This window comes from Manis pentadactyla, chromosome 18 (genome assembly GCF_030020395.1).
Source record: "Manis pentadactyla isolate mManPen7 chromosome 18, mManPen7.hap1, whole genome shotgun sequence".
Taxonomy (NCBI): Eukaryota; Metazoa; Chordata; class Mammalia; order Pholidota; family Manidae; genus Manis; species Manis pentadactyla.
In genome coordinates, this window is record NC_080036.1 from 18,232,044 (window position 1) to 18,376,222 (window position 144,179).

Genomic DNA, 144,179 nt, shown 5'->3' on the forward strand with positions numbered 1-144,179 from the left:
AATCAATACTGACTAGAAAGAACATAATACTGTTGCTGTTGGGTTTCTTTTATTTCTTTATTCCCTTTCCACTCACTTCCACTCTAAAAAAAAATTATCTGACAAGACTTATTGACAGATGGTAATTCAAAGGGTTCAGAACTTCTGGGATGGTGAAAGCCAGTTTGGAAATCCTGTGTAGGCTTGATTCTCTTGTGCCAGTTTGGGTATGTGGAGATGGATAAAATGAGCTGCCAGACCAGTGAAATTTGTCATACAGACCAAGTCTGTGTTGTACAGTTTGGCGTGAAGGGCAGCCTGAGATCTGGCCAGAAGGGCAATTCTTTGGCATGCTGGACGGTGGGTCACATTGATAGGAGGAGCCTCCCTGACACTCTCCTCATATCCCTCTCCTCTTGCTTGTCTGTTTAGACACCTGGGGCTCTGTTCACCCCCTGTAACACACCTCAGGAACCTTGGGAAGATAGTGACTTGCACGTCCCTTTTCCGGCCAGGCCTTCTTCCTCTTTGCGGTAACATGATGACCAATGACCAGTGCAGGTGCAGCTGTGAATTTATCTGAGCTCTGTGGAAGACGGAGGGAGGGAAGTCTTCCCTAAGGCGTGAGGTGAGCCAGGAGGGACCAGCTTAGCAGAGAAGACCTGCCTCTCCCAACTGCCCAGAGGGAAGACAGCAGACAACCTGCCCTCTCAGAAGGCCCAGCCAGCGGAAGCCTGGGCCCTGCCCAGGGGTCCTCCTGAGCCTTCTGCTCTGAGGCTGCCCAGGGTGCTGACCGAGCTGGCGGGTCACTGCACAGATGCTGGGGAGCCATCTAGGGGCCTCAGGGTTGGGTGACAACCTGTTGGTTAAATTAGAACAAATATAAGTGCAGTGACATTCCTTTGGTGTTCCTCAGATGAAAAGTGAGCCATTTGGGGTCCTCCAGGAAACAGCTGCCAAGACACTTCTGGAGGTACAAATATTTTGGGGTAATGCTTATAAAAGGCAAATAGGAGAAGGAGCAGGACAAGGCAGGAAAAGCCTTCAGGCCTTGATAGGGGTCTGCTTTCTGTGCCAGAAGAGGGGATGGGAGAAGTGTTGAGGAGCAACTCTGAGAAAGTGAGCCATCCAGGGTGGAGCTTCCGTGCAAAGATCGCTGATAGTGTCTGAATGGGACAGAAATGGCCAGGCCTAGTGCCCTACTGGGCTGAGTCACTCCTGGGAGCTACCTGAGAAGACTATGATCTTGCACACTGCAGCAGATCCTAAAGGCACTGGGGATGAACGCTGTCAGCTAATTGCACACCTCGTTGGAAAGTCTTGCTGAAGAATCTTGAGTGAATGAACGGAGACCAGAGACACGGAGCACGAGAGACAGCGATGAAGTTGGATATATAGACGTATATCTATCTACGTCTCCTTTTTCTCATATATCTATGTCTATGTTTACACAGGTAACTGCAATGGCATGCAGTGGAGCACAAGAAGGATTTCTAGAATTTAAAACCAAAAATGTCAATTTCAAAAATTTTCTATATTTTTAGAATTTTGTAATATATATTTGTACATTATATATGAAATATGTACATATACACAAATATATAAGTATATGTATACACACATATACAGAGATATATACATATATATATATCAAAAATACTGTTTTATGTGTATATGTATTTACATTAGTACAGGCATGAAGAAATCTAGGCCAAGTGCATGCACGGAAGAGTGGGTATGTCAGAGGGTGAGAACAAAGGGAGGCTTTGTGGGCATGTCAATTCTTGATATTTTCTTTTACAACTTTGGGTTGTACGCTTGTTACAACAAATTATTTGTGCATTAAAATTTTACTTTTATGAAAGCAAAATATGCTCATTGTTAAAAATGTAATAGTACCAAAAAGATTTGTAATGAAAAAAGAATCCCTTCCCTGCTCTCTTCCACCAGCCCATCCGTCAATGCACAGGCAACCCCTTTTAATTATTTCAGCCATCTCTTTCAGTTGTTACTTCCATATTTCTAAATAACATGCTCATGTGGCTTTTTCTTGATTTTTTTTCCCATTTTAGACATTGTCTGTTCCTTTCTGGTGTAACGGAGGAGCATGTATCTCCCTGGTGCTTTCCCACCCCACCCGGCCCATCCTCACCTTTGTCTTTCCTCTCTGATTATATGGTATCACAACTGTTGGTTAAATGGACAAAAACTGTCTGTTTCATTGCAATTGTATGACTAAGGTTTCCCGGAGAGCCAAATATCTCACTATGATTGCATTTCTTCTATTATATATGATCTTCCCTGTGTTTCCAGTGAAAAAAGTTTTCTACCATTGATCCCTCTACCATTGGTACCATTGTAGATTTCCTCTACAGTGCAGCATGCTTATTTCTTATGCTTCCTTCTAGAAAAATGTTATGTACATGCAAGCAGAAATGTATCCCCCCACCCCAAGAAATGTAGCGTACCACAGTGTCACTTTGTTGGTTTTGAAAAAAAATCTTAGGTATCATTCTATATTAACATATATAAACATGCCCTTGTTCTTATTGCAACAGGCTGCATAGTATTCTATTGTATGACTACACCAAATTTATTTTGCTGGTGCTTTATGGATGGAAATTTAGGTTATCATCAGATCTGAAATGCATATTTTATACACATGTTATTACATATGCATGTTTATTATTTATCTAAAGGTTAAGCTCTTATAAGTGGAATTTCTGGGTAAAACAATATAAACATTTTAGGGTTGAATTATGGTACAGCCATCCTATAAGGAGGCTGTGCTAATTTACATTTCCATCAACATAATTTGTTTCTCCATCCTTCTGCCAGCACAGAATATTGTTAAATAATTTCCTTTTTGCGAAACTGACAAAGAACTACAATGAGTTCTAACTGTAGATTATAGTTTTATTTTGCATCTCTCTTACTATGAATGAGTTTCAGTATATTTTCATACATTTAAGAGCCATTTTAACTCCTTTTATGCAAACTACCTAAAAGTGTCTTTTGTCAGTTTCCCTATTGGATTATGTACATCCAATTAATTTGTTGATACTATTTATATGTTAAGGGAGTTGGCTTTTTGTTAGTTTATGTCTTACAGATCATTATCTTCAGTTTGGGCTTATCTTTTGACTTTGTTTATAGTGTTTCATGCATAAAAGTTTAATTTTTATCTTATCAAATTTTGCAATTGTGTATTGCCTTAGTCCATTTCTGAGATGATACGAGACAAACCCACATTGAGGAACATTCAGCAAAATCATTTAATACTTTTCTAAAGGGTCAAAGACATGAAAGACTTAGGAAGAGTTATAGACTACAGAAGATTAAGGAGAAATAACAACTAAAGGCAACCTAGTATCCTGAATAGGATCCTGGAACTGAAAAAAGACATTGGCAGAAAAATTGGTGAAATTTGAATAGCGTCTTTAAGTATTGTGTCAATATTAGTTTCTTGGTTCTGATAACTGCACTATGGTTATGTAAGAGGTTAAATAATAATGGAAGCTATATGTGTGTGGGGTATATAAAAACTCTCTGCTGTATTTTTGCAACTGAAAGTCTGAAATTGTTTTAAAATGTTTTAAAAATTTGTGATTTTGTCAGAGGCTGCCAGTTGTCTACCCAGTATTTATTTTACCCTCCTTCCTTATTAATAGAACCCTGGGCAATATTCCTGCTTCTCTGCAGATGAGAGTGGCCAATAAAAAAGCAGGATTTGTAAGGTGGGGCTTCTGTGAAAGCCAGTTACCTGGGAAGCAGAAAACATGTCTGGAGTTCCAGCAGCCATCTTTGGTTCATGAAGGGAGGGACAAAACAATTTCAGAGACCTTGCACCTGGCATCATTGCTACCCTGAACAGTCGGTAGCAGTGGTCTATCCTTTTGTGATTTATGTCTAGAAAGCAATTTCTAACAGATAGCAGCATGGCTCCTGGCCTTCCTACTTCAAAAACTTAAAAAAAAAAAGACTCCATTTTCTTTCTAGTATGATTTTGGTTTCATTTATATATTAAAAAATGTTCACCCATCTGGAATTCATTTCATTTGGTCTAAGGATTGAAACAGAGATCTAACTTAATTTTTTGCCTTAAATATCCACTTAGTTGCCTAATACCAACAATGTATTGAATTTTCCCCCACTGAAACTCAATATCATTTTAAGAATATACTTGATTTTAATAGATATTTTAATCTATTTCTAGGATTTCTACATAGTTGTCTTGATCTAATTATTTATGTGTCACTTCCCTGATATCTTAACTCTAATTTTATAATATATTTTAATATCTAGTAAGACAAATATCTCCTCAATCTTGTCAATTAATTTTTCTGGCTTTTTATGTACTTCCACTGGACTTTAGAATTAGATTGTGTTCTAAAATTTTTTGACTGGTATTTATGTTGAGATTGAATTAAATGTATGTATTAATTTAGGAAAAATTGATATCCTTTTAATATTGAGTCTTCCTAAATCAACAAATGGCATATGCCTTTTAATTTATTCAAGTATGTCCTTTAGCATTGTAACATTTTATCCAGATGGTTGCTACGCAGTTCTTGTTAATTTTATTCTACGTATTCAAACTTGTCCATTGTTATTTTAGGAGAATTGTTTTCTTCCATTATGTTTCCTAATCTTTATAAAGGGAATATAATAATTTTATGTATTAGTTTTATAATTAGACAACTTAACTAATTTTCATACTGTTGGTATAATGTTCTCATTTGATTTTGTAGGTTTTTCAGCAATATACTCATTTTTCCTGCCTATAATGATACTTTCACTGCATTCTTTATATACTCTTTCTTCTCAAGTCTAATTGCATCAGATAGTGGGGAGGAAGTCGGAGTTCTGACATAAACAGATGGCATGTGCACACTGGGTAATGCGAGAAAAGCTTAATAAAGGAACTGCTTCCAAAGTGTGAACAAGGTGTAAGGAAAGAACAAGGCATGTGGCAGTACTTTGGCCAGTGTCAGTGAGAAACTCTTAGCACCTCTAGGCCTGAGGGAACGAAGGGAGGGAGAAGCCGTGGAGCCAGGGGCCAATGAGAGCGTTGTGGAGAGGGTCAGCAGACCGGAGTGGCGGCTTTCCAGCCAAACTGCTGCAACAGGGAGAGAATGGGGGAATGGTGCCCAGCCACGCTCTCCTCCTATCTGCCTTTGTGCCAGGCTGGCTGAACCCAGTGAGTGGCCAGAGATAAGGCATCCTGTTCATGCACTCCCCAGAGGTGACCTTCCCTAGCAAGAACAGGTCCAGAAGGACAGAGTAGGTCTGCAGGGGCAAAGAAGAGAGAACCAGCACAGGGCACATCCTTGTCTTCTTCCTGACCTTAGTAGAAAAGTCTCTAGTATTTATCACTAAGCATATATGTTTGTGTGTATTTACATGTGTATCTACATAGCTACAAATAGGCATGAATGTATGTATCTACATCTATCTGTTGTCTATCTTTATATCCGTTTGTATGTGTGTATATATATATATATATATATGAACCAAGTTTAAAAAGTAACATCAATTAATTTTCTTAATTAAAAATTTCTTAGATTAATGTTGAGTATTGCATCAGAATCCTTGCAACACTTAAAGAGATCACCATATGACTTTATGATATGGTAATAATAAATATTTTAGTTCTTATCCAGTGATTCTATCATCTTTGTAGTACTGATATGAAAACTTAGTCATAGTGTACTTATTTTAATATGCTTCTGGATTCTGTTTACTAATATTTTATTTAGGATTTTTGTATTGATATTCATGGGGGAGATTTTTTTGCACAGTTTGGGTGCTTTATCTTTGTTAAATTTTATATCAATATGCTGACTTCTTGAAAAGAATTTGAAAGCTTTGCTTCTTTTTTCTGTTAACAGTTTAAATAGCACTGATGTTATCAGATTCTTAAAAGGTTGGTAGAATTTACCTGGGAAACTGCTTATATGTACATATATATGTCTCTTTTCAGCAACTTTGTCCATCTTTTAAATGAAAATTTGTCTCTTTGTTTTTTTCTCTGAAGTTGATGAGTTAAATAACCTACATTTTCCTAGAAAATCATCTATTGAAGATACAAATTTATCTACATGGAGTTGATCAAACTAGGTTCATAATTCTTTAAATTTCCTTTGTATCTATAGTTTTCTCATTCAAAAACATTTTTTTTGCATTTTTGTGTATATGTGTGCTTTTTCTGTTTTTGCTTGTAACAATTTTTAAAAACTATTTTTCTAAAAATGTAACTCTCGTATTTATTTCTACCACTTCCTATTTCCCAAATGATTTATTCAAGTTCTATTTTTAATTCCCTCCTCCGATGTACTTAATTTTTTTAGTTATGTTCCTAACTTCTTCAGTTGGATTATTGAATCATTTATTTTCATTCTTTATTATTTATTACTATTGATATTTAAGGCTATGATTTTTTCAGCCTTAGCTGTAAGCTGTGGGTTTGGTAATGTAGTTTTAATAATTTTTTTCCAATTCTGCAGTTTCAGTGTTATTAGACTTAGTTGCTTGAAGAAAGTTTAAAATTTCTCAGATGAAGTCTTTTATACTGCTTTTTTCTTCTTTTTTTAAGAAATAGACTTTGTTTTTCAGAGTAGTTTTAGGTTCATAGCAAAACTGAGTGGCAAGTACAGAGATTTCCCATATGTCCACTGTCTCTGACCTCCCCAACCTCCTCCACTATGGACACCCCCACCAGAGTGGTATATCTGAATGTAGTTACAATCAGTCAATGAACCTACACTGTCACATCATTATTACTCAAAGTGCATAGTTGACATTAGGGTTCAATCTTTACGTTATGCATTTCATGGGTTTGGACAAAATATATAATGACATTTGTATAGATTTTACCATTATCACTTCATACAGAATAGTTTTACTGCCCTAAAAGTCCTCTGTGGTCATCTGGTGCATCCCATCCTCCCCCCAACTTCTGGCAACCACTGATCTTTTTGTTGTCTTCATAGTTTTGCCTTCTACCGAACATCACAGTTGGACTCTTACAGTATGTAGCCTTTTCAGATTGGCTTGTTTCACTTAGTAATATGCATTTAAGGTTCCCGCATGGTCTTTTCATGTCTTGATAGCTCGTTTTTATTCAGTGCTGAATAATATTCCATCATCTGGATGTACCACAGTTGATATATCCATTCACCTACAGAAGGACACCTTGGTTGCTTCCAAGTTTTGGAAATTATTAATAAAGCTGCTCTAAACTTCTGTGTGCAGGTTTTTGTGTGGACTTGAGTTTTCAACTCCTTTGGGTGAATACCGAGTGGTGTGATTTCTGGTAAGAATATATTTAGTATTGGAAGAGATTGCCAAACTATTCTCCAAAGTCGCTGTGCCATTTTGCATTCCACCAGAAGTGAATGAGAGTTCCTGTAGCTCCTCAGCATTTGGTGGTGTCAGTATTTGGAACTTTTGCCATTCTGATTGGTGTATCATGGTATCTTGTTGTTCTAATTTGCATTTCTTTAATGATATATGATGTAGAGAATGTTTTCATATGTTTATTTGCCATCTGTGTATATTCCTTGGTGATGTATCTGTTCAGGTCTTTGCTCAGTTTTTAATAGGGTTATTTAGTTTTCTTATTGTTGAGCTTAAGATTTCTTTGTATAATTTGCTAACAGTCCTTTACCAGGTATGCCTTTTGCAAATATTTCTCCCACTGAATGGCTTATCTTGTAATTCACTCGACAGTGTCTTGTGGAGCAGAAGCTTTCAATTTCAATGAAGTCCAGTTTATCAACTATTTCCTTCATGGGTTGTGCCTTTGGTGTTATATCTAAAAAGTAATTGGTATACCCAAAGTCATTATATTTTTTCCTAGGTTATTTCCCTTCTTTTTTTTTTTTTTTACTTGCTTAGTTTACTAATGATTTTTTTCTTATTTTTTTCCCTGAATATTCCAGCACATGATTTACTCTACAGCATTCTCATTTTTTAAATTGACACCACCCCCATGCCAAGAGTTATCACTCCACCTGCTTTAATGTGGATGGTTGGTCTTTAATGTCACTGCTTAGACTGAATTATTTCCTTCCTTCCTTCCTCCCTAAATCCCTCCTCCTTATTTCTTCCTCTCCCTTTCTCCTTTCTACATATCAGGCACTATTGTGGGTGTGTGATACAGGAGTAAACAAAGTAAAACTCCTGCCTTCTGGTCTATCATTTGTTAGATTTTGGACCTTCTAGAATGATCTTTGAAATTTCTTATCCTTTCTCTTACATGTTTCAACTTTATGTGATTTTGTTCTCTCCACTTCTTGGGGAAGTTTCCTAATATCTATGAGTGTTTCTATTAAATTTTTGTCTTTGTGTGGGGAAAATGGGAGTACCTTTGGCCAGGATCCTTACCTGACCCTGAACAATTTGATATAATGGGCTTACTGCTGGGCTGATGCTTCCATACCTGTGGGCAATAAGCTATTATTGACTGAGTCACTATATAAAGAGCTCTGCCCAGTGCTCTGGTCAGAGGCAGAGACAGAGGTGGTTTATGGACCTGCAGACTGGTGGATACAGACATGATTCTAGTGCTTAACCTATCACCATGAGAATAAAGCAGGTATAAATCCTTTTACCCAAGAATGTTACATTGTCATTTCTCAGTTTCACTGACTCCACAGTGACCTTGCCTGGGGGTGAAACCCTTAGGCAAGACACTTTGCAATTATGTTTTTAATTTCTAAGAGCAGTATTTTTTTTAATAGCATTACATTATAGTCTGGTAAAAGCAAAATATGTTCTCATCTCTCAGAGGATACTAAAAACAGAGTTCTTTTAATTTTTTTCCCTTCTGTTCCCTCTGTTTTCTGATCTTTCTTTTTTTTTTTTTTTCCTATTTGTTTATTTTCTCTGTATTTTTCATTTCAGATGGCTTGCTCCAGTGTCTGATGGTACTTCCTTTGGGTGGTTTCAGTTGGGACTCAATATTTATCTGGGTGGTTACCAAAGGGCAGAATATGGTGGTCTTCCCTTTGGTTTGTTCAGTTTCTTCAGGTGAATGCTCTAATCCATCTCTTGGAAGAAGGTCTTCAGCTGTTGCATTTTGTTTATAGGGTGTGAAAGTGGAGTGAAGAGTCAAGATCACTCCATATTCGTTCTTTAATTACACCGACACAGCCCAAGTTCCAACCTAAGGTTTCTCTGAGTCCTGTACCATTCCCTTTCAATTTTCCAAAATGCATATTTCCATTTTCCTGCATGGGGCACAAATCTGCTGCTGGCTTTCTGTGTGGGAGTGGGTCTGGGGGGTGGTTAGGGGTAGGAATTTCTGTATGTGACTTTTAACTACCATATTCAAAGCCAGGCCTCTGACTCCAGCTTTTTGGCATTTTAAGGGACAGATGGCCTCTCTTCTTGTACATACTCCTCTGAGCTATTGATTCCTCCACTTCACTGAATCAGTTACCACTGTCTCATCATTTCCTAAAAATATGTAAGAAGTGCACTGACCACCATTGCCCTTGCTTTATGGGTACACATTTCTACCTGTTGCTGTAATTTCTGTGGGTTCCAGGTGGAATGGAGATAAACATTTACTCAATCTACTGCTTTTTGATAATTGTTAACCCAAAGAAAATTTAAAAGAGAGAAACATAATTCTACCAACAGGAGAGTCATTCACTTTGGAATTGTCTCAAGCTCACTCTGTCCCTCCCTTAGTGTCTCATCACTGGGAAAAGTCACTGCAATCCTCAAAGGACCTTCAGGCACAGAAAACTAGGGAGGGCATCTTGGGGAAGAGAGGGAGGGTGAGGTCCCGAAATAGCTCACGAAAGTGCCTGCCTCCTGATGAGAGGGAAGTCATGCTAGACCCCCATGAAAATCTTGATAAGAATCATCTCGCTGCCCAGCTTCTGGCTTCTCCATATACTGAACATTGGGAGTGTTCGGCAGAGGCTGGAAGCTGAGGGGCAAGGTAGGCAAAGGCCTCAGTGGCTGAGGACAGAGGCTTCCGGTGCACCTGACTTCGGTGAATCAGAGGGCCCAGCAAGCCTTCTGACTTTCAGACTGGGGACCCTTGAAGAAGGCGACACAGCAAAGGCTTTTCAGTGTTATGGCGTTTCTTTGGTTTTAACTTTGTGCAGAAGCTTCAGAAGTAACTTTTCGGAGTGTATTTCCTGTGTTGGGCACCGGGCTGGGCATGCAACAGGCCTAAGCTCAATTATCAGGAACAGCGTGAGAAATAAAGGTCACTCTCCCCATTTTATGGAGAAAGCAACGGAAGCTCAGGAAATTAAGAAATTAAGAACCAGACCTTGAATCCCAGCCTCCTTGGCTTTGACCAAGGCATGAAGTAGATTTAGACTAGAAACACCAGCAGCCTGGGGACCAAGGTTCACTGTGGACATACTGTGGTCATACCTCGTTTGGCCCATACACCACAGGCTCACACAGTGTTCTAGAAATATTTTGAATTAGTTGGCAATAATGGGCAACTCGGGGAGCTTACATAATCATCCAGAATTACAGCTCTTCTTGAAAAGTCAGCAGACTTGAACGCTGGGTTCACAATTCTGGGGTGGGAACAATATTTTGGCCAGGAACATCTACACCCCTAAATGGCAGGGATGTGTCTTGTATCCCCACATGTGGCCCCCAAACGGCCCATGTGAGCATCTAGCTCCTGGAGAGCATGAAATTATTCTGTGTAGAGGCAGCCAAACTCCATAGATACCTTAGGAACATGCTGGGGCATTTGCTTGCCAGTTACCCACTATCCCCACCACTCCCTGTTACCCTCCATCATGGGTCCTGGTGTCGGTGCCCGTTACTGAGCATGCGTAGCATCTAATGAACTGCTTTAGTGAATGAGCTGGAGTGAGAAGGGGAAACTCATGAAGTAGTTTCATGCAGCCATCACTCTTCCCCATTAAACTCCCTTCCAGAGGTCATTCTTTATTGTCTCTGGATAAATCTCGGTACATCTGGCAAAAGTTTACTTTAGTCTAATAATCATGTCACTTGAACTTTCTCCCCACCCTGCTCCCAGCCCTGTACCTTAGCCACCAGCCTGAAGTAGGGTGGTGAGACCGGGCAGCGGGCTCACCTCATCTCTCCTTGTTGCATTTGCCCCCAGTGGCTGCTGCCCCAGTTCCTGCAGGTGCAGGTGGAGTGGCTGGGAGCTAGCTCATGTCTGTGGCCTTAGTTAAGCTAAACCTTTTGCCGTTCCTAGCTGGGACTCTCTATCTGTAAGCCAGCTGCTCTCTTTATTTAGTTTTCACCAATTTCTATGAGTTTATTTTTTGCACAGAACTGGCCCACGGATACAACTTATATTTCTTTGGATAGATTATGTTGGCAGCATATCTTTGAAAATCATTTAAGCAGAACCCTTTACTTTTTCAGTGATGGGATTTAAAATATACATAAATTGATCTGTATATTATGGGCTTAAGATTTTCAAAGCACTAATGGAGCTGTGTGTTAATGTGTTAATGTATAGGTTATAATTGAAATGGTACATAATTGTACATTTTAAGCATTTTCACTGTAAAATTTATTGATTGAATACTCTTTTCCTTGGCTAATTCATCAGTGAAAATATTCCTCAAGGTAATGGTGTGTAGTACGAAGCAACGTTCATAAAGTGTAAAGGTTATTTATGATATTTTAATTTCACTTTAAAACTTTTGGTTTTCTTTTTATGCATATAGCTCATACTCAATATAACAGGAAGTGCAGACACACAGAAAGGAAGTACATATCAGCTGTCTGGTTTTACAAATGACCATTAAAATACCATGTCTTACTGCTTTGATTTCTCCTAACTCCATTCCAGTCCCTGGACTCCTCTGGGGTCTCAGTCCCCTTGAAATGTCAGTTTTGGGCAATATAGCTTTTTTGGATGACTCTATGTTGCTTCTGTGGGATCTACATCTGGGCTTGTGGCTTGGTCTTGTTGGCAACTGACTTGTTATTAATTGGTAATTGCTTGGTCACTAATACCTGAGAAAGGACTTGTCCTGATTTCTGTAGAAGGATGCACACTGACTCCTCTCTCATTACCCATCTCACCACCCAGGTGATGCCTTGGGTTACGTTCTCTATCACATCGAATACTACTTCCCTTCATTGCACTCATCACAAATGCAATTCTACTTTTATTTGTGTCATCTTTATATGATACATGTGTTTTTCCAACTATTCCAGCTTCACCATGCCTGGAGCACCACTGAGCACAGAATAGGTATTTAGTATCACTTGTATATATGAATGTGAGATATATATATAATACATACATATATATATATATATAATGTGTATATCTATTCTGAAATGACTGATTTAATAAGTGTTTAGCCATTGACTGGATTTGTATAAAACAAGATAACAATGATGTTGTATTAGGATTCTTCATAGAAACAGAACCAGTTTTATATATACATATAAATTACAGTACCTGCTTTTGGGGTCTGGCAAGTTCAAAAGTTGTAGGGCAGGTCAGCATACTGGAAATTTAGGCAAGAACTGATGTATTCTTTAGTCTGAGTTTCACAGGGAAGCAGGCTGAAAACTAATGCAGAGTGTCTCTGTTGCAGACTTGAGGCATAATTGATGCTTCTTTGCTCACAAGGCCTCCAAATGATTGGACAAGACTCATACATATTATAGAGGTCAATCTGCTTTAGTGAAAACCCACTGATTGTAGATATAAATCACCTTTAAAAAAGTACCTTCACAGTATTATCTATACTGGTGTTTGACCAAACAACTGGGCTCCATAGCTTAGTCAAGCTGACCCATAAAATTAACCATCAGAGACATAAGAATAAAATCTGCTTTTGGATACATGTTAGGTTCAGGCACTGTGTTAGGCACCATGGCAGACAGACCCTAGGGGGACTCCTAGTAACTCCTGCCTATGCTTTTGTGTGATCCTATGCCCTTGAGTGTGGGCAGGACCTGTGACTTGCTTCTAACCAATAGAATATGCAACGGTGATGGGGTGTCACTCTGTGACTTTGTTAAATTATAGAAAGCTGTGTTAGCAGACTAGAGCGAGAGACTCTCCTGTTGGCCTGGAAGAAGCAAGTTGCTCCGTTGTGATCTGGCTGTGGAGACACCCATGTCGCAGGGAACTGTCGGTGGCTTCTAGGAACTCAGTGTAAAGCCCTCAGTCCTACACCTGCAAGGAACTAACTTGTGCTCTTAGAAGAGGGCCCTGAACTTCTAGTGGGACTGCAGCCTCGGCCTCAGTCGCAGACCCAGAGCCAAGGACCCCCTAAGCTATGCCTGGACTCCAGACCCAGGGGAACTATGACATCACAGATCCACTAAGTTTGTGGTATTTAGTTATGCATCAAGAACAAGCTAATGCAGCACATTGTACACACCCTCCACTAACGCCAAAGGTAAATGTCACTTCTGGGTGAGATGTTGGGGCTCAGAGGAGTCAACCATCTTGCCCATATCAGAGGGATTTCAGGGCAGAGCTGGGACTCCAAGCCCCTGTGTGATCAAGCCCATGCCCGCATTTTCTCCTCAGTGAAATGTGGGGAACAGGATAGATCCTGAACTCTGGGAAAGGGTGGATAGAAAGAAGAATTTTTGTGCATTGTAAATGCAGAGTCAAGCAGGTCAGGTTTAAATATCTTTTTTCACCTGAGAAAGACTCCAGGAAGTTGGGTCACTTTCTCTCAGGGGCCGGCAGAGTCAGACCCGCCTCTGAGGGTAACCTGAAAATGCGTGAGGGGCTCCTCATTAGGAACTATGAGCAAAGGGTTTGAACACTGCCTGAACTGGTCTTCCTTTGTGCCTGTGTGGGTCTGATGGATGCTGACACCCACCGGGAAGGACAGAGGGGAGCAGGATGCTGCGGTGTGGGTGGAGGAGGGGCTTGCCATTCGTGGCCACTCTTGTCCAGGGCTGAGCTGACAAGGTTCCTGAAGCTTGCTTGACCATCGCCTTACATGCTCATCTCAGTAAATTAGCTTTCTGTGGAAAAGGTTGCCTCCTGGTGTCTATGGATGTCAGGGCCTTTTATTATTCCTGCCTTTGGAGTCCTTTTTCTCTTTATGTAGCACAGGAGAAAAGACTAGGACAACATCTGGGGGCCCTGGTCCTGTTTTCAGGCAGTGTTTTCAACTTGGGGGATGCGCAAGTTTAATTTGGTCATGAGATGGAAAGCCCTGGGGTCAGAGTGCTGTGGCCTGCCGTCGTGTCCTTGTCTTCCCCCCTTGGTGGGTTCTGGGAGATGGGTGGTGCTTCCATGAGTCTGTGTGGTCCCATGGGTGGGAAACCAGCTCTTCTGAGAAAGGCATCCTTGGTGACGTTCTTTCCTTCTCTCCAGAAGTGAGCTGTTGATTGCTCCTTCCGAGTCCCGTCTCACCTCCTAAGAAGCTCCCCCAGCTTAATCCTAACCTCGACATTCAAGTTGCTCATCCTTCTCAGTTCATGCTCAGTTTTGTGTTCTCTGTGCCATGGTGTGCAACATGCTCTGTGAGCTGACCCTGCCCATGTCTCTTCCTGCCACCTTCCCCACCGTACCTGAAGTTCCAAGCTCTTGGGGACCCCCAGCATTGCCAGGGGCATGCCTGACCTCCCCTTCTTCCTTCCGTCCTTTGTAGAGGCTGTTCCCTCTACCTGGAATCCCCTCCTTGCCTCCTGACCAGTGCTTACCTGCTCTCCACAACACAGCATGAGTGCACTTCCCCTGCACAGGCCTGCCAGATCCCCCAAACCCCTCACAGTGTGTCTCAGCTCCTGATGATCTGCTGTGACATTTTAGGCAAGTTGATCTGCTGCTCTGTGGCTCAGTTGTCTAGTCTATAAAGTAAACCTCATCACCTACTTTAGACTGTTGCTGTGACGTATAAATGAGAAAGTGCAGGGGAAGGGCTCAGCACTATGCCTGAGGCATACTGAGTGGTTAAAACCCAGTTGTAATATCAGGATTTATTTGTTTAGCTACTTCTGTCCTCTCCAACTCTGTTGGCCCAGAGGACAGACCTGGGTGTCTCAGCTGTTAGTATTGATCACGGGGCCACACCATGGTGGTTGTGTTCTCCCAAAATGCACGCAATGTGCTCTTCTTGCGATGAGACTTTGACACTTCCCAACAGGAGATGGAGCTTGTATTCCTCCCTTTAAATGTAGGTGGGCTCCTGACTCTGATGGGAGACATGCTATGTGACATCTGAGGCTAGGACAGAAACGACGATCCACCTTACAACCCAGCCTTATTGAGGTGCTCTTAGAATCCAGTTGCCAGGCTGTGAGGATGTCTGAACAGCCCAATACAGGACCACATGAAGAGGAAATGGGGCTCCTGGCCCCCAACCCTGGCTGGGCTCCCAGCTGATGCCTGCCAGATGAGCAAGCCATCCTGGACGTGCATCCTGTAAGCACAGGTCACGTTCACACTTGAGTTCTTAAATTGCAGATTTGTGAGCAACATATGTCATTGTGGTTTGAAGCTACTAAATTTTGGGTCATTTGTCACTTAGCAATAATAATCAGAACAGCCACACTGGCCCCTGACTGAGAAGGTTTCCAATCAGAGTGCATTAATGAATAAAAAGGGTGAGGGTCTAAGTCTGTTTGTCCCAGAAGTGAACTCTCTCCGGGCAGGAGAATGCTTTCTGCATCTTCAACTCCTCCCACTATGCTCCCCCCACCATCCCCCCACCCCAGAGCCTCTGTGTATGTTGGCTGAGTTGAACAAAACGAGTGAAGAGCCTCAACTGAACAAGTATTTGTAGATGCCATTGCATGCATAAAATTCTGCCAAGGAAAGCACAGGATAAGCTTCTGTCCCCAGGGAACCTAGCATCTGTTGGAAGGAGAGAACATACAAAGGAAACTATTGGAATGTAGCAGAAGAAACCACATGTTCAAAGTCAAAGTCAGTATCAGGAGTGGTGCAAAAAGAGCCAGTCACCAGGAGGGAGTTGGGATTGAGGTGGGCTGGAAGGGCAGGCGGACTGAGCAGGGGAGAGGACATCGGGCAAAGAGGGTAGTCGGAGAGCAGAAGATTGATGAGGCCAAGTGCAGGGGGAGCAGGGCACGCAGGTCCTTGTGTACTAGGATGTGGACTGTGAGTCTGATTCTTTTTAGGCACCAGAATCTGGAACGAGGGAGTGACTTGATGAGAAGTTGTGTTGGGATGACTTCTTAAGCAGCAGTACCCGGGGTGGATTGGGGTGGGGTGAGCCAGAAGGCTGTGGGGGGTGACTGGAGGTCCCATCAGTGAGCCAGGGGCCAGGGGATGGGTCACTGTCCAGGTTCATGGTCAGGGCCTCATGGCTGCTGCCCCAGCCCCTTTCTGTTGCCCCTTGTTCTGTCTGCTGGAGCCTGTGTGTCTACTACTGGTAAGGCCTTCCTGTGGGTGAGGTGGGGTGTAGACCTAAGCAATGGCTTTGAATCTTGACTCCATCTCTTATTAGCCTGTGTGTTCTTGGGCAAGTTAATGAACTTTTTTGCCTCAGTTTTCTCATTTGAGAAGTAGGAATGAAACAGTACAGGTCTTTGTGAAATTGTGAGTTGGCTTGTACAGGGAGGCAATACTCAGTAAATAGTCACGTTACTTTATGTCACCACTTCATCACATTTTCACAGCTGGTCTCTGTCAACAGGCAGGCATTGATTTTTATTTGGGACTCAGGGAACTTTCCAAACAGCCATCAATCACCCACTTAAAAGCTGACCCTTAGATACAGCTCCTTCAAGAGGCACTGGAACTCACCCAGCACATGCCAATATACCGAATTCCAGGGTATATCACACTATTTCCCTTCTGTGTGTTTCTTTACTTACAGATAGTTGGCAAAGTCCATGCATTCTGCATCTATAAAACTGAACAAAATCATTTTCCTCTAAGGAGGGTCAAGCCAGGCCAGACAATCACAAAACATCCTAAGTCACTTGGTCCTCAGGAAAAATAGCACCAGAAAAGATCACCCAGAATTGGGACTTATTTGGGTGTGATGTAAGTCCTACTGAAGGTGGCTGATATCTGGAGCCTGTGGTTAAGGAAAGAGTTTGGGCAAATTTTAACAGTAAGAAATTCTCTCTTATTCTCTGTTTTTATCATCCATCCATCCATCCATCCATCCATCCATCCATCCATCCATCCATCCACCCACCTTTCTTGCATGCTGTTGGGTACAAAGTATGTACAAAATGAGTTAGGGCTGATTTACTTGTTAATTTCATTGGTGACTCAGTGGACTACACCAAATCAATCTGTTGTTTTAGTTATATAGACCCAACTAAAATAGTAACATACTGTCCCAACTTAAAAAAAGTTGAGTAGGGTCTGTCTTTGTCTTTAATTCCATTTTTGATATGTGATTCACTATTAATATTTAGTATGATGAATAGGTTCTTGTTATTAATAAAGGTAGAGCTCCTGTGATTTTTGAAGCTCCACGGACCCTGGATAACTGCCCTACAGCCCTTGTTCCTGTAGACATTCATGATTGATTCTTTTTCCCAAGGCCCAGAGGGACAGGAAGCTTCCTTTGGTGTTGATTGGAAACATTAAATGAAGCGCAGGGGAAAAGCACATTGCTCTATTTACTATCTTTACTAAATTGGATATAGACTCTTCTTATTTCTTAAGGCCTTTGGCACAGATTTAAAAAAAAATCTGTTCTCTTTCATTTATAGAAAGTGCCTCAGGCATCTATTATATGATAGGTGCTTAAAAAATAATAATAACAGTTATTATTATGGAGCAGAAATCTGCTGATCCTCTCACATGAATGGAACCTTGAGACCTCTTTTCTATTATGTAGTTGGGTGTATTTGCTTTAATACCACATTATTGTCGTTTTTATTTCAATGCATCAGCAGTTTATTTATCCACATGATTCAGGATTTATGATTATTACTGTGCCTTTTTTTCTCTCCTCCATACTTCCGAGCTTCCAAATTCTTTTCTTTCTAAATTCAGAGAGCTCAGATAACAACATAAAATGCATACAAAATTTATGCTTCAGTAAATAACTACAGGTAGTGAATGAAGCTTGCATGTGACTAGACTCATTTTGTCTGCATTTTTCTCACTCGAAAAATTTTTGATTAGTTTATTCTTTATCACTTTGGGAAATAATGCAAAATCTGATTAGAGGCCTACATAATCTGGGTTACATGCCCAGAACTGTTTTTATTTAGTGTTGCTTTATTTGGGTGATGAAATGTTTATGCCACAACAGTAGACTTCAAGATACTCTATTCAGTAAAGATCTTGCATTTAAACTTCTTGTCCAAATTGGGGCATTAGGGTGAGGAGTTTTTTTGCTCTCAACATTATACTTCCAACTATATTGAATGGAATATGTTTTAATAAGGGTGACACATTTTTCATCATTTCCCAAAATGCCTATAATTTCACCTTCTCTTCCTTACTTAAAGTTGTCATGAACCTAAGCTGAGGAACGTTGCAATGTCTTCAGGAATTATTAGGATATTCTCATGCTAACTGTTCCCAGGCCTCTTTCTGGAATTTCCATTTCATTGGTTCTGTCTCCTCCAGCATTACAGAGCTGTACATTTTTTTCTCTTTGCTACTGATTCTGGCTCAGGTTCCCCTCTCTCCACTCCACAATCAAAATATGAACTTTGAGATGGAAAAATAGTACTTGTGCTACTGTATGTTAAATAAGAATCAGTAAGCCAGGAGGAAGGCTCTGGGCTCTGTGTGGGAACTCAAGCGTGTGGACTAAAACCGTCCACTGAGTGTAGCTGGTGGGACCTTGGGCAATAATCTCTCAGGACCTCAGTTCTCCTGATGTAAAATGAAAGAGTTAGGCTACAAGATCTCCAATCTTTTCACACCTGTGAGTCTACCAAAGGCTACCTGTAGTCTCTGTGCTTCAAAACAGGTGTAGTGACTCCCCGGATCCACTTTTGCTTAACCTCTGGGTTTTTGCTGTGTTCTCAGGGTGACCTGGGTGTTTCCCCCCACATGTCATTACTCAGCCCTGATCCCAGGTGGCGATCTGGGAATCACTCCCCCGTAAACTATCAGGATGCAAATCTCCATCTCAGAGGCTGTTTCCTACAGGAAAAACTGACCTGTGACAGAGCTGTTCAATAAAGATTTCTCTGCTGGACTGTAAAATCTGTACTGCCAAAAAAAAAAAAAAGAAAAAAAGAAAAAAAATGAACAAAATAATACATTAAAAAATGTTAAGAGCATATAGTGGGATGAATCATGGCTCCCAAAGACATCCACCTCCTAGTTCCTGGATCCTGTGAATATATTACCTTAAACGGTAAAAGAGATTTTGCAGGTGTGATTAAATGAAGGATATTGAGATGAGGAGATTATCTTGGATTATTTGATTGAGTCCAGAGTAGTCCCAAGGGTCTTTATAAGAGGGAAGCAGGAGATGGAGGACAGGGCCCTGAAGGTGGTCTCTGGAAGGTGGAATAATCAAGGAAATGTGTTTTCCTAGGACCTCTAACAAGGAACGTGAGCTGGTTGACACACTGATTTTAGCCCCGTAATATTCCTTTTGGGTGTCTGACTTCCACTGTAAGAGAATAAATGTGTGTGGTTTTATAGCACAAAGCTTGTGGCATTTTATCATGGAGCTGCAGAGAACTAAGAACTGCTGCTTTTTCAGTGTCTGTGACGTGTTCTTTGTTCTTAGTCTTCTCCTTACATGTGAGTTTGTTACTGGCAGGAATGCTGTTTTTTTCCAAGATTGTGTCTTGGAGACAACGAAGAATGAAGCTGGCAGACATGAGTGTGGAGCAACCAGCAAAGCTTTTAATGAGTGAATGAGAAAGCAAGAACTACTGCTAGGTTGGTGAGGTTCCAAGAGAGGAAGATGCCAGGGTCTTGGTGTCTGGGGTTTATATTGCCTCCTGAGAGGAGAAAGTCCCACCCCCTAATGACATCACAACTCACTCCTGATTGGCTGAAAGTACAATGCTTCATTTGCCTAGGGCACAACCAGTCAGAGCAGCTGAGGTCTCTCTAACTAAGTGGCTAAGTTGGACTGGGGTTTTTGAGACCTAGGAGGACCCTGTCTCACTGTCACCTGCCTCAAGCTGACTGAGGGGCTCCAGAAAGCACATGCTGGAGCCATTTTCCCAGACATAGTACAGTGAGAATACCTGGGCCCAGTTCTCTGGCTCCTTAGTCCTGCCTGGCATGGAGTGTGGACTCCGTTTGCACACGCTGTTCCCTGCACAGTGGGAGAGACCCTGACCGGGTGGATAGGGACCTTCTCCAGAGTCTGTCCCTGGGTTGACAGCAAGAGCCAGTGCTGTGTCTAATGTCTTCTTGTAGGACTACATGCCTTCCCTGTGGTAATTTTTGGAGGCTGGCCTGCTTGGATCCCCAGCTTTATTCTTCCTGGTTCCTCTGCTGGGTCCTGAGCCACCAGGGCCACCCCTGCAGGTATTTGGGGCCTTGCCGGGCCCTGTACTTTTGGGTCCCATTTGGTTCCCTGTGTGTCCTGGGCATTCACTGCCCTTGTCCCATGCCTCTGTGACTTCCCCTGCTCCAATCTGAGGGTCACCCCAGACTGAGTTTCAGTTACTCTCTAGCCTGAGCACTTTCAGTCTCAGCCTGCAAGATTTGCATCACTCAGGAAGGGTAAAGAGGGAAAGTGACAACTGTTACGTAGTCTCAAAACAAGAGAAACCACAGGGTGGCCGTTTTCCTTGGATTGTATCAGTGTATCTTCCTTCCATTTTCCCCTAAGATATACCTTATGCTGCAAATGCTCCAACACATGTCTTTTTACATCCAAAAAGAAGTGTTTGGGCTGACTGAGGGCCTCGTTGTGATCCATAAGGAACGATGCTTGCCATATGGGGAGCCATTTCCATTTCAGACAGCTAAAAATGCCAATTCATTTTCCGCGTTCATTCTGGTGAAGTTTCTGGGGTCCCTTGGATTAACTTTATGCATCGCGGGAGCTCCGTATTCTCCATTTGTACAATTTGTTCTGTCTGAACGCAGGTGTTGATTACGGGCCTCTGTAAATTGTGCTCTGTGCCCTGCCAGTGAGGAAACTCTGACACAGAAATAACCAGATGAGCTCTACTCCCTCCAACGTGTTAACTGGGGATGTCTGTATCACACTAATGGAAGTCAGCCCCACCTGGTGTCCCAAGCTGTGGAGAAAGTGAAGGTTCCTGTGGCCAGGATTCTCACCTGGCCCTGGTCAGCTAGCTCACTACACGTGTGGGCAATGCATTGTTTTTGACTCTATATAAAAAGCTCCACCCAGTGCTCTGGGCTACAAGCCTGCAGGAGAACAGAGGCTGGAGTGGTGGCAGCACCAAGGACAGGGACTGAGACGGCTGCGGGAGCAGAGAGGCCCAGAGGCAGAGAGCGGCTTGCTGCACACAGACTTGCTCTGAGTGGACGGGATTCTAGTGATTGACCTGCCACCATGTGAATAAAGTTGGGTATAAACCTTTTCACCTCACAAACATTCCACTGTCATCTTTTTGGTCTTATTGAATCCATAGCAAATCTGTCTGGGGCTGAAACCCATTGGCAAGACAAGCACATTGACAGAACTGCTGAGATGGATGTGCAAGGCACAGAATCAGCCCATTACCTGTTCTGATCTGAAAACTTTGCCCAGGAAGTATATTTGAATTGGTTCCCTACCAGATTTGTTGGAAATGCTCAGAAGTTCAGATATGACCGATCTCATTTCATTTATTACTTATTTGATTACTGTCACCTGGAATGGAAGAAGGCATGACGGGAAAGAAAATGTAACACCCTGGAGAGCATCAGGGCCAGACAGCCCTGGGTTTGAATCTTGGCTCTACCGACTTCTCAGAGGTAAGATTTGGAGTGAGCTCTCAGTTACCTTATCCATACAATGGGTGATAATAATGTTTACCTTTCAGAATTGCTGGTGAATTAAACAACATGATATAAAGTACCTCCTTTAGTACCTTGCTGGTATATGGCAAGGCCCAATAAGATGTTAATTTCCTCATCTCACATTACAGTTTGTAATCACGCTAGACTTCTAAAAAGTGAAGCTGCAAGCTCTACCTAAGCACACCATTGCTGCAAGTGGGAGAGTTTTCTTCCATTCTGTATTCTGTGATTTTGGGCTTTAAACCCACTGATCAATGGGTGTTCGGTATTATGGGGACACTTTCTAGAATGAGTCATTTCTTAGCTATGACCTTTAAATTAGATAGTGATTTGATGCCATTGCATCAAAGGATGTCTTGATATAGAACCAGGACACAGCTTGGAGGTGCCAAATCATGTAGCTTTTCTATAACATGAAGAAGGTGCTCCTTCACTTATGAAGGTGAAATCATGGGATTCACTGCCCTAGAAAGAAGGAGGATGTCACACCGATGTGGAAAGGTCCAAGCCTGACTCTTCTGGCTTAGTGGAGTGGGGGATAAAGAAGGAACAGAGTCATAGAATGCAGGCCTGCACCCTGGAATGGGTGAATAGTGCTTTAGAAACATCCACATAGCTATGGGGGAGGTCTCACAGGAGATGGGGCTGATGGCATGCTTGCCTGGCTTATTCTCTAAGGAGCTGCCTGTCCTCTGCCACTTCCTACATGGCACAGGTGGTTAGTGTAGCAGTATTGGCAGGAGTGGGGCTAGATCAGGAGTCTTGAGTTTGGCTTGAATACAGCAGAGCCTGGGATGCAAAGGTGCCTGGGATTCAAATGTCCCTGGGCCCTAGTGGTGGGAGGTATGGGTGTGATGGGGCCAGGGGCTGGGCCTTTGAGACTGGTGGTAACTGGCCCATGATTCTAGAGAGGAGGATCATTATGCTAAGGACAAAAAGAGACATGAGACCATTGATACTTCAGTGATCACCTGTCCAGTCCCTCGGTACACTTGGCAGCAGAGACCAAAGAGGACCTAGAAGACACTGTAGATCCTGGGATCCTTCCCTATGCCATGCCCAAAAAGACACAGTGAGCAGCCCTCACATCTTCAGGCTCACTTTAGGGAAGAGAATGAGTTCCTTTCTGAGGAGATGGAGTCAATGAAAAATGCTTGTGACCCAAGAGTTAAGCCTTGCACAGACTGGTTGTGTAAACCAAGAGGAGATTATTCAGATCTGAAGAGACAGGAGAATGGTTAATTGGCACATGTAAATTTTTCTGTTACCCAGAGATAAAATATATTAAGTGCATTTTCAATGCACATTTGAATGTTGTGTGAGTTAATTTTCAAGCCCACTAAGTATTAAAGCTTGGTGTGCAAAACATTACTTTAAGAACTATATTTATTTCATTTTGGTGGAAATTTGAATTTCTCTTCGGTTCTCATTGCTGCTCTTGTGATTTCTAAAAATGTATGTGTCCACATGTCAAAGACTGGCTATGAGTCTTTCAAGATTTTCTCTTTGGCGTTGGTTTTCTGAAGTTTGAATATGACATGCCATGAGAAACATGGAAGTTCTTATGTCCAGGATCCTCACCTGACCCTAAACTATTTGATGATGTAATTGGCCTACTGCTAGGCTACTGCTCCCACACTCATAGGCAATGAGCCATTACTGACTGAGTCACTATAGAAAGAGATCCACCCAGTGCTTTGGGTGGGGGCAGAGATGGACCTGCAGACTGTTGGTGGCAGACATGATTACAGTGCTCGACCTACTGCTGTGAGAATAAAGCCAGGTATTAGCCCTTTACCCCAAGAATATTCTGTTGTCATTTCTTGGTCTCACCAAATCCATAGTGAACTTACCCAGGCAAGGCATATGCTGAAGTGTAGTTGTTTTGGTATTTATCCAGCTTGCTGTTCTCTGAACTTCCTGGGTCCATGGCTTGGTGTTTGTCATCAATTTTGCAAAGTACTCAGTCATTATATTTTCAAGTATTTCTTCTTCTCATTTCTCTTTCATTTCCTTCTGGAGGTCTGATTGTTCATATGTTACACCTTTTTAGAAATTGTCCTACAGTTCTTTGATATTCTGTTCTTTTTTTCCCCTCTTCATTCTTTTTTCTCTTTGCATTTCAGTTTGAGAAGTTTCTATTGATGTTTCTTCAAGCTCACTAATTCTTTCTTTAGCTGTTTCTAGTCTACTGACTGGCTCATCAAAAGCATTCTTCATTTTTGCTACAGTGTTTTTGACTGTTAGCATTTCCCTTTGATTCTTAGGGTTTCTGCCTCTCCTCTTATATTCTTACATGCTGTTCACTGTTTCCACTAGCACCCTTAGCATGTTAATCATAGTTATCTTAAACTCTTGGTCCAAGTCCCAAAGCTCTGAAATATCTGAGCCTGATTCTGACTGTTTTGGTTTTTTTTTGGTGGGGTGGGGGGAGGTTTCTTGCAATCATTGAAAATTGTAGAGATGTTGTACTGGGAAACAGGAACTGAGTTGACAGGCCTTTGGTGTGAGGTTTTGTTAACATGGCTAGGAGTTGTGTCGTATTTAATGTTTGCTGTAACTGTAGGTATCAGAGGCTTTATTTTATTTTTAGGTTTATAGTATTATTTTTATTGTTTTGAGTTTCAGATAAGCAGAGGCTTTCCATTCCTCCAGTGTCCTTGGTTTTGTGTCCCTTCTTGACTGTGGCCTTTCCTCAAACTCCTCCTCAGAGAGAGTCTGCTGCTCCCTCAGCTAACCACTGTTACCGTCGGGGAGGGCGAGTGTAAAGGGTGGGCTAGGAGGAGCTCTCTAACTTTATAGTCAATCTCGGTCTTTCAGTGGGCCTGTGCCGGGGCTGCGGCCTTTACGGGTGTTTCTCCAGTGGGGGGGCTTTTGCCTGCCTTCCCCAGTGAGAAGAGAAGTCCAGGGGCTGGAGGGGGAGGAATGCCCTTCCCCCAGGGGCATGAGCTCTGGCAAAGCCTTCTCCCCTGGGTAAGCGTTCACTATAGACAACTCTCAGGGGCGGCTCACAGAGATTACCCTTCCTTTGTCACTGCTCGAGCCCTGAGGGGACCTTTCTCAGATCCATACTGTGAGAACCTGGCAATAGAACTCACAAAAGTATAAAGTTCCCAGAGGACTGTAACCCAGGAATTCCTAACTCTCATGCCACTACACTCACCCTCCACGATTTCTCAAAATTGCCTTTTAAGTGTTCCAACCAGTTTACAGCTCCAGGGCTTCTGCTTCTGGTTAGCAGATCACAGCAACCCCAGGTCCACCTGTCTCCCCAGAGCTCAGTACTCTGGTGGGCCGAAGAAAAGCCATTGATTTTGTTCGTTCAGCCTTCTCTTCTAAGAAGGGCAGCTGGCAGCTTCCAAGCCCTTCACACGTCAGAGCTGAAACCAGAAGTCTGTTGGCGTCCACCCCGTCTTCAGTTGGGAGCTACTGGAGTCCACAGATGGGGTCCAACATGGTGCTGTCTAGAGTAGCCTGTGGGCAACACACACGACTTGTCTCAACTCATTCAGTGGTTTCAATCTAGGTTCCTAAGCTTAATCACTTGTGGAGCTTTTAAACTTTGTAGCTGCCCAGCCTGACTACTGAAAATTCTGAATGAATGAATCTGATGTAAGACCGAGGCATCTGTGGATTTAAAAAACTCCCAAAGCAATTCTGATAGACCGTAAAGGACTCTGAATGTTACCTATAAATCCAACACATCCCATTGGAGAAACAGGAAGCTATTTTGATTTCTTTCTCCTTGCTCAGTGTTCACTCTACCCCATCTCCAAACAAGTTGTATGTTTTGTTACAATTCCCCCTTTTTTTTGGTACAATGTTCCCTAGGGCTGGGAAAAACATTAGAGAACCAAAGAGGTACCTTATAAAACTGCAAATAAAATGGAGATCGTGTGTAAGGCAGGATCCAGTCAAGAAAACGGAAAGAGAAAGCACAGTAGATATTCCAACAGGGAATAATTTAACATGGTGTTAAACAAATGTTAGAGGGCTGAAAGAACAAATGCAAACTCTGAAGTGACATAGAAATAGCAACTGCCAGAAGTCACTACCAGAACAGAGGGTTATCAGAACTAGGTGCTCAGAGGGGGGCCCTGCAAAAAAGCTGGGACTTGCATCATGGAAGAGGAGACACAGCTGACTGCTAATGCAAAGGAGGGATGTCATGTAGTTGGAACTCAGACCTCCAATGATGGGTTGTGTTCTGCTGTAATTGTTCCAGGTCTAAAAGCACAGAGCCTTGGTTTTGCAAGCCAACAGAAAGAGTTGTCTTTAAAGGGCAGACTCACCAGAGTCAAATTAACAGAGACTGATGGGTAAACCCAATGCCTATGGATTAATGACCTTGGCATGACAAATCTTTTTGTTGTGTTTGTAAGTTTAATTATGTTTAAGTCTATGAAGGAGTTATTGCATGTTTCTTTGGTTGTCCTGGGCGAACCTAATTTTTTAATGTATTTAATTCCAGGTTTTGGTTTCATTTATGCCTGTGTCTTAGGACAAGAGGAATAATTTCTAATATCTTCCGAGCTGCCCAGCTCCCCAGGGCTCCTTCCCAGTTAAATGAGGGGCTGTGAGGAGAGGGTAGCACTCTTAACTGTGGTATCTTCAAAACAGAAGTGCTCTTTAAGTGCACTGCTGATGGTAGGTGTACAGCAAACAGCAGCCTGAGCAAGAAGGATGCCTCCGAGTCAGAAATTTGATCTTGAACTTACTCCAAGGAGGAATGAGAGTCCCAGTGGCAACCAGCACACATTCTCGGATGGCCATATGCAGCCTAGAGCCCTAAGCACACTGCCTCAGTATGGGGAGGGGGAGGCTCTCTCCCATGCAGCCTCCACTTTTATTCAGCCGTGACTCAACACCCCTTACAAGGAGAAAATGATACTTCCAGTGGCAGCTCTGGGAGGAGAAAGACTCATCACTGGAAGACACACACAGGATTCATCTCATTGCCCACAGTTCACTGGACATTTGGTTTTCGTACAAACGTAATGTCATGGATAGAAACACACCAAGCCATGTATACTGAGAGGCGGTAAAGCAGGCGGTTAGAGTGAAGGCTCTGGAGCCAAACTTCTGAGGTTTGAATCCCCGTTCCGCTGCTCAGTGGCTCTGTGACTTTGGGGGACCGTAACTTAATCTCTCAGTGCCCAAATTTCCCGCATCTGTAAGTGGAACTCATAAGCATACCTACCTCTTAAAGTTAGAATAGAGTTGGCACACAGTAAGCTCTCACGAAGTGCTGGGTGTTATCGTGATTATTATTATTCTATTTAATGAGCCACTCAAGGGATTTTCAAGGGCAGCTTTGGTTGCAAATTTTCTATCACTTGCTAATTTTATAAATTTCATGAGGCTGACCTACAAAAAGCAGGACCTCCAGGACATCTTTGCTGGGAAGATCTCCAAAGTTAGGTCCTCTCAGGGGGCCCAGGAATTATGATCTTCTTCCAGTTTGGTGGGAAGGAAGGCTGGCCATACCCCTGCCCAGGCCTGTACCTCCCTGTTGCTGAACTATCCTCCATGGAAACTTCCAATAAAGCATTTCTGCAGAGAGATGCATAAGTCATGACCTACAGCTCTGTTAAACCTATAAGATTCAACTTCCAACAGTGAGAAACAGTTTTAGGTAATAAAGTAGTGATTGCATATTCTAATGATTAATCAAAGTATTTTGTAATCTTCAGGGAATCTATATCACAGCTCCTGGGGGCCCTCCCAGGTGGTCCCCTATTTGTTATTTCAAGCTTCAAGTAGAGCACTGAATATGTGAGCATGCATTATCCTTGGGGGATCTCAGTTGATGCAGTACCAGTGCAATCAGACTGTGTTAAGCTAGCCTGCTCTGGATGACGCTGTTTGTCTTCATCAAAAAGATGAAACATTGCATGAATCGGATCTCCTACCCCCATGCCAAGTTTCCTTTTTTTAAAAAAATTTTAATAGGATAACATTTTTCAGACTCCTAGTGTAGAGCTAGCATTTTCTGTTTTCCTTCTAGGCAGTTTTTTTCTGTTAAGAATTTTGGAGCTGTAGATCCTTTGCAAAGTCTTTTTTTAAAGAGCTGGAAGTGATGTGTAGTAGGTGGGCCCTGACAGAATATTCTTTATACAAGCAGTTTCCTGATCAAAGGCTGTTTAGCTCTTTTTCCCTGCTTATTTGTTGAGCCTGGCTAGGGTTTCCAAGGCAGGCATTCCTAGCTTTAGGTTGGGACCTCAACTGTGAGAGTTAACCATTTTTCCAAAGAGAGAAAATATGCCACTGCTAATCACGAAGAAAATGCCCTGGGTCTGGATTCTATCAGGACTTGGAAAAATTGGAGGGAAGGAAGACAATAGGAAATGGAAATGCTGGATTTAGTTGACCTTCTTTGGGGTCAGGTCAGTGTTGGGTTGGAAGGTGGCTTTGTTGTTATGTCAGAGAGGGAATCAGTAGCTACTGTTGAGAAGGGCACCAGAAAGGTGATTTTCACCTTTGAAAATTGGCACTGGAGAGCAAAGACTCTATTCAAAATGTAAACTAGAATGATTATTCCAGTAAAGGACATACAACATTAAGTTGGAAGGGATTGAAATAAACTAAAAAAATGCATACACACAGGACATATGTGTACATGTATGTTTGTGTATACTAGGTACATACAAGCATGCGTGTGTGTGTATGCCTCTGGGTCACACTTGATGCTGCGTGTGCTCAAAGGAGCACAGATTTAGAGCCTGGGCTATTATTTCCAGTGACTTGCTGCCTTGCAGGCAGCAGTGAAATGAAAATGAGCCGGGCAGCCTGCCCTCCCAGTGATGTTCGCTGCCTCTGAAAGGTCATGTCATGTTTCCTGGCAGTTGCCTCAGTGAGTTTGGGTTCCACAGTGTAAGGTCGGGCTGTTTCTACTCTGCTTGTGTTTCCCGGGGAACATGCCTTCCAGTTGCTGTCACATTGACCTCATTACCCAGCCCTGGTGACAGCTCGGCAAGGACTGGCTGAGTCCACCACCTGCTCAGGGCTGCCCTGACCCTGGGACCCTGCATATCTGCCCTGAGGGCATGGGGGATGGGGTGCCTCTCTTTCTTGGCTAAGAAAGGCTGATCCCTGCCCCAGCAAAGACCAGCGGATGTCAATGAAGAAGGACTACTGGAGTGGGGGGACATGGAGGAGGGTGTGGGGACTATTTCTCCTGCTCATTAGAGGGTGGAAACTGGAGGGAAGAGGTGGGGAAGGCCTGCACCCAGGCCCCTAGATGCAGCTTGTCAGCACATGAAGAGAGGGACCTGGTCAAAGCCAATAGAAAAGTTCCCAAACTTTCCAACTCTTTGTCCAGCAAGTACTGGAAACTCATTTTGAGCAAGAAAACAGTACTTTTCTTGGATTCGCTGCCTCCGTATACCTCCTGCCTATAAAAATTCCTCCCTTGTCACTTTAGAAGGAATTATAATACTTGAGAAAATAAAATTATTCCAGCCCCAGGAAGTGGACTCTGTCAAAGCTAAAATACTTAATTCAAAGTCTTATTCTCCAAACTATTGGGGAACACGTGCTGTGTGAGCTGAAGCGCTTCTAGCATTTGAATATCTGGCAGCCCAGTGGACTGGGAGGGGCTGGGAGGGGCTGGGAGGGGCTCACTGCACCAAGTCTCAGCCACTGGGTTTCACCCCTCCCGTCATGGGGCCTCACTGGTGGAGTTCTTTGAAATCTCAGAGCCTGTCAAGTGGAGATCTTGTTCCATACCCTTGTTATGATGATTAAATGAGATTGCATCCCGGGAGAACTTCACAAGGCTAATTTAAGTTATTTAAGGCTATCTTTCCAGTTTTTACAATGGGGTTATTTCATTCAGCAAAGTCTGGCCCGTTATCTGCTGAAGTCAGATGAAGGAAAACTAAAGTCTGACACAGAGGAAAAGAACATTCAAAACCACGAAGGTCAATCAGGCAGTAGAATAATTTTGCTCGGAAAGCTGTCAAGACGCTAGAACTAGAGGTGTTCAAGGGAAAATTGGATGTACTGCTTAGGGAAATAGTATAGGAAGACTTTTTGCCCTTGTGTTCCATGTTGGAAGGAGTTGACCCAGCAGCCAATCTATAAATAAAACTTTTTGTTGTTGTTGTCTAAGGTTTGGGCACTTTGGGAATGATGGGATGTTCGGGCACTTTGAAAAGTGAATACAAAAAAATGCAGTGAAATGAAAGCCTGATGATTCTCCTCATCACAAAAACTGTATTTGAAATGTGAGGCCCATTCTAAAATGCAAATGTGATGATGTCACTCACTCTCTGCATTAGAGTAGATCAAGCTTGTCTGTACAAACATGTATAACGTTCAACTTGTAGAACTTTGTTTTTTGCTCCATATGCTGAGGCAACTGTTTCTGGCCGTTGGGAAGCTTTCTTCCACATGGTGATTCAGGAATCCAATTCCCTTTTGTCTCTGGATCTACCGTGCCCTACACCCTTGCCACCCTGTGCATGAGCTGGTGTGTAGGAGGGACAGCCATTTCTCAGAGTCTTGGCTGGAACAGATACCAGCTTCCTTTTGACATTCTATTGGCGGCGACCCAAGCACATGGCCACACCTGCCAGCAGGGGAGGCTGGGAAACAGGGCCAGCTCCATGTTCAGGAGAGAGGAGGAGATGGCTCCCACTCCCTTTCTTAGAATCCTTCAACAGATCCCCGCTGCTCTGAGACTGGAGCACTTTCACCAGACAGAGCAAAATCATAGTTTTCTTTGGAAAACAAGTAGAGCTATGGAACCTCTCTCCATCCTTATACCCATTGCCATTTCCTGCAGTTCAGGGAGTGTTTTCAGATGCCATTAACAGAATCCCTCATCTAGAGGCACAGAAATTGTTCTCTGACAGTGGTGCCTTCCAAGAAGTAGTTTTTTCATGAAAAACTAGTGTGCCTTCTGAAGGCCTGGAGTGGATAGGAGCAGGCAAGGGGATTATTCTATTTATCTGTTTATTTCCCATTTATGTTACATTTTCTTTATGTATTTATTGAATTGAAGTATAGTTGATATACAATCTTATATTAGTTTCTAGTATAGCACACAGCGGTTCACCAGTTACCCTCATTAGTAAATCCTCACCCCAACTAGTACAGTTACTCTCTGTCCACACAGAAAGATGTTACAGGACCACGGGCTATATTCTCCATGCTGTACTACCATCCCTGTGACCAACCTCGTATTATGATGGAGAATTTTTGTGCCACAAAGGGCTGATTTTAATGCTGATTCAAACCTAATATTGGTTGCCTGAGGACATATACGGATAGAAAATGCTAGTCCTGTACACCAGCTCATGGTGAGCTGATCCATTTTCTCCAAAGGCCCAGCTAACAAGGCCCTGTTTGAGCCCCATCTTCAGGTGAGGCCATTATGGCTCCCTGTCTGAGAGGTGAGGCTGATTTGTATATACAAGGTGGCCAGTCCCCAGGGCCCAGTTGCGTAGTAACTTGTACGGGTGTCAAAATTAGCCATTTCCTGGCAAACCCCCACAAATATGCAACGATCCTCAAGACACAACCCTCCAGAACCTTTCACAGAATTGTTTGCTGACCAAACAATGTTGATCTGTAACCCCTTTAATTACCCAAGCGTTATTTAACCGCTGTAATTACCCAAGCTATATTTAACTTGCTGGTACGAATTTTACAGTAAATCGGATGTGATGGGAGTTAGTAGCAGGCGGGGCTGCTACCCGTCATGTGGAGCTCAACAAAACCGAAACTGAGGCTGCTCTGTCCACAGACAAGTCAGATGGGTGCAGGGCTGCCGTTTCCTGTTCTATTCCTCCCCGTTAAGACCCATAAATATGTCATAAAGTGACCAGAAACGTGTGAGGTTGGGAGGTCAATGTGGAGCACAACGTTTCAGTGCTCTAAGGGGGTTCTCTTGTCCTCCAGGAGGGAGTGAGGGAATTAGATTGTGTAAGCAACAAAATTCCCTTAAATACCCCGCTTTCCACCTGCAGGTATTCCCTATACATCCCAGCTAATATATGAACCAAATGAGCATTTTCCCCTCTAGGAAAAAATCAGATTTCAGGCTGAAGTCTTCATGCTGTTGGTCTGGGCTATGCTTGTTCCTAACAGTGGAGAGGAGCCTCTCTCCCCACCACCAGCGAGGCACTGGGGAGCTATTGTGCATTTTCCACTGTAAAAGAGGTGCCTGCTGGGAATACACTCACATGGCGTTCCTCCAAAACTTTTAGAGGATGCAGTCACTGAATAAGCAATTGTTTACAGTGTCTGGAGATGTGTGCAAATATATTTTCATCATACAGTTCATTTATCACTGTGCTTTGAGGATCACTTCTCCCATGTAGTTTTGGACCCCTTAGCCTTCCCAGGCTGGGGGCTGCACAAGGACTGTTCTTGAAGAAGTGCAAACTTAACTGTATGGTTAGATGAGAAAATTTGATGAGAACATATTGCAAATCCTCACCCCAACTAGTGCAGTTACTCTCTGTCCACACAGGAAGATGTTACAGAAGCATTGGCTATATTCTCTATACAATTCATTCCTTTTTGGGGATATTGGGAGTGAACAAGGTATGATAGGAATGATGAAACAACAATTTCTTCTCCCATATTTGAAAAGTATAGTCATGTGTGTGAGAAAGATAGGGTGACATAGTCATTTGAACAAAGCTTTATTTGCTTTATTTATTTGAAATAAACTTGTATTGTTTCATTTTCTTATCATTATAAATAATGCTTCAGTGAACATCTTCCTTCAAATGACTTCTTTTCTTCTTCAAAATTATTTCCTCAAGAATAAATTTTACTTATGGGAGTTATTTGATTGAAGGGTATGAATGGTTTGGACATTTAAAATATATATATCATGAACTTGCTTTTCTAGAAGAATTACGTTGGTTTGTATTGTCACTGGACAATAATGGGTTTACCAGTTTTGCTGCAATTTTATCATTGTTGAATTTTGCCTCATTCTTTTGTTCATTCACTAGGTCTAAAATTGCACTCAGTATTTCAACTTGTCTGTCTTTCATTTATAGCAATGATGTTTTCCTGTGCACTTGCTTACTCTTTGTATTATTTTTTTGGCAATATCATGATTTTTCTCTTACCATTTTTGTTATATCATGCCCTTTTCCATTTAAATGAGCCCTTTATAAAACATGGGCATTATCCCATTAAATAAAGTAAAGTCTAGCAGTGATAATTATGTTCATATCTATAAATAGAAATAATAATCCCTGGGCTATTGCATCAAATTGTTGTGATAATGCATTTGAACATGCATTTGAACGTGCTTTGGAAACTCTAAGCATTATATACAGGCAAGGTGATCTTAGTGTAAAATTTTAATGTAAAAATTTATATTTAGTTAAATATATAAATATAAATGTACTTTGGAGATAAATTGATAGGAATTCATGTGCAAAAGATCTGGCTATTTAAGCTGATCAGAAACTTAGTAAGAGATAATGGTGGGACTCGAATAATAAGAGGTTAATATGAGACACAATTTATGCCTGGATGTATGTCTTTTCTACCAGAGTTATTCATCAGAAAAAAAAAAGCAACCTTATATTCAAATTCTAACAGTCTCTCATATTGTTAGAAAAAGTAGTATATTAGGAAAAAGTAGTATATTAGCCTAAAAATACCTCAGTCAAATGCTAGCTTTGTTGTTTACAGAGGATCTTTGATAGAGCCAGTTAAAAAAGGAGACAAAGAAATTTAACATCAATTTATTGATTGTTCCCAGGTATCTGACCTCACAATTTTAAATGAATGTTGATTTAACAAGTCCTCCACTGATCTTTTAGAGATCACTCAACAAAGCCCAACCAGTAAGGGGTTATATTATAGAAATCACACATATGAATCTATGAGATGAATTAAAAAAGCTTGCCTAATATTATGCAAGTGGACACTTGTGGTTTGGGAGAACATATTTAGTAAATGTACCACATACAGACTTAAACAGTGCTGCATTCCTTGAACTACAATACTAGAAAATGAAACAAAATGGATGAATATTGACCAAAAGGAGCTAAACACAAAAGAGCACTTAAAGTTCTGAAACAGGTGGTCATAATACAAATCAGGATAGTGGTAATCTTCTGAAATAGGGACAGAGGGAGGCTTTCACCTATTTTACCTTCACCTGTTTCATCCCCCAGCTCTCTCCCGTATGGTAACCAAGAGTCTGTTGTCAGTATCTATGAGTCTATTACTTTTTTGTTTGTTTTATTTAGATTCCCACATATAAGTGAAATCTTATGGTATTTGTCTTCTATCTGGTTTATTTCATCTTAAGCCCCCTCAATTATATATCCATCTTGGCCACGTGGTGTGCTGTAGGATTTGTCATTGGTAAACTGTAACATGGCCTTGCTTGGAAGGCTTTTTAGTTTTGAGGGGCAATTTGAACTCAGCTCCTGCATGGTTAGGTCTAACGTGCTTTGTTTGAAAAGAGAGACTTACATTAGAAACCAGCCCAGTTAAGAAGGTGACTAGAATATGGATAAATTCTGAGAGCAAGTATATGAGGAGCCTGAGAATTGCTAAGCTGAGGTAAGAGAAAACCTGGGGTAAAGGATGTCTTTGAGTATCAGAAGGGCTCTCATGGGGCTCCATAGAAAGGAGCTAGGACCAGTGGAGTGATGGGCACATTTCAAGCCAGTAATGGAAGAATTTTCATAAGAGTTGGAGCTCTTTAGAAGATGAGCTGCCTTCAAACTAGTTCCCTAGAAGATTCAAGAAGTTGCTGGGTAATTATTTGTTAGAAATGCTCATAGAAGGGATACCTTCAATGGATTAGCTAATCTTTTAAGAAGTCCACTAACCTCAGGAGCTCATGGCTTCATGGCGCCTTTCTTTGCTGTCTCTCCCTGGTCGGTTCAGTGTCTGCAGAGAAGGGAGGTGGAGAGTTTCTTGGTGAAGTGATCCACTCCACGCAATCAAGTCTTTTCAACACCTCTCCTGTGCCAGGATTATCTGGTTTGATTCTTCACGGGGATTAAATGAATAAAAGCAGCTGTTGTTCTCTGTGTTAAGTTTTGTAGGTCAAAATTCTGAACCATGGATATATTTCACTTAGTTTACAGAGTTTTAAAAAAATGAATTTGTCACCCACACTTAAAAATCAGAAGTTTTCACAAAAACTCTTGGTGTTTTCTAGAAAAGCCTGTAGGCAAGCAGTACTGGACCCAGTTCCCATAGAAGTCATGGGATCCATGTGGTATTTGTTCCCTGTAGATGGGGCCGGCATACCTCGGTTACCCCAGGCCCCACCCAGCCACTTTACTCACTCATTCAAATGATCTGTCCAATCCTCCAATCTTTGGAGTTTGCAATCCCTGTTCTAAAAAGATAGTTTTTACATTTTTAAATTTTACACATAAGTTCAGTTACCTTTAAAAAGCAATTAAGTTTTTGGTGCTCAGGCCACAGTAATGAAAAATCAATCTAATGCTTGTCAATCAATTTAACATTCTAAGTAAAAACTTAGAATGGGTATAGTGTCTGCTAACTTGCTTTTCAGTGTGAATATAGAATGTTATTTTTCTTTCCAACTTAGCCTCTGCGTTCCTCAGTTTCCTAATGCCTAAAATACAATGTAAAATGCAATAATGGTAACTACCTCCCAGAGTAGTTTTGTGGATTAAATGGAGGCATGTTGTGAAGCATTATGTCAGTATTTGGCATATCAAATACTCTTAGTAAATATTATTATGGTGTAGCATGATGAAGGAATAATCTAAACTTCATATTGTCTAAAATCGACCCAGCAAAATATACTGAGCTAGAATCTCAAAATATTTACTGTGGCGTTGAATGGGCAAACGTTGCTTGATTTGGCTGCCACCGTATTTGGTGGGCTTGATGAAGTTCATGTCATTACCACATTTACTTTTTAGTTCTTTGCTCTGACCCATGGATCATCATAGTTCTGGGGGCTCTCAAGGCTGGGGGTGGTCATTTGATGGGACTGGAATCTTTCAAGGAAAAGTAGTAGTTTCTGTACCTTCTTATCTAGAGGAATTCTCTGGAGGAAATTATCTTCAAAAAGAGAAAAAAAAAGTCCTTTTGGAATAAACAGAATGGCAAAGTCCTTTAGGTGTTACGTGGAGTTAACCAGACGGAAGGTGAAGGGCCTAGTCCTCCTAGACTGCCAAGACTGCCCAGGACTTCTGACAATAGCTACAAGTATGGGAGTTCCCTGGGCCAATCCCACATAAGATCAGCTAGTGATGAACCTGGGGGATCCTCATGGACATCCTCAGGTTTGATATTTTGCTAGTGTGACTCATAGAACACAAGAAAGCACAATACTTACAATTATAGTTTTATTACAGCAAAAAGATGCCATTTGGAACTAGCCAAAGGAAGAGACACAGAGGGCAGATTGGGAGGGTCCCAAATGCTAAGCTTCAGTGTCCTTGGGGATGTGTTACCCTCCTGCTGTAGACATGTGTCGGTTTGCATAGAGTATGGCCAACCTGGAAAGCTCACCAAGTTTTAGTGTCTAGAGTTTTTATTGTGGTTGCATTATGTAGGCATGGTCAACTGAATCCTTGACCTTGTGACTCAATCTCCAGGGCCCCTCCCCTCTGTGGAAGGTCCACTGATATCATGTGGCTCAAAACCTTGACCCTCTAATCACATGGTTGGTCTTTCTCATAGCTAGTCCCCTTCTGGAGCCACCTTGTTAGCAAAAACTATCCAGAGACCTACTATGAATAACAAATACACTGCTATCCTCAGGAAATTTTGAGGTTTAGAGGTTACCTCCTTTAAGGAGCCGGGATAGAGGCCAGGTTTTGGGGAAAGTACTTTCTTTACAACACAGTACATGCCTATGGCAGGCAACCTCTGAGAGGCCCTCAGTGATCCCCACCTCCTGGTATTCACAACTAGTGTAATCCCCTCCCTTTGAGTGTGGGCTGGATCTAGGGCCTCATTTCTAGCAAACAAAATTCAAAAAAAGTGATGGGATGTCACTTCTGGGATTAGGTTAATAGGAAGATTCCACCTTCCCTCTTGCTGTCTCACTTCTTGCATTGATGAAGTGAAGTGCCCTGTTCTGAGCTGCGCTATGGAGAGGCCTGTGTGGATTGAAGTGAGGGAGGCCTCTGGCCAATGGCCAGCAGGGAACTGGACCTGTGGAAGTGAATCCTGCCACAGCCACATGAGCAAGCTTGAGAATAGATTAATCCCCAGTTGAGCCCTGAGATGAGACCAACACCCTGCTGACACTTTGGAACTTGTGAGAGACCCTGGGCTTGCTTGAGACCCCCAGCTAAGCTATGCCTGCATTCTTGACCCACAAAAACTAGGAAAAAATCAATGCTTGCTGTTTAAAGCTGCTAAGTTGGGGGATAATTTTTTAATAAAACCACAGGTAAAATAACACGTTATTCTATCCTTTGCTGTGTTCTCTTCGAAGTCTGCTTGTCCACTGGTTATAGAGATATCTTTCAGATCATAGGTTGAAAGATAGATTATAGATGCAATAGTTAAATTAAGATATGTCCTTTATGCCTGTTCAAATGAATTTTGATGCATAAAATGATGACTGTTTTTGTTCCCCTTTAAGACAGTCTTATTCACTTGCCTGTTTTTATTTTCTTTGGAGCCAGTTAGCATAAAATTAATAGTTCATATGTTTTAATTTTCTTAATTCTTTTTAAACAAAGCACGTATCATCTCTCAATTGTTATTTAAAGGATAAGGTTCTCCTCAAAAGGAGGAGTTGATGAAAACTATTCAGGTTTATCCTTATTACACATTAGGTCTATTTCCCTCAAATTGAGTATACACTAAACAAATAGGGGATTGAGTTATTAAAGTGTTATTTTTGGACAGTCTTTAAAAAAACTATGAACACTGGACTCAAAAGCTATGTTTTTGTTGAAAGTTATTAATTCAGAATTTGAATTTTCTTGGAGCTAAGCCCTCTGATAGTCGTAAAGCCAACACCTGTGAATTCGCTCCTTAAAAGAACACTTTCATTTAGTGACCAATTGTTTCTCTGTGGATAAATTCAATTATAAATTACAATAGAATTGACTTTTTCATAACATCCCTCACTCTCCCAAGTATCTTAAGGTCCTTTGTGGATTATAAAGTAATTACAGTGCTCTAAGGACAGCTTAATAATTGTGGACTCGAACACAGACTCTCCTCTATATTTGAGAGGGAACATTAAGTTGGATTTTATTGAGACTGAAGCCAGACAGCTGGGTGATCCCCTGTGCTATTTTGAAAAGTATCCTGGGATCTTTAATTTCCACCTGGATGGTCAGGGAGGTGAGAGAATGACCCTCACTGGGTGTGACCTTGAGTTCCATTTGTGGTCTCGAATCAGGCAACCTTCCACCCCAGAGGTGAGATGTGCAATATGGGCAAATTTATACAACCCCTTCATTATTTGTGTTGAATCCCGACCGTATTCTCACGGTTGGTTCTCTCCCAGGTGAGTTCAGATGGTGGCCAAGAAGAAATGTCAGGAAGTTTTCAGAGAGCTGTTTCCCGAGAATGTTTTAGCTGGTCTTACTGTGATGTTGTTTTGTTTTATTATTGTTGTTGCCCTTTAATAAAATTTTTTCTCTCTGTGATGCCACTCATGTCATGCATACCTGACAAACACTCTAGGTGATTTGGTAGTTTGCCACAATTTTCCTTTGGCACATCCCAAACAAGCCTCGCCTCTTTCTCCCTTTACTCTGTTGTGCTGGCGCTGCTGGCCAAGTGCTTTAATGATGACCGAGTCTTTTGCACCTCACCTTGACCGGCTTTGGTATGAAGAGGTGCTGGTTAAGCAGTAGCTGTTGGTCCTGCTGTCTGTGAGCCCCAGGACGGAAAGAGCTGGGTTTGCTTGTGTGTGTGTGTGTGTGTGTGTGTGTGTGTGTGTGTGTGTGTGTGTGTGTGTTCAGTTTTCAGCTTTTTGTGAAGTTGTTACCAGTAACAATTGGTTTAGAGCCTATAAACACAAAATATACACAACAAATTCTTCAAACTACCTTATTGGGTTGACTCAGAAGCAACCTCAAGGGGGTTCGGCAGTTTACTTTCACGTCATTTTGTTGGTGGTAATCATAACTCCGTCTACATGGATCCGAATATTTCCTGAATGTATGGGGAAATGTGTGCCTCCTGAACACAGCTGTTAGCTCCTCCCTCACCTCACCTGTGGATCTCAGGAATGGTGATAGTAAGAGTAGAACAAAATGCTATTTCACCAGGGTCCAAAATGTGAGGAAACTTCAGGTCCCTGCCGGCACCTGCGGGCCCCCTCACCGGGCTGTGACAGCCAGGGCCTTCTCCCGGGACCCAGCTCTGAGGGGCACTGACTGCATTCCTTCTGAAGCTGGCTGATTCAGCTTTGCTGCCCTGCCTTTTAATGTATCTTGTGGACTTTAGTGCGTAACTATCCCAGTTGATCCCTTTCACAGCTCAAGGTAAATTCTGTACTATGAACTTACAGGATATTTTCTTGGACCCGGGGTGAAAATGTACCTTTTTCCGGTGTTGTTTTTCTGAGATACCTTTCACCTGTTTACGTGAATTCTATGTTTCTTGTGGTGGTTTTTCTCAAAAAATTGGCGAAGCTGTCTACGTAAATCCTTTGGTTGTGGTTTTCTTGGAGTTTGGTGGGACCAGAACATGTTTAGCTCTCCATCCTCAATGCCCCTCACGTTACCTGGTACCAGGTGGGCACTTGACAAGCAGTTATTGAGAAGAAGAGAGGTGGATCTTTGGGGCGTCAGAGATTTCTAAATGTTTCTCAGGACTGTTCGGCCACCTTGGTTAACACTAGTTGCTGGAGGCGTTTGACTGCAGAGGGCCTGTAGAATGGTGGTGGAACTCTACTTGAACGAAATGCCATTTCCTACCAGAGAACGGATACGAGCTTTTTGAAACTGATGTGAAAACTTCAGCTGAACGGCATCCAGAAAAATCTCCTCTTGCAGGAAACAAACTAAGTGCTCCGAGAGAATCTGAGAGGAGGCCTGGTCTTTTATCTCTCACCAAAATCAGGAGAATTCTTGAAGTTTCTGAGGAAACAATGGTCTCCTTACGAGCTGGTGGAAGGGCCGAAGCAGAGCTGTTCATGCTGGGAGACCTGGAGCCTGGCGCTCGGGGGGTGGGGGGGGAACCTTCACAATAATCAACGGCAGCTGACATAATAAAGACATGTCATCCACGCTATTTTTTTTTTCCCCCAAACCATAACATCCTTGTGAAAGTTAAAGGGAAATGAAAAATGCATTTTTTTGAAGAGGGCGGTAATTGAGGACAGGAAGTGGAAACGTAAAAAGGGATTTAATGTGTCTAGTTGGAACCTTTCAACTTAGCCCCCAAGGTTTTTACCTACCCCTGTCACTGTCCCAACACCTTCTCGGGGCTGACAGTCTCGGTAATTGATGGGTTGAGGGGTTCTTTTCTGCAAACACATTAAAGCAGGAGGGAATACTGCCCCTGCCTGCTGGCTGCCAGGCACGCGGGACCTGGAGGAAAGCAGATCTGGCGCCTGGCGCTGTTGGAGGGAAGAAGGGATCGATTCTGTCAGGCTCTGGGACCTTTCACCTGCTCCTCAGAGTCATGAGAACTCCCAAATCTCTTTGCAGGCCTTTTCCATTAGACACATATTCCCATGTTTTGATTTTTGCTCCCGAAGTCATTTTTAAAAAAATATAATTACCTGCATTGAACCACACTTATACCATCTGTGGGCTGAGAGCAGGCAAATGATTTATTAGTCTTGGTTTGTAACTGTGCAGAGTGGCGTGGTGGGCTGGTGACACGCACAACAGGCACGCCGATGGGTGGGGGGTCAGCGTCAGAAAGATGCTTTTTGTGCAGCTGACGCTCGTGTGGGAAGCTGGGACTTGGTGTTTAGTTGGCCGACTGCGACACTGCAGACGTGGAGCCCCATGTAATGTCAGACGGAGAAAGCAGTGAGGGTGGTGTGGGCTGTTTCTCTTCAAGTCTCAAGTAAAACTGGGTGAGAAGAGGAGACAGCATGCCGAACTCAAGTCGTTTCTGATGAGGATCTGGGTTTCTTTCATCCACACCACCTGCCTTGTTCCCAAGGGTTTGACTGTGCAGAGACCAGTTGTGTGTGGGGGTCCTGACCACTTGACCTGGATTTGGGTGTGCCTCAAGTTACACCCAAATCAAGGTATCTGTCAGTATAACTATTTCCCACTGCTGACAACATTGCAGCCTGACCCATGGATGCATCTTGGGGAATCACCTCTTCTCCATAAGTTGCTGATCCTAAACCATCTGCCACAGAGCTTGGCACATGGCCAGTGCTCCAGAGCAATGGACCCCTTCCCTGTCTGTGGTTCCCTCCTGCCCAGAACAGTTAGCTGGAGACTGGCCCAACATGCTTGGAACACGGAAGAGGATGTGGGGAGAAAGATAGAAACCCATGGACTCTAGACACTTTTACCTTTATGGGCTCATTTTTCCATAAAAGAAAGAACTGTTTTACAACACATTGGTATAAAGATGACATTATTACTATTAAATATGAAACTTTTATTCCATCTAAAAGTTTGTGTTTGTTTTCTCCTGGTGCTTTGAAGTCTTAGGGGTCCTGGCCCTGTACCTGCTGGAGCTCATGGGTACTTCAGTTCTGGAGAAGAGACGTCATCAGTAGAAAATATAAAATAACACTATCATTTTCCATGCAAAGCATGTTTCTTTTTTCTCTGACGAGCTCTCTGGCCTTTTAGTTAGGAATGCTGTCTACTTTAGATTTGTAAGGCAAAGTTAGAGCTCATCTTTGTTGATTCCAAGGTGTCCTCTGAAGCTTGGACTTTTGGTAATTCCCTGATAGGAATTGATTTTTTTTCTAGCTGTGACTTTCACCTAAATTTCCAAGTTCTGTGTGTTAGATTATGGTAAATTCTAGAGATGTTTTAACAAACCAACTGGCTATTTAAATAAACCAGGAAAACTTGGTATGCATGGAACTTTACAATAAATCCTTTTGCAAAGTAGTAATACAAAAATCCCCTCTACTCATGCAAAGGAGCCCATAACTCTTTCTAATAGATTTGCTTTTCACTTAATGTTTCTAACTACTAAGACATTTTAAACTGGGTGTAACTTAAACTGTCTTCCCTAAACTGTACAGAACAAGTACAGTTAGAGGGGTGCCTGGGCCGCAGAAGCACTTGAGTGGTTCAAATCGTGGCTCTACCACATACCCTGGGTGATCTTGGACAAGTTACTAAAATGCTCTGTGCTTTGGTTTCCTCTACTATAAAAAGAGGATAAAAAATGCAAGTATCCCTCATTTTCCAAAACAAATTTGTTCCTCAACTCATTAAAGTTAGTGAATATTCATAGAGCAGAAATCTATATCCCATTATTTAAAATAGGAAAAGTACTGAGTGCATTTCTACCTCATCCTAGGATCCAGACTGACTTTCCCAAATCTCTAAAATGCAAAAACTGGATAACGACTCACTAAAGATTTCTGCATAACACAAAGGTGGTTTAAAACACTATCCCATTATTGTCACGTAGGTACCTCACTGATGGGTGTGTCTGTGTTTACAGTAGCTGTAGGAATTATTTTCTTTCTACACTTCATCCCACCTATAGTTTAATACAAATGAACCATGAAGTAATATGTCAAAAACACATAAACATACCAAAAGCACATGGTAAGATAAAATAAACAAGGCAAATACAAAACTGCTTCCTTGCAGATTGAAGACCTACAGGTGGAAGGTGAGTGAGATTTGCAAGTGAGACAAGAGAGCCGGAGGCTGGCGTTCCCGCTGTGTGGGAGACATCTTGAGGACACAAGGACTCTTTGGTCCATAGGCTGTCGAAGTGACCTGGACATTATCCTCATGACCAAGAGCACCGGAAGGAGTATCCTCTATCAATACAAGTGCTGATTGCAACGTTTCATTCTTTATATAATCTCTAGTGGATGGTGACAGAAACCTCCAAACCTAATCTATAAATCTTGTGTCATTGTTACGGGCCTTAGGACTTAACTGCTGTACCGCAGACAATGTATTTGTTCTGCTCAGTGTGGCTCTAAAGGGCACTGGAGTTATTGGAGGAATGCACCAATAAGTTTTAGCCCAGCTCCTTCTTAATTCCCTCCAAAAATTAGTGTTAGCCTCTCTTTAGAGGCTTTATGTTGTGACACTTTTTCTTGTCTTCTGAAATGCACATATAAAATGGCATCCACTTAAAAAAAGCTCCAAGTATCATCAACATAAAAAAAAGCCCCCATCTTCTTTGGGGGCTTTCTGCCATCCTCAGGGTACAGTGGCTGCAAACTCACCATCAGCTGCAGCTGCTGCACTGGTGATCTTGAAAATATCCATTCTTTCCTATTTTATTATTTCTTAAATTTTTCTGACCCTCCAGGCCTTGGTTTGAAACTCAGCTTCACCAAATCCTCTCCTTCTTCTACCTTTAAAGATGATCAGCCCCTTCTGTTGTTTCAACAGGGGCTCAGCGGCACCCCAGAATAGCCATCAACCCCCTCACCAGGCGTTTTTCCAATTTTTCACAAATATTATGCTTTCCTGAGTAACATTGTGAAGCTTTCTACAACCTACCACACTTGTGTAATTTTATTTTCCTATGTATAGACAAGTTTCCATGTCACTGTGGACTGCTACATAACCAGAGTTTTGCCTCATGTGTCCATTTTATCCACTCCCAAATTCTGTAGAATGTATGTGCTTCTCTAGGCCTCTTGGTCTCACAGGATTTCCCACTTTCCTAGCAGGCATTTCACTTAGCAATGCATGAAAGATGATAGCTAACAGGCACATCATATTGAACAATGCTTCAGTTAAACCCCTGAGTGAGTGTGACCAGGTCCCGTGGCTGCAGAGCTACTTGATAGACCCTCTCATCAGATGTGAGTGCACCAAACAGTGAATTAGAGGTAAACCTTTTTGCAAGGTTTACTAATAAAAATTCTACTTGTGAAATTCAGGTCAGGCATGTTTGCAGGAGCTGCCTCAAGGGCAGTCATAGGGATGAATATGGAATCCAAGGGCAGGAGGTTGTTTGGGAGGCACTGTCTTTGTGGGGTCCAGAGGCATTGCATGGCCCTCTGAGGTCAGCCCACTTGCCAGTCATGTGGGTCATGATGAACTGCTTCCGTACCCTGCCTTTCCCATATGCTTCCGTGTTCAAAGCAGCTTGAATGGTTGCAAATAAGGTTCACGTCTGTTACCCTTGTTGCATGGATGGTTAATGGCCACAGGGAGAAGCCTGTGGAAGACTGTTGAAGGAGGGGCCCCAACAGCTGAAAGTGGCTAAATGGAGATCAAAGAAAAGAGACAGAGTAAGAACGATAGGAACAAAATTAAGGTTCCTTCTTTTGAGGAAGCTACGTGGGTTCTGCATTGGGTCTCTGGGTCTTTAGCATGTAATGAGGCTGGGACATAGCTGAAAGGCCTCTGTGTGGCCTTTAGGAGTCCAGGGAGACCGGAAGGGCAAGTGGCCTCTGGGTGGATCTTAGGAGCGTGGATGGAGAATTCCTAGGGAAGCACCTTGTTGACATAGTCAGGAAGCCCATCAGGGAGAATCAGCGGCTTCTGATGCTGGCTTCTGGACCCGAATGCATGTGGTATTTCTGCAGGTTAGCTTTGCTAATCTTGGACCTGAGCGATGCTCACATGACACATGTGTAGGCTGAGATATTTCCATGTCCAACACACACTTGACAAACTTAACTCTCCATCAAATTCTTGACCAAGGCACTTCATGCTGTACAGAGGTGACATTCAGATGGTAAAGAGAGGGTTCTTTTTTTCATAGAATGGTGGAAGGATAGGGCGAGTTTTTGGATTTTCATCCATATTTTTTTCAGCAAGCTGGATGAATGTTGAATTGAGAATAAGAGCATTATTTTGGGTCAGGTTTATGTAGAATAATAATGAATCATTTTATTGGACTAAAGGAACCAGGTTTTCAGAGCTGCACAATTCATTACCTTTGGGTTTGTAAATTTCTTGTTTCCCCAGGGGATTGCTTCCACAAATGGAGTGGAAAGAGTCAAAGCTTTGGAACACAGATTCTTAATGAATAGAAAGAAATGAACATATGTAGGGAAAACACATAGAAGCCAGCTAGAACTTTGGTACAAATATCAGACATGATATGCAATTTCACATTAGGAATGTATGGATCTTAAATTTTTTATTTAAAATGATTATTGCGGCCACTGCCACCTGCTGGCCAGAAAAGGTATTAGGTTAAGTTGCCATCAGTAAAGGGTCTGGTCTTGCTGAGGTCACTGAATTGTTTCTCATTTTTAGGTATAAAGGGTCTATCTAAAAAAAGTGTGTTTTTAGAAAGTATCTTTTTAAGTTTAGAAAATATTTTGTCATTCAAAAATCAACACTTTTGAGTTATAAACACATTATCATTGTAGAAAACTGGGAAAATATAGAAAAGTATGAGAATTATATCTTATATATTTTCTTAACATGAAAACATCTTGGAAAAAAAACCCAAGTTGTGATTGTGTTATATCCATATTGCTTTATTTGATTCAGTTATTGGATTAATTTTTCTTTTATTATCATGAACTATTTTAAACTTATCCCAAGATATAATATATAACATATACTTATGAAACCATCATCTAGATTTAATTCCTGTTAACATTTTGCTATATGTATTTAATTTAGAATTTTTATGAAGAAAATTTAACTTTACAGGTACAGGCAAAACTCCCACCTGTCCCCAACCTCACTATCAAATTCCCCTCCATATATCCATAAAAAATCTAACAGTAATGCATTTAAAATTATACACAACTGAGTAATAGTCTACTGTTTAAAATTTTCTTTTTTCACTGAACATTGTATTTATGAAATTTATTAATGTTTTATATGTAAATCTAGTAGATTCATTTTTACATACAGGTGACTTTAAACATCCAATCTGGAAAAAAATGACCTTTAACTGCAGAGTTCAATCTGTTTACATTTATTGTGACTATATTCAGATGTATTTCTACCACATTCTTTTTGTTATCTATCATGCTTTGTTTGAAACATCTTTTTTTCTCTTAGAGACTATTTTTAAAAATTCTTTTTCCTCAGCTCCTTGTTTTGAAGTTATATATTCTATGTCTTTTCTTTTTTTTATTCAAGTATTATTGATATACACTCTTATGAAGGTTTCACATGAAAAAACAGTGTGGTTACTGCATTTACCCTTATTATGAAGTCCCCACCCATACCCCATTGTAGTCCCTGTCCATCAGTGCAGTAAGATGCCACAGATCCACTATGTGCCTTCTCTGTGCTACACAGTCTTCCCCGTGACCCCCTACACCATGTGTACTGAACATAATACCCCTCAGTCCCCTTCTCCCTCCCTCCCCACCCGCCCTCCCCACCCCTCCCCTTTGATCACCGCTGGTCCCTTCCTGGAGTCTGTGAGTCTGCTGCTCTGTCTTTTCTACCCTTACATGTGTACCATACCTGTTTGACTTAATAAGTTTAAAGTTAATAATCATTGCTTCCTTTCTCCTAAAGAATACAAAGACCTTAGACTATTTCAAATTTCTTTCCCGTCTCCTATCTTCCATGTTATACTTTCAAATAAATTCCTTATTATTTGAGACCCTCCCCCTACCCATTAGCGGCCATATTACCCTTATCATCACCAACTAGTCAATGCTTACTTATATTTATCCACATGGCCACTTGTTAAATTTTTGTGTGTGGCTTATTTTAGGTTTTTTAGTGTTTGTTTTTACTCTAGCAATCTTTTGTGGGGGGAAAGATTCTCTTTTAGAAAGGATGAAAGAATGTAAAGCTGAAAGGATAGGGTAATGATTAGATCTAAATAGGGATGTGATAAGAACTGAGAGACAAGGAAGCAAGGACTTTAGAATAAGAAGATATAAAGGTCCAAGAACAGCACAGAATTTTCCCAATGTGATAATTTGGGTTTGTTCTCTGTTGCCATCTCAAACATGAAAAGAACATTTCTGGACACTAAGTTATAAATATGTGAATAAGACATTAAAAAAACTCTCCTCCTTGCTTGACTGTAGGATATAGTAACTTTGAGCTGCTATCAGTTTGTAATATCCATGGTCCTGGCATTGGAAAACAGAATTGGATAAAATGCCAGAGATAATCTCTTAAACTTGAATAACAAGCATCTTCTTTTTTCTTGCCTATCTGAATGGATGGAATATAATACGAGGTCAAATTCACTTGTTTTGAGAAGCAAACAGATGAGACAGAGTCAAAGTTTTATGTGATATTTAGAGACACCCTTCATTATCTTCTTTATTTTACTTTTTTTTTTCTTACATTGCCTGTTTTTGTTCTTGTTGGGAAAACTTTCATCTTTGCATGACCACAGGCTTGGCCTGTGAGGATGGACATATTAAATTGCTCTGGTTTCTGGAAGGTGCTTCAGTAGTGGAGGGCCAATGGGGACTGTATTTTTATAGCCTCATTTTGGAAGTGGGCAGCTACTCAAGTGAGCTGAAGCAAATCTAAGTAGAATGTTTCAGTCCCATTGGCAGCTCCGTTAGTTGTTCCTGACAGAAGGACTCTCCTTTGACACACACGCAGCAGACACATTTAGATCATAGACTCACAGTAGATTAGCCTGGAAAGCTCTTTAGAAATGGGTTAATCCTACCCTGTAACTTTTTAGAGGAGGAAATGGGGGTTTGGAGTGGTAGATGGCTTATAATACAGTACCTGCCAGCTTGCCCTCCAGAACAGGGCTAACTTGGAGGTTTGGGGTGCTAGAAGTGCCTTCGTGAACTCAGAGATAACCCACACATACTCATAATAAATAACAGCATCTCTTGTCAGAATCATGGGCTCCACTTCATGATCTGGGGAACCCTGAGCTGTGGGTCAGGAGCCTGGGGTTCTAGCCCTACACAGTCGTCTCCAGCTGGTGACTGGGAGCTTCATCTATGGCATGAATTAGTTGACCCCTGTTCCCTCCCGACTGTAAAGCCACCCATGTCTCAGTCCCTGCCTGGGCCGTGACAGGTGTGGTTTGCAGAGCAGAGTCCGAGGGAGGCTGCCCCTCTGCTGGGACTTAATCCAGGGCCCTTTGCTATAGATCAGGTTTGGTGTAGCATAGGGACTGAATGTGCAAATAGACGATGGCCAGACCATATATAAAAATAGAACTCTGACCCACAGCCTGCAGCAACCTTCCCAGGAAACCAACCCCTTTTCCATAGTCATCAGCTCAGGAAGCCAGCCTGCTCCTGAGCCAGACGTGCAGGAAGCCCTACTGTGATGTCAGGTATCAATCCAGGGCAACAGGCCCCAAAGGGCCAGGACTTGATTAGCAACTGACAGCTTCCCTAATGTTACCTCTGCTTGTCCTTTAGGATCAATCTGAGAAAGCCAAATGTGCTCCCCAACCAATCACACAGGACACCCCCTTCTGGTTAGCTGCCTCCAGTTTCCCCATTAACAGCCTCCAGTCAGGCACCCCAGAAGGCTTCCCTTCTCCCCACCATAAAGCTTTCCCACTGCTCTGCCAAATGCAAGTGACAGTGGCTGACTCACCGGCGACACAGCAAGCTCTGAAACACCTTTGCGTCCTCTCACTTGGTTGGTCTTCCTTTATTCCCATCCAGCAGCAGTGCCACGGATGAGAACTGGAAAAATGGGGCCATTTTGCCCCCTTCCGCACAGCCACAGAAGGTTCTAGCAAGGAGGTCAGAGGTCAGGGATGCCTTGGAGAGAGAAGGACCCTCCCTCTCCTGCCACCCCCACCATACCTGTTCCCACTCTTTCGGATCCTACTTTCTAGCTTTTCCCCAGTGGCTGACCCCAATGTTAATAGTAATGAGGGAAAAAAGAATTTTCATGAGATATAAAATCCTTGTGGCTTCAGCCTGGGTTGCCCTGCTGACAGTGTACTTAGATGTACGTTTCTAGTCAGTTATATCGCCTGTGAGCTGGAGAATTTCCTTTTTGGGCTGGGCCATAGCAGGTGAGTCAAAATTCTACTGGAAAGCAATTGAGTATGAAAGCCAGTCCGTTTTGCTTGCACCCATGTACTCTTGTTTCAACTGCCTTTTGCCAATGAGAAATAATTTAGTATTTTAGAGCAGGGGAAGGTTGGAAATATAAAAAAAGTAGACTTATCTATTCTGCAATTAATGAACTTCTCCTGCTTGCCAGGCTCATGACTTACCATAGAAATATATTCCCATGGTTTCTGTGAAAGGACAAGTTTCTGCAGACGTGGTTGACTTGTTACCCCTTGATGTTACTCCCCGTCTTCCATGGTTTACAGATTTGTTGATGGAGAGCATGTTTGACGAGCAGGCATAGACTGCTGTTCGTTTGTATGAGGTTCTCTTTGCATCATGCTTTTAGGGGGGCTTATTATGAAAATGCAGTTCACCAAGCCTGTCCTAGACCTACGGAACCATAAATTCTGGGGCTGGGGGATTGGGGTGGAATCTACATTTTTCTGGCAGGCTCCTCAGGTGAGCTCATGAACACAAATGTTTGAGTTAGTAAGAGTCGTGGTCCCGTGGCATCTGCATCCACGGATGGAGAAGGATTTTATTATGTATGAAGAAATTCAGCAAAGGAGGTTAAGTGGTCTGCTAAAGGTCACAGAATCAGTTAATGGGCGGTCGTAACACACCAAACCCAAGGAATTGAATGATAGAGCGATTTGGATCTGCGCGCGTCTCTCTGAGGCTTCAGGTCAAGTGCCTACTATTTGCAACTCATAAAAAATAACTTAATAAAATGTGATACTGTTCTCAGTCAAAAGTTCATTGAATGGGGTGGAAAATCTGGTGCTATTTCTGGAGATGTAGGTCCTATGTACATGGCTCCTGGGCAGCCAGGGGTTAGGGTCTGGGCGACCCACACCCCAACCCAGCCCTTGGTGCAAAGCTGGTTCTTTAGCCCCTTCAGCTAAGGAACTGGGGGCACCTGTTCCCATTTGTAAAGGTGGTAACTGTGTCCTTCCCTCCCAGGAAGAGTGAAGGCCATCTGGCATCTTGGAGGGAAGGCTCACGAAGGTCCGTTTCCTCCTTAGTCCGGGAAATTCTGTGCAAGTGAAAGCCATAGCTAAAAAACTCCTTTCCCATTTTTTTAAAACCTTATCAGGAAGACTATTTTCATTGGAATAATGACCCCTTTTCTCTGCCCCTCTCCTTCCTTCCTGTGCATTTTTTCTGCCGTACCGTAATCACTTTACTGGCTGCTGATTTTTGCTGGGGTGGGCTGTGTTTTGAGCTGAGGCTTTGCCACCTTCAGAAGCAGCAAGCAGCTGTTGTAAAGTCACCTCATCTCCGTGGCTCCTGCAGTTAAGAAGTCCAGGGTGCAAGCAGAACAGATTTCTGGAGGCTCCCCTCTGCCCACATGGCCATTCAATGAATGCAGAATCAGTGGTCAAATCTATGCCTTCCGGAAATAGAAAATAAAGGTAAAGTGAGTCCTGTACTTAACAAAGAACCTGAATTTAATTTTACAAAAATGTTTTTGTAAGGCATAGTGTACCTGGAGAGAAATAATTCTTGCTGGAGCAACAGACTGTAAAAGATCCTTCTTGCCTGCACTACTGATTCTGGGTTCTGAAACTTCATCTGCCAGAATTAGGCAGGTGTGTTGATCCACCTGCAACCATCTGATATGTTTGGTACCATGGGCCGTGGACCATCCATGCTGTGCACTCAGGTCCTGAGGGAGGCACTCAGCCCCTCCTCTCGGAGACACTGCTGATGTCCTGATCCCTCTGTTGGCCTCACTCAGGTTCTGCACATTCTTTCCCTGGGGTCTCATGCTGTTCTGGATTGAAGCAGCCTCTCACGGGCTGAACTGTTCCTTGGGTGAGTCGGTGCTCAAACTTGCCAAGTTCTAAGTCTGGAGTCTCTTTTCTGAGGCTTACAAGGAGGCATTATTTTCTTCCAAAGTGCTCCGAGAAGTGTTGGCCGCTAATTACTTATTAATAACCTGCCTGACCCTTCAGCGCTGTGCTCTGACCTGGGCCATCAGGTGGGTCAGCGTTTCGGCCCCTGGAATTAAAATCTCTGCTGTGGGGGCTGAAGGGAGAATGAGGACAAAGCAGACAGAACCTGCCTCGATTCCTTCACTCATTAAAGGAATAATAAAACTCTATGATTTTAAAATATAAAATGGCATGTATATAATAAATAAAAGCAGTGTGTAATTTAGAAAATACAGATGAGCTGAAAGGAGAGAGGGACCTTCCATGATCTCACTGCAGAAATGGAAACATCAGTGTTTGGTCTGCATTACGTGCTGACTCTGCCATGTGGTCATCTGCTTTTTCTATTTCACACGGCATCTTGAGCGTATTTCCAGGTCATTCTCTTATTAAAAATTTTTTTATTACATTTTTTTTCTGTTTCAGCCATTGTATTTGGGTACTTTATTGTTTCAGTAGTAATGTCAGTTTTTCCTCTCAGTTTTTTAAATGATAGGTTAGTATGTCATTGTCACTGTACGTATTTGACTTCTGTTGGACCATGTAGGTTATCTCCAAATTTTTGGTATTACAAACAAGATTGCAGGGAACATGTGTGGCTACGTATCTGCACCATCCTTGGTTATGGGAAGGCTGTTTTTATGCCTTTTGGTTGGATTAGGTCTGAGCCAAAGACAGGTTTCCCCACTAACCGGAGGATGTCGTACCGTTCCCCTGGCACCGGGAAGCATCCTCTTGCTGCTCAAAGGTGACCTGTCTCACCCATGCCAGCTCACCTTCATGGGATATGTGCCCCCATCTGAGTGATTCCGTGCCACGTGCAAGTAGGGAGGGAGGAGGGCCATCAGATTTGTTTTGTGGAGCCGACCTGCAGACCAGCCAAGGAATCCTTAATGTTCTCCATCCATGCATGGGTGGCACTCGGCTTTGGATTTGTTTTTCCTTCTTTTAACTGAATCTCCTTTCTAATCTGTGACCCAAGGTCAAGGCTGAGGACCCTCTGGTTACCACTGCTGTCCCGCCCCTTGCAGTGTTAAGGGAGAGGACCATCCATTTTCTCGTATCCATTGTTCTTTTATTGCTATGTGAGCCCCTGACGTCTCCACCCCATAGGCATTGATGACTCAGGTAGAAGCCAAGTGACCACCAACCTTGCAAATGGATTTGGGGATAAAATGAATTACGAGTGGTGCTATGGATGAGGCCCAGTGTTCGATGGCCTCTTTTGGGTTTTCTAGTCGAAAGATAGGCTCTTCAGGAGACAGAGAACTTCTCTGTGCATTTGAATGTGGCTTTGTCTTCTCTATTTAATTATAAATGCTTCCACACCTTTCCAAAACTAGATCCAGTTTGCCATCTACACCCTGATGCAGGGAGACAGCATCTGGACACACCAGGGACGCCAGGCATGGCTTTGGCAGACACTTGCCCTGGTGGTTTGGGTTTTAAAGTCTCCAAGTCAGTGGTGTGATTCTGTGCAGGAAACAATCTCAGCGATGGTTTGGCTCCAAGATCTGCAATTGCCAGAGGAACTTGGCCTGGCACTTGGAGTCAGAAAGGAGGGTCCACATACATGGTTGTTCATGTCTACTTTATAGAGTTCACATGTGTTCTGTGCTTAGCACCCATACTCTGAGGGCAGGCATGTTACTAAGGTGCCCTCTGCAACATAAAACATAAGGCATTTCAAAAATGCTGATGCCTTTTGTTCCAGCTAGCCAACGTCTAGGAATCTATTATTAGGGAATTAATTAGAGATGCCCAAATATGCATTTTCCAATATTTCATTGCAGTGCAGTAATACTGTTATGAAGAGGGAGAGGAAAAGAAATAAAAGGGAACAACTAAAATGTAAACTAAAGGAGATTAAGAAAATAAATCATGGTAAACCAGGGTACCCATGAATAGCCAAGAAAAGGTCACCTGTGTGCCTGGGGAAATATTTGGAATCTAATGCTTAGGAAAAAAGTAGGAGACAAGTATTTGATACAATTCTGCCGTCATATAGGATTGGTGGACCAATACGTTTGCATTAGAACTGGAACTGGCTGAGGGCATCTTTTTTTTTTTTTTTGCCTTCGCATTCTTTTGGGGTACAAGTTTTTAGTTATTGTGATTAGGAAGACCCCCAAGATCATGCTAATGCAAATATGTTCATAGAATCATGGTGGTGTCGCAGCATCTTCACCCTGCTGATAGCCAAGGATTCCTCCCCACTTAGTTTCTAGCAGATGTGAATGCTGGTGGATGGCTCATACTTTTGTAAGTCTGTAACTGTTTCCTAGTGCACGTGCCTTTATTACTTTGCCCTTCGGCCTCAACTCCTAGTGAGAAACAGGGAGATAACTGACCCACTAAAGTCTAAAGTGATGGTATTTCCCTAAACCCAAGGCTTGGGTGTATGGTCTTTGGGATCCCAGAGCACTTATGTGGAATATAGGTCAGTTTATTTGAAACCAGGACTTGCCTGGAAAAAGCATGGCAGTCACCACCCACCTATGAGACTGCATTTCCCTCCAGGCACCCAAGGAAGATGGTGCTGGAAATCAGTCCCTGCCCATCTCCTGCTGCCTCCTGGGAAAGTATGGCTGAAAAATCTCATTCCCATAACAAAACTGTTTTAAAACAGAGAAAGTCCAGTGGCGAAGACAGCTGGGAGAAACCGTGTTTGAACAGAAGATTCCTTCTGAAATCCTTCCAGCAACACACACACACACACACACACACACACACACACACACACACACACACACACATGCACAGCTGTGTTTATGGGGAGCTAGTTTGGATGGGATGCAAGGGGGATGCGGGGCAGCCTACATGGAAAGCACCCCTTGGAAAGAGGGAGTAGATTGAACTGGAAAACAGACCATGGAGACATGGGAAGAAGGAGGAAAATTTCCTGAAAAGATACATAAAACTGCACTTCTTTATTCTTATTAGAAGCATCAGGGGGTGCTTGGTTGGGAGCAGGGAGGGGTGCCATTCTGGAGACATTTTTAAAGGGGTTTCTCAGGTGTAAACTGCCCTGAGAGAGCCGAGGGAAGGCAGTCTTCGTGGGGACCCGCAGGTGGGTGGAAGTTCCCAGAGACGAGGGTCGCAGGGCCCAGGGGCCCCGCGGACACTGGGATCAGGCGGGGAGGAGGGTGTGCAGAGAGCTGGGGTGCTCGGGAGGGGCCCTCAGTGCGCAGGAGGGGCTGGTGAGCCATGCGGGCTCAGGGCCCCCGGGACGCCGCAGAAAGGGGTCTGAGGAAGGGGTTTCACCGCAGCAGAGCTACGCGGTGTCCACTCTTCAGAACCAGGCGGCCTGTTGGTGGGAGCCAGGCGGTGGGGAATACCTGGGAACCATGCAAGTTTATTAAGCTTGTCTTTTATTCCAATGTTTGGATGTCTGGGCACTGACTGACCCCGGTAGGTTTGATGCTCCCAAGACCCACCGAGTCCTAGAGATAGTGGACACTCACCCAGAAGCACACCTTTCCCAGGCAAGCACCCACTCCAGAGCCACCGCCGGGCTCTTACATTCCAGGCCGCTATCCCCATGCTTCATCCAGGGCCAGGCCCCAGGCAATGGGGGAGGGCAGGCCCTGGGCCCCGAGCGGCTGCAGTTATTCTGACTAGTGAATCCTAAGCCTGCTTACCCTGCTTGCCCATTTCTTCTGTGGAAATCACAATAAACTGCCCTGTTTTTCCCTCCCTCCCTCCGACTCCTGACCAACTGGTACTTCCTTTGTGGCCCTGCGTGCCAGGCCTCCCGCTGCGAGTGAACCGTGAATAACAACTTCACAAGAATCATTTCTGTTACCTGATTAAGACAAGTCCCAGTATATTCTAAAATGCAAAGTGAACAGGGCCTGGCTCATGGGAAGTCAGCAGTCTCTCTGCCCCCAGCAAGTCTGGTTTTCTTTCTCTCTTCCTCCCAAGCGGCTTGGTGTTCCCAGAGGCACCTGGTGTTTTTATGCTCTTTCTCCCTTCCCCTCATTTGGCGTCAACTGCAAGGACATCTCATCTATGCGGGTCTCTAAAATCAGTGTTCTCTCTCGGACAGGAAGAGAGGTAGAACAGGGTAGAGGTGGGATGCATGGACTGGGGGCCACTCCAACCTGCCATCAGACAAGGTCATCCAAAGAAGGTGGGGGTCCCTCTGGAGGGGATGCGGGCTCTGGTGCAGGGGCTTCCAGCCGAACTGGATGAACACTGGGCTGGAAAGGTACGTGGCAGTGTGGCAAGTGTGCATGTGCACAGGAGCCACCTGGGCTGCGAGCAGAGTGGGCCCCGGAGAAGGAAGCGTGGAGCTAAGTGTGCCCTCCCAGCTAGGGGGTGGCCTCCCCACAGTCTCTGCCATTGTCCTGGGGACAGCAATATGGCTGCTGTCACCATAGGGGATGGTTTTCCAGCGGATTCTAGAGAGTTGCATTTTTTTCTGAAAAATCTTTCATTTAGAAAATGTACTTGATAAGTTAAAAGCAAAGTATAAGCAAACACAGCACACATTCCGGGCCGCCTGCTTCTGGCTTCTGCCGGGGCAGAGAATCCGACAGCACTCGGTCCAGCCTGGCCTGCTCTGGGGTGGTGCCTCCCTTCTCCTTTACAACGGAGCTCCTATCTAGGTTGGGAACAAAGGTATCTGTAGGTTTGGAGCAGGATAGATGGTGTGCATGTGTATTGCAATCTGCACACCCACCTTTTGGGAGAGAGCATTCTCATTTTATAGTGAAGAAAAAGGGAAGCTCAGAGGGTACGCGGTCAGCAGCAAGGAGCAGGCTCTTCCAGCTCTTTCTGGCCACCAGGGTCCACTTCTCATTACTGATGGCTCACGTACAGCACAGAAGGGCTTGGATAGTCAGTGTCACCATCCCATGCTAATACGAATCTGACGGAGCAAAGTATCTTTGGAAGCAATGGTCATTATTCCCAGGGGCCACACCTAGAAATTCCCACCTTTTCCATTCTGGGTGGGAATATTCTGACATGCCAAGAAGTACTGTGAGGCTGAGATGGAGAGTGAGGAGGTGTGTGTGGTTCCTCTATTCAGTACCGGCAGTAATTTGTAATATGCATTTCGTTCATTTACTTACTAATTCAACGATACCTATCAAATGCCTACTATGTGCCAGGCTCTGCCCTGGGCACTTGGAACCTGGCAATGAAAGGACCTGCCCTCCTGGTGCCTATATTCTAGCAGGGGAAGTAAACAATAAACAATACGCATGGTAAATTAACCTTACAGTGGGGTAGGAGGTGATAAGCTCTATGCAGTAAATACAGTAGAGGAGCAGAACAGAGAGTGTACAGGGGTGGGGGAGCTGCCATTTTAAATGACTTGATTTAAAACCATTTAAAACAACCCTCCTTGAGAGGGTGGCATTTGAGCCAGGCTTAAAGGGAATAAGGAATGAGCCATGTAGTATCTGAGGGAACAGCATTGCAAGAGAGGGAACAGCCAGTGCAAAGGCCTGTGGTAGGAGCATGTCCAGTGTGAGGAACAGCCAGGAGGCCAGGGGAGCCACAGGGCAGTGAGTGGGGGGACTCGGGGAGAGAGAATGGACCCTGCTTCCCCAGGACTGGTGGCCTTGATGATCCTCCTCATTCCTCTGAGTCTCAGGCTCCTTGTCTGTAACTGATCACATTTGCCTCCAGGAAGCCTCCCCAGTTGCCCTGCCCGCTGGGATTTCCCACCTGCTTCCACTGTGCAAGGTTCTCAGGGTTCCCTGAAGCGGTGGCCTCCAGGGTACATGTCCCCTCCCACCTCACATGGCCCGGGACCAGTGCTGCCTTCATGGGCATGTGACCTGTGCAGTCACGCAGGGACCTGTGCTCAGAAGGGCCCTGCTCTTGGTTTAACGTTCTGCCGTTCCCACCCTAAAATAGTCACTAATTTTGTGCACGTGTGTTTTGTTAAGTGCTAGCCAGCGGGCGATGGAGCGTGCACATGCGCAGAGGAGGTACACGCGGGCTCTGTGTATACTGCCATTGCTTGGCCCTCCTTCCTGCATAGTGTTTGTGCTGCCCTGTGAACACAGAGCTCTGGTGGGCCCACGATGGGTGGGGGCCCAGCAAGACTCAGTGTGAGAACAAGGCAGATGTGTTACACGTGACTGAGTCAGTGGGACACTGACAGCCTTCAGAGGCCACACTTTCCCTTTGACCAGAACTTGCTTTGAGCCTGGAAAGAAGGGGGCAGCGTGCTAAGGAGCACCAGGCATCAAGTAACTCTGTCGTACCCTCTCTCACCCACCCTGCTTCCCTGTGTCAGCCACCCACCTGTGCTGAGGGTTACGACATAGAAGGAAACCTGCTTTTTCTTTCTGCCCATCCTTGCTCATCAAACGCAGAGAGTGTTGGTGGGATGTACTCACATCCAAAAGTAAAATCAAAGACCTGAGACAGTTTTGTGTAGCGTTTCCTATAAAGGCCTGGTTAGGACATAGCAGGGGGCAGAGTGGTCATATGATTGCTGTGCCTCAGAATTCAATCCTCTGTACTGGTATGAAAAAAAAATACACATGTACATTTAAATACAAATTCTGTAATTCTGGTGATTTTACATTGGAGCTGAATGCTCTTATGTTTGCATTTGAAGCTGACATTGTGAAATGTAAAGATGAATGGTAACATTTTTAAAAAAGGTTAAGACTCTAGTCTCTCTTTGTGTAGAATGTATTAAATTGCAAATAAGAACACCACACCGAGTAGAGAGAGACCACAGAAGAAAGGAAAAACCTGTGGATTTTAGTGCCTTTAATGACCCTGTATCCCCTGCCTTTTGAAGAAGGGGTTCCCTTATTTTATTTTGCATCGGGCCCTGCAAATTATGTTAGCCAATCCTGGCTGGCAAAACACGTTCACAACACACAGTATCCTGCTCGTTCCTTTCAGAGTCCTCTCAAAACTGAGCCTAGAGTGTGAAGAATGGCTCAATACTGTAGACCTGGACCTGGTCTGCGGTGGTACCCCGCACAAACCACAGTGAATTAGGGGAAGAATTTAAACAAACAATCCCCAAACATCAGGTTCAATTTGGGGTGAAAGCTGTGTCCATACTCAAAAAGAAATAACAAAGCATTTAACTGTTGATAGACCAGAGAATATCACAAACACACGTGTTTTTAAAAATAAAATTTCACATAACCTTAACACATAAAGACAAGGAAAAAAAAATCTTTGAACTATGCTAATATTTTGGAAATTTCCATGACAGATGGTTTAGAACATTCCCTAACTAAAGATGATCTAACTTCCAAACAAAAAAATTACATCTATATTATTACATTATGAAGATTTCCTAGAGGTAGGTAGGAAGGCTGCATAAGAGATGTTACTTTCTGCTGTTATCTTTAAAATAAATTCCTTCCCGTTTAACACTAGAGGTCACTCTTCAACCGTGTATGTGGATAAGTACCCCCGGGCGGGAAGGTCAGAGCAGCTAATCTATAAATTGCTGAACCATGAGCCAAATTTGTACCTAATTATGAGTTGCTTTGATGCAGCCCTGCTCCTATTAAAAGTTTCCCTCTTTCCTGCAGAAATGTGGACGTGTGATGTGTATATTTCAACCCAAGCCCTCAGCAGTCAATCCTTGCTAAGCAGTCCCATCGCAGGCACTCTAATAAACCAAGAACATTCATCTCCCTACTCTCCAGATTTTTGTTCATTTTCCAAATGGAGAAAAGCACCTCCCCCTTTGGTATCAAATGGTTATAAACTGGTTTCTATGTCTAGGAGACTGAGGTGGAGACAGATTTAATGCAACCTTGGGGTTGGGTGGAGGAAGGCTCCAGGCAGACCAGCACTCAGGATCCTCAAAGTTCCTCTTCCCTGATTTTTGGAGATACAGAAGACTAGCTCTGTATCCAGTGTATGGAATAGTATTATTTGCATCTGATGTGATTGAATTTTGGGTCTGAACCTCAAAATGGCTTATCATTTGGAAACTCAATCCTGACTTCAGCATCCCTAGAAACATTTAATTTCCTCTGGTTACACATTTTTCTAAGTAATGTTATTTTTAATTTGGAACCCTGAGGCTTTGGGTATTTGTCCATGTGGAAATTGTATATGTGATTGCAGCAAGAGTTTGCGCTTCCTTTTATGAATGACTCATATTCTTTGGTGTTTTGTCTGTGACCAACAGGATACGAGGGCTCTTTGCAGTCTCCTCATTTGGGAGGAGAGAGGTTCCCAAGGTAGGCAGGCATCAAAGACCTGAACACCAACCCTAATGAGAAATAATGGGAGTCGTGGAAGCTTGTGACTCTCTGTCATAGTTGCCACAGGACTTGGAGAAGCAGGTCATGCACAGGAGGTGCAAAGACTTTCTGTTCTGGAGTCAGGCTCAGCTCCTCATGTTAGAGGTGACTTGACATTGGCTGGGGAGTGGAGGTGGTGTCCCTGCCTGTCTGCTAAGCCTCAAACACTGACAGCAGATGGGAACTGATGTGGGTAAAGTGGACATGATGGGCTCTTAGGTCCTCTTCCTCACATCCAGGTGACCAGGTTTAGAAAGTCCTTCCCTTTGGGTGAACCAGACCATCCCTCTGCAGACTACACGGCAGCCACATTATCACCCTGAGCCCCCTGGCTCGTACCCAGGCCAGGACTGGACTCACAGTGTGCATTTCGCTTAGATTTAGAGCACTCAAGGTGGGTGAGTCATTATTCCCTGTAAGGAGATAACAAAAACACTCCATGGTCAACTTATCTTGGCACCTAACCTGTCCACCGACTGTCGATTTCCCATCTCGGTTCATGAGGTGCTGAATGGAGCTGATCAATTTAACAGCTCTGATGTGACTCAAACATTCCCATAATCTATATTATCAGTGGGCTCCCTTCCTGACGTCCTCACCTGCCCCGGTCACAATGGCTTCTTAGAAAAATGAAAGGGGGCATTGAGAGGTCTTTATAGGAGCATGTCAGCTTTAGCCTGGCTACGACATCCCCTGGAGGGATGGGGGGCTCATCATGTCCATTTCCCCCTCTCCAGATACTTCTACTAATGTACAGGCTTGTATCCCCCTGCTTGGATTTAAATTAAAAGCCCTAATGAGTCGCCTGTTTTCTGATAGCCTACAAAAACACCATTTAGGGAGGGACTGCTTAGAAAGCAGGTTTTTACTTAATAAACAGTGATCGATCGAATTGATTAGCCATGAACACGTTCCTGCAGAGTCTGCGGGTGGCACTTGTTGGTAACTGCAGCTCACGTGTATCAGACTACATGGCTGCTTGTACACGACGGCACAGCTATTTCACTTACTGGAAGCGGGGCGGGGAGGGGCCAGCCTCTATTGACAGCCCTTTCTGCATTTGGACTGCCTGAGCCAGCCTTTGTCTCCACCACATCTTTGCCATATCTCTGTCAACTGTGGCCATTTACTGGGCACTCAAGACCATTTCTGTAAACCTTGCATCTGTTTTTTTTTTTTTTTTTTTTTACTAATTCACACAGTAATTAGATCTTCTCATGCTGGCTTTGTAGCTTTACATAAACTGCAAGTGTTTGGAGCTGCCTGAGTATCAGAATTCGTGCTGTGTGTACTGTGCAAGGCTGACTGCCACCCACTTTCTCTCTGTTTGCTGAAACTACAGCTAGAAACCGGGAAGGGAACTTCCTGGCAGTGTTAGCTACCTCTGAAGGGAGATGAACAATGTAAATGAAGGCAGTTTGTGCAGGAAAGGCACGTCTCCCTGCTGGGGCTGCTGGGGGTGCCTGGGGCTGCAGGTGATGAACGCAGCCAGGAGCAGCAGGCAGCGCTGGGCAGGCTGCCCAGGGCTCGGTGCCCAGCTCTGGGCCCAGGGGACGGGCTGCTCTCCGTGTGACAGAGAGGGAAGGCACCAAGGAGAGGACACCTGCCATTTGGAGTCCTGGCAGATACTCCAGCTCATTTGGGGCAGGTTTTTGCATCTTTCTGGGCTTAGTTTACCAATTTAATCAAAACTACAAAATAGCAACGCGGTATATTTTAGGGGCCGGGATTCAGTATCACTAAGTGAGTGATTCTGGGAGGTGGATCCTTGTGTGTAGGTTAGAATGCCCTTTAGGCCTTTTGTTCTGTCCCTAGGTAGATGGGAAGCCACCAGTGACCCGGACCCCTGTTCGCTGCAGATCCTTCCCAGGGCATTCCTCAGGGCCATGTTCCCTCTTGCGTCCTCTTGTGGCTGCACTAATGCTCTCCGTGGTCTTGGAACTCGTGGTCTGGAGCTTTCACTGTGAGTAGCCATTACTGGGCATCACCTCCACACGGTGTCTACTCTGAGAAGGGACCCAGGCGTTGGTGCATTTTATGAACTTTCCAGGTGATTCTAATGTGTGGCAGGCTGAAGAATTTCTTATATGAACCAAGGATGGGTAAAACCCCACATGACAGGGGGTAAAACATCTATCTTTGACTCTGAACTGTTTATTATTTAGGCATTTATTTTTATTTTACCTAACATTTACTTGATTAGTTATAATCTGAAAATGACCAGTCTTCTGGGAAGGCCCTGTAGGATGTCTGGCCCGACAGCCAATCCCAACCTGTCACCCCTTCTAGTACAGAGACAGGAAAAATAAAATAAGTACGTGATTTCCCAGTCTTTTAATGCAGTGGGTGGCCATGTGACACAGAGCTAGTCAATATAATGCAAGGAAGAGTCCACTGTTAGGTGTTTCTGGGAAAGACTCTTTTTTTGTCCACCAGAAGAGACAGATGTGAGAGACCACCCCCCACATCCCTCTTCTTCCTGCCTCAGATATAGATATGATGCCTGGAGCCCATGCAGCTATTTTGCTACCATAGGGTAAGGCTAAGAAAAAAATGAGAGACCCTGCCTCAAACAGGAAAAGTCAACTGCAGCAAATTGTTTCTACCCTTTTTATTACAGGGGAAAAGTAAGCCCCTGTTTGTATTAGCCACTTGGTAGGTTATCTCTTACTTAGAGTCAAATAAACAATATCAAATAGACTTTCAAATGAAACATTATGGTGAAAGATGAGTAGGAGAGCACTGAAAAAAAAATGCATGTCTCTGGAGTGTCTATGGCGGGCTAGGCAATGCGCTGTCACAAGCAGTGTCAAGGACACCTATGGCATTACCACTTTCAGCTGAGAAAACTGAGATTGAATAATTTTCTCTTGTTCCAACAACTAGTTTAGTGTGAAGGACCAATTGTCAAATGTAGGAATCAAATTTCTAGTGAGTTTTATCTGTCTCCAGAGCCCTTGCCCCTTCTTAGGATAGATTTCCTTCTTCCTATTGCTTGTCAAGAGGAGATGCTGTATCTCAGCATTGCCTGGGGAGGAGAGGTAATCCAGTGGGGCTGCTGCAGCTAGAGGAAGGTGTACAAAGAAGGCCCAGTACCTCCAAAGACAGTATGTGTGCCATCTTCAGAGCCTTGGGCTGCCTCCCCTATCCCCATAGCACCAGAACAAGGTGGCTCAGAGATGACTCAGATGGCCAAGAAGCAAAGCCAGCCTCTTACATCAGAGCAAGATGGACAGAGGGGTGCAGCTGATGGAACCATGCTCAGGAGCAGAACACCTGGGAAGGGAGGGGAACAAAGCTTCCAGCAATCCCTTCCTGGGGGAATATTGACTTTGGGTGACAGAGAGACTTGGATTCTAACATGAAAAGCAACACCTCCCCTAAAGGTCTCTGCCAAGAGCATGTGAGTCTATGTATTTGATGGAAGATGATATCAGAAATGCACTGAAATTGCACATTTTAATACATATGCTATAAAAATCCATGTGTTATGATAGGATTGGACCTTCTTCACAGATTATATAGTCAATCATTTCCCATCAATCTTATATCTTCATGCAGCACTAAGTTAAATACCCCTCACTTGCAGGCAGTGTTGTGTGGCCAGGTAGACGTGGACCCTGATGGCTTTGACATAGGGGATTATGGGGCCAAGAGGGGTGTGAACTAGATACACAGCACCACCCACAGCCTTCTGTCCTAACCATGTGAATTGGTGTCACCGTGCCACTCTCCAAGGCAGAGCCACTGGCCTTGCCTCTGTATTCCCTGTATCACTGGTTCACACCTTCCCCGACTGGGTAGATCATTAAGAGAATTGGTTTACACGGCTCTTGCTGAGCTGTTGGCTGTGGGAGAGAAAGTAAACAGACGCTAGATAGAGCTGTAACATATGATGTTATACCCAATGCTTAATGAGGCTAGTAAAAACAGGAAAGCAAGATTAGCCGCAGATAAATGAACGTGCCTTGTGTAGAATCAAGAGTTGACTGTATTTTATTTGATTTAGTTCTGGAAATAGCAGATGTGTCAATTATTGCAAAGTAGTTCTCACTAATCTCTGCACTGAATTCATCTTGTTGACTGAAATGGGTTAAAAAGTTATTTCGTTTCCATGATTATAAAAGGCATACAGTTTCTGGCAGAAAATATAAAGAATAAGACAGAGAATTGAAATGACCAGTAATCGGACCACTAGCATAATTCATAACAATAATTTAAAAATGCTTATGGATACCATGCCCTGTCTGCACTATTGCTTGACTGGCACCTCAATCAATCCCTCTGAAGTAGGAACAATTAGCAACCACTTTGCTTAAATGGGGAAACTGAGGTACAGGTGAATGAACAAATTCTCCAGTATCACACACTCAGAGGTGATGTGGTCAGGATTCAAGCCTGGCCGTCTAGCTCTGGAATCTGCCTTTTACCACAGAGCTCTACTATGTCAGGGAAACTACTGAATAGCATGTAGTTATCACTTATGGTCATTTATGCTCTGAGAATGCACATAAATATAAAAAATATTTACCCTTTGGGACCATATCCTACATGCTGGTTTGCAATATACCTTGTCATGTGACTTCATTGTTTTGCCAATGGGTTTCAGCCCTTAACAAGTTCACTATGGGATTCAATGAGACCAAAATATGACAGCGGAACATTCTTGGGGTGAAAGGGTTTATACCCAACTTTATTCCCACAGTGGCAGGTCAGTCACTAGAATCCCATCCACTCAGAGCGAGCCTGCATGCAGCAAGCTGGTCTCTGCCTCTGGGCCTCTCTGTCCCCACAGCCGTCTCAGTCTCTGTCCCCGATGCTGTCACCATTCCAGTCTCTGCTCTCCTGCAGCCTTGCAGTCTAGAGCGCTGGGTGGAACTCTTTATATAGTATCAATAACAATGTATTTCCCACACTTGTGCAGTGAGCAAGCCGACTAGGACCAGGTGAGAATCTTGGCCATGGGAACCTTCACTTTCTCCACATTCATATACCATTATTGCAAATAAGTTTTTGATGGCTGCATGGTATTCTTTCCTATGGAGGTGCACATAACTATTTTAAAAATCAACATCCTACTATTAGGCATTTACGCTGTTTCCAGGTGTTAGCTCATTTTATAAATAATGCCAAGATGAAAAACACTATTATATACACATCTCTGAGTGAATCCCTGATTATTTTGTCTTGCCGGAAGGTTTCAGCCCAGGACAAGTTCACTGTGGATTTGGTGAGACTGAGAAATGACAATGGAATGTTCTTAGGATAAAAGGGTTTTTCTCCAGGTGACAGTTGAGCACTAGAATCACATTTGCATCTGACAGTCTGCAAGTTCATAATCCAGCTGCATCTCTGTCTCTGCCCAGAGCACTGGGCAGAGCTCTTTACACAGTGACTCAGTCAGTAGTAGCTTATTGTGTACAGGTGTGGAAAAAGTGGCCTAACAGCAGGCCAGTTACATCATCAAGTAGTTTAGGGTCATGTGAGGATCCTGGCCGTAGGAACTTCCATTTCCCCACAATTACATCTAGGTAAATTCCACAAGAACAGTTACTGTGTGAAAAAAAACATGGGCAGTTTTAATGATCTTGTTCTTACACAGATTTAGTTTAGTGATTAGTTTTGACCATGGTAGTAAGATGAATGGATTGCTTTCACATTTGTAGTTGTGATTAGAGCTGTACCCTCAGCTATATGACAAGCTAGCATTTGACAGGTTGGAAATAAGTCACATGGTGGCTGTAATGGACCCCAAAAGCACCACGATGGATGGTTCTCCTTTGCTCCCTCTCAGGGCACCCCCTGATTCCTCTGTCTTCCACTCTGGGCTGTGAGCAGAAGTAGCATCACTTACTGATCGCATGTTCACTGAGTGTCAGCACTGTGTAGGGGCGGGGCCCTGTCCTTGCCTGAACCCCAGCACTAGTGCAGGAACGAATGTCCTGGAAGCCCTTGGTGGAGGGGTGCTGAAGGAACAGGCTCTCCCTCTGGTTCACTTGACAGCCTCATAGTCAGGCTGAAAACTCAGCCCAGGCGCCTTCCCCTGGGATGGAAACAGACTCTTACAGCAGACAAGTGTCAGAGTATATCAAAGCCTTGGAAAAGTCCTGAAAGGGAGATGGTGCATCATTATCCCATTTTACAGTTGAGGAAACTGAGGCTCTGAGAAGTTTAGTAACTTACCCTGGGCTGCACCTCTGACAAGCAGTAGACTTGGGATTTGAACCTGTATCTGACTAATTCCTAAGGCTCTAGTCTTTCACTTCCTGTGGCTCTTAGGAATGAAGTTCAGTGATTCTGGTTAGGGTTCAGTGCAGCGCTCAGCACTTGGCCAAATGCCTGCGAAGTCTGTGTGGTGCACCTGAGCCATGCGGGCAGCGGGGACTGGCACTCCTGGTTGGGCTTCCAGGTTCAGGTGATGGATTCAGAAGGCCTCACGGAGAGGAGGGAGCCCTGTAGCAACTACCAGGCCTAGATGAGTGTCTAGAACTATTCCTTCTGGCAGCAATAATCTCGCCTTACTTTCTCTCATTAACAAAGTGACTTTTGTTGTTCTTGCCACGTTTAGCAAAATGGTCTCCAATACATTGTCAGTTGCAAGTAAGGAATTGAAAGGCTCACTTGTTTGATCATTTGTCCTTCAGCTGCTTTTGATCCCTTTCTATGTGTAAGACCTTGTTCTCTGGCACTGAGAATACAAGGGGACTAGGAGAAAGCATCTCTCTCAAGGACCGCCCAGTTTCATGGTGAGGCACACCTGGAAATGACTCTCTTTTAAGCCGTGCAGAATCGGAGGGTGGCCTGAAGAGCAAAATGCTCTGGGCGTGAGATGAAAAGATAATTGATCTTAAGAGAAATGATGTCTATTAGATGCATAGTGACTGTGAGAAAGCTCCTAGGGATGGTACCTTTTGGAAAAGAAAACCGAAACCCCAAATAAAAAAGCATTCTAAAAATGTAAGTAGAAATGTATTACTATAGAGTAAGCCAAAGGAATGATCAGGGCCGAGTCAGGCAAAAACAAAAAATGTAAACAAAACCAAAACAACCTAAAACAAACAAACAAAAGCAAAAAGCAATGAATGGTAGGAAATTTATATCACAAATGAGTGACTTTAAAAAGTGGTTCTCATTTTAGTATTCTTCTTGGCCAATCAGTGAAAAAGAGAAAGAGGAGGTAAATGAGAAACAGTAATAAAAAGAATTGATTTTTCTCTCTCATGCCAGCAACATTTGCAAAGCTTGACATTATTTGTACTGATATTTTCCTGTGAAATGCATGGATAACACTTCTTAAAGTAATTATGCTCTGAACGGTCCCGTGCAGTCCAGGAGCTGGAATCAGAACAGAGGATGGAGCTCTTGAGTTCTGACACCCCCACAGGACCTGCGGGGGGCCCACTAGGGCAGAGGGGAGCAGCAGCTTCTGCAGTAGGGATCCCAGAGGCTGGCAGGTGAAGGAGGAGAGGGTGCTGGCTGCCCGCATGTGGTCTTGTAAGCCCAGAGGTGTTCTTGGAGCAAGATTTGGTGGGGAGAGGAGCAGAGCCCCTGAAGACGGCCAGCTCCAGTACACCCCAGGGACCCTGGTTCTGGGGCCACCTCCAGAGGCCTGATGTCAGGAGCCCCAGCACCCCAGGCCACACCCACAGAGCTTTGGCCTGCTATAGAAAAAGTGGCAGGAGAAGTTAGAAGTTGCAGGTGGCGTTTGCTCCCTCCTCTGCCTTCTGTGTTTCAGAGAGTGTGCAATCTTGCCCGTTTGCACTAACGCGCAGAATTGTGCCCCTCCAACGGTCCCACAGCCTCATGCCTGCACAGTGGGCTGTCTGTGGTGATGCCAGGCAGCTCGTGGTTGCTCTGGGATGAATGGTTTGCAAATGAAGAAGGATTTACATGATAAACTGTCACTGCAACAGTTTCAAAAGGAGATGCTGCAGTCTTTCAGATCAAAAGATTTTTAAAAGTACCTTCTGTTTTCACACCACCTGCTTGAATGGCTACACTGGGTCAGACTCAGCAATTCAAGCTTTAAAAATTCCATGTCTTTGTGGTATGTTTAAACATTGCAGAGCTCTGTCGTAAATCACCTCCCTCCTGTGGCAACCTCCTCCATCAATGAGAAACCCTGGTTACAAATCAGGATCAAACCAGACCCACTTTTAAAAATGTTTACTGGACTTTTTAATTACAAGAAGTAATGCTCCTCATAGACAGTTTAAACAACATAGGTTTAATGAATTTGTAAAAATCAACTGTAATCCCACCAAAGGCAACTCAAGTATTCATTCCAATACTTAACAAAAAATAACAGCATAGCTATAGTTATGATTTTCTCTGTATTGTGTGAACAGGAAGGACCAACATCCACGGACTCCTGTGTGTTTTTTAGTTCTTTCCTTCTAAAGCAATTGTGACAGCTTAGTGCCACATACATGTTACAGGGTGAGTGCGGGGATCCTCCTGAATCTACCTTAGATTATTTTACTCACTGTGAGTGGAGGTGATCTGTAGGCATGTCCACAAGGCAGCTGTCTCTGCGATTCTCACATCTCTGCCACTGTCCCTCACCCACAGCTGGGAGACGACAGGTGCAGTCCTACAGAAGGAACCCCCACCCCTTATCACTGCAGGTCTGCTGACCCTGCTTTAGTTGTCTTCATACCATTTATTTCTCCCTAACATTTGGTCATCTAGCCACTGGGTGTTGTCTGTGGCCCCCACCAGAGAATAAATGCCACGGGGGCAGGCAGTTACTCACTGTTATTTCCCCCGGCACTTCTTGCAGCACCACCTGGCATGTGGTGGGTGATCAACTAAAAGTTGTGGACCAGACAGATGTGTGCTGGGAATGTCATGAGATGCAGTGATCCAGTCTTCGGTGTGAAGGAACGATCTCTTGGTCTGCTGGGGCTGCTATAACACGACACCGCAGTCTGGCAGGCTTAAACCACAGAAATGTATCTTTTCATAGTTCTGGAGGCTGGGAAGTCCCAGATGGAGGTGAGGGCCAGTTCAGTTTCTGGTGGGGCCTCTCCTTCTGGCTTGTAGATGGCCACCTTCTTACCTGTCCTCACATGGCCTTTCCTTGGCGTGTATGTGGAGAGAGAGCTCTCTGTGTCCGCTTACGAGGATACTAATCCTGTCCAATCAGGTCCTCACACTTATGACCTCATTTAACCTTAATAAAAGGCTCTTCAAATACAGTCATATCAAGGGTTATAGTTTCAGCGTATGAATTTTGGAAGGACACAGTTTCAGTCCATAGTGACGAGGTGGCTGTTGACAGCAAGCATCAGATGCATCCTCTCTTATCCTGAAGGTAGACTGATGTGGACTCCATCGCCTGGGCCTTCAGCACCTTTCAGAACAGGTCCAAAAGGAAAACCGAGTAACTTTTTTTACCAGGTGACATTTGAGTGATAGAACTCTAGGCCAGTGATTCTCAGCTGGGGGCAATGTCTGGAGCCATTTTTGAATGTCACAACTGGGGTGGGGGTACTACCAGCATTTACTGGGCTGAGGCCAGTGATGCTGCTAAATAGCTTGTAATGCATAAGACAGCCCCCCACAACTGAGAATGATCCGGTCCAAAATGCCAGTAGGCTGGAATTAGGAAATGGCCCTAATCCTTCTCTTCTCTTTGGAAGGAAAAAAAAAAAAAAAGATTTAGCATAGGAAGGGAAAGGAAGAGAACTGACTTTTTACTTGATCACCCATGTAGCTGGCCCTGTGTTAGAGTCATGTTCAGGCTTTCAATGAAACTTTCAAGTGAATATTATCACACCCATTTTACAGATGATAAACTGAGGCCCAGAGAGGTTAAGCAACTTGCCCAAAGTCATACAGGTAGCACATCTGATTATAAACCTGACTTGGTTTAATGCCTACACCATTTCCACTAGACACAATGCCTCCTGCAGGTGGTAGGGCTGATCACTTCCCCGGCCCAAGCATTTGAGGTAGAAAATCCTCATCTCTGTTGCTAAGCTCCCTGGGCCAAGGTACCCAAGACACAGGAAAGGTTGCCTGGGGGTAGCTAGCCCTCCTACTCCTCCATTTTCTTTGTAGGTCATTTCAGAGAAGAGGGGATCCCCTCCAGTGTCAACCAAACCCCTGCTTTCTCCCCAAAGCACCTCCAGAAAGGTGGTGCATGCTTAACACCCCACAAGGCTCAGGCTGCCTCTCTGATTAAGGCACTACTGAGAAGATTCCACCCTTGAGAGGGATGGTGTATCCCTAAGGGTCACCGAAAATGTGCTGTCATTGAGAAGGTGCAACCCCACTCTTCACTGGACCAGATACTTCCTAAGGGGCAAGACTGCTGGCATGGGAGGAGTATTTTGATGGGGAGGGGAGGTGGCTGTGGACCCCGAGGGGCTTTACTGGGAGGCCGGATCACTACCAGGTCATCACAGCACTACGTCCAATATCTAGGATCGCCCTGTGGTCAGTGGAGTCATGAGATGGACCAGCCTGACTGACAGCTGAGCAAGGAGACCCCAGAGTGCATCCAGGTCAGTGGGGTGGAGAGGAGAGAGGTGGGAGGGCCGGAAATCCAGGTAGACACTTCTGAGAAGTCGTATCACACCCATTGGAGGGCCCTGAACATGTTCAGGAAACACCCAGTGGTGGCAGGTGAAGGGCCCCCAACCATAAGATGGCGAACCTCCTGCTTCTCTTCCGGGTCCTCAGTTCCCGACGGCGCCACCTGAAGCCCAATCACCCCTCGCCCCCCTAATCCCAGCACCTAGCCAATAGCCACCAGCCCCCTAGAAGTGACACCTCAATCACCCCATGCCCCTTCCTATGTAACCCAGCACCTTTCCCCAGTAAAGCGGAATTCTCCAGTGAATTGCTGCTGTGTGTCGCTCCTTTCCTTTCAGCAGGTAGTGAGTGATTTGTACTTTAGAAAACTTCCCTCTGGAGGCGGTTGAAAGGACAGGAGGGTATATGAGGGACAGACATGTGACTCGTCAGCAGGTGCTGTCAGAGGTGACGGCAGTCAGGACCGAGTGGAATCCAGGTTTCTAAAGTGGGACAAGAAAGTGGGTGGTAGTCCTGTCATCAGCTGGAGAAGGTGACGTCAGCAACAGGCTCGACGAGGGGACACAGACCACGCGTTTGATCTGAAGGTGCTGATTGCAGAAAGCGAGGCAGCCGCTGGAAGTTCAGGTCTGATGCTCTGGAGGCCTGTGACGGAGCCGAGGAGGAGGCAGTGGCGTTGTGAGCAGTGGGTCTGCGGCACCCTGGACAGGGAAGCATCAGAGGAGACAGGACAGCGTTCCTGGCAGATCCCAACTTTAACGGGAAGATAAGCAGAGAGCATTCCGTGCGGGCAGTTTGGGCAGGGGTAACCCAGGGGCTAGGAAAAGAATTAGCCTAGGACCAGGGACATGGATGAAAAATCATAACAACCACCTGTGACAAGGGTTTGTTCTTTTTGTTGATGATATTGAACTCGGATAATTAAACAAAAGCCATCTAGCTCGGTGGTGGTAGAGCAGGCACGCGGCAAATCTCAGCGGCTTCACACAGGTCAGATGTGCCCACCAGGCTGCTCAGTTTAGATTCGTTTGACAGGCTCACAAGAATCACATATACTAATGTATAGCATAAGGAATATAGTCAAAATATTGTAACAGCTTGGTATGGTGATAGCTGGTAGCTAGAATTATCATGTATATAAATGTTGAATCACTGTGTTGTACACCTGAAACTAATGTAATACTGTGTGTCAACTACCCTTCAATAAAAAATAATTATCTAAAAAAAAAAAAAAAGAATCACATATACAAGGGTCACGGATTTTTTTTCAAACCAGATTAATATATATACTTTCATTAGAAAGTATGTAAATGCATGGCAGAATAATTTGAGGAAAGGAAAAATTATCAACCATATCCTCCTCCATTTAACCCAACCACTGTCCGTATTTTGGCATGACTTTTATGATCACACTCTTTTCTGATTTATATTCTGAATTTTTAAACCTAATATTATAACCAATTGTTCAGATTTTGCACAAGCTCCATAACCATCCCTTTTAATGGGCACATAATCATCCATCAAGTGAATGTACCGCTTATTAATTTGAACGCTCTCCAATCTCGAATGCTTAGGTTATTTTCTTTCTTGCTGCTGCTGTTTTGCATAATATTATTACACCATATTGAACATTTTTCTGAATTTAAGAATATTTCCTCATGAAAGTTTCACAGTCAATATTTTTATTGCTCTTAACACATATTGCCAAATTGCTTCATGAGAGGGCTGTACAAGTAATTATCCAGCAAATGTGTGACTAGAGATGTTTATTTTTTAATTCTGGATTTCTTCATTGGAATCAGCTCAGCTCAGCAAGATGGAAGTCAGAGGCAAGAAGAATGTCACCTCTGGGTTGCAGGGTGGCTTCAGAGCGACATTTAAGGCATGCGCGGGTTTAGACAAGCGCAAGGTGATCTATTTGGTGAAAACTTTGCTGTTAGTTGGCAGACTGCTCAGAGGTATGGGAGAGGCTGAAAGGAAGGAACCTGGGTGGGACTGGGTGTCGGTGAGCAGGAGGAGGAGCCTGACAGCCTGAAACCAGTGAGGCCAGAGGACGAAACAGTGAAGGAAAGGAGGGCATGTGGGAGCCCCAAAAGTCACCCCTGCCCTTTCCTAAACTCTCCAGAGGATCTACCACTGGGAACTGTATCCTTTGGATTCTTGAGGGACTAATTTGTGAGACTAGTTGAGGATCCCGCCACATCCTTTGGGGAATGTGGGATTTTAAAGGGGTGCTCTCATCTCTGCCCAATGGCAAATGGGGAATGGGACCCAGCAAGCTGAGTCCCTGCCTCTCAGGAGGGCTGAGCTGGGCCCCCACTAATGAGCCCCACGCTGGCATCTCAGATCCGAGGGACACGTGCACATTGCCACCTAGAGTGAGGATAAATGCCACTACCCAATGTGCACGTCCTTATTTCTTTGGCCCCTTGAAGATCTTTAGAAATGTAATAGCAGTAGAAGAGGGTTCAGGTGATGGGAAAGGGTTGTGCACTGGTTTCAGCGAGATTCAGGAGTGGCAGCAAGGTCAAAATACTGCACAGCAAGGAGAGAAGGGGAAGGCGACTTCCTGCTCCTTGTCCTTTATGCATTCATTGAGAGACCAAAGCAGATATTGGGGGTGGGAAACGCTTTGAAGTCCTAATTGCCTTCTGTGTGTTTCTAAATTCTGAAAGGTTCAGATAAGTACTCCGGATTCCCGGAGGAATGAAGGAATAAACACCTCTTTCTAGAGAAGAGTTAAGACAACAAAGCGCTCATTAATGGAAGAAATATACTGTGGCAGGCACCTTTATTTTTGTTTAGTCTTTTGACAGGGCTGGAATGCAAAGAGTTATGTGATGGGGGGAGAGAGCCCTACCTTCATTTAACTTGCTGCATGCTGCAATAGGGTATAATTATCTATAAGTATAATTACAGAGAAGACAAATGGCATTTTTAGCTGCGGTCTTAAAGAGGAGAGTTAATTTCCGACTTTGACCAGAACTCTGTTAATTAGTCTTACATGTTCTCTTTCTCTGAATGGAAGCTCCTCACCTAGGACTGAGCGTGGTCTGCCTCTTCTGTACCTTTGAGTAATGAAAGGACACTGCACGCCAGCCGAGTCACGGCTGCTGTATTAATAAGGCTACTTTCCTGTCCATTTATCATCAATTAAAGGTGTGCGAGTTTGTAAAGTAACCCCACCTTCCGCCCGGCCACCCACAATGTCTCCTCATTTATTTTCTGCCTGGTTTCGGTTGGAGTTTAGCCTACCTTGCAGCTCAGAGGTGACAGGCAGTATGAAAAAGTACACTAATTGAGACATCTCAAGGGAGAAATATAAGAAAACTGAAACGGTAATTAGAATGAGAGGATTTCAAGCTGGGTAAGGAAAATCGAATAGAGGTGCATCTCAGGGGCTGTTACAAATGGGGTGGAAATACTTGGAGGGGGAAGGAGAGAAATGGATCAGAGAGTAGAGTGCACCCTTTTGACACTCAGGGAGCAGGAAGAGAGGTAAGAACATACCCTGGGTCAGCTGTGTGGGCTTTTAGGAAGGGCATCCTGGCAGGCAGGCCGGAAGACAAAGCAATAGAGAAATGAATCAGCAAGTCACTGGGGTTCAAATGGAGGCTGATATTTTGGGGAGAAGAAAATGCTGGATTTCTGGTAGGGAACCTGGCTCCAAAATTAAAAATGATTTCTAATGCTCCCAACCTTTTTTGTAAACATGACAGCTTTTGTCAAGGAAGCAGCAGGGCTGGTGCCCATGATTTGAAAACAAGAGTGTCTTCGGCTTCTGCCATGAGGACTCTTGGATGCCCTTGAAGTTTCCTCCTTGTAGGATTCTGGCGAGTGAGCATGAGTTCAGACCCTCACAGGCCAAAAGATAATGGACATAGAACAAATTTTCTGAATGTCTTTTCTTGAAAAATGACTTGCTCAGCCTGGGTATGTTTTTTTGGGGGGGGGGAGTTAGAAATTTGATTCCAGTTGATCATTTTCTCCCTGAATTACTAATTCCCAGAAGCCAGATACACATGGGCTGTTTTAAGAAATGTTCCTTTCTAAGTGTGAGCATAAGTTTCAAGCAGCCAGTTTCTATTCCAGCTTGAGGGATATAAGCCTCAGTCACTGCCTGCCAGATGCATACACTCAGAGAACATTGCAGGGGACCATGGTCCCATATTCTCATCTAGCAGATGAAGGCTTGAGGTCTGGAATGGATTTTTCCTTGTGCAATGGACGCATGGGTCTTCCAGAGTAGAAGAGAGAGAAAATGTCTCATAACCCAACCAACACTGGGAACTCTGGCTGGGAGACTCAAGTTGAAGACTTTCAGTATCAGGGAACCTGGGGAGGTGTTACTCCATGGCTGCACACCTTCACATTTCTCTGCTCAGCAGACAACCCCCGTTGTCATAAAGAGCCCTTGAGATATTTGCATCCACTAACCATAATTTCCTGTCTTGTTTCCAGCCTAAGTATGCTGATGGCCTTTAATGTTCTGTGAAAATGACTCAGGGTTTCCTGATGCGAGTGAGCTAAACATCTAATCACACCATTGGCTGATTAAAAGGGTCTCTCACTGGCTTTAGCGGAAGGCAGAACCCTCACCAGGCCTTGCAGGCCCTCCCAAGGCCAGCTGGGGCCCTGGGTCTGGCCTCATCCTAACCTCCCCATCTGGTTTTGAGTTCCTTCCCTATGTTAACCACCATTTTGTTGTGGCACCTGACATAAACCCCAGTGTGTGACCTGAGTGCCACCAAAAGGCATGTCTGTCACCAACTTTGCCATAGAATGTATCCCTCTTTTAATACCCAACTTGGTTTCTTCTGCAGCTGCATGGCACTAACAACCCTCATTAGTTTCTATTACTGTTAGTTGAGTCCTGTCATGTGTGTGGACAAGCAAGGCAACATGGCCAGTGCCTATAAGAAGGCAGATCCGCATGGATGGAGGAATCCCAGGCCTGGCTGGTAGGGAAGGAGAGGTCTGGGCAGTGATGGGATTAGAGGGCATGGGCTGGTTCATCGGAGGATGGAAGCCTTCTGAGAAGGAAGTGGTCAAGCCTGTAGGTGTTCACCTGGTGAAGCAGGGGTGGAAAGTGAGATGTGATGAGTCTGCCTAAGAGAGATGGCATGTGCAAAGGCCCAGAGGTGAGGCATGTGAATGAAAGTGCAGGAGTCCAGCAGAGAGGAGACTGGACCAGAGAGCGAGGAGGCAGGGAAGTTAGGATGAGGCCAGAGCTGGGGTCCAGCCTGGCTTTGGGTGGGCCTGTGAGGCCTGACAAGGGTTCTGCCTTCCACTGAAGCCAGCAGGAGGCCCTTTTAAGCAGCCAGTGGCAATGATCAGATGTTTGGCTCACTCGCATCAGGAACCCCCGAGTCATTGTTACACATCCTCCTGGGACACCCCATTGCTTCCCCACTGCTCTTCCTATGGTAACACCCCAGCCGTTCACATTTCAGTGAAGAACTTTGCATTTATCCACATTTTACACTTCCTTGTATGTGTTTCTGACAGTCTATATGGACATTTATTTTTGGATTTTGCTGCTCTCCCCAGATACACTTCCTCCCCCTCCCAGCTCCACTCAGCTTTGCCGCGTCTCCTCTGGCCCATTCCAGGTTGGTGAGGGAGCTGGATAGGGCCCTGTGACACCCCACTGTTTTCTGGGCTGATTTAGGCTCATTCACAGGCACATATTGGGTCCATGCCTACACCTCCCTTGAATCCTCCTCATTGTACCAACCCAGCCAGCGTCCTCCGCTGCGTGGTGTGTGAGGGTGCAGGTGGAGCTTCATGGGCCACGAGCATCCAGGGCTGGGTAGGGGGGAGTGCTCGTGCCGCCCCCACGGCCGCCTGTCTGCTGCGTGTCTGGTCTGTGCTGGAAGCGCTCAGATGCCCTGCACACACCTTCTCCTGAGGAGCTTCTGAAAATGACCATTTCCCATAAATCCTGTCGGACTCTGGGCTGAGGGTGCATGTGGCCCAAATGACAGCACGGCTGCCAGCGTGAGGGGCATGAAGGAAGCTCTTAGTAGGAATGTCTGTGAACCAGGAAGTGTCCCCAGAGACCTCGGTTTGGGACCCCTTCTGGAAAGTTCTAACTTTCCAGACGTAAATACTGGACGTAAAATACTGATGTCAGCTGTCAGATGATCCCCATGCTTGTGTGTCAACATCTGAAGCAATCGGAGGTTTTCTAATTTTTACTCCAGAAAGTAGACTCAATCCCATTCAGCAAATGTGGAGCCTGCAAATGCTGGGCCCCCAAGTGCCAATGCTGCGTAGGCTCGTTCTGTCATCAGCTGCAGGTCCCTCTTGAGCAACAGGCCCCAAGGGGACTCCAGGTCTGCCCTGGTCCCACTGGGGAATCCAGCTTTCAGCTGCCCACAGATGTGTCTGCTGAGTCTCTGGGCCTCCCTTGCCAGTCACCTCTTGCGCAACTGTGAATCTGAATTAACTCTGCTTTGTGGTGCTTTCGGTGCCCAGGGTGGGGAATCTTTCATCTCTCCGCTTCTCTCTCATCAATGCACCAATTGTCTGCACACTCAAGATGCTGATGTGCATTCCCAACACAGACAGCATCTTGCTTTCCTTGCACTTGCTGTAAAGGCCTGCCCCCTGCCCCATCCGCAGCCTGGAGGGCTTCCTCCTAGGGCACTGCCATAGCACAGGGAGGGCTTTTGTACTGACCGAGCCCTGGCTCCTTCCCTGGAAGTTCACAACTCTCCTTGGCTCGTACGGCAGAAGCACCTGTACTGTTGAGGTGTCCTGGCCCCAGACACCTGCCTCCACTTTGTCTTAGCTGCATCAGGGCATCGTTCTTTTACCTTTTCATTGCCTGTTTAAAGTAGGCTGCACACTTCTGGATCGCAGCTACCAGTTAGCATGCTTTGTGTTCAAAACCATAGTAATGACACAACTAATTTCACTGATCCCGCTGAAATAGTTATCAAGAAAGCATATTTGAGTGAGAATGGATAATTTTATAAAGCCATGAAGACACGGCCTTATGAAGGTTGAAAACTCAAAGCAAGCACCACGTGGATGGCATGGCATTGGGTTAGCTAATTATAGTGTTTTATATCTGTTTGATCATTATTTTAAAAAGTTTCTCTTTCCCCCAACACACACACACAAAAAGCTGGCCTATCAAACAAGTTCCTCTTTGAATTTAAAATTATTCTTGGGGCCAAGGAGGTTTCTGAATCACAAATGAAGTTTTGGACATCAAAGAGATTATTCCTCTGTCTTCTAAGTGAAGAAGAGTCTTTTCTTCCCAACTATGTAGGAAGGGAAAAAATGCATAGATTTGAAAGTCAGTTTTCATCAGGGCAATATGAGAGTGGAAAATATCAGATTCCTGTGTGTACACAAGTTTAAACATTGCTCTAATGAGATAAAATGTGGCCTTAAGAAAGGGAGTGACTTTTAGGGAGAGCATGCCTTGTGTTCAAATGAGGGCCAGGACTAAGCAAGCATTTCTTCCCTATGGAGCCCACCCACCCAGACACTCATTCCTCAGCTGTTAGATCAAGAGAAGGGATAGTGGATATCCAGGCAGAGTTAACTCTGAATTGGCCTCAGTTTTTATTCATTAAAGGAAAAGTGATGAAAAATGACTTTAAAAAATTACAATATTCTTTGATAAATAAAAAAAATGTATTTGGCTTTGTGTGAAAGTATTTGGCCCTGAATGACTGGCTCACCAATTTCCAGGATGGTAGTGTAGCCACAGAAAGAGGAAAAAGTCCACTTTGCAAATTAGTAAGAACAAGAATTGTCTTCTGTTCTCAATTTGTATTTTTGATATATGTCATTTCAGCAATTGTATTCGATGGACTGGGCTATACTTCTCTTTGTTTTTTTTTTTGCTTTGCATCCTGAGATTTAATGAATCCTAATAACTAAAGTAGGATAGTCCACAGATCACAGAGTGTTTACATTGGGTCTCACAACAGTCTTGTAAGATAAGGGGATGGTAGCTCCCACACTGTCAAACAAGAATCCAGTTGAGATAAACCAGCAGTGGCCATCAAAATTAAAACCAGGACATGGCAAGGATGCCTGCTCTAAGCGCTCCTGTTTAATTCAGGGAGGGGTCATTTATGACCATGTATGGGGTTTTGCCAGGATGCCAGGAACTCCTCTACATGCTTTTCATTTCTGTGTTTTGTTTAATTTCCCCTACAACACCATGGTGTAGGGACTACTTCCCCCATTTTATAGATGAAGAAGTAACAACTCAGAGAGGTTTTAGTTTTTTCCAGAGTTGCACAGCGAGTGACTGCTGGAGCAGGTATTTGCCACCACGGCAGTATGTTTGCTCCAAAGCAGGGGTGTTGCTCTCTGTCTGGCACAAATTCCCCTCTCTGCTTGTTTAGAGAATAGATACTGAGAGGGACCATGAGCAGCCTGCATCTGGACGTGGTAGAGCCAGGATACAACCATGACTGCAGACATACAGAGTGTGCATACAGACTATCAGAAGACCTTTGAAGTTTTCATAAATTTTGACATCTTGCATGAAGTCCTGCATATATATATAAGCACACACACACCACATATATATATATATACATGTATATGTATATGCACACACACATGTACATGATATTCTCCCCTTTCCAGTGTAAAACAAATTTCAACTGAGAAGTTAAAAGAAAAAAAATCCAATGCAGCCCTTACATTTTAATGCCCTTTACATCTCTGAGGACATTTTAATATTTTGTCTGATTTTTCTCATGAAAGTATGTTGCTCCTTAAGTTAAATAGACTAGAATAGTTTAGTCAAGTGAGTTTCACATTCAGTGATAGATTTTCATTCTCTTGGGTCATCAATTACATCTTATGAGACACCGGCATAAAGTTGAGGGCAGACACTCCATGAAAGTGGCCCTGAAACAAAGCTGTGGTGATGCGGGGCAGGGCTGGCTGTGTTCCCCATGCAGGACTCCACGGCAGCGAGTTGGGACACCATGCAGAGGTGTCCCCTGCGAGCCAAGCCTTGTTCTCTGTTTGCCTCGAGTTCTTTCTGAACCGCTGTCAGATGGGGAGGTTGGGGGTGGGAGGTAAAGGGGGAAGAGGGATAGGGTTTCTGCTTTTTCCCAGCATCATTTCCATGTTCTCCTTCTCATAGGCTTCCTCCCTGTGGCTACAAGGAGGCCAGGTGGGGGATGAGGGGGTATCCTACCCAGAGTTTTCATGTAGAGATGTTCCCTGCATAAGTGAGCTCACTGTCTAAAGATTTTCAACTACTTCAGGCTGAGGGGGCAGAAAGCCACTTTGCAGCAACATATGTAATTCCAGCAATTCTAGAAACAATTCTATTAGGGGAAAATAAGTCAGCCAGAAATACAAAAGGAGATTCTGCAACTCCCAACACAGTCTAAGAATGAATATTTCTGAGTTTTTCTGTAAACAAATTGGCTGAGTATTCTTTCATTTATTATCTGCCTTTGTTAGCAAACAAGCATTCGCATCTGTCAAATGTTTTACGAACATTTTCTAGAAAAAACACAACATCTAAAAGAATCATTAATGTTTTGGAGGCATCCAAAAGAATCAGGCAATAAAGCTGTTTATAGCCTTTGTGCATATGTGTGTGTGTGTGTGTGTGTCTTCACCCCATTTCTTTCCAATTTCTGGTTATAGTGATAATGTTATCATTGATAAAGTGTAATACTCTAGCATGATAATAATTACAAACTACTCATATGAAAAATGCTGAGATCATACTATTATCAAGAGGATGTCCTCCTTCAAGGCTGAACATCAAGTTTTTTTGCATTTTTAATTATGGCAATCTTTGGAGATGGTTGAATTGTTTCTTACCCTTCTTATCCAGCCTATTAGTGGCATATCACAGTTGCTCATTTCCAAGTCAAAGTGCTGGGAAACAATTCCATCTTTGGAATAATGAAATCAAAGCACTTAGGTGATTGCTTCTTTCCACTTCTTCTTGGATTTGGAAGCATTTGGGTGAACACAGCTATTTTGAGGGTGTGTGTAGCTATTTCATCTAATTTTAAAACACAAGATTTTGTTTTTAATAAGAAAATAAGAGTTGCCATTTATCTATGCACTTATTCTGCTCACCAGATCACCAGATTCCCTTTTCTCATCCAGGCCTCTGATAAACTTCAGGGAAGAGGGTCTTGCATTCCTGAAATGGGGGTGGCAGTGAGGGTCACGTCACAAATCCGTGCTAAGTTGGAGGTGTGTCAGAGATGGAAGGGAGGTCAAGCTAACATTGGTTGCTTGTGTCACTGAGTCTGATTCCCACAGCAGTCCTGAAAGGACCAAGGCTCTGGGGCCTCGGAGACATCCCCGGGGCTGTGCTCCATCGGTCGGTAGAAGAGCTGGGCCTCTCCTGAGGTCTATGGGAAATAATTCCCTTTCTCTCTACACCCCAGACTGTGTTGTTGTACCCGAATGCAATGTACACAAAGCAGTATTTTAAACTGATTATGTGATACTAATATTCTTCTTAACTACAGCACTTACTCTGTCTTGTCAACACGACTCCTGCTCTTTAATGAGCTCATACTCCTGTGATGGCTAATGATAACAGCATGACCAACTACTGCTATCCTGGGCGTTTTCTTTTGAGCCTTTGATATGTGCTAAAGACTACATGCCTGGGTTGTTTGAGCCTCACAACAATTCTTTGAATTATATGCAATTTGCAAATAAGGGAAAGAGATTCCCAGAAGTTAAAATAACTTGCTTAAGGACACACAGTTAACAGGAGACCCAGTTCCAGGTCTGTAGCTCCTAAGTCTTACTCTTGATCATTATACTTCATTACTAATGGCAAAAGGTATTTCTCTTTTCTATAATGAAAGGAGATTAGTGAATTTTTTTTAATTAAAGAAATTTTATGCCAAAGGTGGGGCCTGTGTCCTTCCAGCTGAGGCCTGCAGAGGTGGCAGGGCAGCGATGATGCCCAGAGTCCTTTCGGGCTTTACTGGGACAAGCCTCTGACCCCGCGAGAGGAGAGGCTGGCCCTCCCCATCACCATTGAGCCTCCCGTCTCCGAGACTGTGGCTCCTCTCTCAGAGGCTGTAATTCCCTTCTTAGATCCTCAGCCCTACCCCAGAGGGCTCCTGCTCTGCTCCTGCTGCCTCATGTCTCTCCTGTGTGTCTCTAGTAAACACTATTCCAGAAGCCAGGCAGGTGTGTTACTGCCAGAGTTAATCTCATCCCTCAGTGCTGTACAACACGGAAGGCCTCTGGCTCATCTGCATAGGTCTACCTTTTAAAACTTTTTATTAAGAAAAATTTAAAACATACCCAAGACAGAACAGTGTAATGGACCTCCATGTATCAATCATCCAGCTTCTGCAATGATTACTCATGGTCGATTTTGCCTTACCTATACTTGTCACCTCCCCTTCCCCCAGTGACTGTTTTGAAGCACATCTCAGACATCCTACTATTTCACCTATAAATACTTTGGAATATAGCTCTAAAATATAAAGACTCTTTAAAAAGCCTACTTATAACACCATTATCACACTTAACAGATAAACAGTAAGTCTTTAACACCATCAAGTAGTCCTTTTTCTCATTTCCTCAATTGTCTCTTTTTTTTTATTTTTATTTTTAGTTTGTTTGTTTAAATCAGGTTCCAAATAAGCACCATATATTGCACTTTGCTGGTCTGTGTTTAAAGTCAGCTTTTATTTATAGACTTTTGCTCTTGCTCTTTGTTTGTTGAAGAAACTGGGTTACCTTACAGGATAGTGTTTCTCAAACTATGTGTGGTGAAAGATGAGAGGTTTTAAAAAGTTTTGAGCAATCAGACCAATACTTGCATAATACTTAGGAATTAATTACTTGAAAAATTAAATGAAATGCAGAAAATACCAATCCAGTTTTTAATTACTAGATTTAACAGATATAAAATTATGTTTCAAAAAAATATAATCACATTGTAACCTAGACAATAAGAAAAGAATAAGAACAAACTGTATGCATTATTCATTGGAAGTGTGTATATAGACTAGTAATGAAAAAAATTGCAGTTGTGCTCATAAATTTTGTCCTAATGCAATTGTACTTAAACAAAATTAATGAATAAAATAGCTATTTCCCTTAATGAGCACCTATATGCACATTTTAAATGTGTACAAATACCCTACATATTGCTTTTTTAAGTTTTTATGTGATGATGAACTTGCTTCTTGCTTATAAATGTAATTAATCTAGGTTGGGTTGATGATAACATTACCTGTCGAGGATCATGTACATGTAGACTCTTTCCTGTTTTGTTTTAATAACCCTTATATTAGAGAAGGCAAAGATATGTTGATGGGAATGGAACAAGATACTTTAAAGCAATTTCAATAAGCTCAGGATATTCATTTTTAATTAACCAGAATGAAGCAAGCAAAGATGTATTTTCAAAATTTGTCCTCAGTCCTTTATCAGTAGCAAATTCTAGTACTTTATCCTTAAAACTACAGTTAGGCTTACATAAACTTTTACCCAATCTGATAATCTCTGCCTTTTGAGATATTTGGCCATTTACATTTAACGTAATTATTCATTTGGTTAATTTTAAATCTACCATTTTTTCCAGTTGTTTTCTATTCATCTGATTTTTATTCTAGTTTGCCTACTTCTTTTGGAATAGTTGAGTACTTTCTATGATTTCATTTTATCTCAACTATTGGCTTAATTGTTATGCCTCTTTTTAATGTTTCTGGTGGTGGCCTAGGGTTTATAATATACATCTTTAATTTATCATAATCTACCCCAAATAATATTATATCACTTCATGTATAGTATAAGAACCTTACAGCAGTATTTTTCAGACCCTCCCTTCTGTACTTTGTGGTATTGTTGTCATGCTGTTCTTTTACGTGTAAGTCCCACAATATACTGTTACTATTTTTGCTTCAGTCAGTCAATTATCTTTTAAAGAAATTAAAAGTAAGAACAACTATCTTTTATATTTACTTTCATTTTTACCATTTCAAATGTTAGTAATTTCTCTGTGTAATCCAAGTTTGTAAATAATACCATATAAATTTTGCCTGAAGAAATTTCTTTAATATTTTGTGTGGTGTATATTGGCTGGAAATGAATTATCTCAGAGTTTGTTTATATAAAACATATTTTGCCTCCTTTTAAAAAAGATATCTTCATTTAATATAGACTTCCAGGATGGTAATTCATTTTCAGTACTTTAAAGAGGTCACCCATGTTTCCTGTTTTGTCTGATTTCTGATGAGAATGCCTGTTATAATTTGTGTCTCTATTTCTTCTATTCCTCTGTATGCAATGTTTCTTTGTTTTTCTTCCTCTGGACTCTGGCTGCCTTTAAGATTTTCTCCTGATTTTTTGTTTTCAGAAGTTTGACTATGGTGTGTGTTTGTGTTTGTGTGTGTGTGTGTGTGTATGTGTATGTCTTATTTTATTTTTATCCTCTTTGTGGTTTTTTGAGCTTCTTGGATCTATAGTTTGATCTCTTATATTCTCATTGGAGAATATTTAGTCATTATCATGTCCAATATTTCTTCTGATATGTTTGCTCTGTCTTCTCTCTCTGGGACTCCAATGATATGAATGTTAAACCTTTTTTTAATATTGTCACACAACTCTTGAGTGTTCTGAGTTTTTTTTCAGTCTTTTTGTTTTCTTTTGCATTTCAGTTTGGATAATTCCTCTTGTTATATTTTCAAGATCACCAAGTCTTTCCTCAGCTGTATATACTGTATTCATCAGCCTTTTAAAGGAATGCTTTATCTCTGCTAACATCTGTTTTTTCTTATTTATAGCCTTTCCTCTTGCTTTTTTTATAGTTTCTATCTCCCTGCTGAAACTTCCCATCTGTTTATGTATGTTGTCTACCTTTTCCAATGGATCTATTAACATATTAAACACAGTTGTTTTAAAATGTCTGCTCAGTAGTTTCAAAATCTGGATTGCTTTGCCCCTCAATGATGGTTTGATTTCCCCTTATTCATGTAATTTTTAAATTGAATGCTAGACAGTATGTGTAGGAGAACAGTAGACTCAGAGGTAAAAGTATTTATGCCTAGAAATTGTTACTATTCTATAAGGCTGTTAGTGTGAGGAGTTGAGCCAATATAATTAGGACTTGTTCTGGGTTTGAATTTTGTTGTAGCTATTGTCATCTTCAGGTCATCAAGCTGCACATATTTAAAGAATATAATTTGATGAGTTTGACATATGTATATGCTTGTGAAATAATCCCCATAGTCAATATAATGACCATATTAATCAACTCCAAACATTTCCTTATGCCCTCTATAAATTATAGTTCCTTATTCTCACCCCAACCCCTATTCTCTCGCAACAATTGATCTGTTTTCTGACCCCACTTGTTTTTTGGTGAAAGAAATAGATTCTAGACTTTATACACTTTTGGGTCACAGTTGACCAATTATACTTAAACCAAGACAAATTGTAACATGGTTCTTTGCTCCTGACTAATAGATAGTTCATAGTATGTATGATTCACCACATGAGTTAGATGTAAATTCAGCTGACCTGAATAGATCTTCACTCTGTTGAACAAGATGAGTCCACTGGTCAAGGGCTTGAATGCTAAATTATAATGTTAAGTTATAAACATTTCTAGATGCTTGCTCTCAGTTTCTATACTTGCCTTATCATCAGTCAGTAATAAATGGTTTGTGGGCTACATTGTCAGTGTATCATACTGGAATAGCATTGCTATAGAATTTCAAATCTGGATTTTGTTGATTACATTCTTGTGGTGTCATTTAACATCTTCTACTATATTCATTTTTTTCCATAATCTGATAGTTTTAGAGGCTTGATATGATTTAGATTTAAATATTTTCCAAAAGTATTTTACAAGTGGTAGTATAAATTTCCATTAGGGGGTATAGACTACCTGGTTGTCTGTCTTTTCGTGATCTTAGCAGCCTCTTAATGATTGTTACCTGGATTCATTAGTTCATCAAAGGTTGAAAAATGATGCTGTTCTAATTTTATCATTATAATTTTTTTTTTAGCAGTTTCAATGCCTCTGTAAAAAGACATTTCCCCTCATCACCCATTAGATTACCTTGAGGCACAGTTCATATGGAAAGGATGGATAAGTACTTGATTCTTCCCTTTTATTTCCCAACTTTCGAAATAATTGGTTAATAACCCAGCATCTTCCAAACATGTCCAGGGTTTTTTTTTAAAAAAAGATAATTATTACTATGAATTCATATACATGTATCTGATAGGTTTCTATTGCAGTTAATATTTTTGCTCAAATTGTTCTTCTTTTGGCCAGTGAAGGTCCTTCAAATTGGTGTCTGTCTTTTGGATATGATTCTATAGGTGTTTGGGTGCTTTTTTACTTTTGGATACAAAATGTTTCCAATTCGTTTTGTCCGTTTCCTGCTCCAGACTTAGAATTAGCAACTCTGGTTTATTTTTTAACGGGAAATGGTATTTAGAGATCATAATCTGGGTGCTGGGGGTCTAAATAATTTTAATGGCTGCACAATATCCAAGTTTATATCAAATTTAGTCAATTGCTTCCCAACTGATGGACAATTACTACTTTTCAACTTTTGACCTCAAGTTTTTATATATAACCCTTAGCTGTGAAATTTCTGCTTTTAAACTTGTCAGCCCTTCTGCAAAAGAAAGTAGCAAATGATTCTTATTCCAGCATATAGATGCTCGTAAGTCCTCAGGTAATATTGACTGTTTAATGGGGGGGCAGAGGACTGCATGGTGGGAACTCAAACCAATAATCCCAGTTCAGTCTCTGAAACCTGAATCTGAAAAGGGAGGACAACAAAAATCTTCTTAATACTACTTAATCATGGGGAATGATAAAATAAAGTTTTCTTTACCAACTCGAACATGAAATGTCATCTGCAGAAGACCTAGTCGAAGTCCCAAGACTTTCCAGATTCCAAGAGTTTTCCTGACCCGAGGAAGCAAAGTTAGGATCTGTCACTAACTTAAGTGAACACTGATAATAAACAAATACCATTCATTAATCACGGGGCCTTTGAAGTATCCATAGGCAAAGTGAAAACTGATTCAGATTCCTTGGATAACATTTTGCTGTTTAAGTGAAGTGTACAAACAGACCATAACAATGAACTAAAAAAGTAGGTGATGTAAGTATAATTCCACAGAAGACTATTTTTAGTTGTTTTTTGGGAGTGGGAGGGTGAAGGCAGTTGTAGGCAGAGTATTGGGTTGATAGTGAATGTTCACAGGTGGTGTTAGGAAATCAGACGACTGCCTATTCTTGTCTATGAATTTGGCACATTTGCATGAAGAAAGATGATTTTCTGGCTAAACTATGATAATAAATGAGAAAAATTATGTTTACTATACTGGAAGGAAAACATCCTTTTCTCTGCAAAATATGTTGTGAAAACCACTATTAATTGTCATTTAAAAAGAAAATGTTCAAAAATAGCAGCAGACTCACAGACTCCAAGAAGGGACTAGTGGTTACCAAAGGGGGTGGGGGGAGGGCATATGGGGAGGGAGGGAGAAGGGGACTAAGGGGTATTAAGATGGGCACACATGGTGTGGGGGGGTCATGGGGAAGACAGTGTAGCATAGAGAAGACAAGGAGTGACTCTGTGGCATCTTACTACACTGATGGACAGTGGCTGCAATGGGGTGTTGAGGGGGGACTCGATAATATGGGTGAATGTAGCAACCACATAGTTTTTCTTGTGAAACCTTCATAAGCGTGTATATCAATGATACCTTAATAAAAAAAAGAGAAAATGTTCAATAAATAGCATTATTTTAAAAGAAATAAAGGATAAAAATTTATAAAGTAAAAAAGTCTGTATCTCAAAGCCAGAGAAATTTGACATTATATTCAGTGAATGTTTTGCATATCTGAACATGTCATTTTTACTGGTACTTTCATTAGGCAGGAGTTTCCCAGCCCTTGGTCCTCATCTCTTTCTACTGCACATTTCTTCTTCAGTGACATTATCCAGTCCTCTGGCTTTAAGTACCTTCTGTGTGCTTTTGAAATCTAAAAACAGATTTCCAGCCTTGACCTGTCTCCTCATCCTCCACACTAAAACAGCCAATGGCACACACCACATCTTAACTGAGAATCATAGGTATTTTTAATCTCTCAATTTTGTCTGCTACATCATTGCCAAACAAGTCTTCTCTGCAGCAAGAAATGGTACCACCATCAACGCAGTTGTTAGACCAGAGGTCTCGGAGTCGTTAACTCTTGTCTTTTCTTCATAACACATAACGCCTATGGGAAAATCCTGCTATTGCTCATTGCCTCCATTATTGTCCAAACTACAATTACTTTAGCCAAGACTTCTGCAATGGTGTCTGAATCAACATTGTAGCCTTTTGTCCTCATTGATCATGTGCCGTATTCCAGACACTGTGCACAGCAGGGGCTGTACCCTTGGGGATTCACTTCTAGTGGATGAGACAGATAAGAAGACAAGCAGCCACATTATCATGCTGAAGTGGAGGTAGAAAGTTGCTTTGGAAGTACAGTAAAAGGAGAGCAATTCACTGTGACCATCCGCTAAGGAATATTTGAATGGCACCCCCCAAAGATGAGTGTGAATTTGCTAAGTAGATAAGTGAGGGAAACCTATTCTAGGCAGATTGAATGGCAAATACAAGAATTGTAAAAGCATATGTAGTGTTAGGCAGCGATTTTTCAATGGGTATGTGTCTCGTCCTGGTTGTTGAAGGTTTTCCAGGGAGTTCACATATATAGATAGTTTTAATGGAATCAGTTTCCAAATTCTCAGCTTTCAGGTGTGTGGTTTTCTAAGATGGCTCCACTTGAGAAGAAGCCTGGGTTCACAGTAGTCCTTCTCCACTTTCCAGGTAAAGAGGCACACGTCTTACCCCTTCCAAATCTCACTTTGATGCATTCCCTATGTTAGGATGAAAACCTATGGTGTCAAGTAAGGGATAAGTTGAAATAATCAGGCATTGATAATGCATAGTATTCCTGTTTCTTTTGTTATATACACATTTCTCTTGAGGATGTTGGAAACAGGATTTGAAAATGTGAGGATGGTCTAAATACAGACAAACAGAAGTTGTATGAGACAGCAATGATGTTCTTCCAAGAAATGTTCTTTAGGCTGCCAGAATTTTCAATATGCACTGGATAAAACCATGGGTATCAATTTTTCAGGATTCCTTTGGGAATGGCCTTTATTCAATAAAGTAATTAAAACATATTTAGGCATATAATGAAATAGACATTACAATTCCAGTTGATCATTTTCCTATGAATGAGAGGCCCATGTGCAGAAATGGCAACTTAGCTAGTAAAGGAACAACAGGGATTCAAATCAAGACCCACTTGACCAAAAAGGCTTTGCTCCTAGCCACGAGAATGTGACTTCTGACATGTATGTAGGTTATTTTCCCACCTGTGCAATGTGCCTATGATCAACGGCTAGCCCACGTACTGGATGGGGGAAGGCTGGGCCCAGCATTCAGGGCCTGGCCTATAACAATTGCTTCTGCATTTGCTGAAGGAGGCTGGTGGCTTCCTTGTTTCTAGGCATAATCTTGAGAGCTGACAGGTTTTTGTCTAGAATGAAATAGCTTGCAGATAGTAACATTTCAAGGTTTGAAAATGACAGTTTGCATCAACTTTTCCCAGGGAACTCTTCTGTGTTGTGAATTGTTCTCCATTTGAAGGAGCAAGACTATACATCTTTTAGGATGTTTAGTCATTTAGAAACTGATGTCTGTATTAGCCATTTCCTTTTCTTTGCATTTTGACAGTTGGGCTCAAGTGTTTGGGACCCCAGGAGAGAAGGGCAAAGAGAGTACTGGAAACCTCTCACCCAGGGTCCCAAGTTGAAGTAATATTGGAGATAAGTATTTGTTCTCTCATGAGCTGGCTTCACGGGGCTTCCCAGACCCCACCTTGAATTTAGGAGGGAAATGGAAGGCAGGCAGACAGTTCTTGAGGAGAAGAGTGATTCTGTTCTTCCAGCTCCAAGGGTGGCCCTGAAGCCTGGTGGTGCAGTGCTGGCTCTTCCTTCCCCCTGCCCCTCCTCCTGTCCTGGCGAGGACGGAGCACGTTCTGCTCGCTCATAGTTTCCTCCAGGGAAAGTGATACGACTGCGGCTGTGAACGTGATTGATGTCCTACACTCTAGAGGCGTCTGCAGGCCTCCACCGTCACTTCAAAGCAGAAAAAAAAGTGCGTGTGTGTGACAGGTATTGTGTGAAAAAAAACATTTTTCTTTATTTTTCAAAATAGGGAAGAGGGAAAGGGAATAACTGTGGGCACGAGTGCTGGGCTTCTGTGAGAAGCAGACTGCTTCGGTTTTAACAGTGAAGGAACTGTTCTTCAAGGATGAATTGTTGGGCCATTCATTGCTTCATTCATTGAGCAGATACTGAGACCCTATTACACACTGGACCCCATGCTGGCTTTGGAATAAACCTAAATGAATAAAATTGAGTGACACAGTCTTATGTGGTCAATATGTACGTTAAAAAAGTAAAATTACAACGCCACTCGAGATGTGGGGTAGAAGTGAGAATAGCACTGGAATGAGACACCAAAGACAGTGATGTTTGATCCAAATCTTCAAGGGGACCTTTAGCGTCAGGGTAGGGAGCCCAGCCTGGGCGGTGCTGTGTGGATCTGGAACCTTGCTCCATGGCCTCCCAGCTCTGCAACCCACAGCTGTAAGTGGGCATAAGTGCCACAGGGTCCATGTGAGCTTTAAATGAGGTGGTGTCCACGAATGAAATGCTTAACGCAGAGCTGTGCACAGAGCGAAGGATCCGTAAGAGTGCCATCTGTTGTCACGGTCCTGACCATTGTTTATTGTTGCTGAAAGATAAGCAGGAATCTGTCAATCAGAAAGAAGGGGGAACGCAGATGAGCTGGTCATCCAGGGAAAAGAAAGAGTTCGGTGGGCCGAACAGAGGGACCACAGCTAAGTGCAGGAAGAGAAAACTCCCTCAATGAAAAGAAGCTTGATCCTCTTTGACTCTGGTTTGTATTTAAGGGCGGGGAAGGGGGGTGTTAAAAACCCCCAAGGATATTTAAAAACATAAAGAGGGGGATGCTGAGAGGCTCATTACTTGTGGGTGTTGAGAGTCGATTTGATTTTAAGGATGCTTTCTTTTCCCCATGAAAACAGGCAGGCTGGACGTCGGTTGGGTCAGAGGGTTTCAGGCATGTGTGGGGCGTGGTCCATGGTGGCACTGGTGTTGGTGAGCTTCATGAGATACTAATGGAGTTGACCTGGAGAATGCTTTCCTTCTCTTTCCATTACATCAGGAGTCCACTGGGCCAGTGGTTCTCAGTCTGGTCATACCGCAGAATCACCTGGAAGATATAAAAAGTGCCCTGGCCTGCACCACACATCTAGGGACTCTGTTTCACTTGGTCTGCCGGAAAGCCCATGCCCTAATATTTTGCAAAAGCCCTCCAGGTCATCCTAAGGCACAGTCAGTGTTATAGTCTTGTCTTGGGGAGTCCAAAGCTCATTGGTGGTGTGGTTTAGAATGACTTTGACCGCACTTAATGACGTTAGGCCTTCTCTGTGGAGGTATGGCTGCCTCAGTGATAATGTGCCAGGATCCTTCCTTTAAAAGTACATTTAACATGAAAGTATGTTCTTAGTAAATCCAATCATCTCCTCTCATCCAGTCTACCCCCTTGAACTCAGGTTTGGCTGTCAGTAAAGATAATGTGTGGGCTTTCGAGTGTTGCCTTTGCAGACTGTAAAGGATCCTCGGTTTTGCCCTTGGCCTTTCTCTCTGTTCTGTCTCAATTGCTCAACTTCTTGCCCAGGGGTTTTGCAATTCTGTCTTCTGAGCCTTGACCTCTGAAGCCCTCCCCGCTTTGAGTCTTGGGCCTGTCCAGAAGGAATCACTTTGTGTTGCTGTTATGCTCTGGGCACTTGGGGCAGGATCTTGTCCTTCACCGGCCTATGGGCAGACACCTCTCCGACCTATGGGGCAGCCCACACCCACTCCCAGATGCGATCATTAACATCCAAAGGGCATAACCTCTTTCTTTAATAGATGCCTAAGGTGAGTCAGCTATGGAACTGGTCTAAACACGTTCCTTTGAGGAGCATTAACTAGGGCTTGCCCCTCAATAAAATGTTAAATGGATAGGAATTACTTTTTGTCAAAAATAAGATGATGGGACTCGCAGAGGGGGAAGCAAGGCTTCTGATCTTTTGCTGAGCACCCTATGGCAGTTTTGACTTTTGGATTCAATTCTGGGCAGGTTAGCCCAGGCCAGTTGCCATGCCATGGGCTGAAGGTCATAACTGTTCTCGTAGACTGCCAAAACTCAGAAACTGGCGCTCTACCAGATGGGAGCATTTGATTCCTCAATGCAGTTAATGAGTAGAAAAACAGAGATAAAAAACAGAAGAGATTCAGAATCTCTGCATTAGAAGGAATGCAGACATCTTTTTTTCCTCTCTATTATTTATTTATTTTAAATTAATATAATTTATTAATTTTTTTATTGGAATGCAGAAATATTCAGGTCACCCTGTGGCCACCTGGAAATGAAAGAGTGTGTTCTTTATGTATGAAGTAACTGACATATTCATTTTTGGTATCTCCAGTAAGATTTCTTTGTTCTTCAAACATCTATAGTGGAAAAAATCCCTGAAAAATTATGCTTTAATAATCACAATAATTATAGATTATTCTCCTATGCCTGGTAGAGCATCTAAATAATAAAAAACCTAAGCAAGACTGAAATGAAATTTTTTAAACATTACATAAAAATTCCATGCACAGTTTTGGTGACTATATATGTAGGAGATGTCATTTGCAGTAGTGACATAATTAATTCTGGTAAGTAAAAGGTGGTTCTGAGCCCAGCCTTCCTCCAGTGAATGCTGGCTGCAAAGGAAAGCTCACGTGGTGGGGGTCCTGGTAGGAAAGGCATTGTGTGTGTACCCCTTCCACCAGCAGCTGGTTAATAATGCAGGCCCATTAACCCAGGAGGAGGATAACCTTGCTCCCTACAGCAAAACCACACATGTTGTGATTTGAAAAAGTGGGCACAAATGTGTTTTTATTGCAAAAGAATTAGGGCATAAAAGCTTCTTTTTTTTCTTTCTTTTGGAAACATATGCCTTTTAGAAGGGTAAGGATGGTTGAAAAGTGGTTAAATATACAACACTTTCTGGCCATTGACTGTCTCAGAGTATTAGCTGTTTATTTCACTGACATATTCTGAAGGGTCTATAGGGGGCTTTTCCGGAAGTCAGGACCTCAATGTAATATACAAGCATTGATTCTGATATTTCCCTTGATAACAGTGCTCGGCCATATTGGGGTCGTAAGTCAGTAAGGTTCATTGGTTGCCGTAATGCTCACTGTCACCAGTAATAAGTACAAAGAACTTGCTCTAAAAGCTGGCTTATAAAACTTTAAGGAAACTCGGAATGCTTAAGTGAACTTGTAAGGCTCTGGGGGGTACCGGCTGGGCCTTAGTTGTCTCCTTATATTAATTTCACAGAGTTTAAAGGGTCAAGTAAGGCGGTCGGTGATGCTTATTAATTTATGAAAGACAGACTCTTGTCTGTCTCACTACCTCTCTTTGACCATTCTGCCTTTCCTTTTAGAAACTTTAATATAAATTAAACCTTACCAGACAAGAGTGCCCTAAAGGATTAAAGCTGAAGTTCCCAGCTGGACTGAAGGATCCCAAATTGCTGTGGCACAATTTCATTTAAAGTGATGTTTGAACAATGGAGCTGCATAGTGGACATAAAACATGAGAAGATAAAAAGCAATTAGAGGCATACTGTAGTTAGTCCAGGATTAGGATAATTAAAAAATATGAGACATACTTGCTTCTACATATTTTTTGTCTCATTTCTTTAAGAACTATTGGCTTGTAACAGGAGCATTTTCTTGTCCTAAAGTGGGGCATGGTTCTTGTTAAGATGGGAATGTTTCTGTGTGATTACAAAGTCTCAGAACATATCTGATGGCCGAGGCCAAACTGCGGAGAAAAGGGAAATGGAACATTGCCATCGAAACTAAAGCCAGTCTTACTGATGGAAATGTTCCGTCTTGATTGATTTGCTTTAGAATAAAGAGGGAAGGGAGCAATCATATAAAGACAGATATTTTGAAATGCAATACTTAATTTAGGGTTCACCTAAAGCTTAGGGTTATTTTCCCATTTTACAGATGTGGGCACTGAGGCTCAAATGGAGTAATATGTTTTCTGAGGCTGTGTAGCTAATAATTCCCTGAGGAAGAGTGGGAAGTAAAGGGATCTTTCACCCTACCTCTACTCCCCAAACCAAGGGTCAGGTTGAGGATCACTACTGTGAAGCCAGACTCTTCTAAGTAGGCTATCTGAGCAGTACATCCAGGGTCAGGAACAACATGTGTGCCGAGATTTGGAGTGAGGGGTGGGAATCCAGCCAGCTTGGCTGCAGTGCAGTGGACTTGGGGAGTGTAGGGATTGCAAGACTAAGCTGGGAAAATAGGGGGCAGACTTGCAGGGTAAAGCAGGCAAGCAATTTGATTTTTACTCCAGGAGCAATGGGAGACATTTGGAGGTTTGAAACAGAGGAATATTCAGACCTGAAGATCTGTGTGTTTAAGGGGTTACATTGAGAGACCACCACTTCCAGTTGGGATAGGGCAGCTGGTGGCAGATTGCCCCTGTAGAGAACAACTGAAAAAAGCAGATAAAATGCACACATCTTGTGTTTGAAGGCAGCAGAGAACTGCTGAGGAGAAGAGGGTGAGAATAGTTCTCATCTTATCTTTGGAAAAGTGCGCTGGCTTCTTCAGCTTCTTTCAGCTTTGGTCCATTTGCAGCTTGTAGGTACAGGCAAGTGGCTCTGGGATTTGCACTAGTGGAAGGTTGTACTGGGGAAAAGAGAAACCAGTTGAGTCCCTGGGGGAGACTTGGGAGGTCTCAAGCATGCAGTTGTTTTTTCTCTCGATTGAGTTCTGAGGCTGCACAGAATGAGAGGCAAACACCTAAGCAGAAGTTCTCTGAAAAATGCACAACAGTGTTTTAATTTTCAACAGTCTTCAAAGTTTCAAGAGACAAAGATTAGAATGCTAATGGGGAGGGCATCCAGTGAGCACACCAGACTTCCAAGTGAAGATCTTGGAGGTCTGTGCCTTAAAAGGGCAGACAGGAGTAGATTGAGCTTTGCCTTGATCTCAAAACAACTTTGATGCACATGGTCTCTGATTAGATTGGGATTACCAGCTATTGCTCTATCGACCTAAAAGAGGAAGGGATAAATGGCCTATGGAGAGAAAATCATCTGGAGGCTATAAAAGTTTTATAAACAATATTAATTAAATCAATAATTATTAGACATGCCAAAACACAGAACTACATGACTAAAGACTAAGAGAAAAAGCAGTGACCCAGAAAAATTTTGTATATAACAAAACTTTTAAGTGACTGGATATATATGTTTAAGAATATGAAGAAAACAGTTGAAAATATAGAGGACATATCAGAGGTTTGACTCTATAAAGTCAAATCAAACAGGCAATTCTGGAGCTGAATACATGCTTTTGGTAACAGTAACCTGGATGTAATAGTAAGTGGAATTAGTGAACTGGAAGATAGTTCAACAGAAAATCACCATGCTGCAGCACATAGGGGGAAAAGAAGAGAAATTACAGAAAAGAACATTATAGCTTTGTGGGACTCTGTCAATGGATGTAACATAGAAATGGAATCTCAGGAGGAAGTGGTAATGAAAGGAGCAGGAACAATATTTAAAAAGGTAATGTCTGAATATTTTCTGAAACTGATGAGTGATATTAATCTACAGGTTCATGAAGCTCTGTGATGTCATGAAGTATAAATACAATATCACAGTATTGTATTCCAAGAAAATATCACAATGATACTGCTATAAAAACAAAGACAGAAAGAAAAATAATGCACATTCCTATCAAAGGAGGAATAATAAATTTGATACCTGACTTCTCTACAGAAACAATGGAAGCCAGAAAACAGTGGACTGATAACTTCAAAGTACTAGGAAGATTACTATGGTTTCTAATAAGGAGAATGGGTTTTGGGGGTTAGAGGTTGCTAGAGAGGATATGGGAAGAACAGTTCACAAGTTTTACAGTCATACAGTGTCTATAAGAGGTGACTATAGTCTGGATTAGGGTAGTGATGAAGGAGATGGAAAGAAGTAGACTGATTCAATAAATATTTAAGAGGTCAAAATCCTCAAAAGAAATAAAGCAAACCCACCAATCCATCCACCCTCAGTTTCCCCAAAGACTCTGTATCATCTCTATGATTGTTCTTTTCTTTCTTAGAGGTTTCCTTAGCCACCTCATGGATCATCTGATTGGAGGAGATGAAAACATGTCATTTCCATAATAGTCTCTTTCATAACCCTGTGCTCTCTCATTCTTGTCTTCACATTCAATGCTCAGACAGTGACTGAGAGACCATGTGTCACAATAGGAATTTTGGCAGGGGGCTTTACCTCCTGACTTACTCAAGTATGTGATGGTTAGAGTGTCAGATTGTAGACAAGTGGATATAATAATAGGCCAAGGGTTGGGTAGGGAAGACATGGTACTTTCTTTGGAGTTTCTGATATTAGAGAAATCTGGACATGGTAGACAGACTTTAAGTCTGACTTAATTGAATCCAAACATCACCTCTGCCATCTGCTGGTTGTGCAAACTTGGTGCTCAGTTCCTTTCATCTGGAAAATAGAATTGATGGTCATATATCAGCTCAGGGTCAGCACATGTCAGTCATGCCATAGTCTACCCCACAGGCCTGACTGCACTCAGGAGATGGTCTAGCACAGACTGTTTGCCAGCATGAAGCACTCAGAGCTATAGGCCACACTGGCTAGTCCTGTCAGCACATGCAGTAATTATCTTTGAACACAGAATCGTGTGTCCTTAGTCAGGAAGGGATGTGGAAGCTCTAAGAGAGGAGAAAAGCCAGGCCTCTTGGTCAAGATATCATTACGGGAATTGAGAGCAGTGGTAGAACGAGATACCAATAGCTTTTCTGTAAGTTCACCTTGGCTTTTGACAAAGTTAAAGCTTTGCTAGTTTAGTATTTGCTAATGAGAGGGAGCTGAAACCAAGTGATGAGTATTTGAAGGGCAAGGGCGATTTAATGTATGTATTAGTTTCCTATTGCTCCTATTAACAGATTACCATGAACCTAATGGCTTAAAACAACACGTTCTTAGTCTGTTACAGTTCAGCAAGTCAGAAGTCTAAAATCAAGGGGCCCGTGGGGCTGAATTTCTTCTGGAGGCATTGGGAAAGAATCTGTTTTCTTCTTTTTTCTAGAGGCCACTGTTGCTGTATTCTTTGGCTCATAAACCCTTCCTTGTAACAATAAAACCTCTTATTATCCTTCTCTCATTTCCTACTGCGGACTCTGACTCTCTTGCCTCCTTGGAATAAGGACCCTTATGATTTCATCAGGTCCACCAAGATAATTCAGAACAATTAGTTCTGTTTTAACTTAACCACATCTGAAAAGTCCCTTTTACCTCGTAAAGTAACATATTCAGAAGTTCTAGGGATTAGAACATGGATATTTTGGGGAGGGGAGTTATTGTTGAATTCATGACAACTTTCTTTTTCCTTAAAATTGTGGTAAAATATACTTAATATAAAACTTGCCATTTCAACCATTTTTAAGTATACAGTTCTGTGGCATTAAGTACATTCACATTATTGTGCAACCATCACCACCATTCATCTCCAGAATCTTTTCATCTTCTCCAGATGATGGAGCTAAACATCACTCTGAATGTGGTTTGGTGTGCAAAAGTTTTAAATTTCTTAAAATAAAAACATTAAAATAATTTAAAAAATTAAAAGTTTAAAATGTAGGTGAAGTCTACCTTATCTATTCTTTCTTTTGTTGTCTATGCTTTTCGTGTGCTACTTAAGAAATCATTGCCAAATCTAGTGTCATGAAGGCTTTTCCCTATGTTTTTTTCCTAACAGTTTTATAGTTTTAGCTCTTTTGCTTAGGTCTTTGATCCATCATGAGTTGATTTTTGTATACGGGGTTAGTCAAGGTTCCATCTCCGTTCTCTTCCATGTAGATATCCTGTTTTCCCAGCACTGTTTGTTGAAAGGACTGTCCTTTCCCCATTGAGTGGTCTTGGCACCCTTGTCAAATAATTTGACCATAGAGGCAAGGGTTTATTTCTGAGCTCTCCATTCTATTCCATTGGTATATCTACCTATCTTTATGGTAGTACCATACTCTTTCTATTACTGTGGTTTCGTAATAAAATTTGAATCAGAAAGTGTGAGATCTCTCATTGTTATGACTTAAGGGCGATTACTGGCTAAAAACTTGAGGTGTCCTTGTGGTGGCCAAGGATGAATAATAACCTTAAAAACAAATGAATAACCTTAAAAACAAATGAAGCTATGCAGCCACTGACAGCAAATGATCATCGGGTGAACGCCTTCTGCTTAAACCATGTAGATGAGGATCATCAACATTAAAAAAGAGGCAGCATTGCCTTTACTTCCCATGGAAATTGCTGGACAAATGAAGACAGAGGCCTATTGACAGCATTGCTGGGCTCTGACCTTCATTTGCCATTTATGCCTGTCCTTCGATGTAGGTAAACAGAGAGGGAGCAAAATATCTTCACCCGATTATAACTCATTTTTTTATTTGATTCCTCTCTGCTTTAATTCTGACACACACTTTTGATCCCTCCCATAAATTATGAGTAGGCTAGGTTGCCTATAATAGAAAATAGAATAAAATTTAAAGTCTATTCCTCTCTCATGTAAGGAAGTTCAGAGAAAAGCAATCCTGGGATGATGTAAAGCCATACAGACGTTTCAGGGAATCAGTTTACTTCCAGCTTTTATTCTGCCTTTCCTGCCTTCTCCTATTATAAAATGGAAACTGAATCTCTACTCATCACATAACATTCTATGAGGTCACATCATTAATCACATCATACTATGTCACACTGCAGCAGTAGGAAAGAAAAAAAGACACCAAACCCCTCCTTTTTAATGAGACTTCCTGGTAGAATCACACATTTCCATTTGCTGTTCATTGGCCAGAACTTAGTTACATGACCACAGCTGTTTGCAAGAGAGGCTGGGAAATAACAGTCTTTTGACTAAGTTAACCCTGGGGAGTTGTACAAGCAAAGGAGAAAATTGTCACTGGGAAGTAAATTGGAGACCCTGCCATGACTTTGAATATCTTCTGTATCCAGTCTGTATGCATGAACTCTTTAAGCTCTTAATTCTATGTATATCAGTTACACACTGATATTGATACATATAAAAATAATAAGAACAACAAGGCTGACTAACCATCACATTGATGGAACAGGCTGTAAGTCCTTAAAAGGCTTCCTGGAATAAGCAAAAATGGCTTTAGTGATATTTGAGCTTTTTAACCCAACCTCATTCCAATCCCCTAGGGGGTATCCATCACTGACCTTGCACTGGCAGGTGGGTAGGTGTTCTTTTTTTCTATTTTGCATGCTAGTTTGCCTTTGTGGGAACATTTCCTTGTTGGGTAATTGTATGTGATCTCAGGGCACGTGAATCACTAAAACAGTGGAAAGCTTGAGCAAAGCATCATATGAAAATTGATGCATTCTACTTGGCCTGCTCCTCGGGTCACCAGAATCTTGACTGAAGTGGTTCCTTGGAGTTTACTGGGTCCAGAGATCTATATATGGAATATTTCACCTGGAGCTAAATGACTCAACAAAGGGGTTGAAAAGTGAAAATGAATACAAAGTTTACTATAGAGTTAGTAAACACATATGTACTCACACACATACATTATGGCTAATCTGTCTTCATGAAGAAATTACTGGAATTCTTGGTCAAACGTGGCTAAGGACTCTACTCCCTCAGTCCCATTCCAGTCCAGATTCTCTTCCTTATTACTCACCTACTTCTCTTCTCTCTAGTTTGTTCATTTCTTTTGCCTTCTCTTTGGAACATTGCCTTTTTGATTAAGGACTTTTAAATATTAATTTCAGAGGTTTCTCAGAATTGCCGTTGGCAATGGCTCATATTCATTCTTTCTTCCAAAGGGATTATCAGTTATAATTTTTATCTCTGGGGGTGTATAGGTCCATGCAATGCTGAAATTTACTAGGTCTTCCTCTCCTTAAAATGAGGGTTGTCATATTAACTTCTAGGGAATATTGCCTATCCTTTGTGGGTTCTGTGTCCTCTGTTCTCCCTCAGTAAGCCCCTTTTTGATAATAAATAGCTCAGTTATTAAGAAGTTTTCATGCACATAGGATGTGTTTCTGCCAGGAAACACAGTCCAGAATCTGGTTGATAATGATTCTGGAACATTCTTTGAAGATGGTCTTCCAAAGTAGATCCAAGGACATCTGGAAGCATTTTTTTCTTAAGTTTGGAAGCAAAATGTTTCTCTTTTTCCAAAGTTTTCCAGGTAAATGGGCTTGAATACTGCCAAATAAGACTTTTGGTGACCATTGGATACCAACTTCAACAGTACCTGCTGACTTTACGCACAGACAATATATGTGAGAGTGTTTTGTAGATTATGAAACACTACAGAAATGTCAGTTGTTACTACAATTTCATGCCAATGTTTCCTTTGTGCTTCTCAGCCCAAGCTAATGAAAAGATTTTAATCTTCCCCTTCTTTTTAACAATTTTATTTTGCTTCTTCCTCCAACAGCCTGGATTATTTTAGTTACAAGTGAGAGAAACCCAACTCAAAGTAACCTGAGCAAAAAAGTGAATTTATCAGCTCAGTTTACCTCGAAGTCAAATCTATCTTCAGGTGTAATGAGATCCAGGATCTCAAGTAATGTCATCTAGACTCTCTTTCATGCTCTGTCTCTGGTTCTGCTTTCCTCTGTTTGTGAACTATGTTCTCTCCTTTGGACTTAAGTTTTCTTCATGTATCCAGGGAGAATGGCTATTGATGGATCTATGCAACTCAACAGAAAGGGAGCTTCTTTCCGCCAGTGTCTGTACAGTAGTCTAGGGAGGGCTACTTGGAATGGCCCTGTTTGGGTGACTGCCTGGAGCAGGGCAATGGTTTTCTTTGGTTGCTTAGTCTACCTGCTGTGCTGTCACCTGTGGGCCAGGGAGATGTAAGGCCAGGTTCCTGTGACTGACTACCTAGTTAGAGCCACGGGTGGGACCATGGTGATTATCCAAAAGAGGGATTGTGAGGCAGACGTGAACTCCATGTGTCTTTTAGGAAAAGGTGAGATCAGGCATTTCACAGAAGAGGAAACTCAAATAGTGCATTAACACGTGAAAGCACGCTCAACTTTGTTAGTAGTCAGGGAAAATTAGAAAGCACTGTGAGATACTATTTCATACCATGAGGTTGGGAAAAATTAAGTCAGGTAAGACATATTTGGTGAGGATGTGTGACAGTGATCTCTCCAATAAACTGGTTGAAGGATAATCTGGTATAACTGATTTGGAAAAACAATCTGCTATTATAACAAAAGTTGTACAATCATATATGCCATGACCTGGCAATCCCTAGAAATTCTGTGCATGGTGTATCAGGAGATGTGCATGAATGATCATAACTGACTTATTCTTAGTAGTGAAAATTCTAAACTTAACATTGGCAGGAGAATGAAGAATAAACTGGTATAATCAGATAGTAGAATACTATACAGTTGTGAAAACAAATTTCAGCAAATGAATCAACATAGATTAAACTTAGAAACATAGTGTTTAGTAAAAAGGTAACTTACAAAAAAATAACACAGTTCTGTTATGTTTTTCTAATGCTCAAAAACAAGAAAGAAAAATGCAATAATGTATTGTTTTGTTAAATAACAAAGGCAAGGGAATGATAAACACAAAATTAAAAATAATAGTGGTTACCTCCGAGGTTTACTGGCTGGTGAATAGTAGTGGTACTGGTGAGTTTTTTTCCCCCTTAACATGCAAATGAGTTAGTTTATTATGCTTCAAACACCCACCCTGCCACATACACATACACATACATGCATATATATATTATATATATTTAATAATATTAAGTAATAGAGGCATGGATAAATAAAACATGTGTTCCCTACAAGTTTTCCCAATCTAGATAAAAAATGTTCATTTCAGTAGACATTAACCTGCATATAAAAAGGAATTTTAAGAATCAAAATATAATCTGTAGGCAATTGTTTTGTGTGAAGACATACTATAAATTTAGTTTGTTCAAGTTACTAATGGGACATTTGATAAGTTACCAAACTTTGAAAGTTACAAAGAAAACAACAAAGTTGATGGGAGGCAGGCATGCCTTTTCCAATCTGACCACTTGAAACATTGGATTAAGTGGAAGAAATGGAGGGCTTGTTTAAGGCATTTATTTTTAATATTTGAAGCAATCTTTCCACCTCAAAGCTATTAGACCATGGAACATTACCCAAGGCTGGATTCACTTCATCAATGGATGCTTGGTTGCATCCATTCCTGGCAAATAAAGTTGTGTTAGATATTGACAACATGACTTTAAATTCATATGAAAAAGTTTTAACTTTATGGGAATAGTTTGAATTTGTACTCCTGTTAGGGTTTAGAACTGGATCTTTACATAGATTAGCATTTTCTTCAAAGGAATTATGGGTTAGACAAGTATCAAAGAGAATTATCTCTAACAGTGAAAGGTTATAGAAAGAGGAAGGAAATGAAAGGAAAGATTGGGTGGGGAAGGGTGGGTGTGGGGCAGCAAGCAGGGTCTGGGGGAGCGGTCCATGGAGGCTGAAATCTGCCTCTGCCAGGCTCTGCTGGTGGATGTGGACAGGTTCCTCACCCTCTCTGATGTTCTGTGGATTCATCTATAAAGTGGGGCTACCAGGGTCTACCTCCCTGCACAGCGTTCAGGACCACACACTCTGCAGGCACGATCAGTCTGACCTACGAAGGGCCAGAGAAGAGGTGCAGAAAAGACGAGGCTATTCTTAATCTGCATGTTTGTAACATGTACTATAAAAGAAACATGATTGTGGTTTCTTTCCACCCTTTTTATTTATTATTATTATTATTATTATTATTTTTATGAAAAGAACACTTAAAAAAATCTCTCCTAGCACATTTGAAGTACACAATACAGAGTTGTTCACTATAGGCTCTGTTCTGTGCCATAGATCTCTAAGACTTATTTATCATGTATAACTGAAACTTTGTGCCTTTTTCTTCATACCTCCCTCGGCCCCTGGCAGTCACCATTCTACGCTCTCCTTCTGTGAGGTTGACTGTTTTAGGTTCCCAAGTGGCTTGCTGCAGATTGCACGCACACTGGAGCTCCGTGTTCACCTACAAGGACACGTGGCTGTAGGGCATCAGCTCACCTGCTAACCTATGCTGTCTCCCCTTTGACAAAATACTTATCCTACTTGGATGTTGCCCCAAAACCTCAGGAGGGAGACCGGGGGGGGCATTTTACAGATGAGCAAGGGGATGCCCCTTGGCTGTGAGGAGAAAGGGCCAGGAAGCTGAGTCTGACTCCAAGTCCAGCCGCTAGGGTGCAGCATGGAGGGAAAGAGGGGAAGACACTTGTGTTATCCTCCAAGCAGCAGAGGACCGCAGGGGACCTGGTAGAGAGGCAGATTTTGGGGGGAGCAAACTGGAAGAGTGAACTCCCAACAGGAGCTGTCCTTGAGGTCTGGCACTGCCCTGCAAGCGGCAGTGTGGAGGTAAGTGGAGAAACTGGGCATGTTCATGGTGGGAAATTGGCCCACCAATTCTAAGTGTCTATGATTCGTATGCTTCCAGAAGCTTCCTGCTTCTTTTCATGGAATTACAGATTATCCTACACTAAAGCCAAGATCCAGAATCATTGCCTCAGGGTTCCAAGTGCCTCGCCATTACAAACTTGGAGGATAGAGACCATAAATGATTCAACTATTGCTCTCTGGTGTGCATCACCCAAGAATTCCAAGGGATTTGCCTATTGATTTTCTGCCTTTGGCAACAACCTCTCTCCTCTGTGGGATGTGATTTTGACTGCAGTTCTTATCACAGGGAATCTACTATTTTGTTTAAAAGGCTCATTAATTTTCTAAACTTGAAAAATGCTGCCCTGGAATGTATAACCTCAGATCCCCTTCTGGCCTAAAGAAAAATTGATGTTACCGTTAGCTGCTAATATTCTCCTTAAATCTATCCCCTTCTCAACTCATATGCTTACAACTCAATGCTCCGAGACCAGGCATGTGTACTTCAAACGCAACTGCAGTTAATGGTACAAAATATTTACATTTATGCCCTAAATCCAAAAAGCCACAAAACTTTATTTCCTCTTTCTGTAGTTTCAATATTTAATTAGTGATGAAGCACCAGAAGCCTGTAGGGAAAAAACACCCCATTATTTTTTAAGTTATAGTATATTTACAACCCATTTCCACCTGCTCCCTTTATCTCCACCTGTCTCCGCTGTACACAGATTCGTCACAGCCGTCCCCTCAGGAATACAGCTGTGTCATCACATACTGTGGCATCCTAATATTTCATACTAAGCCTTAAACCAATTAGGAATGACTACAGACTGTGCTGACTCATGGGAAGAGAAGGGGATAATGTGTCCCTCAGGTAATGAACTTCTTTGGGGCCTTAACACATATTTCATTGCTTAGCACCGTTGCTGATCCCTCATCACATTTCTGTACATGCAGTTTCGTTGTGCTTCACTGTGTTGGGAGCATTATGAAAGCATGAATATTTGCGAAGTAACCGAGCTTATGTTAATGATGACGGGAAGAGGACCGATGAGTGGTGAAATTATTGGGCCAATCTCTGAGGTGTCAGGGACAATCCTGGGGATGGCAGACAGTCAGGGGTGGTGGGGCCCAGTGAAAGGGCCACTTCATCAAGTTCCCTCCAGCCGATTGTGGGTATGCAGAAATCGGAACTTCTGGTTTTATGAGATGAGCCCTAAATCCAGATTTTTAAAATGTGATTATTTCCCTGTTTCAAAGTGGAAGCACTAAAGGAAACAAACCACCCTTTGGCTATAGCTGGATCTCAGCTGCTAGTGGCAACCTATGGCCTAAGTGAATTTTCCACCCTTTCCTCACCGCAGAGGGCAGACTGGTGTATTGCAGGCATAGGTTTCCTACAACTTTACCACCTGACTATCCTAGTCCAGTAGGGCACTTGGGTCCTGATTCCCTGTCCGGGTGCATGTGGTAGGAGGCTGGTCAGCTGGGGACATGATGGGTTAAAACCCTAATGGGTAACTAGAAGAAGGTGAGGTCCATGCTGAAATGACATGGGATGAATCTGATTCTATTTGACCAGAGAGAAGGATTATAGCCCATAGTGGTGACTGGGTCTGGGGCAATTTCTATGTTTACACTGGGACGGCTGTAGATTTCTATAGAGCAGGCACCTGCAAGCCCCAGCAGAAGAGGAGCAAATCCCAGGCAGCTTGACCGTGTCCCCTTCAAGTCCCCTTGTCCTAAGAGCCTTCGCCTGCTGCATCTCATTTAATCCACACAGCAACGCCGTGAGGTTGCTCTTTCCATTTTGCCGAAGATGACATTGAAGGTCTGAGAGTTCTTGCAGTCAGGAAGTGACTGAGCTGGAATCTGAATCCATCATCTGATGGGAAGACGAGAGGCCCACTACCCTGGACTCAGGGTAATGCACCCCTGCCTCTTTTCCCACAAATAAAGCATGACAAATGGCAAGAAAACTGTGGCTTTCACCTACTATTTTATGAACCAAAATTTTTTAATGGGAATTTGGCTTCACGTTTGCACATATTGCTACCTAGGAAGAACTTTACTTTCTTCATTAGCATAAAAGATGAGTCCAGGAGGAGTTCATTCCCAATTCAGGTAACTTGTGTGTGCAAGGAGGATGTTAACGGAAACCTTCACCCTGCCAAGCGCACTCCTGAGTCATTAACAGCCCTGAGTTTGAATGGGGGCAGGTCCTAATTCTTCAACTGCAATTTCTTTGCTCCACTAAGTTCAATACATTTTGGAGCTATTAAAGTGTCTTTTTAGTGCTTAATCTGAAATTACCTCCTTTTACAAATTTTCCTGTTACATAGATCTATAGACCTTTGGAAAATGAATTGCGGTCTGTGCTGGGGGCAGAGTGTCTGTGATTTTTCTATTATTACACCATGTGTCTTGACTCATCAGTGTTTGAAAGCTATCTAGCTCCAAACAAGGCTCCAAGTAAATAAAGGCAGACTTTGTGCCTCCCGCAGCCTCCATAAATAAACCCCAAACTGGAGGTGATAGGAAGAGGCAGGAAGCAGTGTCTGAGCCTGAGACTCTGGAAGGTTTAAACAAGGTACTTAATATTCATCTGGTATTCATTGCAATAACATCCATCTTACCAAATTCTCCTGGTATTAATGTAGATGTTCGGCATTTAATATATACTTCCAGTGGAATTTCATTGTAATTGAGCACTAAATGATGTCCACTTATGCTAAAGTGGTTCCAGAATTTTTTTTGTCTAATAAATGGATTTTTGTAGACAAGAAGATTCCAGATTCATCACTGGGTCTGTATTAGAGTCTTTATGCTCTAATTGTCATTGCCTGTCTTTACTGTATTATTTCCAGACAGTTTATCATTTTTCCTGTTGAACAAATGATGATTTGTGAGCAATGAGATGCTGATAAGATTATGTGCTGCAGTTGATCTTTTTTTAAATTGCTCTTGTTTCGCAAAATATCTTTTAAGATCGTTTGAGTCATCTCTGTTGGTGCTGTTATTAATGGCTGTAGAATTATAAGGGAAGTGACATGTATAGCACCAATGATGGCAAAAATTTATTGAATGTTTACTATGTAGTAAACACCTATAGAGGTAAATACATTTGTTAACCACAATTCAATAGATTTGATCACCATTTGTATTTTAATCAAATAAGGTGGGTATTAGAGGCTGAGGGATTTGTATGAGGTCATTCAACCAGAAGGAAGCTGAGTTGGGGTTCATATCTGCCTGACTTTCAGCCTCAAAGTCTGTGCTTTGAGCCATCATACCAGATGACTTGTGGAACAGAGCAAGCTATGGGTTCCTGGACCAGTGGGAAACTCCTGAGTTTCTTTGTCACAAGCAGACAGATTTATTAAGATAACTCAAAACTATCTCTATGGTTAGGACATAGTTTATATCTCTCCCCACTTAAGCTCAGGGATGCTAGGAAGCTGGTGTTTAGGGGGAGTGTCTGCCTGAAAATCAGAAACACAAAGATTCCATGAAGCGAATGACCAGCAAACCAAATAAATTCACCGCTATATTTGTTTGCATGGAAGCAGTTTTACCAGACGTCCAACAGTGGCTAGTTAATCCGGGGGTTGGAGCATGTGGCTGAGAGGGCTGAGGTCGGAAGCTCTGGGTGGTTCCTAATCCAGACGCCGTCCATGCTGCGGGTTCTGGGAGGCCCTAAGGGAAGGGGCTGTCCCAGCTCTGACACTAACAGTGGCCTTGGTGAAACATCTTGACTTCTCTCCTCTGCAAAATGAAGATATTGGGTTGAATTTGAGACTTTCAAATGTTTCTAGATTTTTGCCTTATAAGCCTTTCTTCAAAAGAAACAGAATGCAGACTCCTCCTGTGCAGAATTGGTGAAAGCAGAATGCCTCTGGTTTAAGCAGAATGTTTCATCCCCATCCTGGCTGGAAACTTCCTGGGCCTTCTGGTGCTGGCCCAGACCCCCTGAGACCCCACAGACTATCTCAGGGCAAGGCCAGGAAACCTCTGGACCACTGCTCCCAAAAGCTTGTGCTGACTCACACTTCCATATTCACTGTATCCAGACAGAGAGCACATTCAGAGCAACTGGTCTGCTTCCATTTTGTGACAACTGGGAATTGAGCCCCTGATAAGTTTTCCTTTGCCACCGTGGCTCCCAGACTGAGGGGTTACTTAGGTCAAGGGCATGGGACACTAAGGCGTGCATTTGGGATTAACCACTTTTATGTTGTCATCATTTCATTTTTCTTTCTCCTCTATTTCTTGTGCAGCTGGGTCTTTTACACAATTCTGCAAACCACTTTAAATCCTTTTGTTTTTTGAGCAAGGTGGATTAGGAAATGGGCGAATTAACAAACAAACATTTTTTCTGATTCCATGCACAGAATATGTCAAGAACGTCTGCGATTATTGCAGCTTGGAGTTCCACCGGTCCCTTCCACAGGGAAGCCGCTCTGGTGATTCCCATCTTTACACATCGGCTGCCCCTATGGTCACACTCATTACACCTTTACTCTCCATTTATTGCACTTTGCCCAACTTATGGTCATGAACTTGTGTGGTTATTTGATTCACCTCTGAGCGCACCCTGGACTACAGGCTCTCAACAGCAGGAAGCACATCTGTGGTGTTCATCACTCTATCCTAAGGACTGGACACATTTTCTGGCATGGGGAGGATGTGCAACAAATATCTGTGGCATGAATCAATGTGGAAATTCTTTTTGTTTTGGGACATTCTAATCAGATAGCCATTCCTTCATGGTGAAGCTCTGGAGCCAGGTTGCTGGGTTCAAATCCAAGTTCTATCAGTTACTCACTGCATGCTTTTGGCCAAGTCTAAATCTTTAAAGGCTCAGCTGCCTCATCTCTAAAACAGGACTGATAATAGTATCTATTTCAAAGGGTTTGTGTAAGAAATAATGAGAAAACTTACGTAGAATACTTAGTGCCTGGCATATAGTAAAACTCCACAAATTTTAGTTTCCTATTATTATAATATTTATTTCCCTAGTGGAATGCATAGTCCATTCAGGAGACACACATCAGTTGATAATTACATTACAACATGATAAGTCCCAAAACCTGGCTCACTTTCACTGGGTTCTGTTCAAATCCAGTGGAGGAAATGGAGACTAGAATGACTAATTAATGAATACTAATTATTCATTTATTTACGTATTCCTTTTATGACTAACTCGTTTATCACTAATAAATGACTAGTTTATTCATTTATTCTAGCCCTGGGCTAGATATAGGGACAGAGGGAAAAATATGACATCACTCTTAACATTGGGGAATTTATAAAATCTGGCTAGGGAGAAAAGACAGTAACGAAGAACAGGGATGTAGTCCAATATATGCCGTCGTCCCAGCAAGATGAAGACTTCCGTGTCCTTAACTCTGAAAAGATGATGATTTCACCTCTCCCTTTCCTCCCCGTGAGAATTCTGAATGAAATCAATACCAAACCGTAAATGAGTGTTCGGAAGGCCAAGATAATTCTGATTTTTCCTGGGTTGACTACTATGATTCTATTTTGGAACACTGTTCTCAGTAACACTTATTCAGGGCCGCTGCGTTCCTGGTGACTTAGACTCACGCCGGGCGTGCCCATTGTGCGCCCAGCACAAAGCATGGCATTGAGTGCCTAGCACAGGCCTGGGTGGCGTGAGCTCAAAGCATTGTGGGAACTCTGGAGCCTCAGGGGCTCTGGTGAGAAAAGCCAAAGCCTTTGCGTCTCCTCTGGGCACTTGCTCACCCCAAAGCTCCTGGTTTCTCCTCTGCGGTAGACTCGGTGTGAGCCAGAGGTGTGGCTCTTTCCTGGCTCATGACTCCCGTGCTCCCCTTGCCAGCTAGGCCCCTGGGCCCTTTCTCTGCGCTGGGCCATCACCACACACAGTATTGAAGTAGAAAAATTGTATTCTGATAGCTCTTGGGATTGGCCTCTCTCTATCTCATGTCTGATGTTATTCAGAACTTGTTTTCTTGCGGCTTGTTGGTTGTTTTGAAGTTGCTTCTAGCGCGTACGCACACACACTTTGATCTGAAACAAAGGATCACAGGAGCAGAACGTCCACTGTGCCTTCAGTTCATTCCGGCACAGGACACTCTGCTGGGCACCAGTGTGAAGACGAATGAAAGTTTATAGTTCACTGGGGTGCCAGGTACTCTGATCCTAGGTGAGCTTTCTGAGCAAACAGGAGCAGCAGAAAGGAGGCGATGACACACTCCGCCCTGGGACCTGGAGAGATTGCACAGGACCCTGAAGGAGAAGGAGCTCTTCCTGCAGACACAGGTTTTGTGTGTGTGTGTGTGTGTGTGGAAGGGAGGGTTTTACGTATATAGGGGCGTATGTGTGTGTGATTGTGTGTGTGTGTTTTGGGAGCTGTGTGAGTGGGTCTGGAAAGCTGTTTGGACTTGACCCTGTTCAGTCACAAAGCCACACAGACATACAGGGGGTCCTCGGTCAACCATTACCGAATGGCTTTGGGAAACAGATGAATCCCTGGAGACGTAGCTGTAGGCTGCCATTGCCACTCAAGTCTCTGCGATGGAAAAAAGCCGTTCTTTATTGTTAACGCCAACACCTCAGATAATATACTTTTTTTTATCTATGCTCATAATGGTCATGTAAATTCCATAAATCAAGTCTCAGCAGTAAAAAGGTTAATAAGTTTATGCTGTATAATTGAAAGCGATATTGGTGATTAAAAAGATTTTATATATCAGTTTTCTGGGTCACCAACTAATTATTTTCAATGGCCAGTAATAAAACACAGCACCATGGCTGGTTAGACACTGCAAACTGTCAGATGTTGTATCGTGTAGAAAAAGGACTACAACACGTTGCTTAAGGTGGCTGGTCTTTCTCTTGGGATATGTTGCCATCAAAATCTGTGTTGTTTTTGTTTTGCCAAACCTGAGGATGCTTTGGCATCCTCTTCCAACCAAAGTAAGGGAGCTAGACAATTCTCCTCATCCTTCCACCAAAGATAATGGACGTGTTAGGCTCCAGGAACCCCAGGGTAGCTGTAATCATTCATGTTTAATGCACTTGGCCCCGGGTACTAAATGATTTCTCTTACAGCAAGACCATGGCTGCAGTATGGCACCTACTTGGTCATCCTTGCTCAGAATGGAGGCTTCAAAAAGGGAGGGAAAACTGTGTGACATGGAATAGATGAACATTTATTGATCCCCTAAAGGGTTCCTGGGGCAGTGCTTTGCGATTTATATCCACCAGAGGTCACTAGAGTTAGCATCGTGGACCCAAGGTTAGCGACAGGAACACGGAGGCCTATCAGGGGTGTAAGAACTGCCTAAGGTCATGGCTACTAAGTGGCAGGGCCAGTGTTCGGGCCTGGCTCTGTCCGACCCTGCCCTCAAGGGATTCCACTGTGGAGTTTTTTGTTTTTTTTTAAATTTATGGTTTCGTGGAGAACCATCTGAAGAGAATAAAATGTTTACGGCTTGTTTCTGAACTTGGTTTGGGATTATTGGAGGTTCGGGTAGCCAGTGGGTGGTGAAGCAAGGTTGCTCCATTGCGTAAAACACGCACAGTGTTCCAGGGAAATGATGCCCCCTGGCATAGGGCCAGTCATCAGTAAGTGCTGAGAAGGTCTGCCTCCCCATTTTGGGACCTGTGTTAAGGTAGATGGAAATGAGACAGGGAGGGGATAGTGGGAGAGGGCATTGCTTCAACAACTGGTATTATTCCTTAAGAGTGGGCCTGACGTAGCACTTCGCCCAAATGCCGTAACCTGTAGAGTCTGTTCAAAAGGAACTGTTTACAGGGTTGATATCAATAAAAATATAATTATTGTATATGTAAGTATGAATTACTGGGCTTAAGTCCAGAAAAACTGCTAGATACAAAGGCTAATGTATTTCTTTGACATTTGAATGTGTCTGTGTTCGCCCCATTAAAAAGGAAAGAAATGAAGGTAGAAACCTCCTTGTAGTTGAGTCTTCCTTTTTATTTCTCTAGTTCTTTGTCAGGTTCTGGTACTGTCTTGCAAAATAGGCACTCTGCGTGTGTGTGTGTGTGTGTGTGTGTGTGTGTGTGTGTGCGCACATGCGCATGCATGTGTATGCACACACATGTAGAGAAGGGTGGGAAAGATTTGTAAAGTCATTCTCTTTGGGCTCTACAAGTTCTGCTCATAATAGATGAATCAAAGTTTGAACTACTCAGTTACTTTCTTCAAAGGCAACTGCTTTGCAGATGAAATAAAGAAATAAAATAGGAAGGCAAATGCCATTGTCTTGGCTGCAGAGGTTAGTTAAAAAATGACCAAGAGAATCCAGGTTTGTGATGATGGGTTTAAAAAATGTTTTTAACAGATATAGCAATTAAACCACCGAATAAGGGAAACAATCTGAAGATGGCATGGGACCAGACATTTCCGGAACTCTCCGTGGGCTTAGTCATTAAACCTGGCTGCTTTCTTTCCTTGGCACCCAGAACTAGGCAAGGCTGATCTACCAGAGGCTTCCCATTCCCAGCTGCCATCAGGCGGGATGTGGGGTGCAGGGGCATTTCCCCATCCTTCTTAGAGGGGCAAGGAGACGTGGCTGACCCAGTGACCCAAGGGGAAGACTCAGAAATGTGCCCAGGGGAAAGGTGAATAGCTCTGCTTCTGGTTAGCGAGGAGAGATTTACCTTTCAGGGAAGAGGTGGGCTTCTCCCCTTACAAGGATTCCTCTCCATGTCGACTGTGACGAGAGTGCTCCCGAGATGACAGCTCCCTTAGTTGCTCAGCTGTGTTTCAGAAACAAATGTTGGGGGTAAGCGAGAAGTGGCAGTGGGGGGTAGGGGGGCACAGGAGGAGGAGGTGTGAGGAGCGGATCTGAAAGTGAAGACAGGAAAGGGAAGAGAATGGCAAATATACTTCTATGAATATGAAAACAATGGGCCTCTGATGGCTCAAGGCATAAGTGACATTTCTCTTTAACGGGAAGCATACTTTGAACAAAAACGGGCCAATGTCGTCCATCATCTTTCCTCCTGATATGCCTTCACAGTCAATGTGCATGTGGGGACTGTGGGCAGGGGCCGTGTCCCGGAGGGGAGGCTGTCTGGGTTCCGGGAGCAGAGAGCCAGGTGCCCAGGCATGGCTGCGGGGGAGGGACACCAGCACCACGATGTACAATCAGTGGTTTCCATGGTGGGCATTCTTACAGGGCACAGCCGTCTCAGTCCTGGGCATGCCCATCGCTGACAGCTTTCCACAAACGCAACTAGTCTGGCATGAAAATATCTACTAATGAGCTCATCTGTTATTATCAGGTCATAGGCTAAGATCTCAACGGAGCCCTTTGGGAAACAATACCCTGATCCACGGATGGGCTTGAATGCAGGAATCTCAGGAATTAGCAGGAGATGAGTGAGGCACTCACTGTGGGCACAAACTTGAAGGGAGAGTAAAAAGAAACCCTCAGGGATTAGGTAAGGTATATTTTATTGCAGTATTTTAATAAATAAATATTAAATGCAAAAAGTCCATGATGAATAAAATGTCAAACACTTAAATACAGAACCCACGGGCATGATGAGGATGAGGTTGAGTCGTCCGTCACTGTCAGGGTCCTGCACAGGCAGGGTTGATCCGATCTGTATTTTAAATTTTGATATGATGCTCAAGTGGTGTTGGAGCTGGTGAGGCCGTGACAGGCCAGTGCCCGCCGCCCTAGTTCTAGCCCTGCCCCCATCCTGCAGCCCAGCTCTGATTCACTATCTGAATCTGTATTTTACCTTTGCATTAAATTCTTTTTCACTTAAGCCAGGTTGTGGGTTCTGTTTCTGACAACAATCCTTGACTAAGACTGGAGTAAATGTCCATTTCTTTCCCTTCCAATTTCATAGAGCCCTGTCGGAGAATCTTTTCTGCTAGATTTAGTGTTCTATATCAAATTGCAAAAAGCCATTTTGCAACAATAACAAAGGATTTGCTCTTAAAGTATATTATCTCTAATTCCATCAATCAAGTACAGTGGCTTTCATTTTTACATGTTCCCTTATAAGATCTGATCCTAGATGTGCAAAGTCACAATCATGGTGAACATATATAATTGTGTATTCTTTTTGATGAACTCTGTATACCAAAGATTTTCCATGTTGTTACACGTCAGTGGCTCTCGGCCATTCTATTGAGTTTTATGTTCCACGTTTCACTTCTTAAATCTCTTATTGTTAGACTTATAAATTGTCTCCAATTTTTCCATATAATAGATAATGTAAAATGAATATGTTCATCTACATGAATTTTGTTTCTTTACTTATTTCTTTAAATTATGATCCCAGAAGTCTGATCTCTGAGTGGAAGTCCCTTGTTTTACTTCTTAATATGTATAATTTTTAATAGCACTTAAAATTTCTAGTAAAACAGTAGAATTTGAACCAAAAGTCATCCTACACATAAGCTAACTCATTTCACATTTAAGTGGGAGTGGAGGAAGTACTTATCTTTAAAATTTGATTTACTTATGATATTGCTCAGTTTTACAATTGAGCCCAGATCTATTTTTCCTTTCACTTTCAATAAAGCTTTATGGCTGCACCAACCACATTTTCTCTCTCCAGCTTGTTTTGCAAACCAGAGGAGAAATACTATCTTATGATTTCTTTACCAAGATAATATTTTTGGCACCTCTGATGATAAGCAAATTGTCATGGACATTGCAAATTTAAATTGGAACTCTAATACACATAGCAGATAACAGGTGCAAAAAAATTTATTTTTAAAACTCGCAGTATTAATGTCACACCTTCAAGAAAGTGAAAATCTTCTGGTTCAATGTTGGCATATGCAGCAATGCACCATAAGCCCTCTACTACTCAAACATTAAATATATGCCAATGAAAGTCCCAAGTTCTATTTCACATTTTTGTGCTCTGTTTCCACTGAGGCATTTAAGGCCACCTTTAAACAAACAGTATTAAACAAAACAAGGACCGAGGCCCCAAAGGCTACATTTTCCCAAACTGAGTCAATGACTAAAGTAGTGATTAGGTCCATATTCCCTATACATGGGTCATTGTCTCACTAGTAAGGAAGTCTATCAACATTTTCCCCCAAACCAGCATTTTGAAACATTAAACTCATTCCCAACCTACATAAATAAAATGGAGGTAGAAAGCCAAAACGTGACCACTGACTAGGCCAGCCTTTAAAAAGCAAATCTGGTTCTGGATGCATCCATTAGCAGAAATACTTTCATCAGCCACAGCACTAGGTCAACAGTTTTAAAGCCCAAACTGCCTTTCTGGAGTAGACATGGAAACAGGTAGCCAAGAAAAGAAAGAAACAGGGTGCATCACAAAGATGAAATCTCAAGTTGCTAGGACAAACTAGGGAAAATCTAAGTCCTAAAATAGACAAGACTGGAAATAAACAGTGCCTTGAGATTAGCCTGTAGCCCCGCCAGCCCCTTATTTTATAGATGAAGAATCCAGGTCTCGTGGTTGCCCAAAGTCAGATGACTAGATTGTTTCAGCACCAAGGCCGCACATTAACTCCTTGGAATTCTGCACACTGTCACTTCCCTTCCCTTCATGATTGTTCTCTGGGAGACATGTTCTTCCTGGTGGCATGCCTACATTCCAGTGCTCCTCTTCCTTCTGTGCCACCCAAGTCTCTACCTTGGTGACCAGCTAGGAGAGTCCCCATTCCAGGTGGTGCCATGTCCTCTGCAAATCCTGAGCAGCACAGTGAAGTCTGCCCGCAGTTCTCTTCCTCTGACTTATCACGCTGAGACCTCCACCACCATTCACCAACTCAAGTCTCTATTTCTCTCAGCTCAGATTCTCCAGAAAACATTTAACAGGCTCAATCCAGTCTACGGCTTCATTCTCTTTAGGTCAGGGTTGTATCCTGGCCTCTTCTCTGAAGAATGGACTGCTGTCCAGACAGTTCGTCTAACACTAAATCTCCTACAACTGGGCATTTTTTTGGGACCCTATATGTTGATGCCTTCAGGGTCCCAGAAGGAAAGGGAAATCCAGTCAGGTGTTACCACGAAGAGGTTTGCAAGAAAGGACCCCCTGCAGAGGAAAGGACAGGATCAAGGGATCAAACAAGAGATGCTGAGGCACCGGGGGACTAGGACCAATGGGAGCTGTTGCCTTTTGAGGCCAAAGTGGGAAATGGAGGAAACAGTGCCTTAGAGTCTAGTGAGAGATGGAGCCCTGGAAGAAGAGCTGCTTGACAGAGCTGCAGCCGGGGAGGATGCCAGGGGTGCCAGAGATGCTGCACGGACGCAGGGAGGGCAGGAAGATGAAGTACCCCTGCCCCTCTCTCTCACCAACCTCCTTTCTCTGCTGCCCACCTCCATCCCTGCCATTGGCCAAACCCAAAGGGACATCAGTCAACAGAGTAGCCTGGGATGTAGTTTGTCAGCATCATCGCTCAGGGGCACAGAGCAGGCAGAACAGAGCAGAGAATGCATTTGGGGAGTAGAAGGAAAACTATCAGCAAGTATTTTTCTTTGTCTTCCCATATAATGTTCCAAACAGTATGGTTGGATGGTGGAGGAAACTGAGGTAATTTGATAAGATGTTTTGAGTCTTTTCTGAAATAAGGTAGCTTATCAATCAACAAACTCAGTCATGGTTATAGAGCTAGTGCGTCATTGGGATGTGAACACATCTGTTTGACCCCAAAGATAATAACAGTATCTAACACCGTGTGTACAGATAATATTCAGGCACTGTGCTAAGCCAGCCACAACTTTGAGCTCATTAAAGCCTCCCAACAGCTCTGAGGGCTAATGAGCATCGCTCCTTGAGTTGCTGAGCTTGGAGTGCCCCATCTACAGGGGGCTCCTGGTGGGTGTTGACCATGATGAGATGTCTTCTTCTGTGGAATAATAATGCATGTTCGGATAGACACGTGACATAGGCAAGCTGCTATGGTAGTAAGTCACAGCCAGAATTTGAGCCACTTTGGGCTGACTGTATGCTCTGCCCTCTTCACTTTAATTCACATGCCTCACTTTCTCAACCAAATCCAAATCAATTTAAAACCTTGAAGAGAAACCTAATATGTTTCTGAGAATCAGCATGGTTGCAGCATGCTGACCCATGGGCAGTCACTGTCTCCTCATCCAGACATGCAGAATGAAAACTCCCACTTCTTTTTCTCCTCTATCTGAACAGGGTAATTGGAAAAAGTGAATGGGTGAGTGAGTGAATGAAGGAGTGAGTAAATAAGCATACACAGTCTCATTCTGACCCTATGAAATCCGTAATTCAAACTTTTTATTGTGTGATTACAACTCCGGGATAGGTAGTTCCTGTTTTACTGAAAATCAGGTTGCTGGGAGCTGAAAGTTACATGATTTCAGTTTGATTTTCCTTGTGCTTTGCAAGTTGCTTCCACTAGCCTTTCGGATGGTGGAGGCCAAAAAAGCCTCCAGCCAATATTTAATAGACACGTTTGTTTGGTGTGTTAGGAGCTGGACAGAACCCTTTGGGGTTTTATCATCTGAGAAGTGGACATTAAATCCTGTAAATTAATGGGGCCATGCAACTAGTCGGGGATCAAACATCCAATGAATGGAGCTGGAGGTGTGGAGTCCAGCTTTTCTTCTTGAGAAACGAATGGTCCACTTTTGGCAGGGAGATTGTGCCCTTAAAGGAACATTCAGGTTAGGGAGGGTGCGTGCAGAGCTGCGAGCAAGGAGTGGGAGACATGCTCAGTCAGCCACATCATCTGAGCCAGTTCTGGTGATCAGGAGGGTGACTGATGGGCCCCTGTTCACTGGGCAGGTAGGTTACCAGGGTAGGGCTTTAACTTCATGTGCATGCAGATCACCCGAGAATCTTGTCAATATGCAGATCTTGACTCACTAAGTCTGGGACAGGACCCAAGCTTCTTCATTTCTCACAAGTTCCCAGGCGATGCTGTCATTGCTCTTCCTAGGACCACACTTTGAGTAGGCAAGTCTTAAGATAGGTGTTTCTTATATTGCTATAGTAATCCCATGACTAAGTCAGTTAATAGTTTTATATAAACAGTTTTGGCTGGCATAGGGCTGATCTTACACAGATCATTGTCACTGTACTCATGTGGGAGTCATTGTTATTGTTACTGTTTGTTGGGGATCTCAATCAGGGCAAAATGTTCCCAAGCACCACACTCCCTTCTGAGAGACTCAGGTAAAAAGAAAATATATTGTAAGATGTAAATAAATCCCTTAGAATCTAATTATAGCCCCTGGGACCAAAGCTGCAGGAAGCAATTTCTCTGCCTTTGCTTCCCGCTGTACATCTTCTCATTCAACTGCTTGCACACAGCTCATCAAGGCTGCCCACCAACCGTGCTCTTAGGAATCAAGTCTGTGTCATCTAGAAGCTCAACCACTCACAGCTAACTGGCTACCTCTTCAAAGTCCCAGGTCCAAATTCCCAGTTGTCCATTGGTCTAGATACAGTGTGGGGTCCAGCCTGGGTCTGATGCCAGAGAGGGGTGTAGGCACGATGTCATAGCCCAGAGGTCACCAGGACTGAGGGCTCAGAAAGTGACTTGAGTGAGGAGGCATGATGGGCGTGTCAACCGCAGGATGGCCTTTGATGGGTGAGTCTACTACAGGTTGGCCTTATGCTATTTTCCTCACTTAATGGGTGAGGCAGGGGAGGCTCTGAGATTTCCCAGCTCACATAACCATTAAGTGGTTGACCCAGATTTCACACCCACATCTTTCTGATGTCCCCTCCAGGGACTTTCCATTCTCTTACACTTTTTTTCATGATCTGATGGAACTCTGCATTTGGTCTCCCTACTCTTTTTCCCTAAGAAATCTCCTTTGGTTTACTATGTCCCCCCTCAAGAGAATTGCATTTGAGAAGGTGGTGGTGGCCCCTTCTCTCGGGCTCCTCACAGCTAAGCCTCTGAATGTCCAACGTACCAAGTACAAGTTTGTGATGTCTTTCAAGTCACATCCTGTATGTGTCTCTCACCCTGCCTTCCTTCAGCCCCCCCATCAGGAACTGACATCTACTTGGTCCTATATCCTCCTTGGCTTCTGCAGACTATGGGAAAATCTCCCAGGCACAGTTGCTTCCTTGGCAGTTGCCCAATGTCTAGTCTACATGAAGATTCATCACCACTTTTCTGTCGGATTAGAAATCCAGGGATCAAAGTTACCCCTTAGCCATGACCTCACTAACCCAGCATGTCTTGTACTTCTGGAGCCCCTCTGAAATCTCACTCTTGGTCCCAGTGTATGTTCTCCTCTGGTGGGCCAGTTAGGATGCCTGTCCTGCCCCTGAGCAGGACATCAGGCCAGCAGGCTTGCCCATAGTCACATCTGCCTTTCATTCACAGCATGGGGAGCACTTGAAAGGAGAGATGTCAGTTCCAAAGACAACCTTCTCTGCACTGAAAGTGTTGCCTGAGATCTCTTTGACCCAAGAGCACACTCCCAGCCTCAGGGCTCTTTCACAGTCCAAATCTGAACACCAAATGTGCTGCCCCCAGGTTGATGATGTCTTATCTGTGAAGGGGAGCAGGACAGTGATGCTGCCACCTGTCCAAGCAGTAGGCCTGCCCTGAGGTTGGGTGTGGAGGATGCAAGAGAAGAGAGGATCTAGGAGGAGAGGGAAAGGATGCTAATGGGAAACTGATACCAGCCCAGGCCCAAGAGTCACAGAAGGCCACTGTCTGGCTGGCTGTGTACACAACCATAGCTACAATTTTTGGGGTATCTCTTAACCTCTCTGAAGCCTATTTAAAAAATCAGTTCTTCCTGCATGTGATAATATTTGATAACCCATTCATTAAAAATCAAATGCACTATTTCAGAGTAAGCTTTTCCTATTCTGTAATGGCTGGGAAGATGGAATTAATTTAGGCAAAAATTGAAGGGAAAAAATTTTGTTGAAGAATCAAAATTGCAACCCTTTAGCCATACACATTACCTTAAAAAAAAAACAGTGATCTTGAAAAGAGAAGGAAGTAAAATTCTGGCTAGCAATGGCCCTGATTTACTTAGCTAGTATCTTCATAAGTGTAAAATCCAGTGCCTCCAGCAAAACATCTTACCCTTTGTTAATTATAACTTGAGTGACCTCCTAAGGGGCCTCTCTTCTCCTGCACCCCCATAAAAGAGTGTGTATGCCTGTATCGGTGTCTACATCCTTTGAAAAAGACTGTAAAAAAGACCCACAAAAGGAAAATAGAGCACCTTTCTACTTTTTTCTCACTTTCTACTTTTTAAGTTTCACTGGGCATTTGAAGTTTTTATGGGTAGCAAGGAAAGACATTTTGCCCCTTGAAGCTAAGGTGTGATTCAAATTACAGAATGGCAGAGTCCATTTCCAAAGCGGTATTTAGCACGTTTCACAGGTACTGCTTTTCCAGGATATTTCCCCTTGAGCAGAGGGTCATTTTGGAAGCTCTCTGGTCACTGCCATTCGCTCCTGGCCTGTTCACATTCTTCCCTTCAGTCACTTTCCTTCACTCCTTTCTGAACAACTTCAACATCCTTTCTTCCCATGAAGGGATTCCAGGCCACTTACCTCCAGCTCCCACCCGGGCATGTATGTACAGGTGCCTGGGATTGGTGGATGACCAGAAGGGCCTGCTTCAGTAGGCAAATACAGTACTCGTGTGCAGCTGTCTGTGGGGCTGTACGTAAGGTCTGGGCATTTACACCATTCTCATCTCTAAGTATTGTCTTAGCATTTTGTTCTATGCCGGGCAAAAAGAACCTTGTACAGGCTGACATGTAGACCACCATCCTTGATGCTTGCAAGAGTTGGCTGAGAAAGCTGCAGCGACTTCTGTTTTCCAAAGGTTAAGAACAAACAAACAAACAGAATCACCTCATTATTTAGTAGAAAGGGTCAGTAGTATTATTGACACACAGATTAAAAAAAAAAAAAAGTCCCACAGACTCAGGGACCATAAACTAATTAATATCTGCAGGTCTGGCAATAAAAATATGTGACCCTGCTCTCTTTCTTCTTAGAAGCCGTGTCACCTTGCCCAGGGCATAACCATCTAGTTAATCTGGTCAATAATTCCAAAGATTTCTTTTTATGGGAGGACTGATTTATCGTGTTTGATTTTTTTTTAATCATTTGTCAAATTAGCTGGAGAGGCACCTGATTGATACCTTCCACTTCACAAGTAGACTCAACTTGAATGTGGAAATTCAAAAAATGATTTCTCCTGCCAATTAGAAAAGCAAGTAGTCCTCACCCACCCACTGCTGAATCTGTCACAGTCTACAAGTGGTAAACCAGAAAACGGATGGTGGAGGTGGGATAGGGACCCGATGAGAAAGTCTTTGTATTCTTTTTATGTTTAGCATAGAACCATCCTCATAGAGGCAAAGTAGCCTGTTGGTTCAACTACTAATAAATTGCCTGAAAGAATTAATAATAAAACCCACCCCAAAGTCCATTTACACATATTTCCAACTGAACTGAAAGACATGGGAGACAAATTAGTTTTTAAACTCACAAGGGAAACCTCTTCTCCCTTTAAAGTCAAGCAAATCTCAGTTGACTTCTCCCATAAATTCAAGAACAAAAAGTTATAAATTGAATGCATGAAGGACATTGCCTTTTTTTAAAGTGATGTTCCCTTCCCTTAATGGATTTAGCTATGGCAGGGAGTCAGAGTAAAGCTGTCTTAACTAAATCTTTGACTGATTATGCATCTTTTCCCTATTCATACAAGATAGATTCATCATCCCAATTTGTCAAGCTGGCGAAGTTCCAATTAATTACACCCGGCAAACCTCAGCTTGCGCCATGCCCGTGTCAGACCTAATCTAGTGCCTCATTTGCTGGTGGCCCAATGAAGAGGCATCAGAGGTGTTGTTCCTTTGCTACTTACTGTGATGGATGCCCCCGGCGGCGCGGCCGGTGGCAGAGGCAGGGCGGTGGGCGCCTCTCTTCTCCGCGCCGAGGACTCACGGTACCTACACTAATTTGAGGGCTCATCTGTGTAGTGGATGTTGTTGTAAAGTCTATCCTTCATGGCCGGGCGGAAGGCTTCCCCTGTCATATGGGCTGTTTAAAGATCTATACAGGTTCTACATTTCTGTCACGTTTGTCCTTGCAAAACAGGAAAAAAAAAAAAGGCAACTCGTCTTCCAGCTGAATTTTTGAGCTCTTCAGTGGCTGCTGTGTGTTGCAGGAGAAAATCACAGGTACCTGCGAGGTGTACCCAAGGTATATATGAACCTATCTGTATATGTTTATATGTGTGTTTCCATGCTGTTTACAGGCAATGCCACACCCTTTTGACTATGGTGACTTTGCTTTCATGCTCTTATTTTATCAGGCAATGACCTGATAACAAATATTATTTATTAAGCATGTGAGGCACCCTGGATTTTGATAAGTGTTCTCTGGTGCATGCAGGAATTCACGTCAGATAAGTTGACTAAGCCATGTGCTATGCCAAGAGCTATAAGTGGCTTAATATCTCTTTACACTAATTGTTTTTATCTTCACTTAAGATGAGAAAACTTAACTCAGAAAGTTAAGTGACTTGCATGCAGTTGCACAGCTAGTAAGTGTGTAGATGGCATTTGAGCCAGTTTATCTGACTATAAGGTCTGTGCTCTCTCCAGGACCCCAGGTCATTTCTTTTAGGTGACCTTCTGTCTTGGACTACGACCCTCGCCTTCCTAACCTGCAAATCATAGTGAGAGCCTGCAAGGCCTTGGCAGGGTGGCAGAGCTGCATGACTGCCCCTTTGCTGGGGCTGTGTCTTCTCTGGTCCACGGGACCAGCATGCGTAGGGTGGTAATGGGGCTAAGTTTGGGCATGCCCCAGGCTGCCCTGACCACTTCCTTCTTACTCCCTCTCTGAGTCTCCCACTCATATTATTCACCCTCCATACTCAGCTTTGGAGGAACACCACCTGAAGGTCAGGGGCTCTGAATCCCAGAGTGGCCACTAGAGGGCTGGAGGATGCAGCCCAAAGCACTGGGCAGTCGGCCTCACATGGGTGAGCCTTGAGCCATGGGGAACAGGAAGTAAGAGGGAGCCCAGTGAATACAGACCCCTCCCTTCCTGCTTCTGTGGACCACCCTGAGCTGTGGCTTCTCCTTGCTTCCCTTGCAGACAAGTCCCACACACTAAGTGGGCACATCTACTGAACTACGGGTTGTGTCTCTGTGGCTCACAGTGAATTGGTGGTCAGCCAGTGACGCACTGTATTGCATTGCCTTGCGTCTCGGCGTCACTGCTCTTGTAATCCAGCTCGATTTCAAAACAAAGTGTTGGCATCTTAATCCTTAGCTCCAAACTCGAGACAGGGTTACAGTGGCACTAGGAGCAAAGCTGATTTCTCACTCTTGCAGCCTATGCAGAACAGACCCTGAAAGGGATTGTCATGCTTTGGAAGGAATCAATTCACATCAAAGATCAACTCTTAATTTAAATAAGACTCCAAGTGCATTAATATTCAGCATTTACATTCCTTCATAGTTCTTAAATATAATGTGTTTTACACATATCAAAAACATATGCTGCTTTTCAGCAGCATTTTATAGACAACTTGTTCAACAGAAGGTGCCGGAATCCCAATATGTTTTGCTTAGTTTGGCTTTAACCATTGGGATGAAAAGAATTCAAGTGCAACAGTGTCATCTTTTTGAATGTAGGTGGAGGTGCTGCCAAAAGGTGCCTCCTGCACCAAGAAAAAAGAATTGAATATTTATTATTTCTCCCATTGAACTAATTTTTATGATGTTTCTATTATGAGGAAGGCTCTGTACCAAGGTTGGTGAGAGCTACATAGATGAATCAATTCCAGATCTTGTTTGAAGTCTAATAAAATACCCTTTTGAAAGAGCTGGTGGTGGCATTATTATTATTATTAAGTGAGTCAGAGCTAATCGGCTGCTGCCGTACCTGTGCTGATTATTAAAATATTGAAATACTTTAACACCTGTCTTAAGCCTCCCACACCTGACCTCCCTGCTTTCTCTCTTTTGGTCTGGTAACAAAAACAATAAACAATAATGTCTGGTGAGACAGGGGATTCCAAGACCAGCCTCTAGCACCATGGCCAGTGCCTGTTCTGATGGCCCAGAATGGTAAATGTCTGGAATGTCTTTGCTGAAAGAAGTGATGCTGTGCTTATTAAATTCAGGTCATCTACACCCTTCTAGCTACAGTCTCCCACTGGGATTGTGGATCTGTTCCTGCCGCCTCTTAGTCCTGTCAATTTTTGCTTTATGTATTTTGAGACTTTTATTAGGTGCATACTCTTTAAGAACTATTATATCTTCCTGATGAATGGACTAATTTATCACTATGGCATATCCATTACTACCTCCTTATCTTGAGGTTTACTTTCTTGCACAGAGTCTGTGGTGTGTCCCTCCCTATCCTTTTACTTTTAACCTACCTGTTTGTTTAAATTTAAAGTTCTTTTCTTATAGATGGCATGTAAGTAGATCTTGGTTCTTTTGTTTTTTTAATGCAGGTGGACAATCTCTGCCCTTCAATAGGAATTGTTTGTCTCTTTACACTTGGTGGATTTTTTTGGTATGGCTGGGTTTGGTCTGGTCTTGCTGTATGTTTTCTACTTTGCACAGTTGTGTTTGTGTTTTGTCTGTTCCTCTTTTCTTGTCCCCCTTAGGTTACCAAATCTATTTTTAAATTTAATTTTACATCCTCTATAGGATCTCATACTTCTTCATACTTTTTTAGTTGTTGCCCTAGGAATTATAACACATACATATGTATCACTAGCTGTTCACAGTCTATTTAACGTTATTATTGTTACATTTCATGCAAAAATATAAGACCCTCAAGCTGGCATTATTTCAGTTATTCTCCTTATCTTCTGTGCTATTATCACACATTTTATATGTATGTGTATTATTAACTCTGAAATACTATTTTATATATATAGAAGTATCTATGTTTTTAGTTTTTTGTAAAATATTTTAGATTTTTAATACTTTTATATTATATATAAAAATTTTAAATATTTTATATGTAAAAATGTCAGTGAATATATGTATATAGAATACTATATATGTGTGTGCATATGTATATATACACATATATACATATATACATATATATATGTATGTATATATATATAAAATAGTTGCTTTTTAAAGAAAGAGGAAAAAATGATAGTCATTTGTTTTGGTCCTCAGTCACCATTTCCAGTGCTAATCACTCTTTCCTGCAGATCTAAGTTTCCATCTAGCGTCGTTTCACTCTGGCCTGAAGAACTCCCTCTGCCGTTTCCTGTGATGTAATTCTGTATACATCTGCACTTCACCCAATGGGACCCTAGTTTCCATGTGCTTTTGCCTTTCTCTGGTATCTTCAAATAGAAATGAACGTAGGTTAAAAACACCAGCGATGACTGAACTTGTGTTTCTGATGACAAGTCATTTCTCGAGGCCCAGTCTTTCTGCCAAGGTATTGAGGATAAGATTACAAAACTGGAAACTGCTGGGCTGGCTTCTGCCTGGAGACAGATTTTACTGACTTATGCAGGATTGAACATATTTTAAACTCATTTTTAGATTTGGAAGATTTTACATAAAACTGTGGATTTCTGGGTTTCTTGAAAAATTAGAAAAGCCTGTAAATTGTGGCCCTGAATTCTATGTTCCCATTTGGCACTGTCAGCCAGAGGTGAATAGCATTCCTGGATCCAGCGAGACTTGTGCTATTTAGTTTGCCATGTTTTCCCACCCAGATTCACCCACCAACATTGTCCTCCTGGTCTCCAAGGTCAAGAATGAGGAACTAGAACTTCTCTAGGCAGTACATCATGCAGGGGTGTATCCTGAAGGTGATTTAGAAAGTGAGTTAAGGTAATTTATACATTTGCAATTCACAGCAGATAAGAAATTAGGTGGGAGGTTCGGAATACCCTGAGCTTGTGCCTCTATAAAACCAAATTAAATCTTCTATGAAGGGAATGTGAAAATGGGAAACTCATGTCATAGTGAAAAAAACTTTTTAATTCTTAGCTGAAGACTCCAAGTCTGAGTAAATGGCATTAAATTTCTTTGGCTGGGTCAATTTATGCATATTGGATAGAGAACGTCCACCTTTGACTCATCAGAGGCCACGTTTTCTGCATGTGTTTTCTATCTCTGAACGTAAACCTTAATAATAAAAGATTGGCTCAAGAATACAATCATTTCAGAGCTGACAAGGATCCAGATTGTCCTGGGAAAGATACAAGTGAAATGCAAAATAATCTTGCTGCAGTAATGATTAGATGCACTGGGAAGCATTTTTGTTTCTTTGCTTTCTTAGAGTCACTTTTCTTTTCTTGTCATTAAACTGAATTTTGATGCTCCTGGGTGACTTCAGATTCAGACACTTTGATTCTCCACGCTGGATTCTGTGGCCATATTCATGGGCCAGAGCTGTTGTGCTGAGCAAAAGTGTAGGAACCTAAAAGAACAAGAAGAGAAGGAGAAGGTATCCCAAATGAGGAACATGTGGGTGGTCGGTGGTGAAGGACAGGGTTCATGACATAGTGTGAGATGAGGCTAAACTTGTGCACTTTTCAGGAAGAATCTGAGAAGAAACTTCAGTTCCTGTAGGGGTGGCACAATTAGTAATCTGTCAATGTGGACAGATAGACAAACACTCTTCAGTTCAATTTATCCTTTTTGGAGCTTCATAGAGAAAAAAAATAAACTTCTTCTAATGAGAGAATTTAGAAAAGACAAGAGGAATGGGATCTCAGCCCCAAATCCATCCTTTTAGATTAATGCTCACTAATGGATATTAAAATGTGGTAGATTAATGAAAGCCCGATAGACCATGCAGCTGAAAAACACACTTTTTTTTTGACATTCAAGCAGTCAAGTGATGCCCAGGGATTAAAGAGCAATCCAGATTAAATTACCCTCTCCATTAAGACATGCTTTCCTTGGTAAATTGTAAGCTGGAGGAGAGAGCAAAGAGATGCCAAGATCACCAAAGGTCATTCATTCAAACTGTAGTTTGTGACCATAAAAATAAGGGACATACTTAGACTGTATATACTGGCAGGTTAACCAAACATGGGCCAACAGGAGGCAGGAGGAAGGGATGCTGGAATTTTGGATTAAGCAGCTGCTGGAGGTCATGAGGCACTTAAGTGGAGAGAAAAGCAGCCTGCCAGGTGTTAGGGGGCCAGCACACTAGGAAAGTGCATCATCGTTGTTATTAGCTCTCTGTGGCAGTTATGTACTGTGTGAATTTACCTAAGCTGGAACTACATTTCCCAGAACCCTCTTCCCTCTCTGGTTCCTTGTTTGGGTTGGTCCTAAGAGAAGTCAGTGTAAGATTTGGGAGATGGAAGTAAAGGAGCAGCCAGTTTTATGTTGCAAGGATTGGGGTAGATAGAACTTCAAGCATTGTGGCTATGTTAGTCTATAATGAGTTATCTTTAGCTTCTGTACAGCGGTGAAGGCTGCTGAGAAAGAAAAGATTCTAGTAGAATTGCCCTGCAGTGCTACAGTCTGACTATTGTGGCTCCCCAGCACTGCATCAGCATATAATCACTGTTCCTTTCCTCCCACAACACTCGAAAGTTGGAAGGTTCATCCTTGCTTGTTCTCCTTTGCCTTCAAGAGTTAGTGGGCTCTTTTCCTAATCCAGAGAAACAGGGGTTAATTTTACAGTCTTATGGAAATGTAGGTGTAATTTCTAGGTAGAAACAGTGAGTACAAGGCTTTGAGGTTATTTTTTAATAAATTATCTTGAATTGCGGGACTGAAAACTATATTACTGCTTCCAAAATCTTATGGGTAAAAGGGGAGGGACTAGCCTGTGTTGAGTACTTGTTATGTCCCTTGGACTTCAGATGTGTTTTCTGTATTATCTCATTTAATCCTCATCTTATGCAGCAGAATGGGTTTTAGTATTTCCATCTCACAGGTGAGAACATGGGGTCTTGAAGAGGTTAAATTACTTGGCTAAGTTCTAGTATGTGGGTAGTTGGGATTTGGATCTAGGTCTTTCTGGTTCACAAGCTCTTGATTTTGTCATAATGGCCAATAGGGCGTTTCAGTTTGCTTGTTTCTTTCACAAATCTTTATTGGGCAAGTAATGAAAACAAACTCTTCCCTAAAGCACCTGAAGTGCATGTGCATGATCAAGTAAAGCTAGTGAGATTACAAAATTTCCACTGGGAAGAGCAGTTGTTCCAATGCTGCCTCCCGCCACTGCCCTCTTGTCAGTGGCTCCTTCTTATCCCATTTGCTCTCTCGAGGCTCTGGGGAGGGACATATCCTTCTCCGAAGCACTTTCATGGTTTTCTTATATAGGCTGTTACCATCTTTTTTTTGACTATTTCCATAGACAGAGTCCACTATTATGCAAGTTTTTTCCCAGGATTGTTTGTTATTTACATCCATTTAACACTAAGCTTGGAAGGGACTTGGCTTATTTGCTTGTTCTATACTTTTAAATACTTGCATGCTGTGAATAATTATGATTAAAGAAGAAGATAGGCTCCTATTGTTTCCTCATTGCACTTAATCTAGTTGGGCTTTATGAGAGCCTCTCTTCATTAATTCACACACTGAAGAGTTAAGTGGAGTCTGTTCACATCATTGACACTTATTCCACAGTAAGTTAGTTAGGCAATATGCTTCTCAAACATTGTGTCAGTCCACATTCAACTCGATTTCTCTTGCTCTCACCATCATCTGCTTCACTGTCACTACCAAAAGTGCGCCTTGAGTGGATGTGATCATGACACACATCTATGTGATATGAATGTTTAAGGTGAGACGCTGTAGTGCAGTAAAAAGAGCAATAGCTGAGTCAGGGGATCAAGCTCTTATTCCAACTTTCCCATTGGTCCAACTCTGTGTCCTGGAGCACCCATAATATGGGAACAATGTCTCTTTTATCTCAAAAGGTCAATGTACTCAATGAATGTATAACCTCTTTGGACAGCAACAAAAGAAAGGAAGGACTAATTAAATCAAAGCTTTATTTTTCTTTTAAATCAGATCCCTTTATTTTATAGTATTTTATGCTTTCATAGTTTATCTCAGGAGAGTGGTTTTCAAACTGTGTGCACCAGCGTGTCCTCACATGGCACCTTAATGGGGAGATGGGTGGGATTCAGTCCCATTTTTACCAGAAGAGTCCTCTATCCTTTTTTCATAATGAGATTTTTTTTTATTAAGGCTTTATTTTTTTTAGAGCAGTTTAAGGTTCACAGCAAAATTAAGTGGAAGTTGCAAAGCCTTCCTGTATATACCTTGCCCCCTGCACAGATAGCCTCCTCCATCATCAACATCCCCCACCATTGCTGTACATTTGTTACAATTGATGAACCTACAGTGACAGGTTAAAACCCCCCAAAGTCCATACTTCACTCTTTTTGTACATTCCGTGGGTTTGAACAACTGTATAACGACATGTACCCACCATTACAGTATCACATATTTTCACTGACTTAAAAATACTTTGTGCTCTACTTATTCATCCCTTTCCCCCCTTTTCATAATGAAATTTTTATATTAGAGTGAAGAGTAAGTTAGATTAGAAATAAAAAATAAGAGAAACTTCTGGTACTGTAACTCTGGGAGAAAATCCTGGGGCAAAATAACTTTGAACCGAAATCGGTCAAAGCGAGAAATAAAATGGGAGAAACCCATTTGTTGCCTACAAGCAGTCATGTGCTCTGCTCTCCCGTGTCTCTCGCCACCCGACTGCAGAAGAAAGGGCCCCCCACCCCACCTCTGCAGTCCAGACATGCCCTGGCTGGCCCTAGTAATTACCTAGTGATACGGAGATGGACTTCTCTCCACACCATGGGAACACCTATTGATAGGGAGACGCACTAAGGCCAGGCGAGAGATTCTAGAAATATTGCAATTTTACCCACAGCTGCTCAAGTTTGAGCCACTGATGTTGGATAACATTCTTGATGACATTACGGTTAGGACAAGCTTGAGTTGGGCAGGAAGATGTCTATGTCATATACAAGAGTTGATAAATCTCAAGCAGAAGGTAAGTTTAAGTAATCAGTATATATTAGAGAAAGTAATTATAGAGATTCCAGATTCGGTTCTGCTTTTGTGTCTTTGGCAGAGGGTTTTAAACAAATTATGCAGCTCTTACCTGGCTTTAGGAGGTGGGGTTAGGAGTGGCTCAGCTGACTAGGAATCAAAATGCCAAGTGATGTAGGTCCTAGAAAGAACAACACATGGTAAGGCAGGAGATACGGCTCTAGTGTAGCAATTATACCTGTCTGTGGCAATTAACAATTCACTTCCCCACGAAGATGCTCCTTTGAGCATTCACATAGATTTAGTAAGTGTCAAAGTAATGATATCTTGGATCTCTAAAAATGTTATAGTATCTTATACTCAGTTGCTGTTGTTTCAGTGTAGTGCGGATGGATGGAGGGAATGGGGAGAGCCGTCCAGGAGGTGGGGAGAGAAGACTGAAGGAGATACAATGTGGGAAGGGAACTATTGCCTGATTTTTTTCTCTCCTATTGCTACTTTCTTTTTCCTTTCCCCAGTAGTCAGATAGATGGTGGGGGTTTTGGTGAGGTCCATTGCCTGAGAGTATTCACTAACTCCAAGATCTAAACATCCAAAGAGCACCATCCTTGAGCAATTCCAGTAGCCAACAGAAGCCGTCTGTGGAGCCTGTGCATTCTGCAGAGATCACTCTTCTCAGACAAGGGAAATGGGAACCCCATCAAGCTGACCTCTGGTTTAGCCAACAAAAGGCAGGGAGCTGGCCAGTTCACTTGTGGGCAACCATTTTTTGGCAGCAATCTTAAAGACAGCAGTCACGGAGAGATTTTTACAAGGATGCAGGGCATCCAAAGACATAAAAAGCAGAAGAAGTGCTTGTTAGTTATGGGGAAGGTGAAAGGCTTAGAAAACTGATTAGCGTAGCAGTGTGGTCAGATGGAAATGAAAGCTCAGAGCATAATCGTTAATTGGGTGCTTACCTACTAATCTGAGCTTGGATGTCAGCAGCATTGCACTTCATTTCAAACCTAGGGTCAGACTTTAATGCTACATCATAAATTACGTAAAGACACAACACTAACAATTAGATAATTATGGAGACCCATGCTGTTACAATTTAACTGGGCAAGTTCAGGGCAAACATGACAGGCATACTGCTTAACTCTCAGACTGCTGGCAGGTTTTTAACCAAAGAGACAAGTGAATGCATAAGATGATGTGGTTGGCTGGTTTTCAAAGCCTATGGGTTAAATAATTTCTTTCCAGTAGCTAGATTCATCAGATGACCTAAGCAAACTCAGAAGAAATATTAGAGAAGTTTTAATTATATCTTAGGAAACTGCAATCTTTAAATCTACACCAGCTAAGGCACCCAGGGGTGGTCTGGATTCCAGCTAAACTTTAAGCTTAAGCTTAAAAACAAAGCTCATTTTTACCATTCTGAGACATTCTGTAGATGGAATGTATGATCTTTCAATCCCAGGTCCCTCACATTAACACATGAATCAAACTAGAAGATTTAAAGTCTATTATATTCTCATTGCATTCTTGCTGGCAAACAAGTGGCTGATTCAATTGTGGAAGATGTTTTTAAAGCCAGTGTGAATTGACAATGAATGACTCATTCATTCATTCATTCGTTTACTGACATATCTTGAGCACCTCTGTGCTGGGCATGGGAGATACAGGTGTCTTTAGACAGGCATTTAAACGTCAGTCTAATTTCCTGGTGGAGGCAGAAGATGTGTGGAGGGTTAGCCCACATTCATGTAATAATGGTGTTATTTCTGGGAGTTTTCTTTTCATCGTCAGAATGTGAGTTTGAGTAAGCAGAGAGTCATGATTTGTTTTCCTTCCATTCCCACAGACCCAGCACAGGGAGAGGGGTACATGTGAAGACAGGTCTAAGAGCTTTGCTGAAGAATGAATAGTTTTCATTTGGGAAAGAAAGAGTAAAAGGCTGAACCATTTAACTGAAGTTTAGATTTTAGAGACTCAGATTGTCTGACACATGATATCATATTTTAACTTCTCCAGTATAATTTTTAAAAACTGAATTCTCTCATGTAAAGAGCTGTCTGTTAACTATAGATCTGTTTCATTTGTCCCCTCCTGTTTCAAGAAAGATACAATGTTGTCCAGCACTAGTGCAAACCAATGAGATTACCAAGATCATAGAGTGAGGGACCATGGAATTCAAGCCTGCGGGATTCATAGGAGTTCAGTATTGAGTCCCTTTTTCATGTGTAGAAGAGTCGGTTTTCCCCTGAGGTATTGAGGAATGAGACCTAGACTGGGAGAAATGTAGCTCCAGGCTACAACACAGAGACAGAGAGAGAAGGAGGCTGAGGCTGAAAATCTCCCCAGGGCTCATCAACCTGTCATTGAAGACATACCAAGGGAGGAAAGCTCTTTGTGTGTGTGTGTGCACCAGCAGAACTGGGTAATTCCAGAGCTGTGCAAGGGTACGGTGAGTTAGAACCAAGCCTACTCTCGGGGAAGAGAGAGTCCCCTTCCCCTCGGTCCCACCTCCTGCTGGTGGTAGTGTTTGCAGAGATGTCCTCCGCATGCTTCCTCCGGTTCATAGAGGGCATCCAGAGAGTCTGGGAGCAGGTCAGCACAGAGCCTTCAGAGTGGACCAGAGCAGCACCTGCTGAAGACAGTGCGACTCCTCGACGCTCAGAGCTCTTTCCTCTGCAGAAGTGTAGTGAGGACTGACCTTGTAAAGCCACTTCTGGATTTCTGAGTTTTATCACAGGAGGAAGGAGTCCGGGAAGGGTAGAAAGGATAGTATTCGCTTGTGCTAGGTAAGGTAAGGTCTGGGGCTCATTCATGTAAATATTAAATCAATCCCTTCGTTTCATACCCCAGACTACTTAAGTGGGAATATTAGTTATATACAGACTGGGAAAGTGATGTCTGGGGAGGTTTGAGAGAACAAGGATGTTTCAGACTGTGGAAACCAAATTGAAGCATTCCTTCAACAGACACTGGTCATGTTTTGGCATGTAGTAGGAACACACTAAATGAGAAGAGCAGGGCTCTCCCAGAAGCTGTTTTTATGCAGAAAAAAATGACATCTCACAGAATACCACCCCACCATCTACCTTGGGCAAAGTCCTGTCTACCATCTCACCTTTTGGTCCTTCCAAATCTTCCAAATAGATGAGCCAAGTCAGGTCAAAAGTCAATAAGCCCACCATGTTTTGTAAGCTGTCTTTGGCTTGAAACACCATTAAGTGTCTTCAGTGAGATGTGACTTCCTGGCAACGGGTCTCTCCAAAGAGAAATTGTGGGAATTTTGCTCGTGCTTAGGGTTTGATAGGATTTTTTTCTCTTGTGCACAAATACATCTGTTGATCCAACTTTGAAAATTTCTGTAACTTCTTTAAAGTTTAAGTCATGGGCCATGTTCTTCTCTCTTTTTTGTTTTTTTTCCTAAAAATGTGTACCTTTCAACTTTACCCATTTCCCCCAGCCCCACCCCTGCCTCAGACAATCACCAATCTGTTCTGTTTCCATGAGTTCGGTTTTGTTAGGTTCCACATTTAAGTGACATCATACAGCACTTGTCTTTCTCTGTGTGACTTACTTTACTTAGCACAATGCTCTCAAGGTCCATCCACCTTGTTGCAAATGGTAGGATTTCTTTCTTTTCATGCTACTTAATATATATCACATTTCCTTTATTCATTCATCTGTCAATGGACACTTAAGTTGTTTCCATTTTTCTTGACTAGTATAAATAATGCTTCAGTGAATAAGGGAGTATAGATATCTCTTTATGATAGTGTTTTCTTTTGTGTATATACCCAGAAGTGGGAGGATCACATGGTGGCTCTCTTTTGAATTTCTGGAGGAACTGTCATACTATTTTCCATAGTGGCTGCACCAATTTACGGTACTGCCAACGGTGCATGAAGGGTCTCTTTTCTCCACATCCTAAATGTGATATTTTTTGTCTTTTCAATAATACCCATTCTAATAGGTGTGAGGTGATAACTCATTGTGGTTTTGATTTGCATTTTCCTGATGACTGGCGATGTTGAGGACCTTGTTCTGTACCTTTTGACTAATAAATCAAATTTCTTTAATTCATTTAAAGTCTAAGTGATGGTCCATCTTCAAAAGTGAGTTGTTGTCAGGAAACTCACTTTTCTAAAACAATAAGACATAAATAATATTACTACCATTCTCCTAATTCTGCAAAATCTATACAATAAGAAGCTAGTGAAGGTTAGAGTGGTTTTTCTGAACCATCTGAGAAAGAGACTTGTGAGTAGTCAATTAACTATGTTTGGGTGTGCGTGTTGGTGATTGACTCTCAGTAAATTGGTTGCATTTGCAGATTATCTTTGGGAAGTCATCTCAGGGAGGGATTGCTACTTTAATTCAAGGAAATTATCTTTTCCTGGAGAAATACTATGTATTATTTCAATACATTCACATCTCCTTTATTTTACCTCCCCTCCGCATGCCCTGCTCCACTCTCAAGTGGGTTTATCTGTATTAACTCAGCTAATTAGATCACAATTCAAAAACAAAAAAGGATAGTGACTTCTTAGTGATCTCAGGAGAGTTGCAATTTTCAAAGGAGAATCAAATAGCGCTCTTTGATATTGTTGTTCTTCCCTGATGGTCAAAGTGGCATTTAAGTTACTCACTTATCTTCCCTGGTCTCATTTTGCTGTGAATGAGAGCAAAAGGAGAAAGACTAGAAAAAGGAATCAAAGCAGTGCATATTCTCCCCGCTAGGACATGCATCTCTCTTACTTCCTCTCCTCCTTACCTTTCCTCTTCTTACCCTAGGGAGTCTGACAATGCACGTGATTCTACACTTAGGTTTCTGCATCTAACAGCATGCTTGCAGTCTGTTCCACTTCAGTTATGTTGACGGTCACTTCATTCTTTCAGCAGTGGCCTGACATCTCATTACATGGAGGGACCGTGGCTTATTAACCTGTTGACCAAAGATGGACATTTAAGAAGATTTCAGTCTTCTGCCTTTGAAAATAGTGCATGTGTCATTGAGCACAGACGAGGATATATTACTGGAAAGGTACGTAATTGGATCAAAGGGCACGTGCGTTTTAAATTTTGGTGGGTATTGCCACATTAGTCTCTGAAAGTTTGGCAGTGATTTGGGAGGATAACTAGTTATGGGATGCTGACTATTGTACCAAAGACTCCTTGAGACAGAACTTGACCAAGGGGAGTTTGTTTAGACAAAAAAGAGAGAGAGACAAAAACACTGTTTAATAGGCTGTAAGAGGAGGAAGCCAAGGGAAACTGATGTTCTGTCAGACAGAAGAGGAAGGGCTTGGCACATCTGTGTATATATGCATGTATTTGTGGGTATGCATGTACGTTGGTGCACTTCTGTATGTGTGCGTGTTTGTATGCATGTACACAAAAAACATTTTTGGTTGTCACAACTGGAAGCTGGGTGGTGCTTCAAATGAGAAGTTGCAGTAGATGACTTTAAAGCTCTAAGTGCGTCAGAGACCAACTTCACTGTAGTACTGTGTCATTTGTTCATTATTTCAGTGAGCGTGTATTGAGTGCCTTACTGTAAGGCAGACAGGGCATAGGGTGGACAAAGTCCCTGCCCACAGGAGGCACACAAAATGCTCAGTGGTGACACAGAGCAAAGGCAGGGGGTGGTAAAAAACTGGTGCCATGGGAGGGCACAAGCCCCACCCAATATAAGAGATTAGTTAGACAGAAATCTGAAGATTGCAAAGGAGTTCACTTATTACAGGTAAACTAGTAGACATGGGCAGAGAATTTGGGCCATGGACCTGGGTGTGGACCTTTGAGACATGGCATCTGCAGTGATCTCAGATGAGGCAATCTAGGGGCAGAGATGGAAGGATCTCAGGGATTTTGTTCTAGAAGCAAAGATATTTGAAGAGTTCTGAGTAGAAGAGTTCATGTTAACATTTGCATTTTCTGGAGTTCGCCCTGGCCCTGGCAGGGAGATGTTTTAAGGCAGGGTTTCTCAATCTTAGCACTACTAACATTTTGGACTCATGATGCCTTACTGGGGGGGCTGTCCTATTAGCAGCATCCGTGGCCTCTCCCACCAGATCTTAGTTGGCGGGATGGCATTTGAGAGCTGCTCTCCCATGGTGGGCAGCTTAAACCCTGCTCCTCCTGGCTCCACAGTGACATTGTGAACTTGTGTGTCTTGGATGCCCCAGTGCTTGTGGCCCTTGCTAGGCTCTATGTACAGGAACGTGTGGCCGATTCCAGTTCTCAGCATTCCTGGGGCATTCATCAGGGCTTCCTCTCTTCCCTGACTAAGGAGGGGCGTCCCAGGCAAGGCTGACTTTTCCTGCTCCAAGCCGCTGAAGTGCTTCATAAGTGATAGCTGAGGAGTCGAAGCTATTACTCTAACTGTAACTTGTAATGGCTCTCTAATGCTTTAGAGAGATCTGGGGCTCATTGGGATGAAAGGTGGCTTTTAAAAGTCAGCATTTATACTTCCAGTGAAAGTGTGCCTTTAGCACGGGGTGTAACTATACTGTAGGGCACCCAAGACTTCACTCTGGGGTAGGGCTTATATTAATCATAGCTTTAGTGCCCAGAGAACATGTTCTCAGTAGTTAACCAGCTTCTCCCCTCCCTCCTTAAAATATGGGCCTTGTAATCAAAAGTAAGACACACCCTTAAGTAGAACAGGACTGCGGTACTAAGTAAAAAATTATACTTATTATACAGAGACTCCATACTGAGCAGGGTCAAGTAATAACACATCTGGTAACCTCCATTAAAGAACTGAGTTATGTTCAGCTTGTGTTTTAATTAGCCCGTGATAAACAAAGAATCAAAGGGCATTCCGCTCCAGTGGTTTTTATATTTATGACCCTCTTCACCTGCCCTTAGATACAGGCTTATGAAGTGTAGAAAAGGGAACAGTTCTAGTCGTGCTGTCTAGACCATTTACCATAACAGATCAGTTAGGAGACTGTATTTCTGAGTCAGCCAGATGTTTACAACAGTCTGCCCAGCTTGTGGGCTGCTTGGGGTACAGAGATGTTTGGGACAAATACAGTGTAATCTTCCAAGAAAGGATTTGGTACTGACATGTCCAGACTGCACAGTTTCCTTCATAGCTTGTGAAAATTGTCAGAACAACCGAGCTGAGAAAAAGAATGTGTTATCTTCTGAGGTGAGACCTAAGTCTTCCTGAATGGTGAGAAAGTTTACGGGATCCAGTGAGGAAACATTTTCATAGGGGAGGAAGTTCAGCCAAGTAAGACAGCTGCCCCAGCCCACCTCACCAACCTCCCAGCTGAGGTAAGTAAAGAGCTGGTTTATATGACAGGCTTAAAGAAATTTTGCTATAAAATCTTCTTCTGCATTTTAATGATGTCCCAAGTATGCCCAGCTGTATAATTCTCATGTAAAAGATTGATTTAGGTATTGTACCTTTAAGGCTACCTGATTGTTTCTCTGGTTGCGCCTGTGAAGTTGACCTAGATAAGCATTCAGGAGTGACCCTGTCCCTCTCTGTCCCCTTAGAAAGCTCACCACCACCTTCCTGACCTTCCTGTTTGTTCTTAAAGGGAATTATTTGCCAGCTCCTGGTACAAGGGCTTGACTCCCGGATTTAGCTTCACTTCTATTTTCTTCTTTTTGAACCACTTAAAAAAAATTCTGTATTTTGAAGTATAACTTACATGCAGAAAAATGCAAAAACATCAAAATGAGCATACTTTATAACCCTCACCTAGGTCAAGCAATAGAATATCAACAGCACTCCAGAAACTTCCCTGGTGGTCCTCCCCCCAATTACTTTCTTTTCTTGTTCCCTAAAAGTAACTATTCTGACTTCTAAAATAAATTAGTTTGGCCTTTCTTTGAAGTTTGTATAAATAGACTTAAACAGAATGTGCTTTTTTTTGTGTCTGATGTTTTCCATTCACCATTTGTGAGTTCATTAATGTTGTTCATATAACTAGTTCTTTAAAAAAAATTGCTATGTTGCCTCCCTTTGCATGGATAGAAACCCCAATTTTTTATGCATTTTACTGCGGGTGGAAATGTGTCTAGTTTGGACCCATTATGAATAAACAAATGGGCATTTTTGTACGTGTTGCTTTGTGCCCATGTGCAAGCAGTTGTCATGTACCTGTCCAGCTGACTTGTGATTTAATCTCTGACAAATCATTCAGCTTCTTAGGATCTGTTTCCTTCCTGTAAAAGTTATTAATAAAGTCCACCTTGATGTGCCCACTTGATACTGCCTCCACCCCACTGTCTGTGCAATATTTAAGAGAGCTTGTCATCCACAATCTCACTGTCCGTCTCTTTGCTCCCTCCCTGTAAGCATATGCTCACAGTACATGCTCTGATGTCCGGGAGCCACATTACAGTCTTCATTCAGACCGGTGGTTCTCATAATGGTCCCTAGAGCTGCATCAGCTTTGCTTTGGAACTTGTTAGAAATGCACATTCTCAAGCCTCTCTCCAGACCTACAGAATCAGACACTGGGTTTGGAGCCCAGCACTTTGCTTCTTAACAGGCCCTCTAGGGAATTCTGATGCCTACTCAAGTGTGAGAACTACTGTTTTATCTACTCTCCTCTCCCATCGCCTTTCCCAGCTTTGACATCAGTGGGAGGCTCTTGGCAGGACATTTATTCATTTATTTATTATCCATTCATTCAACCAACACTTGCTGGGTACCTGCTAAGTCCTGGTTGATACCGTGTCTGTGTTAAGCCCTGTGGTTTTGAAAATGCATTAGAGATGGTTCTTGCTGATAGGGAGCTCGAAGTCAGCAAATGGACAGAATACGGTATGATGGATGCATGGAGACCTGGGAAAGGGAGTGACGGACTCCCTTGGAGAGGTCAGACAATGTTTACTGAGGAGGTGAGGCTTGGATTCAAATAAGTGCTGAACGAAACCATTAAATGGCATGCCCCCAAAGCGAGAACTACTTAATGCTGCCAAATGGCTAGTAGCCCTTTGACATGGAGGTGCACAGCATTTTTACTTCTAAAACCCAGGTGGTTGGAACATAGTAGACAGTCATTAAATGTGTGCTGAATTCCTGAATGAATAGCTCATTTTTTCTGTGCCTTCTATGGTCCTGTATTTATTTATTCAGTATGCATTTACTGAACACCTACTATATGGTGAGTTAGTGAGGTGAGTCAAAACAGACCACATGAAGGCAGTAGAAAGAGACGCACTTTCTATATTTCTGACACTAGTAGTTGAGGCTGCTCATAAGAAGTATCGAATAGAAGTTTAGTGTTTACTTATGGTCTCAGCTGGTTCCCACAAGCCAGTTCAATGCTTCTAATGGGGCATGTCCATCAGAATAATGGTGGGGCTGGAAAAGGCCTGTGTGTCTGGTCTTCCTGTGTGAAGAAATCTACTCAGTTCTGCAGGGTGTTTTATGAGATTTAAAGGTTGCTTGGGTGGTGGGAGAAAATCCCGCGAAGCTCACACAGCTGGAAAGCATTACTCTGTTTCTGCAGCTGAGAATGAGAGAAGGCAGCCAGGCCAGGCCACACAGAGGGCTACGTGTGGGGACGGGGAACAGGAGGCTGCAGTAGTTGGGGCAGCTTACATAGGACGAGTGGGGTGCGGTTAGCCTGGTTTCACATGCTCCATGTAGATGAGCTAATTCGAGTTATTCTGTGGGCGCTGGGTTATGGGTGTTGTTGCCAGTCATCTATCTGGTAGCCGGCCTCACAGTGAGAAGGGTCAGTCCACAGCAGCCCTGGAGAGTGAGAGCCCCGAGTCACAGCAGTGATTGGTGTGTGGACTTAACTCAGCTCCCCTAGTGCGCTCTAGCCATGGCCTGAAAACCGAGTCGAAGCAGCATTTTAGAGAAAAAGTACATTTACAGGGGGAAGGTTTGTGGAGTAGTAACATCCTGTTCTGCAGCAGTGAAGCACTGTGCATTTTTGGGGTGGCTGTCCCCTTCTCTCTGTCCCCAACATTTCCGTCTATGTAGTGGACAGGTTTTTGGTTTTCATGTGGGAGTCGAACTAGAAAGTCTACCACAGCAGTATGTGTATGTCTTCATGTACATTAACTGTAGTATTGCTGGCCTGCTGCAGGGGAATGATATGCTAAAAATAACCCCCACAGACCTCATTTAGAGCTTCAGGTTGAAGTTACCTGTGATGGAAGAGAGTCCACAAAGTAGGGGCAGCCGAAACTCATCGCTTGTGTTGTTAGAAATCAGCCAGATGCATAAGAGGTGCCTGTGGTTCCATAATGGATCTTCCACACACAACTCACAGGTCCTTTCTAGAGACTAGACGTAAAAGGGGCGTAACCACTTAAACTGTCTAAAAGGTTCCAGCGAAAGTTAATGTGGCCTATCAAGTGGTACATTTTTTTCTGGAGTGAGTCAGAATAAAATCCATCGAGGCAGTAGCGTCAGAAATGAGCTTGTGCTATTTTGAAGCCCACTTGTAACTGGAAGTTGTATGTGTGGATTAAAGGTGGGCGTTCGGTCTCACTTAGAAGCCCCTTTGTGAGCTCTGCTATCTGGATGCAACTTTTGAGCCTGAACTCTTCCTGTACCACAAGGATCTCTGGCTCTGCTGCCCTCATAGCTGGCTGTGCACGTGAATGCATGCAAATGAACTTGGATTGTTGGGGTACAAACTCAGAAGAGCAATTAGGTCCATCCAAGCCTACAGATGCCCTCTTTCCCCAGTAAAGCTCACGCCCTGGTAGAACTGCTCTAAGATGCAGATGTGAAGTTCACTAAGAGAGACTGAACTGCATCTATATTCAAAGCATCAGTTGTCCCAGGATGCGAATTCAAAGTGGTGGTATGTTATTCTTGATGGATTTGCTGTCTGAAAGCTCAAACACTTCCATCCCTTTCATATAAGCCTCGTGCTATAATTCATTGTTTATTAAAAAAAAAGTGAACCTGCTTTCACATTAAAAAGAAAAGTCCATCACCACTGTGCTTATTTTAGCAAGTTTCTTTTTTTAAAAAAGGTAAAAAATCAATACTCTTCCTTGCACAGCTCATGTCCTGGGGGATGAACTACAGGAATCATTGTTAAATTGCTGCTGGTCTGGCTGTGTGATAGAAAAGGTCAATGTTTTTCTAGAAAGAAAATCCTCTGCTTCCCTCCTGGGAGACGAGAGGATGCAGTAGGTAGTAAAGTACTGGATTTTGTGCCCAAGTGATTGCCAGGGATAATTCTACTTGAATGGAAATACTCCTCCTTTGCTACATTTATTTCTTCTCACTTCTCAGTCTCTCAACATAGTTTCCTTTGGTCCACGTCACTTGCTTATCCCTGTAGAAGAGCCTCACCCCTTAGACCCAGTAATGTAGGAGGTCAGTTCTCAGGTTGTCTCTGAAGAGTTTGGATCTAAAATGCCACTTCCTCAAGTCTGAATAGGCTGAGTTATGCTGAGGTAACAAAACACCCCAATCTCTCTTACTTAAAGCCACCAGAGTTAAATTTCTTTTCACACTACATGTCCATGCTGGTCAGCAGGGACTTCTGCTCATTGGAATTATTCAGAGACCCAAGCAGAAGGAGACCCCTTCCCAAGACTTGCCTTCGTGAGCCCTAAAGCACTGGAGATGGAGCAGGGTGAGCCAAACCTCACTTACAGCTTTGCCTTAAGAGACACATCTTGCATGTGTTAATTTTTCACTGGCCTAAAAAGGTATAGGATTCACATATAAATCAAGTATAAAAATCAAACGAATAACCATAATTGACCTGATTGTTTATAGTTCATGATGCATGATCAAAACCGAAAGTTTCTGTGATGACTGCCCTTGCACTGTTCACCATGTAAGAACTTATTCACTATGTAAGAACTTGTTCATTATGCTTCAGAAGATTGGAGACTGTTGAGAATTAGGCATGGGGTTGATTAATGATTGTGCATTGAGTCCCCTATACAGAATTTTATTGTTGTTAACAACCATATGATCAATAAATACGAGAGATGCCCTCTCAAAAAAATAAAAATAAAAATAAAATAAATTAAAAAATTCAAACCATGCAAAAAAAAGGCATACGACATACCTACCCTACAGATGCCCAGAAGAAGGGAAGACCTGGAGTGTTCTGGAACAGCTGTGATGACCACTGTGGTCATTGTGTGCAACAAATTGGGAAGCTGGAAAGGATCTAAGAGGCCATCTCCTCAGGACCTCTTCCTAAGGGGGATGTCTTCTCTGCAATTTCTTGGCCCCTTCTCCACGCTCAGCCTCTGCTGAAGCATTCCTGGTGCAGGGACCCCACCGCATCTCAAGATGGCCAACTTGCTTTGGGACAGCCCTTTTACAGTGACAGCCCCTTAGACCCTGAGTGTCAGCAGCTTGGTCTCATCCTGTGTCCTCTGGCTGTGACCCTGACTATGTAGCTCACTTGCTGCACCTCAGCTTTCCCTTCTCTAAAATGGGAATAACCTTCCTCTTATTTAAAGTTGAATTGAGGATTAAATGAAATGGAATAAGGTCTATTCAGCCTTTATATGGTTGAATATATATGTTATAATCAAAAATAAAACTTGTTGCCTTCCTCTTGCTCCTGTATAGCTTCTGAGGTATTGAATATAAAAATGTTTATGAAAGTGCTCTGTTCATTGTAGATGGCACAAGAAAAAAAAAAGTTAAGTGACTATATGCACAATTCAAAAATATACCAGTATTTAAGCAGACGTGACCATGGAAAGTCTCAGAAGTTCAGGGCCTAGATGAATGTTTATAAATTGTTCACATATATAAGACATTTATTTATTTAAAAGTGGATGAATTTTTATCTTTTCTTGATTCCCAATTTGTTGCCTGGAACACATTACCCTCCCCATCTTTTACTCAGAATTATTCTCTGTGTCTCAGTTTTTGTCCAGTGTTCACTGACGACAGTGGCCTGTATTTACCCAGATGTAAGCATGTATCACATAGTATTGCCTATTTCTTAAAGTACCTGGGGACTATTTTTGAATATCATGATATCCACCCTTGCCTTTTAGAATGAATGAGTAGATAACATATACAGTGTCTATCACAATCTCTAGCACTTATAAGTCCTCAACATGTGGTCACTCTTCTTCCTTCCCCTTGGGTAATCTTGGAAGGTACCTGGGCCTCCATTTCTCACTATTTAAGCTCAATATGCTAAAACGAAATTGAGAAACATGTTGCTTGTCGGTGTCCTTTGTAACATTATCACCATCATTTTGGACAAATGGCTCAGAGGATACCTGGCTCTTCCCTGTGAGTTATGATGATCTAGCAAAGCAACGGCTATTTGAAGCAAAGCCATTCAAGAACAATGGGTAAGCAGAAACTACAATCAAATCAAGAGAATGCTGCAGAGGAAGGGGACAAATACCTCTTCAGTTTTGTTAAATACATAAGTTGATTTAAATAGTGCTTCCCTCCAGAAATCCCGTGTTGAATGAATGCAAAATCTTACAACTTTACTAGTTAATTGCACAATGAATCTGGAAGGAGACCTTCAAAAATCCTCTCCCGGAGAGACGGTGGCGCACATGAGACAATGACATTCCGAGACTACCTCTGGACCTTCTAGTTTGCCTTTGTGATTTGCTTTAGGTTGAAACTGCCTTGTCCTGTTCAGATTTATAAATATTTTAGGTCAGGTATTTTGATCAAGAGGCACAAATTCACTAAATGTTCTTAATTCTTGGGCCAGTTGGTTTCAGGAAGGAGGAAAAATTCATGCTGAGTGTTCTTATATGAAATTGATGCTGCACAAATGAATATATTTGACATAGAAGGTGTCACAAGCTGGCCTGGTTCTCTCATTGTCAGAGGGCAAAAATAAACATCCTTCATTTGTTCCTCTGTTGTCCATTTGCTTCTCTCACACCACCCTACTTCTTTGGCCTTATGAAAGTACACCTTCTTCTCCTTCTTGTAGAAATTTGCCACTGGTTTCAGGTGAATGTCTTCCCCGTCTTCTCTTGCCCACCAAGTGGAAAGAATGTCTTACTCTCAGAACTCACAGGGCATCTTATCCATGTCCCTCTGTGGGAGCCTGTCACTAATGGGTGATCATGTCCATGCTGCGTTTCCCATTTGCAGAATAAATTCCTCCAGGATGGGTCTTTGACTGAATCTCACAGGAAACTGCATCCTCTTAGCAATGGCTTAAAAAAAATGTATGTCAAAAGCACTTTGCCATCTAGTATTGCTAGGTTGCCCCCCTAGAATTGGTGAGCTATGCAGATGCCCATGCAAATCTCAGTATACAGCTTTCACTCAAGGGAGACTAGGGTGAGGAGTGCATTGAAGACATTTTTGAGTTCTTTTCCTAGGACACTGGTGCTTTCTGCGGTGCTTATGATTAATATGACTGCTGCCCAATCAAACAACATCTGGTACATGGCAGGGCATACTGCAAGTGCTGGGCACACTTGGGCTGAGTGACGAACTTGCTAGACAAAATGTACAGGAAGCCAGTATCTGAAGGTGAGTGTGAGTGAATTACAGCAAACTCAGGTTTCATGAGGTCACATTGAAAATTTTCAGGACTACAGCTGCAAACCAGTGGTATGATTGTAAGTGCTTAACAATAAGCTTTCTGGGGGCATAGGGGTTGGAGGAAGCCCTGATTTGTAGCGTTTGCTGACTTCTGTGGTGCGAAAACTCTCACTATGTCTGACTTCAAGCTACTAACACATTCATTGGCTTTAGAGCTGGGAATAGATTCTGGGTCTCCTCTAAGCGCACCCTTGACTAACCATTTCTGGGTTCACAGGTCCAGCAGGGTGGTGGTGCTAGAATGATAGCGGCCAAAGCTGGGTGCAGCCTGGGGATGTGGGTGGCCGAATTTTCCATGGCTATGTCAGGCCATTTTTCTAGCAGATTGGGCTGGTGTTTCCAAGTTCATGATCTTCCCAAAAGTGGAATATTTCTTTTGCTTGTGTTTAATTATGCTTCTGTCACCCAGACACAGCCAATGTGGTGTCTCAGACCTTAGCATTAATAGCTAAACACTTGGTGATGGAAAGCTGCCTACATTCTGAACTCAAAAACACCTAGTTGAAACTCAAAGAAAAAAAAAATCAGTTACATCAGCTTTTGGATATTCTGTGGAAAGCCAACAGTAGGTCTGGGTATGTGATGGCAATAATATGGGCATCATTAAAACTGGAAATTCCCACCTAGGATGGCTGCTTGTTTTCATTCACTTTTATGGATGCTCTCAGGATAAGCAAAAGTGCTTACAAATGGTAAATTAGAGGTTAATTTTAGAGCATGGAACTTAAGAGTCAGACCTGGATTCAAAACCTGTCATGGCGACCTTTGGCCTCTGTAAGCCTCGGTGTGCTTATCTGTAAGAAGTGGGTATAATAATAAATACTACTACTAATAAACTAGAACAATTATGTAGCATAAACAAGAGAATGCTTTCAGGTCACTAGGCATATAGACGTTAGGTAAAAACTAAGGAAATTGGAATAAAGTATGGACTTTAGTTAATACTAAGCCGTCAACATTAGTTCATTAATCATGACCAATGTGCCATATTAATGGCAGATGTTAGCAATAGGAAAAACTGGGTGTGTGGTATATAGGACCTCTTTGTACATTGTGTAATTTTCCCATAAATCTAGTTATCCTAAATTTTAAAAATCGTTAGAAGTAGGCAACTCAGCCTAGAGGCTTGCTTTACTTATTTAATAATTTATTTATTTTTGAGAGTAAAAGTCATAACTGTGGATATAAAATAAGTCAAGGAATAGAGTTTAAGTATATAACTCCTGATTGTATACTATTGACAGTCCAGGGGAAGAGAAGGGAACATGGAGAAGGCAGAAAAATGCAGCTCAAATCAAGAGATGTCTGGAGAGATGGCCAAAGTATGAGACTGAGACCAATTTAGGGTGTAGAGTGGGCAGAGCAGACAGAAAGGCCTGGTCATAGACTGAAAATCCAGTCAGGTCCAGAACAGAGGCTCAGA